Source organism: Erythrolamprus reginae, chromosome 2, assembly GCF_031021105.1.
Source record: "Erythrolamprus reginae isolate rEryReg1 chromosome 2, rEryReg1.hap1, whole genome shotgun sequence".
Classification (NCBI taxonomy): domain Eukaryota; kingdom Metazoa; phylum Chordata; class Lepidosauria; order Squamata; family Dipsadidae; genus Erythrolamprus; species Erythrolamprus reginae.
This window is the reverse complement of record NC_091951.1, coordinates 273,138,652-273,282,830: the sequence shown is the minus strand read 5'-3', so window position 1 is coordinate 273,282,830 and position 144,179 is coordinate 273,138,652. Positions and strand designations below refer to the sequence as shown.

Sequence of the window (144,179 nt, the reverse complement as noted above, 5' to 3'; positions counted from 1 at the left end):
CTATATACCCATCCTTGCTTTCTCACATTCTATAATCTCATAAATTGCCAATGGGTTCAAATATAAAACATGGAAATGTAGAACACTGTGATTAAGATATTGGCTGCTATGGGAACTGTGCTTGGACTCATTCAACATAATAGAGAAAAGATATATTTCTGTTTTCTTGAAATAGATATGCAGGTAATCCTCGAATTATAATAGCCATGGAATAGGTGTTTTTTGGCCCCTAAACAGGGATGGGCTACAAACCAGAATGGCAGGAATGCTGTTCCGGTGGTGTAAATGGAGCGCGTAGTCTTGCTTCATTGCCGCCGGGTGTGCACGCACCATGCACGGACATTCAGCGCAATTCCAATAAAAATTACTAGTCATCTGCAATTTTTGCCCAAATCTTGCTGACACAAGGATGTCCACGTGAGTTTTAAGCTGCTGCACATGTGCAGCAGCCGAATCTCACTGCGGCGCCTAGAGCGGCAGCTGGGTACATCAGCAACAGCAACCTTCCCAAGCTCTGGCTGCATGGCCTGCTCTCTGCTCTCCTGCGCTGCACGCATCCCTCAGCGCACGTGGGAGAACACAGAGCAAGCCGTGTGGCTGGAGCTCAAAGCCACCCTGCTTGCTCCCCACGCCATGGCCCATTGACCTGCAGGAGATCAAGAGCAAGGTAGGGGCTGCGTCATGGTGGAGGGGTGAGCGGACAGAGCTGCTGCTCGCAGTGGCGCCAGGTGGGGGTATGCGCAGAAGCCGAATCTTGCAGCAGGCTCGTGCATGCTCCCGCCCTGTTCAGGTAGGACCAGGAATGGTAGCCCGCCACTGCCCCTAAAGCACTTCTGGCTATTGTAAAATATCATGTGCCCTCTTTGGTTATGTGACTGCATTCAGGTGCTTGGCAACCAGATCACATTTACAACTGGTTGCTCTGTTTCTCAGTCATATGATCATGATTTATGTCTTTTTTGCCTATTTACACTGCTTCAGAAGAATGGGTTTACTTAATCATATGCTTAATAACCACAGTGATTTGCTTAACTGCTGTGAAAAATGTCAAAAATCCCAATTCAATCATGTGAATATCTCAACTTATGACCATGATGACTTACAACTGAATTTATTTATTTATTTTATTTATTTATTAGATTTGTATGCCGCCCCTCTCCGTAGACTCGGTACAGTATCCACTATGGTACCAATTGTAGTCATAAATCGAGAATTGCCTGTATCTTTTCCTAGTCAATGTAGGAGGAGCTAAGGCTGAATCCAAACTCTACAGAGTTTGTAGCCCTTATAAGTTTGTGGTGAAACAAAATGGGCAAATCTGCTCTAAATCAATGGAACGATGAAGAAAAAAAGATTCATAATACAATAATTCTTAAAACATGTGGCATGATTTATTTTAAACTATAGTAGGTGTGAAATTATGTTATCTGTGACATTCCTTACAAAAAGAAATACGAAGTACTGAATCCCATTTGAATGACTCCTGAGAACAAAGAAAGAACAAAGGATAATTTCAAAGTCTTAAACCTATAATTTCACTACCCATTTTTGCAGTTTGACACCTCACACCCCAATTTTGTTGTATTTCTTATGCACATGGATAATTTTTAAAATGAAGTCACTGTCTGAAGACATCCACTTGAAAACATTGTGAAATCTCAACTTTGAATTTATTCTAGACATGTTGTTTGGACATAACGGTATCATTATATATCCATCCCATATTCACACCATTTATGCCAATATTTCTAAGAACTGCTATCATAGATCCTTTTGTTTTAAAGGGATATGAATACAAATCATTTCCAAAATCATAGGAGAAGTTCCCTGAAAGGAGAAGCAAAATGCTTTTATCTGAGAATGAAGCTGTGCAAAGAGCTTTTTTTTTCTCTTTTGCCCCCACTTCACCTCCCAAGTGCTACTCTGGAGAAATACAATTGCTGGAAAAACATGAATTTAGTACAAAAGGCTGCAGTCAGTAGAAAGTATCTGCAAAGTGTGAGGGTGACCTTTGAACAAGTACAGAATAATCTTTCTAGTACAAAATTTCCAAAATTCTGCATAGAAAGTAATTGTTTGTCTATATAAGTTTTTTTATTTGTTATTGTCTATTTTTATTATTTTATGACTTCCTTTGCACTTGTAGGGATCAAAAAAAAAATCAATCCCTAAATTTTAATTCACCTGTGTGTTTCTTTATATTAACAGTTTTACATTTTAAAGCTTATTTCTGAAAAAAAAAATACTGTATTTAAAGACTTCTAGTAAATACTCTTATTAATGAACTATAATATATTTTTTCATAAGATTCCCGGTAATTGTCAAACAAGCACACTTTAATCTTCATCCTTTGAAGATTAAAAATACACCGTGTACTTTTCAGATTCTTTCCAGTTTAATACACTGTTTCATTTGATGGATTTGTTTTTCCAAGTTGAACTTTCAGGACTCAGAACACCATATCACAACTGCACAAGACCTTTTGTGGAAATGGAAAAAAAAGAGAGAGAGAAAGAAGAAAATCCATCCAACTAGCTTGTCAGGGCTTGTGCCAGTTAAATCCAAAATCTCCGACTATGTTTTGTTTATTGGTTACAGGGGTTTTTTGGCACCAGATTACTGAAGGCAGTATTTGGAGGCTGTCAGTGAATCTCTTCTGAGCTCTTAATGAGGCTAATCCCATGACAGGACATTCCAAGTAGCTAATGGGCGCAAGTTCATTGCTTACTTTAACATCTTCTCATGGTCAAAACTGGAATGAAAAACTTGTCTGGTGGGCAGTCATGGGGCATTAGCATTAGTAGAATGACCAGCTGCAGTGAAAATTAGACAGCACAAATGGATCAGAGAGAGCATGAAACAGACTAAGTGTGGGAGGAAAGGTAAACATTATTATTGTTGTTAGTGTTGTTAGTCCTAATAACAAAATATAATTGAAACCAAATTCGCTCAAATGGTATAACATTTAACATAATGTTGTGTTTTATTAATTAAAGCTAAAATAATACAGACTACAAATGTATGAAGATTATAAAACACAATTTATAGAAATTTGGATATGCATTACGGTTTATTGTCAATTCTTCATTCTTTTTGGTGATTTAAACTAAATAGTAATGTTTCTTGCTATTTGTCTTTCTTGCGATTTGTCTTTTGTACAGCAATAAATCAGTTTAGAGAACAGAGTATTTTTTACAATTGTGTAGAAAAATATTAATAAGTAATAAGCTATTGGCAGCAAACGAGGCAAAACTAAACAATAGACATTTTAAATCTAGATAGTGTTTTAATATATTGTTGTAAACTGTAAGATATATTTATAATTGAATGTTAAAATATTTTCAATATTTTTTCTGATTGTCATTAATGTTTCGTAGCAGTTGAAGCATGTATAATAATGCAATCATATTTGTGTTAATGTCATAACTATTGTTCTTTTGACTTAGTGATCAATTGAACACTGCCTAATGCCTACCAAACTATTACATACATGTCTAGTCTACTAGATAATGCTTAAAGCAGAAGGTATGATTATATATATATGTTTGGTTTAACCAGTTAGCTTTTCTGATAATTTCATAAAATATTTTACATTTAATTTTTATATTGTTTATATTTCTAAAGGTGAATCCAAATTACCTTTTAAGAACGCTTGTTCATAATATAATTTTATTCTTTATTTTCAAGCTTCTAGTCAACCAAAGGTTAACTAAATAAGTAAGCAAATAAAATTGAATAAAGGAAGAATTTAAAGGGCAGCATTTAAAAAATGAATCTTAAATTGTTTTTCCTACACAGTTTCTGGTGTCTAGGAAAAGCATTTTCATTTAAGAAATCAATGGTTGCAATTTTTTATATTGTATATTGTTTATATTGTAATACATAATTAATCAAGTCATATTTCATCTTTGTTAAAACTAGTGGGTTTTATTTGACAATCACTATAAAACAGTTTGCATTATTTAAGCATTTGTTAGCAATAAAAACAGGCTATTAAATGTTTTGCTTGATCTCTAAATAAATGTTCTACCTAAGTATGAAGTTTTTGCATCCATCTTTATCACAGAGCATTAAAACAGTTTTTTAAAAATCCAATTTCCGTACTAGATCAGCATTAAAATGCACTAAAGGTATCAGGCTGCTGTGTCCAACCTCAGGCTAAAATACAAGAAGTAATAGAAAATATCCCAAACTCATCGGACTTTATCAAAATTAAAAGGAAATAGAAAGAAGAAAGGGGCAATTATAAAATCAATGCACCTAAATAGTGCCATGTTCAGTATGCATCCAACACTTTAATCTTATAAATTTCTGCTTGAAACTGCCTATATTCTTGAACATTACCTTAATAATTCTAAAATCGTTGCTTAGAATCTGAATTCTTAAGTTTCCAACAATCTTAAATCTTATTGTTATATTTATTAAACATATATGCTACCATCAACGTTTTCCATATTGATATTTTGTAAGTGGCCTATGCCCAACGTTGATTTTTAAAAAAATTGGTTTATATTGTCAAATACATTTTATATTTAAATAACATTATATATTAATACAGATTAAATATCAATAAATTGTTTCAAGCATTTGTTAAAACAATTTCCTGATGCTTGAAAGGTAATAATTTCCGATCATAGCTTGAGTGTTAAAATCCAGACATAATTTCTTGTGTTTTTGAATAAGAGTTTTGTATTATACAGAAACTGAAATTAAGTATGCCTTCTATTGTTTTTGCATTTCTCATCCTTGGTAACATGAATGATGATAAAAGTTTATATTCAGAGTACATGCAGTGAAAATGATTTTATGCCAGATAGGCCTATCTCTTTCCCCCCTCCCTCCCTCCCTCCTTCTCTCCTTCTCCTCTCCCTCCCTCCCCTTCTCTCTTTCTTTCTCTGTGTGTGCGTTCGCTGTCTGCTCCCTTTCGGACTCAATGGATTTGCTGTGCCTGTGCTATATGAACAATCATCTATTAGGTCACTTCTTATATACAATTATTTTAACAATGTCATTAATGAGAGTTATATAGTATATCTTGATATTCTTCTGTCACACGAGCAACCCTGCATAGTCATGGTGATTTTAAAAAATTACTTTTTCCTATTACCAGATTACTTGCATGACCACCTCCTACCGCATGAATCCCAGCAATCTGTTAGGACCCACAGAGTTGGCCACCTCCAGGTTCCGTCAACTAGACAGTATCGCTTGGTGGGGCCTAGGGGAAGACCCTTCTCTGTGGGGGCTCTGGCCCATCGGAAACAGCTCCCCCCAGAGATTCGTACCGCCCCACACCCTCCTCACCTTCCACAAGAATTTGAAAATCTATTTATGCCGTCAGGCTTGGGGTCACTAGACCCTAGCCTTTGGACAATGAGCATATTGTATGTTTGTTGTTTGAATCCGAATGAATGATTTTTAATGTTTCAAGGTTTTTGGAATTGTTTTTAGATTAGTTATTTATATGAATTGGATTTCAGATGTTTCATTGTTTTTTGATATGTTGTGAGCCGCCCCAAGTCTTCAGAGAGGAGTGGCATACAAGTCAAAGAAAGAGAGAGAGAGAGAAGGAAGGAAGGAAGGAAGGAAGGAAAAAAAGAAAGAAAGAAAGAAAGAAAACATGTACTGTGGCATCATGACTTAAGACCACACTTTTAATATTCCAGTGATGAATACAATATATAAGTGGGAGTGCTTGCCTTGTAATATCACAAAGTATTTTAATCATATGTCTATCCTGCAGACACCTATGTTCCCAGCATACTGATCCATCTATCCCCTCTTTTTCCTGTGAATTCCTCCACCGTTCTTCCAATTCTGTTCCGAAGCTTAAACAATTTTGGATTGTGGAGGGGAAGGAATGAAATCAGACCTCTGTGCCTAAGCTGCTATGCCATTTATTAAAATTGAATATAATGTAGAAAATGACAAATCAGAGTAGATAAAGACAATGGTTGTGTTACGTAGCCTATGGAGTTTCTATTCTCACAACCTTTTTCTTTTGATCTGCTAAATCTGATACTGACATTTAATTAACCTTTACTATAGAATGCTTTAAAAATTGTAATAGAAGTATGTGCCTACTCTAAATTTATCCTTACAGGTGTGGATATATAATTATCATGAATCTGGAGGGGAAATAATTTTTGAACTTTGAGCTGCTGACAATGCTTGCTGAGAATACCTTCCCACCAGAGCTGAACCTTATATGCCTTTATATGCCTACATTTCTGTGTGTTCTTCTTAATTATTTAACATTCTTTGCTGCATCTGTGTTCCTTGTTTCCCAAATGCCTTCCACATGAATTGTGGTGGTATTTTATACTCCCATGCTTGAATCTAAAACTTCAGTAGATAAAAAATATCAAGGTTCTCTGATGACCTTGAATTGTTTTAAAGGACAAAAGAATTCAATATTCCACTATGCACAACAGATTTTTTTAAAAAAAAGAATTCATAAAAGAAAAATAACACAACATCAAGGCCTTTCTTATCAGTTGGAGAATGTTGATTTGTCATTTATTTCCATTAATCATATTTTATAGATTGTGTGGTATTAATATTAATATAGTGTGCAGCCCATCATCTGGAAGGAATGCACTGATGTGCATTAGAGCATAACACCATCCCTGAGTTATGCTGCTACAAGGCATCTGTTAAAATACTTCGTGGCTCTTTAAAATTTGATAAGTTTTTTTTTCAAAATTCATCTTGTTTCTTTTCAGGCTCAGAAGTCATGGATAGAGAGAGCATTTTACAAAAGGGAATGCGTCCATATAATCCCCAGCACCAAAGACCCCCATAGGTAAGTGTGCTATATTTGGTTACTTAATTTGCATTGAATATGCATGCTATAATATATACTTAAAAGTTACGCCTTTGATATATTCCAAAGGAACAACATCTTAAAGCAACTAATTTAAATATACACTGTACTGAGAATTTATAGTACACTGATTCATTTTTTTATCTCCTCCAGTACCCCAGGATGGAGATAGGGTAGTTATTTATGAAAAACGTTTAAATGATTTAAAAGAAAGAGAATAGATTTCTTCTTCCATTTAAACAGGAATGGATCATTTCTAAGATCATATAACCAGATCTTTAGTCTTTTTCTCTATGTTTCCATGTGGGGCCAATGCCATTCCACAAGGCTTTTCAACTTTTGTAGAAGCTTTGGAGGGCACATCAGGGAGAAAATATATTTTTTCTGTGGTAACTTCCATTTTACTGATAGATGTAAAAAGTTGGACACAGCCTAGAACAGTGATGGCGAACCTTTTTTTCCTCGGGTGCCAAAAGAACATGCGCACCTGCTATTGCATATGCGCAAGTGCCCATACCCATAATTCAATGTCTGGGGAGGGCGAAAACAGCTTCCACCCCACCTTGGAGGCTCTCTGGAGGCCAGAAACGGCCTGTTTCCCAATTCAGGTGGGCCCAGTAGGCCCCTTTTCCACCCTTCCCTGGCCCCAAAGGCTTCCCTAGAGCCGTGGAAGGCAAAAACACCCTCACCCATCCCCCCAGAGGCTCTCTGGAAGCCAAAAATGCCCTCCCATAGTCTATGTGAGCCAAAAATCAGCTGGATGGTTGAAGCTGAGCTAGGGCAATGGCTCGCATGCCAGCAGATATGGCTCTGTGTGCCACCTGTGACACCCATGCCATAGGTTCGCCATCACTGGCCTAGTACATTTAACTCAGACAGGGAGTGATTGGCTCAAAGTCATGCAGCTGGCTTCTATCACTAAGGCAGGATTTCTACTTTCTACCCTGGTGTCTTAACCACTAGACCACTGGTCAAAATCAAATTCATTGAGGGCTGCATCAGGGTTGTTTTTTACCTCTGGGGGCCAGGGTAAGCGTGGCCAGCTCAACGTGTCAATGGTGCCTGTGATGGCCCAAGTACTCTGCCAGAAAAAACAGGGTCTTGAGTTCTGTTTTCAGTTGCTATTGTGTTCTGCAAAGTCCTCTGCCAATGAAAATGCAAGTGCCGTTTTCGGCTGCGATAGTGTCCTGTAACTTTCTGCCCGCAAAAAAGGGCTGCCCAGGGCCCTCCTGAGCTCATTTTTTTAATGTCAGAGGCACTGTGAGCCAATCCTTTGCTGTTTCCAGGGCAGCCCTGCAGGCCTGATCTAAACACCTTGTGGGCCAAATCTGTCTTGCAGGCCTTGAATTTGACACCTCTGCAATAGACTACACTGGCTCTTGTGGCTGTGTCTTTGCAATACTTTATATAAAAAGACAGTAATGGTTACAAAATGCAGTCTTTTAATTTGGTTACTGATTTCTGAGAGAAAATAAGTAAAAGATGTTTTAAATATATGTATGATTATTCTAAATGTATTCACTTGCGTCAGAATTGGCTACAGCTGTGCCAGTCAGTGTTATAATCTTATTTCCACTGTGAATATAAAGTAAAGCTTAACAATATTTTTTGCTTGGTTTTATTGTGTGTATCTATGTCTGTGTGTGTCTGCAGATATTATACTATTGAAACCTCTTTTCACAAGTGCTACGTTTTGCACATCATTACAATTGGCCTAGTTAACTATACAGTGGTACCTCTACTTAAGAGCGCCTCTACTTATGAACTTTTCTAGATAAGAATCGTGTGTTCAAGATTTTTTTGCCTCTTTTGAAGAACCATTTTCCACTTACAAATCTGAAACTGTAACCGGAAAAGGCAGGGAGAAGCCTCCGTGGGGCCTTTCTAGGAATCTCCTGGGAGGAAACAGGGCTGGAAAAGGCAGGTAGAAGACTCTGTGGGGCCTCTCTAGGAATCTCCTGGGAGGAAACGAGGCCGGAAAAGGTGGGGAGAAGCCTCCATGGGGCCTTTCTAGAAATCTCCTGGGAGGAAACAGGGCGGGGAGAAGCCTCCATGGGGACTCTCTAGGAAACTCCTGGGAGGAAACAGGGCCTCCACCCTCCCTGTGGTTTCCCCAATCGCACGCATTATTTGCTTTTACATTGATTCCTATGGGAAAAATTGCTTCTTCTTACAAACTTTTCTACTTAAAAACCTGGCCACAGAATGAATTAAGTTCATAAGTAGAGGTATCATTGTATCTCATTCTCCTGGCAAAATGGTTACTTACTTCATGCAAGACTTCTAGTAACTTTAGTCTTCTGTTTATTATAACAAAGTATTAAGTAGTTTTTGCTTAATGCCATAGGTGTTGCTGTGGGCGCCTAATAGGTCAACATGTGGGACTTACTCCAAGTATCTCCATTATTCAGAATGAGAAAAATGAAAGCCGGCTCGCTCGAAATGACATCCAGTCAGAGAAGTGGTCAATCGGAAAGCACACCCAGCTCAGCCCCACGGATGCCTTTGGAACCATTGAGTTTCAAGGAGGTGGTCACTCAAATAAAGCCATGGTAATTTCAAAAATGCTAATGTTCAAATGAATTTCTTACTCTATCTGATATACGGGGGGTTTATTTTCTAGCATAGAATATCTCTCTCTAGGCTTCTGTATAAGAACCATTATAATTATTTGTATGCTATATAGAGAAATCTACATATTACAAAAATCCATTGGTAACTTAGATAGACCCTTGCAGTCAAGGAGTTCATTATCAAAGACAACTGTATTTAAACTACAGTATGTTTCCTGGATCCCAGAAATTCCATGAGAATCATCCAGGGGTTATACATGACAGTTTAATTCTAAATATTGTTACAATTTCAATTTTTTAAAATCTTTATTCAATTGTTTCATTTAACAAGATAAAAGTCTATTAATGTATTACACACTTATTTTTCACATTGAGAAATGTTCTTTTGATATCTCAATTTGGAAAATCACTGGTCTAAGAAAACAAATGAGGAAAGTCATAAAACAGAATTTCAAGAAACCAACAGGGTAGGAAGTCTGTGGGCAAGGTAGAACACCCACATGCGTTGAAGTTAGAAAATGTGGCTTATCTTCTTGGTAAAACACAGACAATTGAAGGTACATTTCTGAAATAGTGGGAAGCTACTGATACTCCTAGCAGACTTTATGAACAAAGATGGATCAGTGGTCAGATTTTGCAGCAAACTGATATTATGTAAGAACGATGACGTGCAATGTCATTATAATGCCAAACCCAGACTTGGGTAGTTGCATCCCAACAATTATGTATATTGTAGGTTTGGCACCATAATATGCATTTTGCCATTTGCCTTCTCTTGCATTTCTCCTGTGCTTGCAGAAGCACCCATGCTTTTGTGTCTCACATTGTTCCTAAGGATTATGGGTACTACAAAACTTTGTGGGTTTCTGATACGGATATTGCCAGGCCAGTTTTTATCTATGCTACAGATTATATAACTGTAAATGGAAGGCAAATAATGTTGTGGCATATATTCAATTGCGTAATTGTAGAAGCAATGTAATCTAAATGCCAGTCCCCCAGATGTTAAATTTCAACATTATTTTGTGTTAAATGAGAGATAATTATTTAGATCACTGATATTTTATTGTTAAGTTTGCTGACCTTAGATTCATGTCCTTCCCCTATCTCATACCTTTTCATTCAGCTCAACTTTTAATATTAATTTAATATAACCTTACTGTAAAAATCTAAAAGCTTCATAAATGAATGTTTGAAGTTGGCTTGATTCAATAAATGGGAGTTAAAAGATTAATATAAACTTGGCATATGTGCCATATGGTAACTTCTTAAAGAGAAATTAACAATTGGGTTTAGAGGCATATGCAAATCATTTGAGGAAGCAGCCTCTGAGCATTCACACATACACTCAATCAGTAAAGGGCAGCCATTTGTGGCTCTACTGGAATGCTCTAGCGGTGGTAGTGCAGATTATCTCTGAGACCGCCTTCTGATGCATGTATCCCAGCGACCAGTGAGGTCCCACAGAGTTGGCCTCCTTAGGGTCCCATCGACCAAACAATGTTGGTTGGCGGGACCTAGGGGAAGAGCCTTCTCTGTGGGAGCCCCGGCCCTCTGGAATCAATTCTCCCCAGAGATTCGCACTGCCCCCTCCCTCCTTGCCTTCTGAAAGAGCTTAAAAACTCATCTTTGCCGCCAGGCTTGGGACTCTTAGATCTTCCCCTGACCACTGAATGCCTTAAGTATGATTGCTGAATGTTGGTTAATAAGTAAATTTTTTAGGTTAATCTTCTCTTTCTAATTGTTTTTAATATTGTAGTACTAATTGGATTATATTACTGTTCTTTTTTTATATATTTGCTGTGAGCTGCCCTGAGTCCTCGGAGAGGGGCGGCATACAAATTCAATTAAATAAATGTGTGCACCGCCGCCACCGCGCCTTGCAGGACCCAGCTCTGCGGCCGCTGGCCAACATCAGCAGAGTTGCCTCATGCCCTCCTGATGAGCGCCTAGCAGGGGACACTGTTGCTGCTCACTGGAGTGGCAAGATTCGGCTTCTGCACATGCGCAGAAGTCGAATCCCACGTGCACGGCGCATGCATGGCCGGCAGTGATGGAGCCGCACGCGCAGCTCCATTTCCACCAGTGGAACAATGTTCCATGCCGTTCTGCCTATTGCCCACCCCTGCACTCAAGGACAGGCACACACCTACATACATCAGAAGACTAAAGAGCAGGGGTCTCAAACTCGCGGCCTGTGTGCCAACTGCAGCCCTCGGGACAATAGTTTGCGGCCCCCATCTCAATATCAAAGTTTAATGTTAGTGTGGCCCGAGTTTGATACGAATGGCACTTTTCAGTGTTTTGTGTGGAGCTGAATGTGGTTTCTTCAGTCTTCTATATCTGCTGTATTATTATTATTATTATTATTATTATTATTATTATTATTATTATTATTATTATCATCATCATCATCATCATCATCATCATCATCTTCATTTTCATTTTCATTTTATTTATTTATTACTGATTTATTTGTTTTTTTCTTATGAATTTGTTAATTTATTTTTATTTTTTAACACAAAATAAGATGAAAAAATAAAGACATTTGATAACATTGGAATGTTTTTGTAAGAGCTTTTCTTGTGGAAAACCTGATGCGGCCCAGCCTCACCCAGACTCTACCTCCAGCGGCCCCCCAGGTCAATGGAGGTTGAGACCCCTGCTATTGAAACTATAGAAAGCCTTGAAACAGTCACACCGATATTTAGGGAAGATCCAATAGTTTGTATAGGCTATTGAAGACACAAATTCAGGTTGCTGTTTTGCTTGCACATGAAATGCTTTGTCAAATAAATTACACAGATTTACTGCCTTTGTACTTACATGAGTGGACCTTGGCTTACATAATCCATTTTTTTTTTCTATTTTGAGGATGATAAACTGCCATGGAGATAGAAACAGTTTCTCTTTATAAAAGTAGCAGGAATTTCCTTAAAGCAATTCATCACTTATTCTAAGTACCTCACAATCTTGGAAAATTGGTATTTTATTGTATTACTGCTGTTTGTAAATTATCAATTCAAAATGGTATTCTGAGTAGGTTATAAGGTTCTCCTGAATGAAGGCGAATATATGTGTACCACGATAATATACGTGTGCTCACTGGTACTAAAGCTTTCATCTTCCGAGCTTTCGGACTCATGCTGGAACCCATCTTCAGGGAACTTCTCTCTAACAGAGTGTGTGCCATTCTGCGTGTGGTATTTTTAGTGTCTGGTTTATGTGGATTTTTTAGATGTTGATTGAGGTATGTTGATGACTGGCTTTTAAATCATTAACTGTCATTTGCTTGTGTTGTCCAGCCTCGCGTTCCAAGTACTTGATAGGCTTATGTTAAATCAGCACTCCTGTTGAAGCTGTTTCCCAAGCTTCAATCACTTCCCTGGCTGTTTTTGTGCCTGCTTATCCAACAATCTTAGTAGCTGTAAAATTGAATGTGTATCCTTTTTCATTGTAGTGTGAGGCTGCCAAAGAGTTTGGGTCTCCTCTTGTGACCGCTTTCTTGTGTTCTTGCAATCTGATAGTTCGCTTCCTCCCCATCTGTCCTACATAGTCACAGGGGCAATCCATGCAGGGATTCGGTAGACTATATTGAAAATATCTCTCACCTCCAAGTGATTTTAAAATTATTTTGATCTTATGCTATGTAAATATTAAATAGAATATTGCTTAAGTTTAAAAACAACAACCTGTCTCATTTAATTGCAACACAGTTCTTCGCATTACTAAATTATTAAATTATTTTTCCTGATAGGCTTTTCATACTTAGGCAACATTTACACTTCACATTTGTCAATGAAATAGATAAACTGAAGCTGCTGCATTAAGATGCTCCATTGCTAGCTCCTCCGATGAGTGACTTTCAGTTTGGTGCAGTGGTTAAGGTGCTTGTTCAAAAAACAGGAGATTGAGTTTAGTTACACCTTAGCTACGAAAGCTAGTTGGGTGACCTTGGATTAGTCACTCTCTCTCTCAGCCCAACTCAATCTCATAGTTGTGAAGAAAATAAGAGAAGGGAGGAATATTATTATGTTGGTCACCTTGAGTTATTTATAGAAATAATAAAGATGGGATAATGAATAAATGGATTTATTCTATGCCAGCATTTGCAAACCACCAGTATTGCTGCAGATTAAAAGAGTTAATTTAGAGTTAAATTAATGAATCAGTAGTAAAGACATATGATGGGAAACTATTTCTCATAATCTGGTCCAAAGGCTCAGAACCCCTAGTACTGATGTGGCAAACGTTTCCCAACCATTTTTATATATAACCATAAAAAACGCACAACAATTTCATGGAATTATCTTTATCCAAAAAAAACCATTGATAGAATTTTTATTTAGCTAAATGTTGCCATTATTAGATTTTAACCCATCAGGGAGGAGGGGTTCTTTTTAATATTTGATCAACTCAAGATGATGAACGTATTTAATATTCTTGCCTCTTATTTTTCATGTTACCAGAGATGGAACAAATACGTTTATTACAATTTAACTCTCTCTTTTTTTTACATTTTCAATCAATGTCCCTTGTCTTCTAGTATGTGCGGGTGTCTTTTGACACAAAACCTGATCTTCTTCTACACTTGATGACCAAGGAATGGCAGCTTGAACTACCAAAACTCCTCATCTCAGTACATGGAGGCCTCCAGAATTTTGAACTGCAACCAAAGCTCAAACAAGTATTTGGGAAAGGCCTCATTAAAGCTGCAATGACAACTGGAGCATGGATATTTACCGGCGGAGTAAATACAGGTAATAAAAACTGTCAAGGGAAAAAAATCACTGGAGTAAATATATCTCAGAAGGCTTGTCAAAGAAATATATCACTGCACATTCCTTTCCTTCCTTTTTACATAAACATCATATTAAATACATATTTTCATTTAGCAGGCACATCTTTTATAAAAATGTAAGTAGCCAAAATACGATTCTAAGCAATGACAGGAAAAAACTGAACTGGATTCAGTTGGGTTTGTTGTTGATGTACTTGCCTCCCAGCAATTCTGCCTAGAGGTGGTAGCCAGATTAGCGGTGGAATTCCCCAGGCTTATGGTGCTGGGGAACTTCAATTTGCCATCGCTTGACGAATCCTTGGACATAGCTCAGAAGTTCATGGCTTCCATGACAATCATGGACCTACTGTCCCAAGTAGTTCAGGGTCTGACTCATAAGGGGACATACAGACTTGACCTATTGTTCCTCTTTGGACAGTGATTAATGGGGTATAGATGCTTCTCTTTTGTCATGGTCAGATCATTTCCCTGCTGATGTTTAAGGCACCACTCTCCCATTGCAGGGAGGCGGAACCGATTAAGTGGTTCTGCCCCAGATGCCTAATGGACCTGAAGGGTTACAGAGGGAGCTTGTGGAAATACCTGACTCCCTTGTCCACAATCTGATTGAGTCCTTGGTGGTTGCCTGGAACAGGGCATCATCAAGTACTGGACTGGATTACACCTTTGCGACTTCTCCGTGACAGTGAATCCAGGAAATCTCCATGGTTTGCCAGGGAGCTCTGGGATATGCAGCGCCAGAAGAGATGTCACTGGAGAACCAGTAACTCCAAATCTGACCAAACACTGTTTATTAGGACTTACTTAGTGGTGATACGGCCGGCAAAATGTTCACATTTTGTTGCACTTATGGCATCACCTGATTCGGGCCCAGCCGCCCTCTTTAGGGTGACTCGTTCCCTTCTCAATGCAGGGGGAATGGAGGAGCCCTTGCAGAGTAGAGCTGAGGAATTTGTTCAATTTCTGTCGGATAAAGTCACCCAGATTTGGAGGGACCTGGACTCTGATTGGGCAATTCCAGCCGAGATGACAGGGGTAGGTCTTAGTCCTATTGTGTGGGGATGAATTTGATCCTGTGATTTCTGAGGATGTGAACAAGGCTATGGGAGCGATGAGTTCCTCCATGTGTTTATTGGACCTGTGCCCTCCTGGTTTGTTTCAGCCAGCAGGGAGGTGGTACGAGGCTGGTTCTAGGCTTTGGTTAAAGCCTCCTTGAGGGAGAGGTCCCTCCCACAATCATTAAAGGAATTAGTTGTGAGGCTCCTCCTCAAGAAGTCTTCCCTGGATCCAGATGAATTAAAGAACTTTCATCCAGTCTCCAACCTACCCTTTGTGGGAAAGGTTGTAGAGAAAGTGGTGGCAGTTCAGCTCCTATGGTCATTGGATGAAACAGATTATCTGGACCCTTTTCAATCAGGCTTCAGACCTGACTACAACATGGAAACTGCTTTGGTCACTCTGATGGATGATCTCTGGCAAGCCCGAGATGGAAGTCATTCCTCTCTCTTGGTGCTACTTGATCTCTCAGCTGCTTTTGATACAATTGACCATGGTATCCTTCTGCGATGACTAAGGGAGTTGGGAGTGGGAGGCACTGTGATTTGGTTGTTCTCCTCCTATCTCTGTGGCCAGTTGCAGGCAGTGATGGTAGGAGGACAAAGGTCGGGGAAAAAAAAACCCAGACCCTCAGTTCAGTCCTCTCTCCTCTTCTATTTAATATCTACGTGAAACCACTGAATGAGATCATCTGATGACACAGAGTGAGGTATCGGCAATATGCTGATGACACCCAATTATATATTTCTACCCTGTGTCAGTTCAGTGAAGCAGTGGATATGATGTGCTGGTTCCTGGAGGCTGTGAGGGTCTGGATGGGAGATAACAGGCTTAGACTTAACCCTGACAAGACCAAATAGCTGTGAATATTGCCTCTGAAAGACTATATTGACTATCCATCCTTGGTTCTGGGGGAGGGGGGAATTACTCTCCTCAGAACGGGTTTTCAATTTGGGTGTCTTCTTAGACTCATAGCTAAGATTAGACCAACATCTGACAGCTGTAGCTAAGGAAACCTTTGCACAGATTCACCTAGTGCACAATTGTGACTCTACTTGGATCAGGAGGCTCTTCTTACAGTCACTCATGCCCTTGTCACCTCACGCCTAGATTATTGCAATGCACTCTACATGGGGCTACCCCTGAAGAGTGTTCAGAGACTATAGTTGGTCCCGAATGCAGACATTGGCTCCCAATTGGTCTCTGGACGCAATTCAAGGTGTAGGTCATTACCTTTAAAATCCTACATGACTTAGGGCCAGACTATCTTTTGAGATCACCTTCTACCACACAGCCCCAGTAACCAATAAAGGCCCACAGAGTTGGTCTTCTCTGGGTTCTGTCAGCTAAACCGTGCCAGCTAGTGAGTCCGCCTTCTCTATGATTGCTCCGACACTTTGGAACCAGTTACCTCCTGAGATCTGGACTATCCCCACCCTATTGGCCTGCCAGAAAGCGGTAAAGACCTGGCTTTTCCAACAGGCCTGAATCTTATGGTGGTAACCATCAAGATCTGACCATAAATGGTATGCATAGATTTAACTTATTTTTTTATTATTATTATTTATTAAATTTGTATGCCGCCCTCTCCGTAGACTCGGGGCGGCTCACAGCAGTAATAGAAAAACAATATACAATACAAATCTAATAATTAAAACTAAAAACCCATAATTTAAAAAACATTCACACAACATACCATACATAAACAATATAGGCCTGGGGAAGCTATCTCAGTTCCCCCATGTCTGACGGCAGAGGTGGGTTTTAAGATGTTTGCGAAAGGCAAGGGGGGTGGGGGCAATCCTAATCTCCGACAACATTGTTTAGTTGATGGGACCCGGAGAAGGCCAACTCTGTGGGACCTAACTGGTCGCTGGGATTCGTGTGGCAGAAGGCGGTCCCGGAGATATTCTGGTCCGATGCCATGAAGGGCTTTATAGGTCATAGCCAACACTTTGAATTGTGACCGGAAACTGATCGGCAACCAATGCAGACTGCGGAGTGTTGGTGAAACATGAGCATACATAGGAAAGTCCATGATTGCTCTCACAGCTGCATTCTGCACAACCTGAAGTTTCTGAACAATTTTCAAAGGTAGTCCCTTGTAGAGAGCATTACAGTAGTCGAGCCTCAAGGTGATGAGGGCATGAGTGACTCTGAGCAGTGACTCCTGGTCCAAATAGGGCCGCAACTGGTGCACCAGGCGAACCTGGACAAACACCCCCTTCGCCACAGCTGAAAGATGGTTCTCTAATGTAAGCTGTGGATCGAGGAGGATGCCCAAGTTGCGGACCCTCTCTGAGGAGTTCAGTAATTCCCCCCCTCAGGGTGGACAGATGGATTTATCCTTGGGAGGCAAAACCCACAGCCACTCCATCTTATCAGGGTTGAGTTTGAGTCTGTTGACACCCATCCAGACCCCAACAGCCTCCAGGCACCAGCACATCACTTCCACTGCTTTGTTGACTGGGCATGGGGTGGAGTTGTACAACTGGGTATCATCAGCATACTGACGATACCCCACCCCATGCCCCTGGATGATCTCGCCCAGCGGTTTCATGTAGATATTAAAGAGCAGGGGGGAGAGGACCGACCCCTGAGGCACCCCACAAGGGAGAACTGTTGTATTTAACTGTTGTATTTAAATTGTTTTAAACTGTTTTTAGAGGTTTTAGTATTATTTGGATGTTTTATATTTTTGGTTATGAGCTACCTAGAGTGAGTGAGTGAGTGAGTGAGTGAGTGAGTGAGTGAGTGAGTGAGTGAGTGACTAAGTAAGTAAGTAAGTAAGTAAGTAAGTAAGTAAGTAAGAAAATAAATAAATAAATAAATAAATAAATAAATAAATAAATAAATAAATAAAATAAAATAAATCTCTTAATGACATTGTCACAACCCTCAGAGCACCCCTGGAGTTATTCTCATTGGAAGGAAAGGTCCATTAACAATATTTGTCAAGATAATATCTGGGAGGAGAGGAAGAGTAAATGCCTGCTGCTTGCTTGCCTCCCAATTGTATCAGGTATTTTCAGTTAAAACAGCAGCAAAGACAATAGCCATGGACAAAGAGCAAAAGGCCATGGCACTGATGATAGTTTAATGTAACTCCAGAGGGTTGAAATAATTTATTAAAATTATTTATTATCCTGACCTGAAATTAACATCAGAGTATTGAATAGACTAGACAGATATAGAACTGGCATACAGACAGGTAAACATTGGACCATGCCAACTCTACCTTTTTATTATTATTTTTGATAATTAAACATAACAATAATTGATTGGATAAGTAGAATTCAGGGATCAGAAAAATCAATATCTCTGTTTTCAGCGTGGAAAGTCTACATTTGAGATATTCGTATGTGCTTCATAGTTACAATAGAAATGGTGGGATCTTCATAAGTTATTGATGATTGTTCTGTCGGGCTCTCTGGTAGAATCCTCCCAAAAATTCACAGGTACAAATTTCAGACACACACACGTTGGAAAATTCAAAACAATGTTCTTTATAATGAAAATTCACTTAAACCAAGCCCTCTTTTGGTATAGCAAAGAGCACTTGTCTCCAAACAAACTTGTAATTTGTACAAGTCCCTTATCAGTTCTGTGATACTTAGCTTGCAGCTGTGAGACAATTCACAGTCCTCCTTCTTTCACAAAGTGACACACACTTTGCCCTGGTTTAGTTTCAAAGCGGGGGGAAATCAGCACACAAAAACAAAGTCAGTAAAGCAGTCACGAAACACAACGATCAGATAATCCTCCACAATGGCCAAACCCACAGGCTGCTATTTATAGCAGCCTCACTAATTACCACAGCCCCACCCAACCACAGGTGGCCTCATTTTATTTGATAATAATCTCTCAGTTGCTGTTGCCTATGCATCGCTCTCCTCATGCGTGGCTGTATCATTAACTCTTGTTCTGAATCCAAGGAGGAGCTAGATAATTGATCTCCTTCTGAGCTGTCTGCCACACTCTCCTCCTCCCTGTCACTCATGTCTTCTTGGTCAGAGGAGCCTTCATCAGCAGATTCCACCGGGGGCAAAACAGGCCTGCAGCATGTGGATGTCTCCCCCACATCCACAGTCCTTGGGGCAGGAGCAGGGCCAGAGCTAACCACAACAATGATGATCACTCATTTCCTTTCCCTGATAAATTCATGGACACTTCCAACCCAGTATAGAAACCTACAATATCCTCTCAGCTTACCCCCAACATCCACCTAATCAAAAATAGTACAATCTAAATTAGCTTGCCTAATGGAAACCATTCTGCTGTATAAATCAAAAAGGCAAAAGATCTTGCAAAATTCTTGCCTTTGCCAAGTCTCTGATCCAAGTGATGTTGAACTACAGTTTTCAGCATTCCTTGCCATTGGCGTACTAGCTGGGGTGGCTGAGAGTTGCAGTCCAAAAACATCAGGATCACTACAAATTCTGTATCCCTACTTGTGATTAGGGGAAAAAAGAGTCAAGAACGCATGTAATGAATCAGCTATGATCATGAATTCTATTATCACTTATCTGCAAGGTTGATTTTTCACCACCACCACCCCGTTTTTTTCCACAAGCTGCAGTTAAATCAAAATGTGACTTAAGGCAATGTATTTATTTATTTTATTTATTTTGTCCAATACAAATTGAAAGTTAAGGAGAATAAAAACATGTAGTAGTAAATATCATGGAAGGGATAGAAGAAGAGATATGAGAGTAGAATACATAAATGAAGAGTAGAGGAAGGATATATGGATGGGCGAAAAGATATATAAAATATAGGAGAGACAATTGGACAGGGGACGGAAGGCACACTAGTGCACTTATGCTTGCCCCTTACTGACCTCTAAGGAATCTGGAAAAGTCAACTGCTTCCACGCTTCAACAACTCGATTTATTACTTAGATTTATTTATTACTTAGATTTGTATGCCGCCCCTCTCCGAAGACTCGGGGCGGCTCACAACATGTAAAAACAAATCATAAGCAATCAGGCAAATTTAAAATATTTAAATATTTAAAAAACCCCATATGCTAACAGTCACACACACAGACATACCATGCATAAATTAAACGTGCCCAGGGGGAGATGTTTCAGTTCCCCCATGCCTGACGGCAAAGGTGGGTTTTGAGGAGTTTACAGAAGGCAGGAAGAGTAGGGGCAGTTCTAATCTCCGGGGGGAGTTGGTTCCAGAGGGCCGGGGCCGCCACAGAGAAGGCTCTTCCCCTGGGGCCCGCCAACCGACATTGTTTAGTTGACGGGACCCGGAGAAGGCCCACTCTGTGGGACCTAATCGGTCGCTGGGATTCGTGCGGCAGGAGGCGGTCTCGGAGATATTCTGGTCCGATGCCATGAAGGGCTTTAAAGGTCATAACCAACACTTTGAATTGTGACCGGAAATTGATCGGCAACCAATGCAGACTGCGGAGTGATGGTGAAACATGGGCATACCTAGGTAGGCCCATGACTGCTCTCGCAGCTGCATTTTGCACGATCTGAAGTTTCCGAACACTTTTCAAAGGTAGCCCCATGTAGAGAGCATTACAGTAGTCGAACCTCGAGGTGATGAGGGCATGAGTGACTGTGAGCAATGAGTCCCGGTCCAGATAGGGCCGCAACTGGTGCACCAGGCGAACCTGGGCAAACGCCCCCCTCGCCACAGCTGAAAGATGTTGTTCTAATGTGAGCTGTGGATCGAGGAGGACGCCCAAGTTGCGGACCCTCTCTGAGGGGGTCAATAATTCCCCCCCCAGGGTGATGGACGGACAGATGGGATTGTCCTTGGGAGGCAGAACCCACAGCCACTCCGTCTTATCTGGGTTGAGCTTGAGTCTGTTGACACCCATCCAGGCCCCAACAGCCTCCAGGCACCGGCACATCACTTCCACCGCTTCGTTGACTGGGCATGGGGTGGAGATGTAAAGCTGGGTATCATCCGCATATTGATGATACCTCACCCCATGTCCTTGGATGATCTCGCCCAGCGGTTTCATGTAGATGTTGAATAGCAGGGGGGAGAGGACCGACCCCTGAGGCACCCCACAAGGGAGAAACCTAGGAGTCGACCTCTGGCCCCCCACTAACACCGACTGCGACCGGCCAGAGAGGTAGGAGGAGAACCACTGAAGGACAGTGCCTCCCACTCCCAACCCCTCCAGCCGGTGCAGAAGGATACCATGGTCGATGGTATCGAAAGCCGCTGAGAGGTCAAGGAGCACCAGGACAGAGGATAAACCCCTGTCCCGGGCCCGCCAGAGATCATCCATCAACGCGACCAAAGCGGTTTCCGTGCTGTAACCGGCCCTGAAACCCGACTGCTGGGGACCTAGATAATCGGCTTCTTCCAAGGACCGCTGGAGCTGGAGTGCCACCACCTTCTCGACAACCTTCCCCATAAAGGGAAGGTTGGAGACTGGACGATAGTTGTTAAGTACGGCTGGGTCCAGGGAGAGCTTCTTGAGGAGGGGGCGCACAAGCGCTTCTTTATAGAGTGATGGAAAAACTCCCCTCCCCAAGGAAGCGTTGGTAATCTCCTGGGCCCAGCTCCGTGTCACCTCCCTGCTGGCCGAAACCAACCAGGAGGGACACGGATCCAGTAAACAGGTGGCGGAACTCACAGCTCCAATGGCCTTGTCCACTTCATCAGGTGTCACCAGATCAAACTCTTCCCAGACAGGTGGACAAGTACGTGCCCCAGTCACCTCGACTGACTCGTTGTCAGTCGACTCTGTTTTACAATTGGAGTCGAGGTCGGCTCGGATCCGAGCGACTTTATCAGCGAAAAACGTGTTAAAGTCCTCGGCACTACTCTGTAAGGGCTCCCCAACTCCCCCCTGGTTAAGAAGGGAGCGGGTCACCCTAAACAGAGCGGCCGGGCGGGATTCCGCTGATGCAATCAAGGCGGCATGGTACGCGCATCTTGCCGCCTTGAGCGCCACTTTGTAAGTCTTAATAAAAGCTCTTACAAGTGTTCGGTCGGATTCAGACCTACTCTTCCTCCATCGCTTCTCTAGACGTCTCTTCTGGCGTTTCAACTCCCGGAGCTCCTCGTTGAACCATGGAGCTCTACGGGGTCTAGCACCTCGGAGAGGTCGCAAAGGCGCAATCCGGTCAAGAGCCTCCGCTGCGGCCTTGTTCCAGGCTTCCGCAAGAGACTCTGCCGAACTGTGGACAAGTGCCTCTGGTATAGCCCCAAGCGCCGTCTGAAAGCCCTCAGGGTCCATCAGGCGTCTGGGGCGGAACATCTTAATTGGTTCCGCCTCCCTGCGGGGAAGGATTGGAGCCAGGAAGTCAAGCCGTAGTAGGAAATGGTCTGACCATGACAAAGGCATATTTTTTACAGTCAAGTTTGGAGCGGTTGATATTAAGTTTGAACCTGTTGCGTGCTCTTGTGTTATTGCGGTTGAAGCTGAAGTAGTTGTTGACAGGCAGGATGTTGCAGCATATGATCTTGTGGGCAATACTTAGATCATGTTTAAGGCGTTGTAGTTTTAAGCATTCTAGACCCAGGATTGTAAGTCTAGTTTCGTAGGGTATTCTGTTAGAAAAATGTTATAGGTAAACTTATACTTTTTCTATTTATACTTTTCTATTTATGTCCAAAGCTTTCCATGAAATCCTGAACTATATAATAGCTGGATTTCTCACTTTTATTTCAAATCTTAATCCAATTGTTTGATCTCTGATAATGTTTTCATTTTTGCATCACAAAATTTAACCTACAGACCTTTCTATTGCAGATATTAATGTCATCCTGTCATATGTTAGCATTTCTTTTTCAGGAGTTATTCGGCATGTTGGTGATGCACTGAAAGACCACGCTTCAAAATCTAGAGGAAAGATCTGCACGATTGGAATAGCTCCCTGGGGAATTGTAGAGAATCAGGAGGACCTAGTTGGCAAGGATGTGAGTCTCTTGTTCATCTATGAAATATGCTTTTATTAGTATGTTTTAAATATTGAGAATTTAATAACTGTCTGACACAGGAATCTACCATGACAACAAGATTAAAACAGAATGCTTTTATGAGCATATATAGCTCTTCTCAGATGTTTTGATGATTTAGAAATGTTGTAATTCCTCATTTAATCATTTAGAGGTCACAGTCTTGTTTAAGGATGAACAATTTGGTTCCATCCATTTTTAAAAATTAATTAAGGACAATTTGTATTATTTGGACATCTGTTTTACATATACAGCAATGCAAATGTTGACTTATCCTCCTTATCCACAAATGTAAAATTGTTTTTTCAGACTGCCTGAGTTTGCCATTCATTTTGCAGTTGGCAATGCTCCCCAAATTGGGTGAAACTAAGGCTTTTACCTATTATTTATATTTTTAGGAACTTGCAGAGCCTTAAGGATTCTATTTCATTCCTTAAAACGTCCCCTAAAGCAGGTCTTTGTTTCATCCAGTTTTAGCTTAAGGCACATATTTGACCTGTGAACCAAGGCAATAAAAAGACTTTCTTATTGTTTTTGCTCTTTGTGCCACTCACTAATCTGTTAATAACACTGGTAATTTCGCTGTTCTTCCTGTCAAAACATTAGAGAGTTTTTGGGCACATCTCATATTATTATAATTAGTGCCCATGGCAGCATTTTCTGGAGGGGAAAAAAATGACTTTGCTTTTGTCATGGTCTGTTTTAGCTTATAGTTATTATTTACATGGTGTAGATCTCTTTTTTTTTAAGTTCATATCAACTAAGTCCTAATATTTGTATGTATTGCTTTACTGCATTAAAATAACAGCAGCAATAACAATAACAATGCCAGTCTAAACATATGGTGTACTGTGCAATGACCCATGATAATGATTCATTATTACGACAGTCAAACACATACAGAAGAAATAAAAAGCACTCTATTCTTAAACATTGAATTAAACCTTAAGCACAAAAACTAAGACAATCTTTAATAAAAACAATTCAAAGGTACTGTAGATATTGAACAAATGTATCTTATTAATCTAGGGTTTTCATTCAATTATGACAGACTATTGAAATGCATCCAGCTTTTTACTACTGTATAATCTGTATACTAAGCCCACGGTTCTTGATATATGGCAGGGTAGTCCTTTGTGTCAAAGCAAAATATATCTGCATATATGCACTGGTGCATATGCATAATATCTATTCCATTAAATTTGATATAGTTTTAATGTATTTACATCTACAGTATTTACACCTTGAAGTTATATATGCAGTTGTTGGATTCCGTACAAATCTATTGCCAAAAAGTGTATGCAAATATATCTTTGAGGGTTTTTTAAATGGTTTTTTGTTTATGTTTTTGATGTATCCATGAAGAATAAATCTGTGGAATCGCCAATAGGGAAAATACTAGGAGATGTAGGTTGTGACACCTGGAGAATTACATTTGTGCATTCATGACCTACAATAAACTGTTTATAAAATTCAAATTGGCAGTGATATTGTTTAATTTGTTATTCCCTTAATTGAAGGCACTATATAGCTTTCCCTCACCCTTAACCTCAAAACAGCCATTAAGATGGTTTAAATTGAGATATAATGATGAGTTTAAAATAATCCAGCAAGTATCCAAGCTTTTACTGGCAAAATTCAGAGCTTGAATATAGTGGTTATTTGCAAGATAAAAATCCTTCCTATTGTGTGTTTCATTGTGAAGTTGTTGATTTATGCTGTATATATGAGTTATGTAGGGGTAAGAGAAGATCCCTGAATTTGCTTTCAGATATGTGAAATATTGTCTTTTAGTTCCTAGAAAGCCTCAAGAGTTTTTGTTGGTATTGGAAAAGAATTCTCAAATGAAAAATAATTATTTCCATTTAAAAAAAAACAGATGTAATCTCTCATCATGGGATCATGTTGGGTAAACCTAAATATGGTAAGCAGAGGGGAAAATAAAAAATCCCAAACAATCTGTGGCAAAGAAAACCATAATTGGTGGCAGAAGTAGACAAATGTCCAATGTTGTGCCTGGGAAAAATAGTTGATGATGCAAAAAGTACTCCAAGAGAACTTTGCATTAATTAAAAAAAATCTTAGTGGATCATAGGATCATTTGTGGTTTTGTTTTTTGCTCCTTAAGTTTACTTTTTACTAACTTTACTTAAGGATATTTGGTATTGTTTCCTTATTTCAGTACCCTTTCTTGGGATTCTCGCTTCATTTCTATATCAAAGTCATGCTTCAAGCCCTCTGTAGTCATGAATTGAGGAGTATCTTTTTGTTATTATGATGGGCCTGTTTTTTTAGACAAAAATGAAGCTATACTTCAAGTGCAACATCTTGAGTTAAAGTTATTTCATAGTGACATTATAGATCTCTGTCAAACAGTCTTCCCTGTATAATGCCAAGCATATTTCTTATTTACTGAAACCTTAGATATCAAAACTTAGAGCCGGGGTGGCACAACAGGTAGAGTGCAGTACTGCAGGCCACTGAAACTGACTGTAGATCTGTAGATCAGCAGTTCAAATCTGATCACCAGCTCAAGGTTGACTCAACCTTCCATCCTTCCGAGGTGGGTAAAATGAGGACCCAGACTGTGGGGGCAATAAGCTGGCTCTGTTAAAAAGTGCTATTGCTAACATGTTGTAAGCCGCCCTGAGTCTAAGGAGAAGGGCAGCATAAAAATTGAAAAAATAAATAAACAAGTCATGAACTCCCATAATACTGAATAATACTGAATGCAATGCACTGCAAATATACGGCCAAATTCCTTTTTTCGTTGAAATATTGGCTGTAGGTCCTCAATAATGAGAAATGGGTGTTTCAAAGGCTACATAGCATTTCAGATTTGAAGGCTGAAATTTGTTTCTTCGTATGTGGGGGGGGGATACAACATCTGCCTCCAACTTCTTAATCAAACTCATCACACATCCATAGGAAAAGGTACGGCGGCTTCATGTCAATTTTTAATGAGTGGATTCTCTGAAGCAGGGGGTGCCTTTCTTTCAGGCTTATATAGAAACCTGCCGGGGGTAGAGGGAGTCAGACTATTTTAATGAATAGCGGAAGAGTGTTGCACTCACAAGGTCCAGAGCACTTCCTTCAAATCATTTTTGAATGGCGCCCAGTCAAGACACAGGCACTTCTCTCTGTGATTAAAATGTACTAATCTGAAGGAGAAAATGAAGCCTTTTCATTTTGCTTTTCATATTCAGACTAACACACCTGCTGCAGCATTCATAGATTCCTTGATAGTTGGAACTGTTGCCTGCAAGTTAGACAGATAAAGGAAATCTGATGCTTTTCCTGGAGGTTATCCAGCTTCATTTCTCCTGGGTACCTAACAGCTGTGTTCTCCATTTCTCCTGTAATGGAGTTGATATCGCCTGTTTTGTTTTGTTTTTTAAATGGGAGAAGGATAATAGCAAATCTATCTTTTCATCCTCTCTGTCAGAAATTGTTTTATTGCCTTTGATTTGCGGCTTTAGAATGCTGTAGCCCTGCACTTTGAACTAATCATATTTCTCACAGCTCACAAGTTGCACAGGCATGCATTACCAAATACTTTGCTGGAGAAGAAATTATTCAGGAACCTTAAATTTAAAATAATATTAGACCAGTGCTAAATTGTGAGAGTCAGTTTGATAGAGAAGGTAAGAGCTGGGCTAGAAAGTGCAAGATTGTAAATTGTAGCATTTCCTTAGGCAAAAAAGACAGTTGAGTGACTTTGGATGCTGTTCCCATCCAACTCACCTCTTGGGGTTATTGTTGTAGGGAAAATAGGACCTGTATGAAATAAAGACAAAACATAAATCACTTATGGTGAAATCCAAACCTGAATTCTATTCTTGGCACTTTGTAATAAAAAATTAGTACAGTGATCCCTCGATTTTTGCGGGGTTGCGTTCCCAGACTGCCCACGAAAGTCGAATTTCCACGAAGTAGAGATGCGGAAGTAAAAACACCATTTTTGGCTATGAACAGCCAAAAACTACCCCCGCGCACCTTTTTCCAAGGCCACGCAAGGAGCCAGGCTTGAAGTTGGGGGCGGGGAGCGACAAAAGTGCAGAGGCTGGCAAAGATTGTTTTGAATGTCGCCCCCCCCACCCCCCCAGCGCCTCCAGCCCCCTCGCTGCTACCCCCACCCGCCCGATCCGCCCCTCTCACCGGCTTTCTTGGGGCACGGGTCCTCCTGCAGCAGCGCTGGCAGCTACGGCTTCTCGTCCTCCTCATTTGGCCGCTAGCCACTCTGAGCGCTTTGAGAATGCCTGCACCACCCCTCTTGCAGTCCCTTAGCTGAGAGCGCTTTCTTCCCAGCTGTCAGCGAGGGGGCTGCAAGAGAGGCGGGGCAGGCGTTCTCACACAGAGAGAGCAACAGACAGAGCGAGATAGAAAGGAGAGAGGGAGAAAGAGAGAGAGAGCGAGAGCAAGAGGGGGGAGAGTGGAAGGTAGAGAGAGAGAGAGAGAGAGAGAGAGAAATGATAGAAAAAAGGGGAGAAAAAAGAGAAATGAGAAAATGATTGAAGCAGATAATGACAGGAAAGAGAGTAAGAGAGAGAGAAGTGACTCTTGGTGATGACGTATGAGGTCATCAGGTGGGAAAAACCATGGTATAGAAAAAAACCCGTGGAGTATTTTTTAATTAATATTTTTTGAAAAACCGTGGTATAGCCATTTCGCGAAGTTTGAACCCGCGAAAATCGAGGGATCACTGTAATGTAAAACCATTATGTACTACATACATATGTTTATCATCATGTGAAAACATTTCTTTCGAATCAAAGCATTCAACAAAGATCTCTCCAAGATTTTAATAGAGATGAGAAGAAAACATGAGTTAATTATGGTATGTTATGTGGATGCAGATAGAGATTGAACAGCAGTGCTCAATAAGTGTATGTTTGTGGTTCTGGAGAAAGTTCTGGATTAGTGTATTGCAAGATTTCATTTATACCCTGTGTCATTCAACTTATTTGTAAATGATTACAAGAAGAAGTTAGAAGATGTACTACTTTATTCTATAAATCAGAATATAACAAACACTTTATCCTAATTATCCTAATCTGAGGGCATGTTGGCAAACTGGAATAATGGGCAGAAACCTATTAGGAAAAAATGAAACACTGTAAAGGTGATAGGAACAACTTTACTGTTCAATAATTCACCCATAAAGTGGGATCAAGGTTAAGAAAAGCCGTTGTTACTGTTTAGCACTGGTCCGATTGCATCTAGAATATGGTGTCCATTTCTAGCATTTGTTGTGGTTGGCTCAGGGCCAGCTCCTCTGGTCACTGATTTTGATTCAGAGGAGCTGGGTCCGTCAGATCAAAGAAGACCTGTCTGGCTTAACAAGGAGTCAGACAGTGAAGGAGACAGAGAGGTTGATGTGTAAAGTGAGACAGAGACCTGCAGAGCCTGTAGGATATCCAGTTAGAGCCTCATCTGAGTCACACAAGGAAGGGGTGATGGATGATCCCATCCTAAATGTCAGGGTGCGTAGAATGCTGGGACACCAGGAGCAGCTGCGCAAACGCAGACAGCACAGCTGTCAGCAATCAAGGAAGCCACAGCAGGGTTAAAAAGGGAAGGGCTGCAAAAGGCAGTGTGGGAAATTATCATTTGGATTTGAGAGAGAGACATTGATGCTTCGTGGTTTAGTTTTTCCTTTGGACAATTTTGGAATTCTGACACGCAAGCCAAGTGAGTAATTGGCTGAAGTAAGTCAGAGACTTTTTTGGCCAGCTTGAGTCGTTAACCCTGACCCTTGGATTCATAAATCAGCATTACTTGTGCAGTTGCTGTGGTTTTTATTCAATTTTGTACATAAAGAAACCTTTGCCTTTTGCAAGCTTCTGTCTGTCTGTCTGTATGTGTGTGTGTTTGTATATTGCCTTGTTGGGTGGCCAGCCAGCCAGGCAGAACAGCATTGTATTTGTATAAAAACATTGATAAAATGTTGAGAGAAAAGCAACCAAGATGGGAAAGAGAAGGGAAAGCTTATGAGGAATCCTTGGAGGTATTAGGCATGTTTCAGAGGTGGGATTCAGCCAATTCCACCCGTCACATATTTTATTCTAGGCGAACTGGTTGTTGAATTATGTGAAGCCACCTATGGCATGTTTTATCTGAGAAGAGAATTCTGCAAGAAGACACAATAGATGTGTGTTCAAGGGCTGTCTTGTGGAAGATGGGATAGAATTTCCTGGAGCTCTTTCTGAAGCTCTTCAAGATATAATAGTTTTAGAAGGGAATTATTTTTGGTTGGATGTGACAGAAGAACCAATCTTAATGGTAATTACTATTCAACAATGAAACCAACTGTCTCAATTGGCTGCAAATTCGCCTTTGCTCATTCGTTCATTCATTCATTCATTCATTTATTTATTTAGTCCAATACATAATACAAATTGAAGAGAATAGATATGTAATAATATAAATAAAGAAAAGAATAGAAGAAAAGATATAAAAGTATAGGTGAACATATTTGAAAGGAAGAAAAGATAAATGAGATAAGGAGAGACAATTGGACAGGGGATGGAAGGCACACTGGTGCACTTATGCACTCCCCTTACTGACCTGTAAGGAACCTGGAGAGGTCAATCGTGGATAGTCTAAGGGAAAATAAATAAGCTGCATGGTAGTCTTTGCTATATGCTATATAAAATGGATCCCTGCACTGCAGAGGGAGTTGAACTAGATGACTTCCAAGGTCTATCCCAATCTGTACATTCTGTGACACTACAATTTTAGATTAATTCATCCTATATAGTAGAAAACACATTTTATCTATTCCTTGAACTTGGAAATAGCAATGGATTATATGAGCATCTGAGAATTCTGAAGACAGAAACAAAATGAAATCTTTACTAAAGCCTTATATGTACCAGAAGGATTTGAATTGTCTAGTAATGTACTTATCAATCCACAGGATGCAATATTCTCTCTTCTCTCTTGTTCCTTTTTTTTTTTTTGTCAGCAAAGCCTACATTGTTATTGGTAGCAAAATAAGTGGTGGTAGTAGTGAATTAACAACTAAATTATTATTATACCATAGAAACATAGAAGATTGACGGCAGAAAAAGACCTCGTGGTCCATCTAGTCTGCCCTTATACTATTTCCTGTATTTTATCATAGGATGGATATGTGTTTATGCCAGGCATGTTTAAATTCAGTTACTGTGGATTTACCAACCACGTCTGCTGGAAGTTTGTTCCAAGCATCTACTACTCTTTCAGTAAAATAATATTTTCTCACGTTACTTCTAATCTTTCCCCCAACTAACTTCAGATTGTGCCCCCTTGTTCTTGTGTTCACTTTCATATTAAAAACCCTTCCCTCCTGAACCTTATTTAACCCTTTAACACATTTAAATATTTCAGTCACGCCCACCCTTTCCCTTCTGTCCTCCAGACTATACAGATTGAGTTCATTAGGTCTTTCCTGATAAGTTTTATGCTTAAAACCTTCCACCATTTTTGTAGCCCGTCTTTCACCCCGTTCAATTTTATCAATATTTTTTTGTAGATTAGGTCTCCAGAACTTAACACAGTATTCCAAATGTGGTCTCACCAGTGCTCTATACAGCGGGATCACAATCTCCCTCTTCTTGCTTGTTATACCTCTAGCGATGCAGCCAAGCATTCTACTTGCTTTCCCTACCACCTGACTGCATCAGCAGCAGCAGCAAGAATCTGATTTATTACAAAAAAATGCTCTAAAGATGTTTAATGCTTATTTAGCCATCATCTAATTTTTTATTGGACTAAGCAACAAAAAGAAAATAAGAATTAAATCCAAAACAATGGTGTACAGTAACCATTGTTCCCTGTAAGCTGTACATGCGCACACGTGTGTACATTATGTACATTATATACATTATATACATTATATACATTATGTACGTTATGTACATTAAAAATGAGCATTAAAAATACAAAAAATAAAAACATATATGCATATATTGTCTCCCTTAATTAAATATGGATTAATATATTGAAACAATGATAACTTCCTCCTCTTGCAAATCAGACCAGGAATTTATAAACGTCTACATTTATTTACAACCAGTTTGACTTGTCATATATTTATTTACCATATTTATATAAAAGAAGTAGTTAACAGAAAAACCAGCAGCAAAGTTCATTACTTTAGTCTCTATATTTTTGACAAGGAATAAGTAACTTGATGACTTGCATCTATAAGGAATTGTTAGATTGAAATTCCCAGAGTCATTGGCCATGACATGGAAGTGATGAGAGTTAGTCCAAAACATCTGATCACAGCTAATCAAGTCTATTTATTTGTATGCAAGTTTTGTTTTCATGTTTTTAATTTTTATAATTTTAGAATTGTAAGCCTCACACTGTCTTGGTTGAGTGGGGTGGCTATGGAAATTGAATAAATACGTTCTTCAAATAGCATTTGCAAGCCACAACAATATATATGAGGTCATTGCACAAATGATATTCTTACATAATGACATGATGATGACTGGTATATATACTTACACAATGTCAACACATGGGCCATATTCTGCCTGCCAACCTGCCCATTTTATAGTCTTTTTTAAAACTGAAAAACAGATAATATTACTGGAATTCTATTTCTCAGTTTCCATCATCATAACATGAATAAATCCAATTTGTGAATACTTACATGGAATCAAATTTCACAGTGGTTGGTTAGGTTTGTTTTTAAATAAGATTTTAAAAGATTTATGTCACTTTTCTACTATTATATCTAGAAAGTAATTTATTATTGATTTTGTAAGTTGGAAAATCTCCAACAGTATTTGAATTTTAGAAATGCTTGGAAATTGATTTCAGAAGCTTGGTCTTGGCTTGTTATCTCAATACTAGACTTTATCAGGATTTCCATGCTACTACAACAATCTGTGATTATATTTTCTTTTTTTCACAAATGCAGGTAGTCCGACCTTATCAAACAATGTCCAATCCAATGAGCAAGCTGACAGTACTGAACAGTATGCATTCTCATTTTATTCTGGCTGATAATGGAACCACAGGAAAATACGGTGCAGAAGTTAAGCTTCGGAGACAGTTGGAAAAGCATATCTCCCTTCAGAAGATAAATACAAGTGAGCAGTTCACTTTCTACTTCTTCTTACAAACATGGTATCAAAATTGAACAGCAATTGTGCAAAGATTGTTGTTTGAAATAGTATTTAATTATCTCTTCCAGTAATGATGGATCAGTTTTATGTACACATATTGTCAACGAACCAAATAGCATCTGAGAAATAAATCACATTCCACTCCTGTGCTCTCTCACACAAGGTTCGATTTATTAGCATCACCATGTTGGATTAGTAACCTCATTCCAACACTAAATTCTCTTCAGTTCTCCATCAAGATTAAGGTTCATCTCACATCCCCACACCCACAAGTGCAATCATGTGGACCAATCCGGTGCAGGGATTCACTGGCTTCTTCATTTGTTCAGTTGACCTTGTGTAAGGGAATGTGTGGTTGTTATCTCTCTCTCTCTCTCTCTCTCTCCCTCTCTCTCTCTCTCTCCCTCTCTCCCTCCCTCTCTCCCTCTCTCTCTCCCCCTTTTCCCTATTGCTGCTAACTGTGGCAGGCCAAAGCCTCTAACTTCACATAATGGCTTTGGGCCTGACACACATATTGTACCATCCATATCTTTATTACCATCATTAACCAGAATTGAACATGGTATAATAGAGTTCAATGTTACTGAGCAATAAAATACAAATACTATAATGCGAAAAATGACTGAATTATGAAAAATGCTCTGTAAATGACCTACTAATGACATCCCTAAATTATCAAGTTATTAAAATACAACAATACATGCAATAGCTAAAAATTAAAATTAGTATTATAATTCATGAAAAAAAAAGTAAACGTATCAAAGAGATGCAGGTAGTCTTCAACTCACAACCATTCGTTTAATAACTGTTTGAAGTTAGAACAACAGTGAAAGTACTCTGGTCTTAAGCCATGTAGGGCTTTATAGGTAATAAAAACAAAACTTTAAATTGCATCCGGAGACCAATCGGTAGCCAATGCAGCTCACGGAGTGAAGGTGATACGTGGGTATGCATTGGTAAACCCATGACAGCTCTCGCCGCTAACTGCAGTCTCTGAACGTTCTTTAAAGGTAGCCCCATGTAGACCGCATTGCAGTAATCGAGCCTCAAAGTGATGAGGGCATGAGTGACTGTAAGGAGAGGCTCCCTGTCCAAATGAGGAGTTGGAGTGTCCCAGGGTCATGTGATCACCTGTTGCCTGACAAGCAAAGTCAATGGGGAAGCCTCATTTAACAACCAGGTTACTAACTTAACAATTTTAATGATTTACTTAACATCTGTGGCAAAAAAAGTTGTAACATGGGGCAAAAGTCACTTAACAACTGTCTTGCTTAACAACAGAAATTTGGGGCCCAACTGTGGTCATAAATTGAGGACTACCTGAATTCCATTGTAAAACAAAATAAATTAGTATTGCTTAAAATTTTAAATGAAGTGCCTGCTTATACCATTTGCTGCAATTCTGGATCAGAAACCACGAGAAGGGAGAAAGGAAGGGAATGAGGAGAAATAAACTATATTAACTGTAACTAAATATAAATTATGGCCAAACATTCCAGTTTACTTCTGATCCCATGGGAAGTTCGTTTCTCATTTACCACATAATGGATGTAGTGGAAATTGACATTCGCACTACATTATGCACCTGTAATTAATTGCTTTTATATATATATTTATTCAATTTCTGGCCTTGCTAAAGAATTTCATTAGGATGACTTCACAAATGTCACACATATGCAAACAGAAGAAAACAAATTAAAAAATGAATGTTCAAATCATAGTCCAAGAACCAGGGAAAGAAGTTATTGCCTAAGTAAATAACAGAAAGGAATAGGAAGAATGCTAAAAGGATGTCAAATCTAGAATTTTATTTTATTTTATTTTATTTTTTATTTTATTTTATTTTATTTTATTTATTTATCCAATACACAATACATATTGAAGAGAATAGACATGTAGTAATATATATAAAGAAAAGGATAGAAGAAAAGATATAAAAATAGAGGAGAAGATATATGAAAGGAAGAAAAGATATATGACATAAAGGAGAGATAATTGGACAGGGGACGGAAGGCACACTGGTGCACTTATGTACGCCCCTTACTGACCTCTTAGGAACCTGGAGAGGTCAATCAATTATGTCACAATGAAAATCAGGGAAAGCTGAGAAAAATAAGTCTGATAAACAATATGATTTTTCAGTCTTTCTTGGTTTATCTGTTTTCTAAGTTCAGCTACTTTTGCTACACTTAAGCTAATTTCCAAAATGTTAACATGTTGAAGTCTAATGACTTTGCAGCAAGAACAGTCTTGATTTTGTTTAGACCAGGATAGGAAACCTATGATTGTCTAGAAATGCTACCCAAGGGAAAGTTCTGGCGTTCCTAGACAGCCAGAAGAATGGTGAGTTAAACTACAGCAATGGATAGAGTTCCCCACCTATGATAACATTTTACAAGATTTACAAGAAAGAGCTCAAGCTGTCATCTATGTTGTTACTGCATATTTACTTAAAACGCCCTGGAAAAATTAAAATGATATTATTTGTTCTTGGTACATAGCCCTTTTCATTTAGTCCAGATCTCACTGAGTAAATTAAAGACAAGCCTAAATCTAGATCAATCTAAAATGTTTTGTTCCCATCAATTAAATGAAAAAACAACGACAAGGTCTGTATACAAAGAAGATCTTAAGCAATTATAGGCTTTTTCTAGCTAGAATGACAGTTTGCTTCACGATGTCACTTAACAAGCTCAGTCTTTCCACATTGATGTCATGATGTCACATTGCAAAGACAGAAGGGTTGGAGTTAATAGGACACTAGATTTCAGCTGCATTTTGTCACATGCTCTGTTTGGGATTGTTGGAAATGAAACCATTTATTTCTGCTGCCGACGCATGAGACTGTTGATGCTTCATTCTGGTCTTTTGGCTGTGAAAAAGATTCCTTTACTTTGCATTCCTGTTCTTATTCTTTGTATCAAGACCATACTTGCATTTTCCGTTTCACCTTGATTTCCTCAATTTCATAGCCTAATACACACATTATGAATTAATCTATAGTGAGAACTATATACAACCTATTTTCTATTACATGCTTTTTAAAGAGAAAAGCTGAGTGTTGTCACTGGTTTTGATATATTTTTACCAACCTTTCCCAAATTATTATTATTATTATTATTATTATTATTTATTTATTTGTTTATTTGTTTATTTATTTATTATTTATTTGTTTATTTATTTATTTATTTATTTATTTATTTATTTATTTATTTATTTATTTATTTATTTATTTATTTATTTATTTATTTATTTATTTATTTATTTATTTATTTATTTATTTATTTATTTATTTATTTATTTATTTATTTATTTATTTATTTATTTATTTATTTATTTATTTATTTATTTATTTATTTATTTATTTATTTATTTATTTATTTATTTATTTATTTATTTATTTATTTATTTATTTATTTATTTATTTATTTATTTATTTATTTATTTATTTATTTATTTATTTATTTATTTATTTATTTATTTATTTATTTATTTATTTATTTATTTATTTATTTATTTATTTATTTATTTATTTATATTCGTATGCTGCTCCTCTCCGAAGACTCAGGGCAGCTCACAATAACAATAATACAATATGCAGAATACAAATCCAATATTAGATTTAAAAAGCTAAATTTAAAACCCATAAATATTAAAAACAATTGTTACTGCACAATCACACCATTTCATGTATTACAGTCAGAAAAAAGGTAGGGGGGGGGAGAGACAGTTAGTCCCCCCCATGCCTGGTGACATAGATAGGTCTTCAACATCTTGCAGAAGGCAGGAAGAGTGGGAGCAATTCAAATCTCTGGGGGAACTTGATTCCAGAGGGCCGGGGCTGCCACAGAGAAGGCTCTTCCCCTGGGTCCAGCCAAATTTAATTTTTATATTGGAGTAGTGTATTTTTCCCCCCTCTCTATTACTTATCTTTATGCTCAGAATTTGACTGTGCAATATTAAATCCAAAACATACTTGTTAGAAACAGTGCAGGACCTCAAAAAGCAGACAAGTTAAAAGTATGAGTTCCTTATTTTCTTGGTTTTGATTAATTTCTACTGCATTATATTGTTGTAATATCTATTACAAGTTACAGTATGTGCTACTGTAGTATAGATTTCTCAGTAAGTATAACTAGGTCTATTAAGATGTTATTGTATATTCATCTGTCTTGTTGCACTTTGCAGACTACCATGGAGTCCCAACATTTAACACCTAAATGATAATATAATTAATAAATAATATTATTTATTAATTTAATTTACATGTTAATAATAATGTTATAATCTAATAAATATTTATTAGATAATAAAGTTTTTATTCAGTATTATCTGAGAAGAAAGGTAATTGATTCTCCCAAACCTACAAGTATAATTGCAGAAAATAGGCCATATAAAATATGTACACATTTTACATTAGCCTGTGGTCACGCTACATTTTCCTTTATTAAGAAATGTAACAAATTATTTAAATCCTCATTATGTAAAAGCCTCTCTTTCTGCCTGAAAAAAATATTTCTTTATAGTGATATAAATAAGCTGCTCCATTCATATAGAACCAATATGGCAATTCAGTGTCAGCGTCTATTTAATAATTTCTAAGAAAATTGTTTAGAGAAAATTCTCTAATAGCAAGGTTATATAACACAGTACCAATATTGATGCAGTATCATTATTGATTCACAATGTGTGTAATAGCTGAAATATTCTACCCTCTACAAAGGTCTTCAAACTTGGCAACTTTTAAGACTTGTGGACTTCAACTCCCAGAATTCTCCAGCCAGCTATGCTGGCTGGAGAATTCTGGGAGTTGAAGTCCACAAGTCTTAAAGTTGCCAAGTTTGGGTACTTCTGCATAGTCTAACAACTGTTTTCATTGCACAATTGCTCTTATAAATGATCCCTTCATTATGTGATTATTTTTAATACTCAATTGTTATATATTATTTCTACTTTCTTTTCTGCCAAAATATACAAAATGACACAAAACAAAAAAATGAAGGGATGTGTACATGAACCTTGAGCTCACAGAAATATTCAAACTGTGTATGTTCATTCTAGTATTCTGTATCCAAGAGTAATAATCATAAATAAGAAGCCAACCACCAGATAAACCATGGAGTTTTATTTTATGATCACTGTTCTTTGTTCTCAGGAGAAAGTGGCTAATGCATTTCTCCTTGGACAGCTGCTAGAAAACAATAAGCCTATTGGGAAAATAGAGAAATAATGATAGTTTTAAATGTGTGGCCTTCATGTGTTTGTATTATGAAGGGAAAAAAGAGAACAGGGTAGCCTTCTGAAGGCATTTGTAACAATTGAACTGCTCTAGCAAAATAAATAAATAAATAAAATCACACCATTTGTATTTGAGTAACGTAATGTTAAACCTATACTTGTTTTAATTTGGTTTTGCACTACAATTGCATTTTGAAAGGGTTAGTTTGACATTCTGCCCAATTAAAAATAGTTTTAATATCATCAGTGGATACCTATCCAGTTTAAAAGGTATTGAGAACAAGCAATCCAACAATCTTCCTAAGGATCCTATTTCTCAAAAATCTCCTAAATAAATGTTTCCATAGAAAAGGTTGCACTTGTTTTTCCCATAAATATCTTTAAAGGTCCTAGTAATTATAATCAATATGCATGGTACAATTTTATGATTGACATATTATCTTAGAACTATTGATATACTATATGTATAAAGGCTAGGTGGTTTTCATATTTCCAAATCCACTCTACTACACAGAATTTGGTACTGGGCAAAATGTTAAAAGTTTTGAAAATGCCAGTTTTCATCTTAAATTGATAGTGCTTAAAGCTGATGAAATTATGCTTGCAACAATGAGAGCAAAATCTGGCAAAACAATAAGGAACAGAAGAGAACTGAAAAGGACTTTAGTATATTTTATATCTGCTGATCTTTTTTCAAAATTAGCAATGACAGAAGTTATCATGAGAAATAATGTACAATAACATCTCTACCCTTTATAAAGTTAAAGAATGATACACTGTTCAGGTGGCTCCAGAACAAATCTTTCAAACAATCTGAGCTCCATACATAGTATATTTTTTTCTATAAAATTCCATTTTCCCTTGCAGTTATTATTTGTGTGCTTCGTGTCTTAAAATAATAAACTGCCTTTTTATGATCTTGTAATAAACAACAGAGTGAGGTTGCAGTTCAGATTCAAAAGTAAAAATGACTTCAAAGGGTTTAGGGGGAGCTGGCACAGAACAGCACCTTTAACCAGGTGTATCTTAATTGGGGATCACTCAATGACAGTGATGGGCTCCTACGGGAACAGTCAGGAACGCAGTTCCGGTAGCAAAATTTGGAGCTCTACCCCAAAGCACCCAATTTGCACTGAAAGATGCATAAGCCATGCTCACAGTGTGGTAGTAAAAATTTTGGTAGCCCATCACTGCTCAATGGCCATGAAAGGCAGCATGTCATCCTGCAAAAAAAAAAAAAAGCTATTTAAGAAACTGAAGACAAGGGTTATATGAGCACTCCCTACTGTACATAGAAAGGACCATTTTTTAAAAAAAATGAATCCAAATCCTGGCTCTAATTAGGAATATTAATACTGTAAATGCATATTTCCAGCAGAAAATGTTTTGCATTCTTCTAAATAGGTCTGTATTTGGAAAAGTCTGAAAGTTTGCTTGGTTTTTGGAATCGACACTGAGTTACAGAGACACACACACACACCCAAAAATTATACATTTTACTGAATCATATAAAAGATATTTTCATGAGGTGCCTTTGTTTTTTATATATATATAAGCACAAAATATTTTGCATTATTTACACAAACTAGGTAATCCCCATATTGATTGATTTGCACAAATTTTAAATGTCTATGTTAACATGGGTAGCATATTGCAGTCCATTATAAGTAAATTTATAAAACTAAGTTTATTCATTCTCAATAAGAATAGAAAATGAACTGGAGAAGAATGTAGGGAAAATTAAAACAAGTGGAAAATTCTAACACTGTAAACTGTCTGCAGTACCTATTCATGTGACCTGTGGACTTCCCTTTGTCATCCTATGCCTGAGGATATATGAAGGGGGCTGGGAAGGCAAAGGGACGTTCAATTGTCATCACCAGCATCTTCTCTGATCATTGCACTATCATCAAATGCATCGGAATGCTCATTTGCTTTTGTCTCAATCTTTCTTTTTTCATGCTCCGTTCAATAGTTAATACATTTCTATGCCCTGGGTGCTTCCTTGGGATTTGACATAGTTAGAATAGAATGTGGATGACTGTGCTGAATCTTAATCCAAAGAACAAAAGTAGTAACAGACAGGCAGGTTAAATAGAGTGATTTGTAAACTTCCAGGTTACATTGTGATTTTTGGGGGTGGGATGGGGAGAGGGGAATCGGCTGAAGGTAATGTCATTCACATGGTGGGATGGATCCATAAAAGGCTCCTGGGACCTTTTCTTTTACTGAATGCAGGGGTGCATTTCCATTTGCTCCTTCCCTCAAAGTTCATGTGTCCCATAAAATCTTCTATGATTCAAAAGTGGAGAAAAACATTTTTTGTTGCCTGACATGTTATGAATGGAACTGAAAGAGATAATAGAAACTCTGGATCCAACCTGTTGTGGTTAGCTCTGGCCCAGCTCCTGCCCCAAGGAATGTGGATGTGGGGGAAACATCCACATGCCACAGGCCTGTTTTGCTTCCGATAGAATCTGCCGACGAAGTCTCCTCTGACCAAGGAAGCGTGAGTGACAGGGAAGAGGGGAGTTTGGCAGACAGCCCAGGAGGAGATCAATCTTCCTTATCATCCCTGGATTCTGAACAAGAACTTATGACAGACCCACGCATGCGGAGAGTGATGCATAAAAGACAACAACTGAAGGATTATTACAGGAGATAAGTGAGGCCACCTGTGGTTGGGTGGGGCTGCTGTAATTAGTGCTACAGATAAAAAGAGCAGCGTGCTGATTTAGCCTTGTGGAAGTTTATCTGATTCATAGTTTCGTCAAGATCATGGTTTTGCTGTTTCCCTGTTCAAGACTGTGTGTGGACTTTCTGGACTTTGGAATTGGACTCAATTTCCCAGTTACTGAGTGAGAAATTGGATTGCATTTAATCTGTGCCTTGTGTGTATCAGAAAATCCCTTTGACATTTTAAAAGGGAGTTTTTTCTGCTTTTCTGTTGATAAAGACTTTTGGTTTTCCTTCTATTGTGTGGTGTGTGTCTTTCTGGACTAATTACCCTATAATTACGGGCGGTTGGGACACGCCGGCAGAACACAACCTAACATATATTAAGTGTTTTATTGTATGTGTGACAATGACTGGTATTACGTACTGACGGACAGAGTATAAATTTGCATAGCTGTCACTGATTGGCTGCTCTAGTGGTGGCAGAAATAAACAGTTGTCAATGGTTAGCAGGCTTCAGGAAAGCCCTTAAAAGGGACTTCTCTGCAGCCTGCCGGCAGTCCGGATTAGTTCTAACTGATAGACAATAAAAGTGCTGAACTGTTCCTGTGACTCGCCTCTTCATTTATACTTGAATGTAACACTGGCGACGAAGGTGGTAGAAGAAGAACCACAGAACAAAGGCACCTTGTGGTATCCACGGGGATCTTAGAAGCACGCTCTGACTCCTCCGGCCAAACCAAAGGATGGCAAACCAAACTTCAGCACCAACGTTCTTCAATCCAAATATGTCTTGTTTCCGATTGTTTCCGAAGGCAAACAATTTCAGGAACTGAGACAACAGAAACAGAATGTTTCTTCCTAACATATTGCAGGCCACAAACATACAAGATGGCACAGATCCTGGTGACGCCGTCAGACACTGAATCTAACAACTTGAAACAGTAATCCTCATAAAACACAATGCATCAACTTTCTTAGTTTCTTTTTGCCATTCTTCTTTTCCTCCTTTCTTTCTATTTTCCTTTTTTCTTGTCATTTGCTTACCTGTCAGGCTGTTCTGCAGTTTTAGTTTGGAGCCAGTATATATTCTAAGTGTATTTTTAGAAGTTAAACAGGAAAATTTTGGAAGCATCAGTGTTTTCCATATTCATGATGAAGTGTCAGTTTGATGCTACAACATTTGCTCAAAATAAAGACAATTCTAAATTTAAAATAGTCAAAAAAGAAAATTATAAAGAGAAAAAAAGTATTATAAAAGGTATAAGTCCACATGAAAACCATATGGAATATCTAGCTTCCTGTCCATTAAAGATTAAATCAAATCTCTAGATATTCTCATAAATAAATATAACACATTTGTTCATGTATTTGCACACAGTATCTACGTATATACATATTGCCCAAAAGCCATTCTCAAAAAAAAAGAAGGAAAGACCAGAAGGAAAAAACCCAGCAAATTGAATTATCTACTGATTAAAATAAACTGCCTATAAAATAAGGCAATTTTTTTCTCATCGGCACAGAAACAATTTTGTATTTCACTTATTATAGGCAAGGCAGAGTCACATATTTTTCTACTCCTATGCAAAGAACAATAAAGGAGGAGAAACAGACAACAAAGGACAGGGAAAAAAAGAAATAGAGAGGACATGATTTTGATGAGACTAGACAGGAAATGAATGGGCCTACAGAAGGCTTAACAGGTTTTTATGTTGGGATCAGCACAAATCTATGGACTCAGTCACTCTACCGAGTCCTACTGAAGTCAACATCTCTTCCTGCCAAATAAGCATGCTTAAATTTTCAATCCTGCTCAGTCACTATGCCATAGTATACTTCCACTCAAGTGGAAGGCGGACAAGAGCATTGATCCAACTTGCTACCTTATTGAGTAGATGGTCTTCAATAGAGAGTATGTATGTTTGAGTGGGATTTTTTAAATGTTTTTGTGCTTCTTTTATTAATTGTTCTTATTTGTTGGAAGCTGCCCAGAGTCCTTTGGGAGTTGGACGGCATATGAGCACAATTATTTAATTAATAGAGCAGGAAGGGAAATAAGTTGCAATGGACTTCCTAAGAGGGGCTTCATCTGCACAATCATGTATGTTTTAGAGATCTCGCTCTCGGTGAAATTCTATTCAGTGCATATATGATTACTTTTACCTTTCAGAAGTAAGTATTTTTAAGGGAAACTTCATCTTCCTTTTGTGTAGACCAGTGATTCTCAACCTTTCTAATGCCGCAACCCCTTAATACAGTTCCTCGTGTTGTGGTGACCCCCAACCATAAGTCTAGCGCCAATTCTCCCAACAGAGTTTAAGATGTTTGGCAGAAAGGTCAGAGGAACACCCCCACTGTAAACGCCTGATTGGTCGTATTGTAAAAATATGTCTTTTCCAATGGTCTTAGGTGACCCCTGTGAAACGGTCATTCAACCCCCAAAGGGGACCTGACCCCAGGTTGAGAACCGCTGGTGCAGACGCTTATCTTCCTGCTCTGGGATGTCATAAACAGGCATACAATGTATGCAACTGAGAACAATAAAAAGTGAAGATCCATTAATCTTTTGTATTTAAGATTCAATATTGCCAAATTGAAACTAGACCCAAATCTTTTGAGTGCAGTTCAAAGTCCAATAAGCAACCAGTCATTAAAAATCTAGCATCAAAACCAAAAATGCTTTGAGCCTTTTAAACTCATTTCACACAGCATTCTTGAACTGCAGTTTCTCTGAAGCCATTATTGTGAATCCCTAATACAATGCAGGCAAAAGCAATCTCTTCAGAGATTGGAATAAATGGAACCGGACATCAGAAGAGCATTTTTATGGCACTGGAAAATCAAAACAATCAGAATATTTTGTTAGAGAAAATTATTCACTAAAAAGTGTCATTTCTCCCCTACTGGACATTACATGTAATACAAGCTACAAGTATGTACTGTATAAATAAAAAGGAACATTAAATGTTATTATATAACTTGCTTCATAGTTACAATTTATTTCTTTATATTTTTCAATAGCCACAAAAATAATGGTCAGCTAATGTTAGTCTCTCTGGCTTCATATAAAATTTTCACAGCACCAAGTTTGGTCTGATTTCTGGAAATTAAAGAAAAGTTTTTCTTTTTTTTTCTTTTTTTATTTATTCTTTGTCCAATATACAATACATATGAAAGAGAATAGACATTAAGTGATATATAAAAGATAGGAAGTAAAGATAGGAAGTAAAGAGGAAGAGAAGTGGGTGGGAAGGAAAGAATATATATGATAAAAGGGAAAGGAAAGACAATTGGACAGGGGACGAAAGGCACATCAGTGCACTTATGTACGCCCCTTACTGGCCTCTTAGGAACCTGGAGAGGTCAATCGTGGAGAGTCTGAGGGAGAAATGTTGGGGGTTGGGGGTTGACACTATTGAGTCCAGTAATGAGTTCCACGCTTCGATGACTCGATTGTTAAAGTCATATTTTTTACAGTCAAGTTTGGAGCGATTAACATTGAGTTTGAAGCTGTTGCATGCTCTTGTGTTGTTGCGGTTGAAGCTGAAGTAGTCGTTGGCCGGAAGGACATTACAGCGAATGATTTTGTGGGCAATACTTAAATCGTGTTTTAGGCGCCGCAGTTCTAAGCTTTCGAGATCCAGGATGGTTAGTCTGTTTTCGTATGGTATTCTGTTTCGGGTGGAGGAGTGGAGGGCTCTTCTGGTGAAATATCTTTGGACGTTTTCGAGAGTGTTGATGTCTGAGATGTGGTGAGGGTTCCAGACAGATGAGCTATATTCGAGGATGGGCCTGGCATAGGTTTTGTAGGCTCTGGTCAGTAGTGTGAGATTGCCAGAGCAGAAGCTACGTAGAATCAGGTTTACAACTCTGGAAGCCTTTTTGGCGATATTGTTGCAGTGGCCTTTAGCACTTAGGTCATTTGAAATTAGTATTCCGAGGTCTTTTACTGAGTGTGGGTTTGCTGTGAGAATTTGTTTGTTTAGTTCATATATGAGGTTTGGGTTCTTTTTGCCGATGTGGAGGGTAGAGCATTTGTTGGTTGAGATTCGAAGTTGCCAGATGTTAGACCAATCTGAAACATAGTCATGGTCTTTTTGGAGAGTGAGTGTGTTGTCAGTGGTGTTGAAAAGTTTCACATCATCGGCAAAGAGCACACAGTTGCTTGCGATATTATCGCAGAGGTCATTGATGTATAGGATGAAAAGAGTAGGACCTATTTAAACTTGTTTGCTGCTTGACTTCCAACGATTCTGGAATGTATGCTTAACCCAACTGGATAATATTGTAGAAAGTAAGATAAAATGGAAATAATATATGTAATGTATATATGCATAAGTTTTAAATCCTACAGAGAAAATCCTAAATGGAAATTATCTCTAAATAGCTGAAGTTTTAATCAAGGCCTTACAAATGCCTTATATATGAGATAGAGGGTTTGCTATCTTTTATTGTGAATTGGCCAGTGATATACACTGCTCAAAAAAATAAAGGGAACACTTAAACAACACAATATAACTCCAAGTAAATCAAGGCCTTACAAATGCCTTATATATGAGATAGAGGGTTTGCTATCTTTTATTGTGAATGGCCCAGTGATATACACTGCTCAAAAAAATAAAGGGAACACTTAAACAACACAATATAACTCCAAGTAAATCAAACTTCTGTGAAATCAAACTGTCCACTTAGGAAGCAACACTGATTGACAATCAATTTCACATGCACATTCAACTTTGTGCAGAACAAAGTATTCAATGACAATATTTCATTCATTCAGATCTAGGATGTATTATAGAATAGAATAGAATAGAATAGAATAGAATTTTATTGGCCAAGTGTGATTGGACACACAAGTAATTTGTCTTGGTGCATATGCTCTCAGCGTACATAAAATAAAATATACATTTGTTAAGAATCATGTGGTACAACACTTAATGATTGTCATAGGGGTCAAATAAGCAATGTAGAAGCAATATTAATAAAAATCTTAGGATATAAGCAACAAGTTACAGTCATATAGTCAACATGGGAGGAAATGGGTGATAGGAATGATGAGAAAAACTAGTAGAATAGAAGTGCAGATTTCAGTGTTCCCTTTATTTCTTTGAGCAGTATTTCTGACTGATAGGTTTCTGCTTTCACTTCTCTTTTTTGAAAAAATGGCTGATTAAGGTGAATAAGCCCAAATTCAAAATTAATGAAAGGTCTGTGAGAGATAGTCAACCAGAACACATCAGGGCGGGCAACCTGCTTTTCTTTCATTTTCATTTAGGTGCAAATAAATAAATACATGCAGGGCAAGCTTTAGGTTCAGGCCAGTCCTAGGACACAGCCCCTCCTTCCAAGTCATTCTAAAAATGCAAATCTTCACATTAGCTGGAGGTAGTGCGATTAGTCATTGTCATTCGAGCTGCCAGCTATCCTTGAGCTGGCTGGATACAGATAAATCCAAGTTGTTAGCTGTGTGGGAAGAGAAACATGCTTTGAAATTATCAGAAATATTGCCTAAACCTCCGGTCCAAAATACCCAAGATCCTTCACCACTAAATTTATATAAAAGCCAACAAGGAAAAGCAGATTAGAAACTTAGAGAAAATTGTATGTAAAAGAGTTTTGATACATGAAATGTGAAGCTTTTCTGAGTTTTTTAAAAAATTAAAAGATAATCACTCAACATTGAAGTGATGTCATTAAATATATTTAAAGTGTTATACTACTCAAAGTGCTGGTTTTTGAAAGGCTTTATCACCTGGCTTCCTGTAACTCTCTGTCAGTAAAAACAGAGCTCAGAGGGCTTCCTGCAGCCCTCCTGAGCTCTCTTTTCACTGGCAGGGACACCATGGGCCAATCCTTTGCTGTTTCCAGGATGGGCCTATGGGCCAGATCTAAGCACCCCGCAGGCCGGATCTGGTTCTCGGGCCTTGAGTTTGACACCCCTGATTTAGGTGCTTCTCAGTGGTATTAGATTGAAGTTTATATGTTATAATATGTCTTTCCCTCCACATTTCATGGCAACTACATTTCAAAAGCAATATTTTGTTTATGGGAATGCTTCCACAATAATAATCTAGATAAATTATTGCATCAATTACATGGGATCATTATTATAGGTCAGTGATGGTGTACATTTTTTGGTTCACGTGCCAAAAGTGGGGGGGGCGCACGCACATGTCTACACCCATAATCCCATGTGAGGCCCTCCCCGCATGCATGTGTTTCCACCACCACCCCCAAGTCCTGGCACACAATAGCATTTCTAGGAGTCTGGGAACAGTGAAAAAGGCCTTCTCCATTCGCCCCCAGAGGCCCTCCAGAGGCAGAAAATGGTCCATTTGCCAAGTTTCCTCTTCCTCAGCTCCAGAGCCTTTCTAGGAGCTGGGGAAGGTGGAAACAACCTCCCTCCTGAGGCCCGAGGCCCAACTAAGTTGGGAAATGGGCCATTTATGTCCCCTGGAGGGTCTCTGGGAGGTGGGGAAGGGCATTTTTGCCCTCCCCAGGCTCCTAGAAAGCCTGGGGAGCTTGGGGAGAGTAAAAAATTGGCTTTCCCCACCCCCTCCGGAGATCCTCTGGAGGCTGGAAATGTTCTGTTTGCCAACTTCTGGTTGAACCAGAAGTTCCTTTTTTTGTTCTCTCCAGGCTTCAGAGCTCCTCTGGAGGCTGAAAACAGGATGTTTCCTATCTCCAAGTGGGCCCAGAAGGCCGAAAATGAGCTAGCTGGCACATGTATGCATGCCAGTCCTGAGCTCACATGCCCACCGATATAGATTGGTTATAAGTTATAATTGTCAGAAAGTAGCCTTAATTAATACCTGTCATAGAATTCCTGCATTTATTTTATTTATTTATTTATTGGATTTGTATGCCGCCCCTCTCCGCAGACTCGGGGCGGCTAACAACAATGGTAAAAAACAACATGTAACAATCCAATTTAATAAAACAACTAAAAACCCTAATTATAAAAACCAAACATACCATGCATAACTTGTAATGGCCTAGGGGAAGAAATATCTTAACTCCCCCATGCCTGGCGACAAAGTAGTCTTGAGTAGTTTGCAAAAGACAAGGAGGATGGGGGCCGTTCTAATCTCTGGAGGGAGTTGATTCCAGAGGGCCGGGGCCGCCACAGAGAAGGCTCTTCCCATGGGGCCCGCCAAATGACATTGTTTGGTCGACAGGACCCGGAGAAGCCCAACTCTGTGGGACCTTATCGACCGCTGGGATTCGTGCGGTAGAAGGCGGTTCCGGATGTATTCTGGCCCAATGCCATGTACGGCTTTAAAGGTCATTACCAACACTTTGAATTGTGTTAAATTCTCTTCTAAAAAATATGTAAAACATGGAACTTATTTATTCAGCGCTATTGATTCTATCAAAAATAAATAATATTTTTTTGCATTCATGGATTACATTCCTATAAAACCCATATATTCTTTCTGAAATACAACAGAACTTTCATGTTTTATGATGATATTGTACAGATGCCCTGTATCTCTTTCAGATATGACTTACTTGTAATTTAGAAAGTTATGGCCAAGAATTAAAATGTGGGGAGAAGGCGGCTACGTTTTTCTTTCTCCCTCCTCATTTCATAGCGAACTTCATTTAAAAAGCAAAGACCCAACTTGGATGCTATGCACTTTAAGGCAAATATACAGTTTACACATACCTTTGTTAATGTTGTTTAGGCAAAGTAGTATTGATGGTAATTTCAGTTTTTATTGGTGCATTTTTATTTGATTTGCCTGCTTTTTTGTTTGTTTTGCTTTTGTTCATTTCTTAACAGGGATTGGTCAAGGAGTACCAGTAGTGGCCCTCATTGTAGAAGGTGGACCCAATGTCATCTCCATCGTCCTGGAATATCTGCGTGATACACCCCCAGTTCCAGTTGTAGTGTGTGATGGGAGTGGCCGAGCATCTGACATCCTTGCATTTGGTCACAAATACTCAGAAGAAGGAGGGTAAGTCTATTAGCCGAACTCTGTGTTCATATAAATATTTCTTTGCAAACTCAGTCATTGTCATAGAAACATAGAAACATAGAAGACTGACTGCAGAAAAAGACCTCATGATCCATCTAGTCTGCCCTTATACTATTTTCTGTATTTTATCATAGGATGGATATATGTTTATTCCAGGCATGTTAAAATTCAGTTACTGTGGATTTATCTACCACGTCTGCTGGAAGTTTGTTCCAAGGATCTACTGCTCTTTCAGTAAAATAATATTTTCTCACGTTGCTTTTGATTTTTCCCTAACTAACTTCAGATTGTGTCCCCTTGTTCTTGTGTTCACTTTCCTATTAAAAACACTTCCCTCCTGGACCTTATTTAACCCTTTAACATATTTAAATGTTTCGATCATGTCCCCCTTTTCCTTCTGTCCTCCAGAATATACAGATTGAGTTCATTAAGTCTTTCCTGATACGTTTTATGCTTAAGACCTTCCACCATTCTTGAAGCCCGTCATATTTAAATATTTCAGAAATAGCAGCATAATCATTTTTCTTATGTACTGCCTGCCATACTAGGTTCATTTTAATATTATTTAATACTATTTAATACAGTTCAATACTATTCAAAAGACCATAGGTTTAACCCACATGCTCCATATTCACACACCCATACTTTATAGTTCTTCAGCTTAGAATAAGCAGCATCAAGTATTCTCTTTTAATATCTTAAACATCTTTTTGCTGAAAGGTACAAACATTCAGATTTGGTGTATTAAGAAAAATGGAGCAGGTGTGGAAAAATCTTTGAAGAGATTATTGCAGTGTTCAAAAATGAACCTAAATAAAGCAGTGCTTGGGAAAAATCTTTAGCCATAATCTTCCTCCTTATCCTTATTCTCTTGGTACATTTAAATGTCCCATGTGCTCAATCATATGTTTTTCACAATTCAAACCATATGGTCAAATTATTGTGCAGATATGCATGAAGAATTTGTCTGTTACATTGCAGATCACTGTAAGACTGATGCTCTTTATTTTCTGCAAATCTGTTTGTTTCCTTTCATTATTTATTTAGTCAAGTATGTATTGGTACTATGCATAGACATAATGCTGTTTACATATATGAGATGGATACTAATAAGAGGGAAACATTAGGAAAGGGACGATAGGCACACTGGTGCACTTATGCATGATTCTTGCAATGATGTAGATTGAGGCTGAGGTCAATCATGGTGTGGTCGTTGTTGGAAAAGGATTCTTTTATTTGTAGTTCATAAATTGCGCTTTTGCAGTTGCAGGAGGTTGAGGCAGTTGTTGAGTCTAGTATTGTTCGTTACTAGTTGGTTGAGTCCCAGATTGGTAACATCATTGTATAGGGTTGTATGGATGGTTTCAGCCATGCATTCATTTTTGGTCCAGTTAAAGTGAGATAGATTGAGGTCTCCAAGAAAGATAAGTGGGTATGGGGAGGAGGTTGCCCCGTTAGTAGTGAAGTTAATATTTTTGCGTGTGTGATGATGTAGTCTGGAGTTCTGTAACAAAGTAGGAAGCAAAGTGTGGCATTTAAGGATAGGTCACAGACGATGGTTTCAGGAAGGATGAGATCATGTGTAACATGGATATTTTTTAGGTTTAGTGTCTTTTTGTAGAATATAGCTACTCTGCCTCCTCTACGGGAGAGACAAGGTAGTTTCTTGCTGTGATGATAGAGTCAGGGAGGGATCCATTTAACCATGTTTGGCAGACAAAAATAATATCAAAGGTGTTAGTGTTTAGTAGGAGGAATTCAGACATCTTGTTAATTAAACTTCTTGCATTGATTGGTTTGCATTTGAGATTAATATTGGATTGGATTGAGGAAGTAAGGGGCAGGCTCCCCTAGATTTGCCTGGTGGTGTGTGGGATGTTAGTTTGTTGTTGGGGGGGGTGGATTGGATGTTGTGGGATGGATTGTGGGTCTTGCATTCAGCGTGGTAATCTATATATAAGTTTGCATAAGTTTGTTTCACCTAGACCTATGTATAAGTTTGTTTCACCTAGATCTAGTTGTCTTTTGAGTTTCATGCAGAGTTTATGGCAGTGGATGCATTGAAATAGAGATAGATCCAGTCTGGATCTAAGTTTGTCATGATTGGTATTGTTTCTGGCAATGGAGTTTATAGTGTAACTAAATTGTCATTTGCTGGACTCATTTTACATACCATTCATTTTACATACTTCTGCTCAGAACCATTTCTGGAAACTTTGCTGATATCTTCAGGGCTTGTAATGGTTTGCATAAGGGAAGCCTTTGGAGCCTGGGGAGGGCAAAACACGAGCCTACTGGGCCCAGCAGATGTTGGGAAACAGTCTGTTTCTGGCCTCTAGAGGATCTCCGGGGGTAGGGGAAGCAGTTTTCACCCTCCCCAGGCATTGAATTATGAGTGTGGGCACTTGCACATGCGTGATGACCCGCACGTACATTCTTTTGGCACACGTGGGGAAAAAAGGTTCACTATCATTGATCTAGGCTCACTCACAACAACGATATTGTATACTTTTGCATACTCATCATTTTCTTCTAGTCTAAATAGGATTACTTTATGATGCTTTTGCTCGTCTTCGATGGCGTCTTTGACTATTGTTAAGATGTCATTGGTTGTGTTGGTAGGCTCTTGTGGTTGAGCTGGGGAGGAGATAGAGTGGTGTTGGGTATTTGGTTTGTTGGGTTTACATTTTTCTGTGCTTGGATTTTTTTTTTCCAAGGATGTAAAATGTGGTTCTAGGCATGCCAGTAGTTATATTTCTATTTTGTTTCAATGCTTTCTATGGTTGTTTGTTGGGTCTTTGTGGTTGTTTCTAAGGTATGGATCCTATCAGACATAGTGATGGGGTTGTCCAGTTTCAGTGAGCAGGATGGGCATATATAGAAAAATATGTGTAATTGTATCTGTATAAAATATAATATAAAATATATGTATCCTCCCTGACCTTCTAGCTCTGAAGAACATGAAACTTGGAGGAAGAACAAAGTTGCAAAATGTAAAGGAGAGAAAAGGATGTGCAGAAGATTAAGTAAATTCATAATCCAGTGTACTGACTAATCTTATCAGTAAAATGTATTTTAACAGCAGCTAAGATTTGGCAGCGTCTACCGTTTTCCCCCAAAAACAAAACAAAACAAAACAAAACTTGGAAGTTATCTGGTGACAGCCTACTAAATAATTTATGATTGGACACAGACCAGATTCCCAAATGCATCTGGTCATTGCAGTTTAGCAGGAATCATAGCTGAAAGACCATAGTGCAATTTAGTGTGGAAAGACTTATCTTGTCTGACATAGGACATCAATTCAAAAGAAATTTCTAAGTCAGGCAGAAAGATGCCATCTCTGCCATCTGTTTCTGCTGGATATCCCATAGCAAAGAAAGCAGGTATTGTACAAGAATGTTTTGTTCTCAGGTCTGTCTGACTTAAAATCAGTCTTCCAAGTGAAAGAATGAATTTTTGCAAGTCCTGTAAACTGCATCCCCTAAAGAGTTTTGGGAAAGGTCTCACTGAATATATATTCTGCTGGATCAAAAGATTATTTATTTAATGTTCCAGTAGCTAAAGTTGGCATATTTGCCATTCCTCATTTTAATTTACATCTGCTTCTAATATCCACTAAGTTTTCATAATTCAGGCCCAAGTATATCTCAAAAGAACCGAAGGAATATTTTTAAATATTCATTTCCTTCCTGTTAAAATGCATTTTGGTATCACAAGGGATTCGTTCGATAATTTAAGAATTTTCCCAGCATGGTTTTTTTTAACAGGTACCCAGGGACAGTCAGGGAGACTTAAATTCTACTCCTGTCTTAGACGCAGAAGTGGAGCATTTGGTGACTTTAGTCCCATCATTTTTCTTCTCAGCCATAAAAAGAAAGCAGTGGCCAAAAAAAATACCCACGTTGCTCCATGCAGTTGCTAGCAGTCAACATTGACTCAAAGACACACATATACCTACATACAAAATTGCTTTGAGATCCTTCTGGCTTATCTAGTGGCAAATGGAAGTGACTTTGGAAGAAACAAGTAATGCACACCTCATAAAGGAAATTGCATCCCCTCAGTGGCACAAAGAATACCGATACACCTTTTTCATCCCATCTCATATACTGCTAATAAATTACTTTTCAATGCGTCCAACATCGTGTTGCAACAAGTCAAGCTTCATTAGTGTTTGACTGATGCATGTTTATTTTTTTATTTACTTTTCAATCTTTATGAAATATTTATAGCCTATTTTTCTGCTTCAATATCCTGGGACAACTGACAAATCTATTTGCTTGATATGCTTTATACTGTTATAGATGTCATCTTCAGTCCTAAATATTCTTACTTCAAACAAGTAAATGTGATCTGCAATCCTAAATACAGTGGTACCTCATCTTACAAATGCCTTATCTAACGAAGCTGGTATTTAAGATTTTTTTTGCCTCTTCTTCCGAACTATTTACACCTTACGAACCCAAGCCACCACCGCTGGGATGCCCCACCTCCAGACTTCCGTTGCCAGCAAAGTGCCCATTTTTGCATTGCTGGGATTCCCCTGAGGCTCCCCTCGCTGGGAAACCCCACCTCCGGACTTCTGTGTTTTTGTGATGCTGCGATTTCTCTGAGGCTCCCCTCGATGGGAAACCCCACCTCTGGACTTCTGTTGCCAGTGAAGTGCCCATTTTTGCGTTGCTGGGATTTCCCTGAGGCTCCCCTCGATGGGAAACCCCACCTCTGGACTTCTATTGCCAGCGAAGCACCCATTTTTGTGCTGCTGGGATTCACCTGAGGCTCCCCTCGATGGGAAACCCCACCTCTGGACTTCTGTTGCCAGCGAAGCACCCATTTTTGTGCTGCTGGGATTCCCCTGAGGCTCCCCTTGATGGGAAACCCCACCTCTGGACTTCTGTTGTCAGCGAAGCGCCCATTTTTGTGCTGCTGGGATTCCCCTGAGGCTCCCCTCGATGGGAAACCCCACCTCTGGTATTCTGTGTTTTTGCGATGCTGTGATTTCCTTGAGGCTCCCCTCGCTGCGATTCCCTTCATTTTTGCTGTCGCTGCTTTGAATCCCAAATAGAAATAGAGATCCAAAATCTGAAAGAACACAGTTTAAGGAATGCCAAGAGCTAGGGAAAGCATATGTACCCACAAACAAACAAACTTCATGCACAAACATGTTTGTGTGAATTCCTAATTCAGAAGCATTGAAAATTGAACCATGACCTTAAGATACAGTATATCTTAATATATTTGTAAATTATGCTGGATCAGATATAGATGTAAATGGGGGAATATCTTTTCCAAGTGTTTGAAATGAATGTATATAATTGCATTAAAAATAACTTTAACTTTTGTCACTTTACAGTGGTCATTTTAAAGTTGTCTCCTTAAGTCCTTATCAATTGTTTACCAAGAAATAGCTGTTTCTGAAGGACACCACTGTCCAAGGCTGGATAGTTTGCTGAAAAAATTGATTCTGTGTCTTGAAATGACTTTAGATTAGATTAGATTTATTGGATTTATATGTCGCCCCATTCCGCAGACTCGGGGCGGCTCACAACAATGGTGAAGAACAATACATAGTAACAAATCTAATGTTTAAAAATCTAGGTTACAGTTTTAGATTAAAAAGTCCAAAAAAAGAAACCCCAATATATAAAAAACAACACACAATCAAATCATACACAAAAACTACATGGGCAAGGGGGAGATGTTTCAATTCCCCCATGCCTGACGGCAGAGGTGGGTTTTAAGAAGTTTACGAAAGGCAAGGAGGGTGGGGGCAATCCTGATCTCTGGGGAGAGCTGGTTCCAGAGGGTCGGAGCCACCACAGAGAAGGCTCTTCCCCTGGGTCCCACCAGATGACATTGTTTAGTCAACGGGACCCGGAGAAGGCCAACTCTGTGGGACCTAACCGGTCGCTGGGATTTGTGCAGCAGAAGGCGGTCTTGCAGATATCCTGGTCCGATGCCATGAAGGGCTTTATAGGTCATAACCAACACTTTGAATTGTGACCGGAAACTGATCGGCAGCCAATGCAGACTGCGGAGTGTTGGAGTAACATGGGCATATTTAGGGAAGCCCATACCTCCACAGCTGTGTATTGCAAAGAAAGATGGGGAAAATCTGGTTTCTCTCGGGGACCTTTTTGACATTATTGATTTTTTTCATTAAAGGGTCTTTATTAAAGCTACGTGGGACCAAAATGCTCCTGTAAAAACAACTGAAAGTACCTTGAAAATAACTCTTTAAAACTACAGTATGTGGCATATATAAATCAGTATGACATTTTCCAAGCAAAAAATATTCATCAAATATTTAATTTGCAATTTTAAATAAAAGTTACCATAGAATGGGTAGATAGGTGTGATAATCTCCCAATTTCTTTTTTTTAATAGAATGCACATAGAAGGATTTTAATTTTAATTGAGTACCAGCACTGACGGATGAAGTTCCTAATCTTTTCTGCCCATGCTATTTTTATTATCAAAATCTACTCGTAACGCAGCTGCTTTCCCATCTGCAGTGGACAAACATATGGATCCCTTTGCTTTCCCCTGCAAGTGAGAAAGCAGATGGAGAGGTAAAAATTTTGGTGACAAAAATAGAAAACAAATTTGACTAACAAGGTTTCTGTTAAGTAGAATAATATTTCTTCTAGTTGTTCAAATAACTGTTTGCATCTTTTAATTCCTTTAATCATTAGAAGATTTGTGAAGAATTTAAATTCATTATGAAGGAGCTTGTCCACAGATAGATAGACTACAAAGGACTCTCTGCATGTTTGTACATATAGAGAGAGAGGGGAGGAGAGAGAGGGGGAGGGAAGCATAGCTTAGCATAGCATAGGGTAGCATAGCATAGCATGTGGTTAGTTTAGTGGTTGGAACACCGCAATATCGCGTTGGAAATAGGATTTCAATTCTGTTGGTACCCAGCTTAACAGTAAGGATCCTTGCGCAAAGACCTCCTAACACTTCACCGGCCTACCTTGAATATGAACTAAACTAAAAGAATCATGCTAGCTCAAACGTCACCTAGATTAATAAATTGTATACCAGATTTTGGGCAGCCAGGATGAACTGACAATAAGTGGGCTACTGAAAGAAATCATACAGGGACAAGTCAAGAGAACCTATAATTAACCCTAACCCTATACATGAAATACAGTGATACCTTGTCTTACAAACTTAATTGGTTCCAGGATGAGGTTCTTAAGGTGAAAAGTTTGTAAGATGAAACAATGTTTTCCATAGGAATCAATGGAAAAGCAATTAATGCGTGCAAGCCCAAAATTCAACCCTTTTGCCAGCCGAAGCGCCCGTTTTTGCGCTGCTGGGATTCCCCTGAGGCTCCCCTCCATGGGAAACCCCACCTCTGGACTTCTGTGCTTTTGCGATGCTGCAGGGGAATCCCAGCAGGGGAATCCCAGCATCGCAAAAACGAGTGCCTCGCTGGCAACGGAAGTCCGAAGGTGGGGTTTCCCATGGAGGGGAGCCTCAGGGAAATCCCAGCAGTGCAAAAACGGGTGCTTCGCTGGCAACGGAAGTCTGGAAGTGGGGCATCCCAGCAGCGGCAATGGGTTTGTAAGGTGAAAATAGTTTGTAAGAAGAGGCAAAAAAATATTAAACCCTGGGTTTGTATCTTGAAAAGTTTGTATGATGAGGCGTTTGTAAGACGAAGTATCACTGTATTTGAATACATGAAATATCTGAAGGAAATATGAATCGATAGAAGACATATAAGAGCTATATACCCAATGCTTTAACAACACTTTACCATTGCTCTCATAACTTGAAAAACGCAACTACATCCCAGACTCAAGGAGACCTGAGAAAACAACTGGATGTGCAGCCAATACTTAAACGTTGAAAGTCACTGCCATGTCCTTCATTATACAGCAGCTGATATGAGGCATAAGATCATGGATAAAAATCAATCCTTAAGACCGATTGCCAAGCTATCGGTCAAATGTTTTAGAAAGTATGATTTTAAGTATCTTCATAGATGCCAGAAGCACATCTCAGGGGATTATTTATTCCACAGAATGTGGGGAAAGCCTTGGAAAAGGCTTCCCACCTCGATCACATCTTCTCCAAGTGAAATAGTGTCATGTCATCCCCAAACCCCCAACACTTCACCCTTAGATTATCTACGGTTGAACTATCCAGATTCCTAATGGGCGAGTACAGTAATGGGCGAGTAGAAGTGCACTAGAGTGCCTTCCGTCCCCTGTCCTATTGCTCTCCTATATCTCCTATACCTTTCTTCCATTCCTATATCTCTTCTTCTATTCTTTCATTGATATGTTCTATTACTATACCTTCTTTTCTATTATTTCTTAGATATATTTTACTATGAGTATCTCCTCTATAACCTTCATCATGTATTTTATTATGTGTGTGTGTGTATGTGTGTATATATATATATATATATATATATGTGTGTGTGTATGTGTGTGTGTCAAATTTTTTTTTTAGCATATACAGAATATAATTGTCGGCTATAAATAAATTAACTGCCTTGAAATGGTCCTGGGTTGGGCCTAGAGGCAAAAAGGAGCTGTGACGTTCCTACAATATACCAGGGTAATCCGACATTAAAAAAACACACACACACACACACACACACACACACACACATATATATATATATATGTAGATTGTTCTGAGTTCGGGTTTTGCCCCGTGTAATATTTTGAGTGTCTGTGCGACGACCTTTCGGTGAAATCACATTCACCATCATCAGGCTGAAGTTATAAGCTTCGTGCTGCTGTAAATAAGTAAGTAAGTAAGTAAGTAAGTAAGTAAGTAAGTAAGTAAGTAAGTAAGTAAGTAAGTAAGTAAATAAATAAATAAAATGCTCAACCCCCTGTTTAAATGGACCTAATCATCTGACATAAAGGAGGGGGGCTACCAGGGGTGGGCAGCAGGCAGGACGTGGTGGAACACAGCTACAGCTGACCAGTGGCAGTCATTTCCTGCTCGGTTCATCTCACTTTTTTCCCCCTCCAGTTGCTGCTGTGTGCGCCTCGGTTTTTTCCCCTCTCCTCCTTCCTGGCCTTGGACGAGCTTCCCTCTTGCCTGCCCAGCTCCCCTCCAGCCTCACGTGGCCACCTCCTGAGGCCAGGAAGGAGGAAAGAGGAAAAAAGCGAGCAGCGCATAGCAGCAGGGAAAAAAAGGAGAGTCGAGCCACGCCAAAATAGTCTGGGCTGCGGTCTTTTCCCCCTTGCAAAGCCCTCACTCTGCCTGCAGCTGAGATGAAAAGACATCATAATAATCTTGTAACTCTCCCATGGCTTTCAGATATTTTTAAACACCCCCCATCTTCCACCTCCTCTAGGAAAGTGGCAGGGAGATCAGCACTGGCAGGAGTTGCAGGGGGCCCATTTCCTCCCCCATCTTTTCTCAACAGCTGATCGGCATCTGTTCGCCTAGCTACCCAGCCTGAGGCAGGGGGCAACCCAGGAAGTAGAGGGTGGGAAACGCGAAGCAAATATGTCACACCGGCGAGCAACATTGGTGAGGTTATAAGTTGAGAACTTAACAGTTCACTTGAACGATGATGATCATTCAAGCCACTCCCCACCTGCTCACATGAACGGTAAGCCACTCCTACCCAGTCACATGACCATCAAGCCATACCTACAAAATAAGCCACACCCACAGTGTGGCAGTAAAAGTTTTGGCTGCCCATTACTGGGGGCTACCCCAATTTACTGATTACTTCATTTATATTGTTGCTTGGTACTGTTTTAATTACAATCATGCTGTCTTAGGAATTCTGGGAGTTGAAGTCCATAGGTTGTAAACTTGCCATAGTTGCTCACCCTTATGATATACAAAGTTCTGTGAGCATATATTAAGCAAATTATCTGCCATTTTTCTCTGTCAGAGTTCCAAAGTAAGCTGAGCGTGTCTGGAAGTTTCAGCCGAGCCTGGAGGTGATTCTGATATTAGATACCCTCTTCCAAGGTCAGAGCTGTCTTTCTGACCAAAGAGAGAGAAATCTGAAAAACCCTTTTGCTTCTGAGATAGCCTGCCAGACCGAGTTGTACCACAGTTAATTCCAGAGGGTTTTGCTTTGCTTTGTACTTTTTACTGTCATAAGCTAGAAATTGAAATAGAAACATAGAAACATAGAAGACTGACGGCAGAAAAGACATCATGGTCCATCTAGTCTGCCCTTATACTATTTCCTGTATTTTATCTTACAATGGATATATGTTTATCCCAGGCATGTTTAAATTCAGTTACTGTGGATTTACCAACCACGTCTGCTGGAAGTTTGTTCCAAGTATCTACTACTCTTTCAGTGAAATAATATTTTCTCACGTTGCTTTTGATCTTTCCCCCAACTAACTTCAGATTGTGTCCCCTTGTTCTTGTGTTCACTTTCCTATTAAAAACACTTCCCTCCTGAACCTTATTTAACCCTTTAACATATTTAAATGTTTCGATCATGTCCCCCCTTTTCCTTCTGTCCTCCAGACTATACAGATTGAGTTCATTAAGTCTTTCCTGATACGTTTTATGCTTAAGACCTTCCACCATTCTTGTAGCCCGTCTTTGGACCCGTTCAATTTTGTCAATACCTTTTTGTAGGTGAGGTCTCTCCAGAACTGAACACAGTATTCCAAATGTGGTCTCACCAGCGCTCTTTATAAGGGGATCACAATCTCCCTCTTCCTGCTTGTTATACCTCTAGCTATGCAGCCAAGCATCCTACTTGCTTTTCCTACTGCCCGACCACACTGCTCACCCATTTTGAGACTGTCAGAAATCACTACCCCCAAATCCTTCTCTTCTGAAGTTTTTGCTAACACAGAACTGCCAATGCAATACTCAGATTGAGGATTCCTTTTCCCTGTCTGTAAAGATACAGGAGGTCATTTTTCAAGCATTTTTTAATCTGCTTTTCCTGCCTTTTGTTTTACAGAATGACTGTAATCATATGAAACACAACAGAGCACATTCTTACCTCCCAGGCAGAATGGCATACGTGCCATTCTTCAAGTGTGAAATGGGGGGAAAGTCAAAATGGGTCTAAATATACAATTTATTTTTGACTTTAAAACAAGAAACGGAAAGTGCATTTTTAGCCTTTATGCTTATGAAACCATGCAAGCAATGCTTTGATGAAATCTCAGAGGTCAGATTTCTAGTACTCAGCTTTTCATGCCCACCACCACCACCAATCGTGCAAAGCAACTTATGTAAAGGAACAAGCACTGCAGAAAATAATTAAATCCAATGCTTTTTGATGTTTTGGTATTACACTTGGAGATAGTTAATTCATAATTTTAAGTTTTGCTTATCAGTGAATGTTTAGATGTTGTCCTTTTTAATTTTCAGGCTTATCAATGAATCTCTGAGAGATCAATTACTTGTTACTATCCAGAAAACCTTCACCTACACTCGGACACAGGCTCAGCATCTCTTCATAATCCTCATGGAATGCATGAAAAAGAAGGAACTGGTAATGCAAATGTATTTTTTAGCATAATGTTCGTATTGGTCTGTTGTGCTAAAAATGTTTGAAACTTGGCTTTCCGGGATCATTAATTTCAGGTCTCAATTGCACAAAACATGGTTAAGTCAAACTTATATTGTCTCAAAATTGTAATTTAAAATCAGTACAGTGGGACTTAAGAACTTAATTCGTTCCGTGACCAGGTTCTTAAGTAGAAAAGTTTGTAAGTAGAAGCAATTTTTCCCATAAGAATCAATGTAAAAGCAAATAATGTGTGCAAACCCATTGGGAAAGAAATAAAAGCTCAGAATTTGGATGGGAGGAGCAGGAGGAAGAAGAGGAGGAGGACAGTCACTGCCCAGAGCAAAGGGAGTGTTTCTATTCTCTGGGTTCTGGCAGAGGTTTATTCCCTCTCCAAGCGCCCAGAGAAAGGAAAATACTTTGTTCGCTCTGGACTGCCAAAGCCTCCTTAAGCGCCACCTAAAGGCTCCTCTGGCAGCCCAAAAAAGCCTGAGATGGTCAGGATTAAAGGGTTAATGGCAGGAAACTGGCTGGGCCTTTGTGTTGCTCGGGCTCAGGTTCTTAAGTAGAAAATGGTTCCTAAGAAGAAGCAAAAAAATCTTGAACACCCGGTTCTTATCTAGAAAATGTTCTGCCGGTGTGTTTCAACTGCCCGTAATTACAGGGTAATTAGTCCAGGAAGACACCACACGATAAAAGGAAAACCCAAAAGTTTTTATAAACACAAAAACAGAAACAGCTCCCTTTTGAAATGTCAAAGGGATTTTCTGGTACACACAAGGCACAGGTAAAATGCAATCCAATTGCTCACCCAATAACTGGGAAATTGAGTCCAATTCTAAAGTCCAGAGAGTCCACACACAATCTTGAACAGCACAAAAACCATGATCTTGACGAAACAATGAATCAGATAAACTGCCATGAAGCTAAAACACCAGGCTGCACTTTTATCTATAGAACTAATTACAGCAGCCCCTCCCAACCACAGGTGGCCTCATTTTCTCTTGTAATAATCCTTCAGTTGTTGTCTCTTATGCATCACTCTACGCATGCGTGGATATGTCATTAATTCTTGTTCAAAATCCAGGGATGATACAGATGATTGATCTCCTCCTGGGCTGTCTGCCAAACTCCCCTCTTCCCTGTCACTCACGCTTCCTTGGTCAGAGGAGGCTTCTTCGGCAGATTCCATCAGGAGCAAAACAGGCCTGCGGCATGTGGGTGTTTCCCCCACATCCACCTCCACATTCCTTGGGGCAGGAGCTGGGCCAGAGCTAACCACAACAAAAAAGTTCTTAAGTAGAGGCGTTCTTAAGTAGAGGTATCACTGTATTTGAAAAGTAGATTTGCATATCTTGGTCCTGTGCCATCCTTGTTCACCTTTTCCCATAGTTAATGTTAATACTGAATAATACTAAATTAAGTAGTGTTCAATTATGGCTGAGAGCATAATTGAACACTACTTGAGCCACAAACATGAACGTTTAACTGAGGGAGACTGAAAGAAGGAAGAGATCTGTGCATTCCTTGATCTCAGCCACGTATCTTGGGAGGCCTCTAAAAAGCATAAATCTAAAAAGTGGCTACCCACTTTTGTCTTAACAATAAACAATATTATTTGTTTAATTAAAGCCGTTTGTCAATATGAAAACTTAATTAATGTTGATAATGATATTAAGCATCTGTTTGAATTTGAAAACCCTAAAGATAAAATTCTCACCAGTCACTCTTTTGTCAGTCATGTATAAGCAATTACATAAGCCTGGATTTGCATGTCAGTTGGCCCTCTATTTTTACCTTACATTTACATTTCTTTTGCAGCGCGGTTGGCTTTTGTTGATTAAGGAGCACCATTCTGTTAAATTGTTTGTGCTTATATAAATTTAGGTGGCAGATGCATAAAAATGCATGTTCAGAAACTAAGAGGGCTATTGAATCCCAGGGGTATGTCACTATATTAAGGAAGTACAGCAAAACAAAACAAAACAAAACATTTTATTAGACTCCAGATAAAGGGAAACATAACCATTGCACCTGTATTTGGTATGTATGACATACACGCACTGTCTTTGCTATGAAAAAAAGTTCCAATTTTGATTTCCAAAGTATTGTTACAAAATCCCATTTAAAAAGAAATTGTGTTTATAATTTCCAGATGTTTTTTTTCATCTGTGTCACAACTAGTGGGGATATATAAAGAAAGTGTTAAGTTAAAACAAATTTGGCTATCACAACGTTCATTGTGAATATGAATTGGCTTCCTTTGTTCATCTCAAAAAATTCAAAAGCCACAACCAAGCAAGATACTGCTGACCTTTGGAAATGGTTGAGGGCTTTAGCAGCAGACGCAGAGTATTTTTAATTAATTAATTATTTATTTATATCCCACTTTTATTATTGTTATAAATAACTCAAGGCGGTAAATATATCTAATATTCTTCCCTCCTATTTTCCTCACAACAACCCTATTGTTGTGGTTGGCTCTGGCCCAACTCCTGTCCCAGGGAATGTGGAGGTGGAGGCAGGGGAAACGTCAACATGTCCTAGGCCTGTTTTGTTGCCGGCAGAGTCGGGGAGTGCAGTTTCCTCGGACGAAGAAGAAGGTGGGGGTGACTTGGAAGAGGGGGGCTTGGCACACAGCCCAGGAAGCCAATCACCATTATCTTCAGTCGATTCGGATGAAGAAGTGTTAGACCCACGCAGGCGCAGACTTATGCATCGAAGAGACCAATTGAGGAAATATTACATGAGATAAGAGAGGCTACCTGGGTTTGGGTGGGGCTCCAGCAATTAGAGGTGCTGCTATAAATAGCAACGTGCTAGTTTGGCCGTTGTGGAAGATTATCTGATCGCAGTTCTTCGTGCCTCGCTGTGTCTGAACTTTGTGGATTTTTCACACCTTTGACACCAAAGCAGAGTAAAGTGTGTGTGTGTTTCACTTCGTGGGAAGAAGGAGGGCTGTGACGTTTCTTCACAGCTACTAGCTACGTACTTAAGGACTGATTAAGGAACTTGTACAGCCGACAAGGTTGTTTTGGGGAAGAGTGCTCTTTGCAATACAAAAAGGATGCTTTGTTTATTTTGAATTTTGTGATAAAGGACATTGTTTTGAATTTTCAAATGTGTGTGTGTCTGAAATTTGTACCCATGAATTTTCGGGAGTGTTCTACCAGAGAGCCCGGCAGAACACCTATGAGGTGGGTTTGTTTGTTTGTTTGTTTGTTTGTTTGTTTGTTTAGCTAGCTAGCTAGCTGGTTAGTTAGTTAGTTAGTCAGTCAGTCAGTCAGTCAGTCAGTCAGTCAGTCAGTCAGTCAGTCAGTCAAGTATGTATTAGTAGTATACAACGAAATAACAATGTTTATATACATGATACTAGTAAGAGAGAAACATTAGGATAGGGGACAGTTTTCATGCCTAAAATGATCTAGAACTCAGAGGCTCTTGGTTCCTAGCCTGGAGTCTTAACCACTAGGCAAACTGGCTCTAATCCAAATTGGATTTAGCAGGGATGGAAAATTTCCACAGAAAAATCAGCAAGCAGATAGAACAGTTTAATCCTTTCCATAATCATTCATCCCTGTCTTATGTTAGGTAGCATAATATTAAACCATTATGATTTAGCATTGTAGTGGTTATTAATAATGTACTTGGTTGCTATCACCATTGAATTCACTGTTTGTCAATCATGATCTGAACCCTTTCAATGTGGTTATAATGATATATTCAGCTGTTTATAGTTTTGGTTCGACCCTACTTCCTTATACTCTGATCTTACATTTTTAGCTCATCAATGGGGTGTAACAGAATCAAAAAGTTCAGATAATATAACAAAACTGTGCCCTTGGCAACTCACTAGGACTTGCCCAGTCATAATCCAGATCTGAGTGATTTTGTCTGCCAGAGAGATTGAATATTCCTCACCATGATCTGCAGATAATCCTACGGCCCAGCCCTCTTCCTCAATTGGGAATGGGGCACCTTAAACAGAGCTCATTGGGTGGCTATTGGCAGATAGTGGAGAAATGTCAAGTTTTCACTGTCCTTGTTCAGTCAGATTCGTCTTTGTCTTTCTCCAGCCGCACTCCAGGAGTTTCCTCTGGCATTTTATCTCCGAATATTCACTGGAAAACCAGGATCAGTGCACACAGAAAGGCTTTATAAGAGAATCCAGTCCATAGTTTCAGTCATATGCCTACTCCAGCCTTAAGTTACAAGTTCCATCTGGAACCCAATAAGGTTTATCAGTCTCCTGGGTCAAACTAACAAGCTCTTTATATATACAGTGGTACCTCTACTTATGAACTCCTCTACTTAAGACCTTTTCTAGATGAGAACTGTGTGTTCAAGATTTTTTTGCTTCTTCTTAAGAACCATTTTCTACTTAAGAACCCGAGCCCGGAAAAATTTCCCAGGAAATTTGAGAGCGGCACAAAGGCCCGGCCAGTTTCTTGCCATTCCCCCTGAGTTTCTCTCTCTGGCGCAGTGTATGGGAGGCAGCCTCTCGCCGGGTATATGGGAGGTGCGTGCTCCTCCTCGCCGCCTCAGAGTCCCTCTTTTTTAAAAAAGCCTTAAAGTTTTGGATTTTTTTCATTCCCCTCACCTCACCTTCTTCCTCCGGCAGCAACTGTTCTCCTCTAGTGTTGGGCGAACCCAACAAAGTTCGGGTTCGGCACCCAAATTTTAAAAAAAGTTCGGCTTCAGCACCCAAACCCGAACATTTGCCGAACTTTTGAGTTCGGCACTCGGGAAAGCACCAGGAAGCGCCGCCGCCCAGCTGTCACCTTCTGGAACAGTCAGGGTGCTTCCCGGCGCTCTCCCGAGCCCGAACCCGAACTTTTGCCAAACCTCTGGGTTTAGCATTCGGGAGACCGCCGAGAAGCGCCCCGGCTGTTTCTGAAGGTGACAGCTGGGCGGAGGCACTTCCTGGCGCTCTCCTGAACCCGAACCCGAACTTTTGCTGAACGTTTGCAAAAATTCGGGTTCGGGTTTGCTATACCGAACCATGCAAAGTTCAGTACGAACCCGAATTTTGCAGGTTCGGTTCACCCAACACTATTCTCCTCTTCTTCTTCTTCCTCCTCCTCCTCCCACCCAAATTCCAAGCTTTTCTTTCTTTCCTAATGGGTTTGCACACATTATTTGCTTTTACTTTGATTCCTATGGGAAAACTTGCTTCTACTTACAAACTTTTCTACTTAAGAACCTGGTCACGGAACAAATTAAGTTCTTAAGTAGAGGGACCACTGTACTATAAAGTCACTTCATTCTGTGATTTTACAAATCAGGTTTTCAAACTTGGCATTCTGTCATTCAAAATACAAAAAGTTCAGCAAAGGAACAAGGTCTTATTTTACCTTTAACCAAAGTGTGCTTGGCTACTTTCTGAACTTGCTGCTATTTTTTTAAAAAAGCTATTTATCAGCAATCAGTCTCTAGTTCTTTTCATGGCTTCATTTTCTTCTGAAACAGAATATGGCGAATCTCCCTTTGACTCATGTTTTTCTTTATCACGCTGTGCTCTTTTTTCCTGTCCTTCACAATGACTCTATCAAGAAAGCTTATCTTGTTTAGATGTTTGCTTTGGATCAATAGATCAGATCTTATCATATGACAAGTACATTTCTGAAGATGATGAATAACTAATTCTTTGACAAGTGAAATGTCATGCATAAATTAAATGGCAGTCCTTGATATAGGAAAGTGAATGTGTGCTTCAGGGTGAAGGGTATTTTTGCTTCAGTGTTATGAAACTATTTTGCTGATTTCTTTTTTTGTTAGAAATATGATAATGCTTTAATCTCCCAGATATTTTAAATATCAGAGTTAAAATATTCACACCCTGACAGTTTATTATCTATTTATTATTGTTGAATTTTGTAATCCAGGCACAAGGTGAACAAAGGGGCTAGGTACTACCTGTCCAAGATTGCATACAGCTGCTCTTGAATTAATTTGTGCAAAGGTTTTCCTGGTCATACCGTGTTTCCCTGAAAATAAGACACTGTTATATTAATTTTTGCTCCAAAAGTTGTGCTACGTCTTATTTTCGGGGGGTGCCTTATATTTCGCAAATAAGACAAATTCACATGCAGAAAAGCTGACACCCCCAAAGAAAGTGTACCGTACAGTACACTGATTATGGTATGGCACCCACACACACAAACGACAGCACTTATATGGTACAACAGTATACTCCCGCTATTGCAGCTTCCGGCCACCAGAGGAACTACAGTCTACGCACTGTAGTGGAGACTGTAATGACAGTACAAAGCGATGGAAGGGGCCAGCAGGGGACGCCACATTATTACGGTACCGCTGTGAACAGCTTTGAATGGTACCGTATGTTTTTCCACCGTGCCGTATGTAAACTTGACTATGCCTTATTTTCGGGGGGGTGCCTTATATTAGTAAATTCTGCAAAACCTCTGACATGCCTTACTTTCGGGGTACGTCTTATTTTCGGGGAAACAGGGTAAGTGCCACCTTTTCTTTGAACAGGAGCTGTTGGTTCAGGAAAACCATCAGATTACTCACCAATCCCAAGACATTCAGTGGTCCAAATAACCACAGGCAACCAGTCTTTTCTCCATTCAGATTCTCTCAGCTTCAGGACACTGAGATAAGACAATTCCTTAACAATAAGACAGGTGGCATGCGGAGCCATATCTGGCGGCTCATGAGCTGTTGCCGTAGCCCAGCTCCAGCACACATGTGCACGCTGGCCAGCTGATTTTCGACTTGTGCGGAGGCTCTGGGAGGCCCTCCCCAGGCTCCAAGAAAGCCTCAGGACCCTGGGGAGGGCAAAAAATGGGCCTCTCAGGCCCAATGGAAGTCAGGAAACAGGGGAGCAGGGGTGTGCATGCATGCACAGGGGGCGGGACAGCAGGGGGGATGTCACATGCACCTTTGCAGGTTTGAATTATGTGTTGCATTAAATTATGTGCGCATTGAATTATGGGTGTGGGCATACGTGATAGTGCACACACACACATGCTTTTGGCCCCCAAGGAAAAAAAGGTTTGCAATCATTCACATAAGGTCTAGATTGGACATTTATTTATTTATTTATTTATTTGTTTATTGTTTGTTTGTTTGTTTGTTTGTTTGTTTGTTCGTTCATTCATTCATTCATTCATTCATTTGATTTTTATGCCACCCTTCTCTTTAGACTCAGGGTAGCTTACAACATGTTAGCAATAGCACTTTTTTAACAGAGCTAGGCTATTGCCCCCACAATCCGGGTCCTCATTTTACCCACCTCGGAAGGATGGAAGGCTGAGTCAACCTTGAGCCGGTGATGAGATTTGAACCGCTGACCTTCAGATCTACAGTCAGCTTCAGTGGCCTGCAGCACAGCACTCTACCTGCTGCGCCACTGCGCATACTGAATGGATTACTTTAACCAATGGCTTCATGTATATGTAAAATATGCAGTCAACATGCGCAATCCAATAAGAGCCCCGTTATCTACTGAGTCCAAGCCTGGGTGGAAAACATATTTCTAAGAACTGTTTGAACAAAAGCAGAGTAGAGAGAGAAAAAACCCTTTGATAAGAGTATTGAACCCTGTAACACCTCACATGTGAGAAATTTTGGGCTTGATTTCTCCCCTCAACCATCACAAACATCATGTTTCCCACTCTGAAGGCAGTCCTGGAGGATGCAATGATCAATGAAGTTGAAAGTCACTGAAAGAGACAAGACAATCAGGACTGATGCTCCGCTCCTACCCAGTTCTCTCCAAAGTTATCAACAAGTGTAGTTGATACTTTATCAGTATTATGCCCAAGTGTGAAACCAAGGTGGAAGGGCTAGTTACTCTACTCTGTGTCATCCAAGACCCCCACCAATAAAAACCAACTGGCACAACATTTATCTAATTATACACGAAGGCGGATAAAATAACTGTTCTTGATTCTATTGTTTGTGTAGTATAACTGATGGTGTAAATAATCCCCACCTTATCAAATTTTGAGAAAGCTGAACACGTATATAAAAAAAAGATAATTGAAAATCTAATTCAGAAGAGTTTATTTAAAATAGGCATCCTTTCACGTAAAGTGGAATTTACATATATGTAATTAATTTCCTTACTCTATGCCGCAGCTATTTTCTTCTGTCATTATTCATAAAAGTAAGTTTAATATATTGGCCGCTCCTGAATTCAAAATTTCACTTACAGTTAATAATTGAGTGCTGTGTAAATCATAACTTTATAACAAGAGAAAGGATTTCTGTGCAGTGTTAGAGAAAACGTTTTTCATTCAAAAGTTCCAGCAACTGTAAAAGGAGATGAGCAAAACATCTATATAAGGTAATTGTGTATTGAAAAAGAGAGCAGAAAACTATGTAAGTTTATTTATTTATTTTGTTAGATTTATAATACCTCCAAATGCTATAGCAATTATGGACAATGTGCAACAAAATAATTATTAAAATGAAAATAAAAAACAAAGAAAAATAGTATTCTTAAAACAATACCGGTAGTTCTCATTTAACGACCATTCATTTAGTGACCATTCAAAGTTGTACTATTTTTCCCTGGCATGTAGTTTGCTATATATTTTATATTGCTTTGGTTTTAATACACATGTACTATTTATTAATAGCAGTTGGTTACAGTCAGCAGTTGTTGGGCCCAGTATAGCTGAGTCATCACTTTAGCATGGTATTTCTTAGCGCTTATGAAAGTGGGAAACAACTCTCTAACTTCTGCATGCTTATTATTATTATTATTATTATTATTTGATTATTATTATTTATTAGATTTGTATGCCGCCCCTCTCCGTAGACTCGGGGCGGCTCACAGCAATAGTAAAAAACAATATACAATAACAAATCTAATAATTAAAAAATCTAAAAAACCCTTATTTAAAAGCAAGACATACACACAAACATACCATGCATAAACTATATAGGCCAGGGGAGATGTCTCAATTCCCCCATGCCTGATGGCAGAGGTGGTTTTAAGAAGTTTACGAAAGGCAAGTAGGGTGGGGGCAATCCTAACCTCCAGGGGGAGTTGATTCCAGAGGGTCGGGGCCGCCAGAGAGAAGGCTCTTCCCCTGGGTTCCGCCAGATGACATTGTTTAGTCAACAGGACCCAGAGAAGGTGAACTCTGTGGGACCTAACTGGTCGCTGGGATTCGTGCAGCAGAAGGCGGTCCCAGAAATATTCTGGTCCGATGCCATGAAGGGCTTTATAGGTTAATGTTAATGGGTTTTTATTACATTTTTCTTCTAAAATGTAGAAGACTATATGTAGGTGTGCAGACTCATTCATTCTCATTTAATTCTCTTTTCCAAGGAACAATTGTATCAAAATATTCAGGCAGGCATATTCAACTCAATCATTATTGCCGCCCACACACCACAATAGAATTACCATTCTAGTCTGAGAAACTTAATGTATGAGTAACTTAGGCTGCAAGCAAAAAAGGCTATCCTAGTAACATCTCTTATCGTTAAGCAAAGTCATTTTGCATTTATAATTTACATCTGCAGTAGTTAAATAAACATGAACAATTGTACTCCTAAGCCAAATATTTGTTTTGATTGTCTTCAAAGTGAAAAAAGGAAACTGCACCAAATGCAGACTGCTGGATGCATTATCATTCTTTGTGCTTCAAAGAAAACATTAGAATGTAACTCGGCTTTTTCCTTTTATGCCAAGTAAGGCAGACATTACAACAAATTATTCTATTAAGCCATCCTTGAATCATGAACCTAAGGAGCATTCCTATTGCAGCAACACCTGTGCTATAATGTTAGCAGTCTTGGGATTCACATTGGGAAGAAGAATCTGAACTCCAAATACGAACTGAATAATCAAATTATCACAGATAATCCCCACTCGGTTAAAGACCTTGGTATACTAATAACAAAAGATTTAAGTGCCAAAGCCTACTGCAACAATATAGCCAAGAAGGCTTCAAGAGTTGTAAACCTAATCCTACGTAGCTTCTGCTCTGGCAATCTCACACTACTTACCAGAGCTTACAAAACCTTTGCCAGACCCATCCTCGAATACAGCTCATCTGTTTGGAACCCATATCGCATCTCAGACATTAACACCCTTGAAAATGTCCAAAGATACTTCACCAGAAGAGCCCTTCACTCTTCCACTCGAAATAGAATATCCTACGAGACTAGACTATCAATCCTGGGCCTAGAAAGTTTAGAACTAAGACGCCATAAACAAGATCTAAGTATTGCCCACAAGATCATATGCTGCAACGTCCTGCCTGTCGGCGACTACTTCAGCTTCAACCACAACAACACAAGAGCACACAACAGATTTAAACTTAATATTAACCGCTCCAAACTTGACTGTAAAAAATATGACTTCAGTAACCGAGTTGTTGAAGCGTGGAACTCATTACCGGACTCCATAGTGTCATCCCCAAACCCCCAACATTTTACCCTCAGATTATCTACGGTTGACCTATCCAGATTCCTAAGAGGTCAGTAAGGGGCGAGTAGAAGTGCACTAGAATGCCTTCCGTCCCCTGTCCTATTGCTCTCCTATATCTCCTATACCTTTCTTCTATTCCTATATCTCTTCTTCTATTCTTTCATTGATATGTTCTATTACTATACCTTCTTTTCTATTATTTCTTAGATATATTTTACTATGAGTATCTCCTCTATAACCTTCATCATGCATTTTACTATGTGTATATAGATATATACCCACTAAAACCCTCATTGTGTATTGGACTAACTAACTAACTAACTAACTAACTAACTAACTAACTAAATAAATAAATAAATAAACTAACTAACTAACTAACTAACTAACTAACTAACTAACTAACTAACTAACTAACTAACTAACTATCTAACTCTGGGGCTTCAGGAAGCTCTTCACTCTTTTGCACTCTGGGGCTTCAGGAAGTTTCCCTGGACTCTCCAAAGTGCAAATAACAGCACAAGGGCAAACCGGAAATGCATTTTTCTGAACTTCCAGTTTGTCCTTTGGGTGATTTTTTTTGCTCCGCTGAAGCATCCATAGGGCGAAAGGGCCTTTCCCAAAGCCGAAAATCAGCTAGCCAGCGCATGCATGTGCACAGGAGCTGAAACATGGCAAAGTCTCACATGCCCTCTGATATGGCCTTGCGTGCATAGGTTTGCCATCATGGTCCTAGCATCATGTGATCACCTTTTGTGATCTTCTGACAATCAAAGTCAATGGGGAAGCCAGATTAACCTAACAATCACATAATTAACTTAAGAACTGCAGTTATTTACTTAACAACTATGGCAGGAAAGGTCATAAAATAGAGAAAATTTCCCTTAACAACTGTCTTGTTTAGCAACAGAAATTTTGGGCTTGTTTGTAGTTGTAAGTCAACTCTAATAATAAATACAGCACATTAGTATTAGCATTAATACACAATTTTGTAGTTGTAGGTTTATATTCTGATATGTTCATGTATGGTGTTTTTCTGTCTTTATGTTATCTGTAGAATGTGTAAAATTAAAATGTGGAATAATACTGGACCCAAGATAGTTTTCTGCAGGAAAGCTCTCATTAAGCTCTCCATTGTCTTACATGTTCTATTTTTGAGAATTTTAAAAATCTATTGTTGACAATAGCAATCATAGTACAGGTAGTCATTGACCTATGACTATAATTGAGCCCAAAATTTATGTTGCCAAGTGAGAAATTTGTTAAGTGAGTTTTGCCCCATTTTATGACTTTTCTTGTCACATTTGTTAACTGAGTCACTACAGTTGTTAAATTCGTAACATGGTGATAAACTGAATTGGGTTTCCCCATTGACTTTGCATGTCAGAAGGGTGCAAAAGGTGATCACGTGACCCCAGGGCACTGCAACCCTCATAGATGTGTTAATTATCAAGCATCCAAATATAAATGTATTTATTTATTTATTTATTAGATTTGTATGCCGCCCCTCTCTGAAGACTCGGAGCGGCTCACAATAGGAATACAAAATACAAATCCAATGATTAAAAAAAGGCAAAACAGTTAAAAACCCTTGATTAAAAACAGCCATACAACCCAAACAAACCCTACATAAAACCATACACACCTCACCATGGGGATACTGCAATGTTCATAAGTGAAAAATGAGCATAAGTCACTTTTTCAGTGTCATTGTAACTTTAAAAGTTCATTAAATGAACTGTTGTAAGTTGAGGACTACCTGTACTTTCTTCAAAATATTTATAAAGGGACTACTTTTATTATCTGTTTGAACTTTTTTCCAGGTATGAATATTAGGGTTATCTGTAAATAATTACTAGTATCCCTTTTTTAAGAGGGAGGGATGGAGGAAGGGAGGGAGAGATATATAGCTCTCCTTATTTGTAGTTGACAGAATTGAAATTGATACCAAAAAGGCCCACGCTGTTTTTCAGACTCAGTCCTGATTGGCTGAGGGCAGTGTCTATCCCAATCTTGGAGATTAGCTCCACCTACCACGGAGAAAGGCCCAAGCTATATAGAACAGGTCATCCACAATGGGTATATCTCAGGGATGAAATGCTACTAGTTCAGCCTGGTACAGTCCTACCAGTAGTGATGGCCGCCCATGGTTTAGAGAACCGGAAGAATCAGCAGCATGAAGCTCCGCCCACCCACTCGAACGTCACCATTTTCCCGTTTTTTAACCCTCTGTGTATGCACAAGCCTTCTGAGCATTCTCAGAGGGTGAAATAGTATGTGTGGTGGTGGCATGTGTGTCCGCTTCCGAACTGGTAGGGAAGGTAAGTAGATTCACCGCTGGTATATCTTCTTTTTTCACAAAAGAACCAGACTTCAGTTCCATACCTACTATTTGACTGATGGAGCCATGAAAGGAAGTCAAAGCTTCCGGATGTCGTCCTCAATGCCCAACTTTTTCAGGGAGATACTATGGTCAAACTGGTAGGCCTATGATTCTCTTTTTCAGTTTCCTTCTTGGATCATCCATGACACAACTAAAGCAGTCCCAGCTCTGAATTATGCCCAAAGCCCAAATGAAATGTGCCTTGTTTCACAGCACTTCCAGCAGACGTGGTTGGTAAATCCACAGTAATTGAATTTGAACACGCCTGGGATAAACATATATCCATCCTAAGATAAAATACAGAAAATACTATAAGGGCAGACTAGATAAGGGCATGAGGTCTTTTTCTGCCGTCAATCTTCTATGTTTCTTTGTTTCTATTTACATAACGCTTAGCGTAAAGTAAGAACCATGCAAGTTTCTTGTTTTAAAACAATAGAAATAAATTTCAAACCGCTGTAAGTAGTAAGCATGGGATCCTAATATAAGAAGAGAACACATTTGTATTTCTACTGAGAGTGCACATTCCATCCCAAAACATGGCTGCAGCCCTCAGAGCTATTACATAATCGCTGCATTGAATATGCGCAGAAGAAGAATAGTAACTATATTTTATCACGTTAACGTAAATATCCAAGTTAATTTGTATCCAATTCCAATCCCACCTTATGCAGCTGCCAAGCATCTCACTCCAAAACCAAATGCATCTGTCAGCCCAGAAAAAGCTCTGCCCTGCATGCATAATGCAGTTATTTGAATAGACATTTCTACCCCTAGTTGCAGGCATCTACAAGACTCATCAGAGTGTATCATTTTTGGCAAACAAACGTTGGTGTTCTTGTTCTCTCTTCCCCTTTTTGCAACCTATTGATTAATTTCAGGCTGTATCATATTTCTTGTTTAAGGGTTCACTGCGTATTTGTTTATTGATACACAATAGTTGCTTAAATGAAATCCTATTGTCATTGACCCTAGCACAAATATAGGCATTAGTTTAAAAAATGTAGTTTTGGAGAGCATTTGTTTGTGTATTCAGGAATCTTTTTGCAACTGTTGAGTGCTATTTTTCTCTTGTTTGCAAACAGGAAAATATACTCACTTGTTTGCTATGGAAACCCCACTGATCTCATGTTAAGAAGCTTAATACTAGATCAGTGTCACTATTCGCAATAAAAGTTGATAGTGGCAAATAATCGCTATATCCCATGTTTCTGCTTTATTAGATAATTTTTCTCTACTGCTGAGTTCTCTGACTCATCTTTAATGAAGAAATTGTAATTTATTGGATGGTTATGGAACATTATATAGGATTTCACTTGTGTTGCATGGGTAGAAGAAAGTATACCTGCATTTTTTTCCCTATGGTCAGATTTTAAAAGATGCTTATACTGAATAAATCTGTATTACAACATATCCATACTTTAACATGGATGAATAGTGGAGACATTGTATTACAGTACATTTCTTTAACCAATATAAATCCTAATGATATTTTTGCTACAAGTTTTATCACTGCTCCATTAATGGCTTTCTGCAATTTTGGTGTTTTAATTACTCTCAAAGAGAAGGAATTATTATCAATTGTGCAAAATATTTTGCATATTCCATATAGAATTCATATAGCAAATCTGAACTGCAATATCTATTAAATCTTTAATATTTGCCATATATTATGAATCTGTTTTCTTGTATTGATATAAGCCAATTTTGTTTGCTTGGAATTTCTGAGTCTCTGCAAATTTTACATATTGTTTTAATAACTATCTATATTTTAGTTGCACATGTGAAACTTTTTGTTTGTTTTTCATTTCAGATTACAGTATTTCGCATGGGGTCAGAAGGACACCAGGATATTGATCTGGCCATCTTGACAGCTTTGTTAAAAGGTAATGTAATTGTTTGACTCAGCAAGCCTATACTAAATCAATACATCAAACTCTTAAAAATAATGGTGTAACCCACCAACCATAGAATTTAGAACAGACTGAAACTGGTTTAATAGCAAAGCAGGAACTTCATTGATTCTTCTGGGACTTATTCAAGATGATTCAATAAAGATTTTAATGATTATAAAGATCTATGTGGCCTTGCCTACCTTTAGGGCCTTTTGCTGCAGATTGGTAACATTAAATTGTCCCAATCTTCTGAAGTTGCATCTATACATTTAGGCATTCCTAATTCAATTTATGTTATATTTCAAAAAAGATATAATTTGAGATTTTTGGTTAAAATCTGGAGGGTATTTCTGGAAAGATGCAGAACACAACTGTTTCACAAGAAGTTTTTTATTTTAGTTGCTACTGTTTTTCCTTCCATCAGTATGATTTGTAGGAGAGTCCAAATTTTTGTACTATATCAAATGTTGGAAGAAGCACAATGAACATACAATATGTCCATTTCCAGAAGTGCTAGCTCATCCATGTTGTGTTCATTTAAGCATATTGCTATGATTACCTGACTCTGGTGTTTTTGGTTCCTTCCAGCTTGTTAAGGTATCATGACTCATGCTCACAAAGCATTTGTCCTGCAGCTCTGGACCAACATTGCTATTATTCTCTAGTGTGATGCAAAGGGCAATGCATGTCAACCATGAAATGGTTATAATTCAATTTCATTTGATTTGAAACAAAAATGCTGGAGCAAGCTTAGTTACACGTTCTACTGAGAGATGTGCAGTTTGTGACTGCTATTTCTGTGCAATGTGTTTGGAGCAGCAAATAGGATATTTATACAGACACAAACACACCAGCAGTGGGATCCTTCCAGTTCAGACAAGTTCTTAGAACCAGTAGCACTAGTGGCAGGAGACTCCGCCCACCTCTCTGGAATGGTTCTGCGCATGTGCAGAAGCGCACATGCTAACACGTGGGAAAATATTTTACAACCCACCACTGAAACACACACACCTGAAAGAGGCCAACTGGAAAACAGATTTGTTGATAGATTGGACCATAAGGTGTTCTTGAAGATTTGCTTGCTTTGTTTGTTTGTTTGGTTTTTTTAATATATATTTATTAAATTTTTCCATTTTTTTTCTAAAGTACATAATCATATTTACAGATGAATCTACATCATATATACATTCCTATCGACATTGTCTTCTAATTACTTTTAGATTTCTTGATATTTTATTTTGATGTTTCTTTTGAGTTTCTTTTTTTTGTCCATTGGTAACATTTTGTCCAGGTTTCATAATAGTCCAATTATTTTTGATTATTAAGTTCCATTGTCAATCTGTCCATCTCTGCACAGTCGTATATTTTCTTGATGATCTCATTGTCTTCAGGTATTTGCGGATTTTTCCAGTTCTGTGCAAATACAATCCTTGCAGCTGTTGTAATATGCAAGCTTAAATATTTTACATTTTTAGAATAGGTACCTCTCATAATACCCAGTAGAAAAAACTCTGGCGTATATTCTATTTTTGTATTTGTTATTTGACACAACCAATTATTTATTTGTTTGTTTTTAATATTATTTAAATAGATTATTTTATCCATGGAATTTGGGTTTCCGGGGGATAATATGAAATACACCTACATGCATATACTTTCTCTGTGTATACAATGTCTTCCACATGATCCAGCATTTTTAACATATTAATGAAGCAGTGTTTTGCTATAGGGATACAAGTTCCTCCTGTCACAGTGCAAGCTCTGCCACAACACTACTACAAGAAATTGTTGAGATTATCACAAAGGGGTGTTTCAGGAGGCAACTGGACTTTCTTGTTTTTTCTCTGAAGATGTTTCACTTCTCATCGAAGAAGCTTCTTCAGCTGTGATTGGATGGTGGAGAATGGAAGGATTTATATTCCTTGCAGAGAGCTAATCATCTCCATCATTTTAGAGGGTCGTTGAAGCCCTTGGAAGTTTATCTGTGTCCTCAGGGTCACCTGAGTACAAATGGTTCCTGTAATCTGCATCCCCCCCCCTAGAAATCTATGCATAGAAACATAGAAGCATAGAAGATTGACAGCAGAAAAAGACCTCATGGTCCATCTAGTCTGCCCTTATACTATTTCCTGTATTTTATCTTACAATGGATATATGTTTATCCCAGGCATGTTTAAATTCAGTTTACTGTGGATTTACCAACCACGTCTGCTGGAAGTTTGTTCCAAGGATCTACTATTCAGGATCTACTATTCTTTCAGTGAAATAATATTTTCTCACGTTGCTTTTGATCTTTCCCCCAACTAACTTCTGATTGTGTCCCCTTGTTCTTGTGTTCACTTTCCTATTAAAAACACTTCCCTCCTGACCCTTATTTAACTCTTTAACATATTTAAATGTTTCGATCATGTCCCCCCTTTCCCTTCTGTCCTCCAGACTATACAGATTGAGTTCATTAAGTCTTTCCTGATACGTTTTATGCTTAAGACCTTCCACCATTCTTGTAGCCTGTCTTTGGACACGTTCAATTTTGTCAATATCTTTTTGTAGGTGAGGTCTCCAGAACTGAACACAGTATTCCACAGTATTCCATATCCGCACACCATTTGAACGGTATTCATCCCAAACTGCATAGCTAAAAGTCTGTAGAGATTCTCAGTCACCCATGTCATGGTTGTCCCAAACTGGACTTTCTTTCTTTTTTTTTTCTTTGAAGATGTTTTGCTTCTCATCCAAAAAGCTTCTTCAACTCTTCAACAGGGTGGTGGCATTAGTACCACTCAGGTGACCCTGAAGAGACAGATAAACTTCAGATAAAGTGCTTCAACTACTCTAAAAGGATTCAGATGACCAGCTGTCTGCAAAGGATATAAACCCTTCCGTTCCTCACCATCCAGTCAGAGCTGAAGAAGTTTCTTGGATGAAAAGTGAAACGTCTTCAAAGGAAAAACAAGAAAGTCCAGTTTCCTCCTGAAAAACCATGACCTGGATGACTGAGGATCTCTACAGACTTTTTTGAGATTGTGTAACATCAGCAAAATGCTGCTTCTATCATTTGGTTTCCCTTGATCCTTTCGAAGGTTGCTTCTGTGAACAGAAATAAATTCATATTCTTGCTATACATCAGATAGATTCTAGAAAAAGGTTAGTAAGAGTTTGTTATTATTGAGAAACTGTAAAGTTTAGGATAGTGTTTTCAAATTTTAAACTGAACCCAAATAAGTTTGACCTCAGTGTATCCAGCTAACAAGAGTGTCCAGAACGTTTTTCCTTTGTACTTTTGCAAAACAAGAACATTTTATTATAATCTGTTGTCATCCACCTAGCTGGAATGTCAGGCCATAAAGGAGAGATCAGTTTAACTATATCTGCACAATCTGTACATTTAATGGAAACATGCAGCAACAGAGAAATTGCTGTGCTCCGATATAACATTGGCATGATGCAAATCCACTGGAGAATCACAAGACAGCTTTCTAACTCAGACAGACAAGAAGGGAGTATCCTAGCAACAACACAAAAACCACGTGATGAATCTCAGAACCATTTCTCTGCCTTGATCAGGTTTTACACCCCTTGAAATGGGATGTAAAACAGAGAATTCACCTCCTGCCCAACAGCGGATTGATTAATACGAGGAGACAAAATAATGTAGAAATTATATGTATAAAATCATGCTGCATCAAGTGTAGCCCAGAAATCTTAAATCAGAATAGTATATTAAATTTTATAAAGAAAAAAATCTTCCCTTCATTTTTTAATAAAAAGATTCCAAGACTTTCTGTCCCAAGAATTTAGAGACCCAGGCAAGGAAGGGAAAGAAGGAAAGAGAGGCTGATACTGCTGTTCAATCCAGAACTGTAGAAAATTGCTTCCTGGAATATAAATTGCACTTATTTGTGTTCACACTTTGAGCACAACGTTCAACATGGAATGGTTCAGTTCAAACCATTTGGATTTTTTCTTTTGGCTTGGCATGATATACTAACCTAGCCATTACATTACATCCAAAAGACCATTATTTTAAAAAACAGTGATTTGGTACCACGTATGAAACCAGTAATTGTTTAATTCAGCTAATACTTTTCATTATAGTTTCCTCTTTTTACTAAAAGATGATTAGATTTCATAAACTTTCGTGGAGAGCATTAAACACATACAATATTATCCTCAACAGGTTCACACACTGGTTCAAAGTTGGGTATTTTAGATAAAACATAAACATATATGACTGCTAAAGCATACAAAATGATATTTGTTATCTTAAAATCTGTATAGAATTGCCACAGATTTTATTATACAATACTATTCTCATTTTCTAATAATTTATCTGCCCTGGACAATTCAAACTGCCAATTTAGGATGTTTTCTTCCTTGTTACAAGATTTGTTGATCTAATTTTTTTTTAAAAAAATGTGTTACATTATATCTAATATATTCATTCATTCATTCATTCACTCACATGCTTTGTGGTGCAGCAATCTAATCCAAACCTTTGATAAAGGCCATTGAAGAGCTACAGTTGCATTGGAAATCTCATTACAGCTCAGTGACTGATATTGTATCTGCCTCAATACTCATGTCACTTTTCATTTTACTTTACTTTTGAATCTTTCACTGACCTGAAATAATATTATACATTTCTTACATACTTCTTCTTCCTGAATTACAGAATACACTTTGTTTTGTTTCTTTATGCCGACACTGTTCAGTTACTCTCTTGCATGCATATATATGTTAAGTTCCAAATGGTTTAGAAACATAGAAACATAGAAGTCTGACGGCAGAAAAAGACCTCATGGTCCATCTAGTCTGCCCTTATACTATTTCCTGTATTTTATCTTAGGATGGATATATGTTTATCCCAGGCATGTTTAAATTCAGTTACTGTGGATTTATCTACCACGTCTGCTGGAAGTTTGTTCCAAGGATCTACTACTCTTTCAGTAAAATAATATTTTCTCATGTTGCTTTTGATCTTTCCCCCAACTAACTTCAGACTGTATCCCCTTGTTCTTGTGTTCACTTTCCTATTAAAAACACTTCCCTCCTGGACCTTATTTAACCCTTTAATATATTTAAATGTTTCAATCATGTCCCCCCTTTTCCTTCTGTCCTCCAGACTATACAGATTGAGTTCATTAAGTCTTTCCTGATACGTTTTATGCTTAAGACCTTCCACCATTCTTGTAGCCCGTCTTTGGACCTGTTCAATTTTGTCAATATCTTTTTGTAGGTGAGGTCTCCAGAACTGAACACAGTATTCCAAATGTGGTCTCACCAGCACTCTATATAGCGGGATCATAATCTCCCTCTTCCTGCTTGTTATACCTCTAGCTATGCAGCCAAGCATCCTACTTGCTTTCCCTACCGCCTGACTGCATTTATTAAATTATTAAATGAAAATAAATAAAGCTCTAAAAGATTATTTTTTTCTGAAAAGTTTGTGTGAGAGAAATTCTGCAAGACAAGTTTTTTGCTTTGTTAACAAAATCCCAGCAAATTATCTTCCTTTTTAAAAAAATAATATACATACTATATTTTTTGGAGTATAAAACGCACCGGAGTATAAGACAGACCTAGATTTTAGAGACAGAAACCAAGGAAAAAAGTATTTTGAACCAAATGATGTAGTAGTATAATATAGCAGAATACCAGTATAGCAGAATAGTTTTTACAAACATGTATACTTTTTACAACCAATTACAATTTTTACAAACATCAAATTTGACAGCTTTAAGACTCGTGGACTTCAACTCCCAGAATTCCTCCTCCAGTCATGCTAGTTCAGGAATGGGAGTTGAAGTCCACAAGACTAAACATGCCAAGTTTGAAGACCCTTGCACTCCTAACCCCTAACCCCAGGGTCTTCAAACTTGACAGCTTTAAGACTAGTGGACTTCAACTCCCAGAATTCTTCCTCCAGATGGGGTAATTAGGAGGCAAAAACAGTCCCGTTTTTGCCCATTTTTTGCCCATTTTTTTTGCAAAAACTGGGTGGGCAAAGGAACTCCTGGGTGCAGGAGGATGGCAAAAATGCCCCCATTTTTGTGAAAAATTTGTCATTTTTTGCCCATTTCCCCCCCCCCCCAAATGGGGCATTTTTCCAGCACCCAGGAGTTCTCTGCAGGCTTCAAAGACCCTCTGTCCAAAAATGGGACGCAGGAGCGGGGATTCAGGACAGCAAAAATGGCTGCATTCGGTGTATAAGACACACTGACATTTCCACCCCCTTTTAGGGGGGGGAGGTGTTTCTTATACTTTTAAAATACGGTAGTCCTTGTTTAGCAACCATTTGCAATTATGATAGTGATGAAAAAGAAAACCAATCCTTTTGTGACCTTCACAGGTCTGTTAAAGCGAAGGAAACCCAAAGTCAAATCCTAAGCACATTTTCAATTTCACTCAGCAATTACTTATCTTAACAATCAAATTGCTGATTTCAGTTATAAAACATTTTTTTAAAATAATGCTCAGGAAATATTCCAGTTTCCATTGATTGCATCTATTCTAGCTTTTTAATTTTTAAAACAGAGGCAATTGTATCCCTTAGTTATTTCTGTTTAGTTTTCTGCACAGGTTGTCCTTAACTTACAACAGTTCATTTAGTGACTGTTTGAAATGACAACAGCACTGAAAAAAGTGATGGCTCATGACCAGTTTTTACATCTATGATCTTTGCAGCATCCCATGGTCAAGTGATCAAAATTCAGATGCTTGGCAACTGATTCGTATTTATGACGGTTGCAGTGAACCAGAGTCATGTGATCCCCTTTTGCAACCTTCTGACAAGCAAAGTCAATGGGGAAGCCAGATTCACTTAGTGACCTTGTTACTAACACTACAGCGATTTACGTAACTACTGTGGCAAGAAAGGTCGTAAAATCCCACTTTTGAGTTGTTAAATTGAGTTTAAATTGAGTTAACATTGTTAAACTCAATTTAACAACTGTCTCATTTAGCAACAGAAATTTTGGACTCAATTGTGGTTGTAAGTTGAAGACTAGCTGCATTGTGTTTTAAAAAGGAACAGGCTTGCTAGGAAAGAGATTGTCAACATAGGAACCACATGGCAGGAGAGCCATGTCAGCATAGTCAACTGCCTCCAGTGGCCTTGAAAAGGACAGCAAAATGATCATTGGAAAGGCAGAAAGGTCTGGGTGGGTGTCAACAGGCTCAAACTCAACCCTGACAAGACGAAGTGGCTGTGGGTTTTGCCTCCTAAGGACAATTCCATCTGTCCGTCCATCATCCTGGGGGGGGAATCACTGACCCCCTCGGAAAGGGTCCACAACTTGGGCGTCCTCTTCGATCCACAGCTAACATTAGAGAACCATCTTTCGGCTGTGGCGAGGGGGGCGTTTGCTCAGGTTCGCCTGGTGCACCAGTTGCAGCCACTGCTCACAGTCACTCATGCCTTCATCACCTCGAGGTTTGACTACTGTAACTCTCTACATGTGGTTACCTTTGAAGAGTGTTCGGAAACTTCAGATCGTGCAGATTGCAGCTGCAAGAGCAATCATGGGCTTTCCCAGATATGCCCATGTCACATCAACACTCCGCAGTCTGCATTGGTTGCCGATCAGTTTCCGGTCACAATTCAAAGTGTTGGTTATGACCTATAAAGCCCTTCATGGCATCGGACCAGAATACCTTTGGGACCACCTTCTGCCACACGAATCCCAGTGACCGATTAGGTCCCACGGAGTTGGCCTTCTCCCGGTCCCGTCGACAAAACAATGCTCTCTGGTGGGACCCAAGGGAAGAGCCTTCTCTGTGGTGGCCCCGACCCTCTGGAATCAACTACCCTCGGAGATCAGGATCGCCCGCACCCTCCTCGCCTTTCACAAACTCCTAAAAACCCACCTTTGCCACCAGGCATGGGGAAATTGATTCCCCTTGGCCGCTCCATTTTATGTATGTTTTGTTTGGGTTGCATGAATGTTTTTAATCAAGGGCTTTTTAACTGTTCTGCTTTTTTTTAATCATTGGATTTGTATTTTGTGTTCCTGCTGTGAGCCGCTCCGAGTCTTTGGAGAGGGGTGGCATACAAATCAAATCAAATGAATGAATGAATGAATAAATAAATAAATAACCTGCCATTTAAAACGTTATGTAAGCTTTGTTCTCTGTGTACACAGTAGACAATTTTTTCAATTGTATAAAATAACTAAACAAGCTAATTTATGTCGGTGGGCTTCCTTCTGACTAAGCAAACTCCTGAATTTAGTATCTGAGAGGAATATACAAAGGAGACCTCCGAGACATTCTTTTAACATTAGATTAATCTAGCAAGCAGAATTAATACAAGCTTCTCAGTTATAAGACAGTTCTACTTCCATTATCCCCTTTTTGAGAAAGGGGCTCTGGGTTTCTCCCCCCCCCCCCTATAAATTTGCATATATAAGCCCTAGCTTATCAAAGTTAGAAGTAAATGGAATTTGTTAGTTACTATTTCCTTGTTACAATTTATCATCTTCATTTTCCAAAATGTTCAGGCATCCTGGTTTGTTTAAATATCTTGAACTAGATCGCTAACTTCAGCAAGAAAATCATTTTAATATCATTGATCACTCCTTTTTGGACCACATGTCTACTTTCTTTCCTTTTATTTCTCATGAGGGTCTGTTTTGCCAATGACTGTGATGAATTGACTAAATATTCTTATTCTTCTCAATTTCTACAGGAGCGAATGCCTCTGCTCCAGATCAACTGAGTTTGGCATTAGCTTGGAACAGGGTAGACATTGCTCGCAGCCAAATTTTTATTTATGGGCAACAGTGGCCGGTACGGTATCTACATGGTTTTCAAATACTTTTCCAGTTGAGCATGGTTATTTTCATGGGGGGGGGGGGGAAGGGAGGGAGGGAGAGATAGAGATTCTGGAACATAATATAATCATAATACATTACATTGTCATGTAATCATAATAAAGATGTCTGTAATTTTTATTTTAGGAAATAGTGTCATCTAGTGGAACTGTTAGAATACATCATAACCAATTGTTCTTTAGTTTGAGGGAAAAAATCTAAGGACAAATATATTTATTGTGGCTTAAGCTTTCAGACACTACAGTCTGCCTCTTGAGATGTCTGAAATGTCATATTATGCACTTTTGTTCTCTCTCGATAAATATTTTGAGAGGCTCTGTTCCAGTTCAGCAACTCCAAATAATGAAACCTCAAATAATGTGGTTGAAAAAATGTTTTTTCCTACCTGTAATTTTGCACATGTGTAAAGATGCCGCAGGTATACAAATAGAAGTAATGGAGCAGATGCAATTCAGATATAGAATCTTCCATTATTCAACAATTTCCATCTCAGCTTTTGCGCCAGAAAAAAAAGGCTGAAAATTTGGGAGGGATGAATAGCATTTCTGAGTATTATGGGAGAGAAATATAATGATTTCATATAGGAAAATTAATGGAAAGTTGTTGAATAGGTTGGGATAAATGAACCTGGAGGAAGATTAGTGGCAGAAAGGGCAATCGTCTTCAGTAAGAAGGCTAGCTATATATGGGATCATTTCCAAATAAGCTGGAATTCAGTAAGAAGGCTAGCTATATATGGGATCATTTCCAAATAAGCTGGAATTCAGTAAGAAGGCTAGCTATACAGTATATGGGATCATTTCCAAATAAGCTGGAATTGTCCAATGGAAGCATTGTTATGGCTAAAGGCAAGTGCTCTTCATTGCTTCTTCCATTTTGACTGAATGCACTATGGTAAATCCTGAAAGAGCCACATATAAACAAGTATTGTTGATAATATAATGAATTCCCAAATGAAAATTCTGAACTCTTGAGAATTTTTGATAAAGTCCATGGTAAATCTGGCATACTTGAATTTTCAAAATGATTCCGCAAATTTTGACCAAGGGAATATGTCCTCTCACAATTGTTACAACTGAAGAAGAGAAAATGAAAGATACTGGAATGATTTTCCAGTGGAGAAGTGCAAGCTTTAAGAAAGAGTCACTTAATATTTTGTACTGGGGTTAGGGTGTTTAATGATAAATGATACCATTTATTCAGTTTGGTAAAAACTGACAGGAGATGTCCACGGCAAGAGAATTGAAGTAAAAAGAAGCTTATAATACCCTCGAATTGTATTGAAAAATAATGTAATGTGGAAGAACCCATTTTTTTACATGATAGGAAAATGAACAATATTTCCCTTTTTGTATGAACTTTCTCCAATGATCACAAGGTCTCCCTGATTAAGGTATTTCCTTTTTAGGTGGGGTCCCTTGAACAGGCAATGTTGGACGCCCTGATGTTAGACAGAGTGGATTTTGTGAAGTTACTGATAGAAAATGGAGTAAGCATGCATCGTTTTCTCACCCTCTCCAGACTAGAAGAGCTGTATAATACGGTAGGGGCCCTATTTGTTTATTTAATTTCCTTCGAGTCCTAGCATGAAGCCAGGAAATTCACCCAATTTCTTCATTCCCGAAATAATGCTTGCCTTCCGTAAAGTGTTCCTGTAACAAAATCTCATAATGTTTTGCCTGCTTATTCTTTTATTAAACCCTAATAGAAGCTTTAAAAAAACCCCGCATCTGTACCATTTTATAGTTTGGATGCTGTTAAAAATAATTTGCTCCCATGATGAATTGGGGTTTGTTTTTTTTTTAAAAAAAATATATGCCATTTTCAAAACACCACTGAATTGGCTAGGCTAAAGCAGACCATTTCGATGTTCTATTTGGTTCCTATTATTTCTCAGGGAACACCAGCTGCCTTGTCAAAATAATAAAACTTTCACTTACCAGCAGGCTGTAACTCATGTATTTCACTTAAAAGATGAGCAAAAATTCAGTAGACAGCCTTTTTCCTCATACAACCAGAAAAAGTAATAGTGCTTATTGAATTTTTATTTGATTTTCATTCACTAATAATGGGGAGTAATAATAGTAATCTTAAGTCTATCTCAGGCTGCATGGGTGGTATAATATTAAGGACATATAGTAATTACTCTGCAGAGTGGGGTATACTTTGTCTCCTGTTTTGTCTTCTTAATCACTCCCCAACATTACTCATTTTAAAACATCAAGAATTGCATGATTTGGTAATCTCTATATCAGGCATACACAATACATCATAGATAGGTTTCATGAGATAGTTAAAGGCCATTAGTACTATTTGTCCATGACTCAAACTTTTCGGCTAGTAGTAAATGATTGAAAACTAGAACTTAGTACCTTTTGATCCACATTAACAAGTTGGATTAAGTCTATATCTATCTCCACCCAATTGGGGTATCTTTCAAAAAATTAATACACTGCAACTAAGTCTTTTCATATGGAAGGAGAACATATGGATCAAAAGAAGAGAATGTTTATAGCTAGGTAACATTACCTAGCAAACCCCATTCCCTACTAACACTGATAATGTTACCTAGTTGGGTAAGGACACATTTTCAAGAAAATAACCAAGCTCAACTAAGATACAAATATTCTCTTGTTTTGATTCCTTAAGAAACTACACAATTGTCACATTCAGTACTTTGGGTGTTATAAATCTAACTAACTATAAATCTAACTATAAATAAATTGGCCTATAAATCTAACTAATAATAAATAAATAAATGAGCTTTTTAGTTGTAATCTCTGTCCTTTAATCCAAATAGCATCTTCAGACACATCAGAACTATTAAGCTGTTTGTTGTGATCTTTTTCAGAGGCATGGGCCATCAAACACTTTGTATCACCTTGTCAGAGATGTCAAAAAGGTAAGAGTCCGAAGGTGGACAGTAACATGAAGGTAATATTGTAGCTGCTTCTTGTCTTTAGAGACAGCCTCTGTTTTGCATGGGCTACCAACAAGAGCTTTCTTCCACCTTCTGCTATTGCAGTTGTGCAGTATGTGTTTGTAATGATTCTCAGCCTTGTGTACAGTACAGTTAGCTATTCAGTGGCTGCTAGTGGTTACTTTAGATGCTTTAGGTATACTGCTTCTGCTAGTGGACTGTAGGTGTTTTTCATGTGGCGTGGATATATGCAATAGATGTATTTTTATAGCCATCAGTGTATGAATGCTGATTTCCATATTGTGGGCCAGTGTTGGACATTGCAATATATATTATTGTTGTGCTGGATTTTGAATCATTGCATTATTTTCAGCTTCGTTAAGTGCTTTTTTTCCCTAATAAAGTCCCTTATCTTTTTGAAGTATCGAGTTTAGAAAGACAACAGTTTAGATATAACTCAGTTCGTGTGACTGAAGCTACTTAAAGGAACTAGTGGAAAGAGATTGTGCTTTGTATCAAAGGAAACGGGCGGCATACAAGTCCAATTAATAATTAAACTATGTCTTGGATCCTATTCAATCATATTCCATCACTTGCATGATTAGCAGCAGAGTGAAGAAGAAAGTGAAAAGAAACTTGTTGGCCCTACAGATTTTGCTTGCAATTCTTACAGTTACTTTGTGCCTTTATGTTGCCCGCTGATTTTCTTCGGGGAGATAACAATGATATAAATTAAGCCCCAACTTTAAAGTGGTATAAGAAACCCTTAGCGATATCTGTCCATAAGAATAATCCTGGGAAGAACCAGAGCATACCATTAGCTAAATAAAACCTCACTAGCAAAACTATAAATTGATTGTTTATAAATGGGGAGGAGAAGAGAAATAGGTAATAAAACAGGTTAACTTAATACCTATTACCTCGTGCAGTGATGGCGAACATTTTTTTCCTCGGGTGCCAAAAGCGTGTGAGTGTGCCAACACCCATAATTTAATGCCCTATGCCCCCCCCCTTGTGCATATGTCCATGACCCCCCCCCCTTCATTGCCCCCGCCTGCATGAATCCCCTCCTCATTTCTCGACTTTTATTTTCATTCCCGGCCTGTTTTTCCCCTCCCCAGGCTCCAGAGGCTTTCTTGGAGCCTAGGGAGGGCGAAAACAGCCTCCCCAGTCCCACCCCAGAGGCCATTTGGAGGCTGGAAATGGCCCATTTCTTGGCTTCTTGTGGGCTCGGTAGGTCTATTTTCAGCCCTCCTCAAGCTCCAGAGGCTTTCCTGGAGAGGGTGAAAACACCCTCCCAGAGGCTTGCCTGAGCCGAAAATCAGCTGGTCAGCGCGCACATGTGTGCTGCAGCTGAGCTAGGACAACGACTTGTGTGCCGTTGTCCATCACTCCATGTGCCACCTGTGGCACATGTGCCATAGGTTCACCATCAAGGGCCTAGTGGGTACCTATGTAGTTGGTTACAATCATATAATCCTCTGGAGCTTGAAACCCATGCATAAAATCCAAAGCTCATCACCTATACATTTACATATTTGTAGATTTTAGGCTTAAGGCAATTTTGCCTTAAAACATAAATGTCCAGAGAATGAGAACATAAATGTCCAGAGAATGCCCTTTAAACTTTTGTAAAACAAAAACATAGAGACAGAGTTTTCAACAAAATGTTTAAATAGTTTTAAATCATAAGTACGGTAACTCAAAAGTTTGAAGAAAAAATTGAAACGTTTGAATATGCTTGGAAGCAAGAGAAAAACTTTTTGAGAACTTGTTTTATATTTGTTACTTCATTTAATTTTGGAGAACCAGGCCAAAACGTGTAGCAATTCTTTCAATTACAGAACTAAATGTCTATTGAGACAATAACAGAACTTTTTACAACTAAAAATGTCATGAATGTGTACACAGTGCTGCCTAATTCAAAATCAGGGTTAGGGTAGGGAGGGTAGAGTAGAATAGAATAGAATAGAATAACAGAGTTGGTAGGTCTTGTAGGTCTTCTAGTCCAATCTCCTGCTTAGGCAGAAAACCCTACACCACTTCAGACAAATGGTTATACAACATCTTCTTAAGAACTTCCAGTGTTGGAGCATTCACAATTTTTGGAATCAAATTGTTCCAATGATTAATTGTTCTTGACTGTCAGGAAATTTCTCCTAAGTTACTTCTCTCCTTGTTTAGTTTCCACCCATTGATTCTTGCTAGTACTTTGGAGAATAGCTTGACTCCCTCTTCTTTATGGCAATCCCTGAGATATTGGAACACTGCTATCACGTCTCCCCTAAATTTAATTTTAGCTTTTTGCTTCCCTATTCTTTTTGTATGAATATACTGTATATATATCAGGTGCATGATAGGTTCAGCTTTTCCGGAGCATGACCCCAATGGGAGTGCAAACACACACACAAACACTATCTATGAATCTATCTACAAATTTGACATCAATGTAAATGAAATGGCATTCTATAAAATAACCTCAATGCAACACATCATTATGTTAACAACACAATGTTTCACTGCTTATGACTGTCTAAAGCAGTGTTTCCCAACCTTGGCAACTTGAAGATATCTGGACTTCAACTCCCAGCATTTGCTGGCTGGGGAATTCTGGGAGTTGAAGTCCAAATATCTTCAAGCTGCCAAGGTTGGGAAACACTGGTCTAAAGCAACTTATCTCATTCTGATGAATTTTTATTTCCGGTAGCTTAACATCAGTTTTATTGTTACCCTTTAAGATCAAATAAATATTTGTTAAAATAAAGCACTTTGTAAGTATTACGTAGAGAAATAAATCATATTCACATTATTCTGCTGAAGAGCAGTTTAATATTAAGACTGAAAAATAATTGTGTACATTCCTGGCACCTTTATGATACTTGAAAATTAAACTGCTAAATATAAAGCAGAATGTGAACATATTTAAAGTTGCATATGAAAAACTCCAAAAAAAAGCTCTTGTAGTTATATATAGCAGGTATATATTTTAAGTAACAAAGTCCAGTTTTTCTTAACACTATAAAAGTGCAGTGCGAGTGGAACCTAATATTGGAGAAAGTCTTTGCCCCAATTATGTTAAGGAAAATCATTTCTTTCTCCTTGAAAAGAGTGCAGAGAGAACACCGTTCAAGTAACCTTAAAAATAATTTTGCTTGCATGCAAGGAAAAAAAACTTAGCAAAAATGGCAAAAAAAATTGCATACATTTTCCATACATTAACTTTAAAAGTGATAACAATGGATAACTCTTGAATTTCTAAATAAATGCATACTCTAAGGAGTTTATGGGAAAGAATGGATAGTGGCCTTTTCACCTCTTTTACTTAGTTAATAAAGGCCATTTCTCCTATGTTTGAATATCAAGGGCATTGACAACAAGCCATTAGTCAGAAAAGTGTTGGTTTTATAAAGACTACTTTTTTGCAAAATTTGATGTTTAAGGATTACTCAGATAACAAAAGGAAAACATGTTGGGAACTTTGATGGCTAAAGAGTGCCCTCTAATGTTCATATAGTAAACATTTCTATTCTTTCCTCAACCATCTCTTACTAGGTAGATATTTAGTAAGATAACTTTCTGATTAATCCATGACCAGTAGGCTGTACCTATGCATTATGATCAGGCTCAAAATTAAGCATTTGTAGTGTCACTTTATGGATTTCTAACAATTTATTCTTTAGTCCTAAACATGTCAATTTAAAAGGAGAGCACTATTTGAGCATAAATTGCTTTTCAAATAAAGCAATAAAGTTCTTAAATAATAAAATGTTATTAGAATCAGGCTATATTTTAAAAGGTTTTAGAAGAAGGAATGATTCCTGGGGTTTTGTAGACGAAACAAAACTACGACTAAACCTTATAATCTGAGTCATAAGAAATATCATAGAAATATTTCACTTTTATTCGGGAATCAAACATTATTCAAATAGGTTTGGATCAAGGGTAGGTTCTAACTTACCTTGCCGACAGTTTGCTTCCTCCGGCGCCATGCTGGCACATAGAAAAAATGACCATGTGGCGCAGCGCCAAAAACCAAGCTTCTGTGCATGAGTAGTGCCAAAATCCAAGCTTCTGCACATATGCAGAAAGAAAGAACAGCTTCTGCGCATGTGCACAAGCAACAAATAAAATGGCAGCACCTATGGCGCCACTATTAGAACCAGTTTGGGGGCGTGGCCAACCGCGATCGTTCCTGATTCAGTGAACGGGGGAAATTCACACTACCAGTTCTATGGAAAAGGGGGGACATGATCGAAACATTTAAATATGTTAAAGGGTTAAATAAGGTCCAGGAGGGAAGTGTTTTTAATAGGAAAGTGAACACAAGAACAAGGGGACACAATCTGAAGTTAGTTGGGGGAAAGATCAAAAGCAACATGAGAAAATATTATTTTACTGAAAGAGTAGTAGATCCTTGGAGCAAACTTCCAGCAGGCATGGTAGATAAATCCACAGTAACTGAATTTAAACATGCCTGGGCTAAACATATATCCATCCTAAGATAAAATACAGAAAATAGTATAAGGGCAGACTAGATGGACCATGAGGTCTTTTTCTGCCGTCAGACTTCTATGTTTCTATGTTCTATGTTTCTATGGGACTGGTCCGATCTGGAAGCACTGTCTTCTAATCTAGAAAACTGCCTCCTAATCTAGAAAAAAATAGAATAATGATTCTCTGTTTGCAGCTAACAGGTTGAATAAAATTTAGTAAAAAATTAGTAAAATATGTTTAGAACCAGTAAGATTAATAGCTCATAATATAAATCCTAGACAGGTAATATTGGCACGATTACAGTAATAATCTTCAAATGTCATTTGTGTTTATTTACTACGAGTATAAAGTGCAGGCTACATCAACTATACTATCATTTAGAGAAGGCAAATAAGCAAGTGCAAGACTATGATTTCTATACATGGGGTGGGGTGGGTTGTAAACTGTTTTTGCATTACAGTAATAACATAGAAACATGTCCTTTTTGATATTAGGAGAATTGAAAGTCAGTGGAGCAAGATCTGAGAAATGGCTTATGAGGTAAATTCATTATTTGGCCCACTCAGTGCTAAGTAATGAGGTAACTGATGAATTTTGGCACTAAATGATAGATGCTGTATGAAAATAATTAGATATAACTTCAATCAACTTTCATTTAAATGAGAACACATTGGAATCTCCCCCCCCCCAAAAAAAATGAAGACAAATTCATTGTCATATAGATTTGTCTCTAAAAAGTGAAAATAAATTATTCTGCAAACACTTTTCCTAGATATCAAATATTAGTTCACTGTTATTATAGCCAAATACATTTCCTTTTTGGAAGATGCAGGACCACGTAGCAAAAAAAGTTGGTAGCCAAAACATCAAGGGAAAGAATTTTAATTCCTGCAGGTGGGTAGATATAAGAATTTTTCACTTTTTAAGTGAACCATGTGACAGTTTTGATGTTTTAGGAAATAAAAGCGAAAGCATTAATCAAAGAATCACAAGGAGAGTTCTACTAAATATTTAATATTCAGTATTTAATATTTACTTAATCTGAATTAATAAATATTAATTAATATTTAATATTTAGTAAAAGAGCAAAACTTGTGATTAAAGCATTCAACATCTGTTTGTGATAAAGTTGTCTTCCTGTTCCAGGACGAAGTTTGGAAAAGACATTCTTAGAAGTGTGATAGAAATGGGAAGACACCCAACCCCAAGACATTTGCCAGAGCATAAACATATTCCTCAGAATATAAGACTGTTTTATGGCTTGTTTGGGACCCCACCAGGGTCCAGCAAATACGTAGAGTTTTCTGTAAAATGCTTTGCCTTCATGCTTTCCTTGTTCTGCAGTAGTGTATCCTTTTTTTCCTTCTCAGAATAGCCTAAATCCTGTGTTCTGAAACTTATTATCGTCTGTTACTGCTATCTTTTAACACATTTTCTTACTTAATTTATGTCTTTTTTCCAAGCGTGAATATCCAGGTTTCGGTTGGATCTATTTTAAGGTGAATTAATTAATAAGCATAATAACATGTTTTCTTGTGTTTCATTTAAAACTCTCATCATTATAGAAAAATGTGCGCAATAGACTTAATCAGTTGTATCTCCCTCCCCCTCCCTTGTTTTGTGTTTTTTTTATTCCATTGGAAAAAAAATAGGGAAACCTACCACCAGACTACAGGATAAGCCTAATTGATATTGGCCTGGTGATTGAGTACCTGATGGGAGGAGCTTATCGCTGTAATTATACTCGAAAACGCTTCCGAACACTCTATCACAACTTATTTGGCCCCAAGAGAGTAAGGATTGTTATTATTGAGTTTTTTTAAACCCGTTTCATAAAAAGTAAATTTAAGGAGGTGGGTTGACAGGTGATCAAGTCAAAAGTGACTTAGTTAGATGGCATTACTAACTAACATTTTGAATGTTGAAAAACTCTTATGGTTTGAAAAACTGTTCTGGGCTGAACCAGTTACTTCAGTACAAGAAAATGGTGTGTTCTGAGCTCATTCTGTGAACAAATTCCTTCCTTTGAATACACTTATTCTAAGGTCATTCCTTTCCCAACTTCCAAACTTTTAGAGTCTAAAGTCATCAGCCCCTCCCTGCTCTAACATACACTTAAATTACTTACTTCTGTTACATACCTTGTTTCATTCTCAACCTTTAAGAACAGTGATGGCAAACTTTTTTCTCCTCGGGTGGCAAAAGAGCATGCATGAGCGCTATCACGCATGCACAAGTGCCCACAACGATAATTCAATGCCAGGGGATGGTGAAAACAGCTTTCCCTGCCCCCCAGAGGCCCTCTGGAGACCAGAAACAGCCTGTTTCCAAACTTCTGGTGGGCCCAGTAGTCTTGTGTTTCACTCTCCCCAGGCTCCAAAGGCTTCCCTGGAGCCGGGGAGGGTAAAAACGCCTTCCCTCACTCCTCCGAAGACTCTCTGGAACCAAAAACGCCCTCCCAGAGCCTCTGTGCAAGCCAAAAATCAGCTGGCTGGCACACACATGCATGTTGGAGCTGAGCTAGGGCAACGGCTCATATGCCAGCTGATATAGCTCCGTGTGCCACCTGTGGCACCCGTGCCATAGGTTCGCCATCACTGCCATAGAACATAGCAAAACACAGTCTGTAACAAAAGTTTATTTCTTTCCTGTACTATTATTATTTATTTATTATTTATTTATTTAGTCCAATACACAATGAGGGTTTTGGTGGGTATATATCTATATACACATAGTAAAATACATGATGAAGGTTATAGAGGAGATACTCAAAGTAAAATATATCTAAGAAATAATAGAAAAGAAGGTATGGTAATAGAACATATCAATGAAAGAATAGAAGAGATATAGAAATAGAAGAAAGGTATAGGAGATATAGGAGAGCAATAGGACAGGGGACGGAAGGCACTCTAGTGCACTTGTACTCGCCCCTTTACTCTCTTTTATTTTTTTGTTGCATTGATTGATATCTCTCCTTTTACTCAGGAACACAAATTTATATAACAACAATCCTGTGAAATAGGCTGATCTGAGATCCAATTTCAATTCTTCCCTCCTCCATCTCTCATGTCAAGAAAGATTGTTCCTTGTCCCTACTTCCTCTATTCTTTTCATAAAATATCCTTACAGGAGTGCAAAACTAAACTTAAGACAATGTGCACCAATCACTTTAAAAACATCACTTTTCTAGTGATGTTGCCCTGACGATGCAAGTTTGACACCCCCATCCTACAGCAACTGGGCTTGTACCTGAATGCATCTTTTCAGTTATAGGTGCATGCAGGAAACTCTAATTATAGCTCCAAAATGCCGAAGAGAGGCAAGGGGCTAAGCATTAAATGCAAGATATTGCTTAGCCTGATACTAAGTGGGAAAGGATGTTGCTGACATTTTATCCAGTTCCTAACATATAGGAAACTTTGCATTTATTGAAAGTTTAATGTTGTTGTTACTGTTTAGTGTTTTGTGTTTTTTACATTTAATTTTAAAAAATTAAAGAAAATTAAAAAAAACTCAGAACTTAGAATTACTTAAAATTACTTAAATTTTTCTGAGGAGTTGAGGGAGCAACGTCTGATTTTTTATATTTTTTTTGCCAAAAGTTTAAAGTGCTGGAATAAATCTGGGTGCCAGGAACATAAAAACATAAGGGTCCACATTATTAAAGGAAAGTTTTTTTAAAAGTGAACTTTGGGATTTTTGTGCAATAAAACAGATCTTTCCCAATATAGAAAGTGATTGCATTAATAACATCAAGATGCTTGCAAAGTATGTACGCTGAATCCAAAAATGATGAATGAGCAGGATAGGTTTTATTTAGTTCCTGTTCTTTTTGAAAAGTTATATATAGAATTATTCTTTTCTCTTTTTTTTACCCACAGCCCAAGGCCCTAAAACTTCTGGGAATGGAGGTAAGTGGCAAATCGCTCATTTTAATGACAGTTTAGAAACTTTTACAACAGCACAAAATATATTCTGCACTGTCATTTCATGTGAACATATGATTTAGATAATAAAAACCCAATAACTACTTCTATGTATTCAAGAACATTTGCAATTTAATATTTCAAATGGAGCTTCTTTTCCCACCATAGAGGAGGGAAACAGAATGAGAAGAGAAGGAAGGAAGAAATGATGGAAAAGAAATCAAACATCCCATTAGAGCATCAGGCATATCTAAAATTTATCTTTAAATCCTGGCAGGAAAATAATACACATTTTCAAGATAGCTCATAAAGAAAATCAATTTTCATCTAGGTCACTGCGCACATATTCATATGTATAGCTATGGAAAAGAAGCAACAAAGTTTATTTAAAGACTTCTAATAAAATTTCACAGTTTTAGTGAATAATGCATTAAAATATCCATGTTTGGAAACAACCACAAACATTACAATTATTAGGTAAGAGCCAGAATAGAAAATTATAATGTTATTTCTTGATTAAAAAAACACCTCTTCAAAAATGATCAGAAAACTAAATGTGAAATCAATGTTATTAAAATATCTATATTTAGATGAGTACGTATCAGAATGTTGAAAGTGATTTTCCCAGGAGTATTAAATCAGCACTGGGCATGCCAGACAAGTATTTTTGAAGTGCTTAATTGCTGATTGTTAAGTATATCTTTAAATTATTGCTGTTAAATAAATTAAGGGTAATTTATACAGTTTTGAAAGCTATTAGGCATTATCATTGCAAGGAGGGAGGGAGAGAGGGAGAAGGAGAGAGAAATCCTTCTGATAATTAGATCCAGGTAAGTTCCTGTGGAAGTGTAAAAAAACCAGAAACAAGTCCAATGCCTTTTTAGGAATGGCATTACAGTAGTCCCTCACCTATCGCTGGTGTTACGTTCCAGACCCGGCCGCGATAGGTGAAATCCGCGATGGGGAATTTATCGACTGATAGTACTTATTTAAGTATTTATATTGTAATTGTTTGGTAAGTTTTCATTGTTTTAAGTGTTTATAAACTGTTCCCACACAATATTTATTTTAGATACAGTATTTAAATACAATATTTACAATTTTAGATATATATATATATTTTTAAACCTGCCGGTCGAGTTCGGCGGGCTGTTTAAATCTGCCGATCGACTTCCTCAGAAACCCGCGAACCAGCGAAGATCCGCAAATGATTTTTCTCATTAATATTGCTTGAAAACCCGCGATGAAGTGAAGCCGCAGTAGGTGAAGCGCGATATATTCCTAAAGTTACCTTTAGCCTAACAATATTTTTCTATGCTCATCAGGACGATGTCCCACTACGGAGGGGAAGAAAGACCACTAAGAAACGAGAAGAGGAAGTGGATATAGACCTAGATGATCCCGAGATTAACCATTTCCCTTTCCCCTTTCATGAACTGATGGTATGGGCTGTGCTGATGAAGCGCCAGAAGATGGCTCTTTTCTTCTGGCAACATGGAGAGGAAGCCATGGCTAAGGCTCTGGTAGCCTGTAAACTTTGCAAAGCAATGGCCCACGAAGCATCGGAGAATGATATGGTGGATGACATATCTCAGGAACTGAACCACAACTCCAGGTTGAGCTATTCATAAATGTTACATTGATGCCCTTTATTTTGTATGATCATTATTCTAGATAGAATAACGCCACTTCTTTTTTTTATTACTGAGCTGGTTAAACTAGAAGTCCCATAATGCTTTCCAAATTCTAGGAGAAAAATCAGGCAGTGTAAACTGTGTTGGCATGAGGACTCCCTCTTGGAATGTTTGCAGATGACTGAAAGGCTTGCAAGAGAAATAAACACTTCGGTCCAAGCCAAGGGCTCAATGGGCTGGCCTGGTAGAACAAAACAATGCTTCTAAGCCGAACCATTTCAAACAGCCATTGAGAATATTGGCTTATAAGACTTCCATTATTGGAATTGCGGGTTAGCCATGCAAAAGGGAAAACAAAGATTGTTGTTTAGGAGCATGGGAAATCAATCTTCCAGATCCATAAAAACCTAGGGTTTTATCGGTCAAAAACAGTACTTTGCATTCTGCTCAGAAAATAATGCTGATGATGGAATTCCAACCTAAAGCCCAAGTGGCCCTATGTGGCAGTTTCTATTACATGACAGTCCTTTAAAGAGCTACCCTATAAAAGCATACTGCAGTTGACTGTTGACAATAGATAGACAATAAGCACAATTTTTCACAGATTTATAGACAGAAATTTCTTTTTCTTGCCTTCTTTTTTCTTCTTTTTCTTTTTCTTTCTTTCTCTTTCTTAAATGTGTACAGTGATCCCTCGATTTTCGCGGGGGTTGCCTTCCCAGACTTCCTGCGAAAGTCGAATTTCCGTAAAGTAGAGATGCGGAAGTAAAAACACCATTTTTGGCTATGGACAGCCAAAAACTACCCCCGCGCACCCTTTTCCAAGGCCACGCAAGGAGCCGGGCTTGAAGTTGGGGGTGGGGAGTGACAAAAGTGTGGAGGCCAGCAAAGATTGTTTTGAATGTAGGCCGCCCCCGCCCCCCAGCGCCTCCAGCCCCCTCGCCGCTATCCCCCGCCCGCCCGATCCGCCCCTCTCACTGGCTTTCTTGGGGCACGGGTCCTCCTGCAGCAGCGCTGGTGGCTACGGCTTCTTGTCCTCCTCATTCAGCTGCTAGCCGCTCTGAGCGCTTTGAGAATGCCCGCCCCGCCCCTCTCGCAGTCCCTTAGCTGAGAGCGCTTTCGTCCCAGTTGTCAGCGAAGGGGCTGCAGGAGAGGTGGGGCAGGCGTTCTCACAGAGAGAGAGCAATAGAGCGAGATAGAAAGGAGACAGGGAGAGAGAGAGAGAGGGAGAGAGAGAGAGCAAGAGGGGGTAGAGTGGAAAGTAGAGAGAGAGAGAGAGAAATGATAGAAAAAAGGGGAGAAAAAAAGAGGAATGAGAAAATGATTGAAGCTGAGAATGACAGGAAAGAGAGAGAAAGAGAGAGAGAAGTGACTCTTGGTGATGACGTATGATGTCATCAGGTGGGAAAAACCGTGGTATAGAAAAAAAACCGCGGAGTATTTTTTAATTAATATTTTTTGAAAAACCATGGTATAGCCATTTCACGAAGTTTGTACCCGCGAAAATCGAGGGATCACTGTAATGCGATCTACAATTATATATTCAAAGTTCCTATACATTTGTATTTGTACCGTCTTTTTATTTTATGTACCCCTTCCCTATTTATTGTCAATAAAGATTATACACTACTCAAAAAAAATAAAGGGAACACTCAAATAACACATCCTAGATCTGAATGATTGAAACATTCTCATTGAATACTTTGTTCTGTACAATACAGTGTACAGCAAAATGAAATTGATTGTCAATCAGTGTTGCTTCCTAAGTTTGATTTCACAGAAGTTTGATTTACTTGGAGTTATATTCTGTTGTTTAAGTGTTCCCTTTCTTTTTTTTGAGCAGTATATATATATATATTTTTTAAAAAAGCATACTGCAATAGCAGGGGTGTTAAACTCACGGCAGCATTGCATCGTCACATGATATATTGGGACTTTTTCTCCCTTCCCTAAACCTTGGCATAGTCAGCACGTGATGCATCCTGGCCCATGGGCCGGGAGTTCGACAGCCATGTGCAATACTTTAACCTTCATGTTATAAAGATATAAGTGACAGCTGATTACATTTATCATGGCCTGATTAACAATGGCATGCTAAATGTCTTTATGAGTATTCTTAATACAGAAATGTACATATCTAATAAAATATGCCAAGGCAAGCATATTTTATCATTATTGGAGCTCTTTCATATTAAACTCAGTCTAAATGTCTATGGAGACCTCTCAGTCCTCCAGATCATGTTTGTCCCAAAGGTGCTTTTTCAAGAAGCAACTTGACTTCCTGGTTTTTCTTTGAAGATTTTTCATTTCTCATCCAAAAAGCGTCTTCAGAGCTGAAGAAGCTTCTTGGATGAGAAGCCAAATGTCTTCAAAGAAAAACCATAAAGTCTAGTTGCCTCTTGAAAAAGCGTCTTTCGGACACTCAGTCTGTTTAGCTGAATCCAGTCTCTCGTTATGTCCACAATCACCAAGGGATCAGACAGAAATTGACTAGAAAAAGAAAGTTCTAAGACTTAATTCATAGAACTACATAGAATAACATAGTTGGAAAGGACCCTGGAGGTCATCTAATCCAACCCCCTGCTCAAATAGGAGAGTCTATACCATTTTAGACAAATAGCTCCCAGTCTCTTCTTAAAAGCCTCCAGTGAAGGCCCCACCACAACTTCTGAATGCAATCCATTCACTGGTTGATTGTTCTTACCATTAGGAAATTTCTCCTTAGTTCTAGGTTGCTTGTCTCCCTGATGAGTTTCCATCTATTAGTTTTTGTCATGCCTTCTGGTGCTTTAGCAAATAGTTTGCCCCACTTTTATTTTTATGGCAGCCCCTCAAATACTACAATGCTACTATCATATCACCCTTAGTCCTTCTTTTCACTAGGCTAGATACTGTATATCCAATTCCTGCAACTATTCTTCATAGTGCACTAGAGTGCCTTCCGTCCCCTGCCCTATTGCTCTCTCCTATACGTTTCTTCTATTCCAATATCTTTTCTATTATTTCATTGATACGTTCTATTACTATAACTTCTTTTCTATTATCTCTTAAATATATTCTACTATGAGTATCTCCTCTGTAACCTTCATCATGTATTTTACTATGTGTATATAGATATATGCCCACTAAAACCCTCATTGTGTATTGGACTAAATAAATAAATAAATAAATAAATAAATAAATAAATAAATAAATAAATAAATAAATAAATAAATAAATAAATAAATAAATAAATAAATAAATAAATAAATAAATAAATAAATAAATAAATAAATAAATAAATAAATAAAATAAAAAAGTAAGTAAGTAAGTAAGTAAATAAATAAATAAATAAATAAATGTTCCAGACTTTCCTCTAATCATAAAGTCCAGGTGTGTGAAACTGAAGACCCGCAGGCTGGGGTGCTTAGATCTGGCCTGTGGGGCTAGTCTAGAAATAACAGAGGACAGGCTCGCAGTGCCTCTGCCTACCAAAATGTATGATGGGGGGCTGCACGAGGTCCCTCTGAGCCCATTTTTGGTCAGCAAAGTGCTGCAGGAAGCCACGGAGGCTGAAAATGGGCTGCGTTGGAGGGCGGGCTCACAAAGCCATCCCATCCATCCATCCTGACCCTCGACAAAATCCAGTTTGACATCTCTGCTATTTTCAGTCCAGACATCTTATAGTCATAACGCTTGGTTAAATTGCACTATACTTTTATCAGTGAAAATCTGATTGTCTCACAGAGTTCTAATACAAGTCAGATCAGAGCAACCAGATTAGCACCAAGGAGAGGGTAGCAGACAAATGGAGGCTGAGGTTTCCTAGCAAAATTGAAACTGGTTTAATGAAGCACAATATCTGCAAGTGCTCTCAGGATCTTAGCCAAACAGGCCAGGCTGTGATGCAATCCCTGCAGAAGTAGCTGTTAACAATTGTTTAGATGCCACAAACAGTGACATATTCACCAGCTTTTTTAAAAAAATGCCTTTTCTTGCAGAGATTTTGGCCAGCTGGCAGTGGAGCTGCTAGACCAATCCTACAAGCAAGATGAACAGCTGGCTATGAAACTGCTGACATATGAGTTGAAGAACTGGAGCAATGCCACGTGCCTACAACTTGCAGTGGCAGCCAAGCATCGCGATTTCATTGCACACACATGTAGCCAAATGTTACTCACAGATATGTGGATGGGGAGGCTTCGGATGCGCAAAAACTCGAGTCTAAAGGTCAGGATTGTTTTAAGTATGAAATGTACGGGAAAGTTTATCTGTTAAATCGGCATGTAAATATAATATACAGAATTGATTTATTTCTAACAATACAGAACAGCCATTGCATTTCAGAAACTTGGATGGCCAACTCATTTTAAAGCTTTATGGAATGGGACTTTATAGAGTTCTAAATCAATTATTAATTTCATACTTACCATAGCCTACAAAATAGTTACATGTTGTGGGTGGCTCTATCCCAGCTCCTGCCCCAAGGAATGTGGAGGTGGATGCAGGGGAAACATCAACATGTCATAGGCTTGTTTTATTGCCAACAGAGTCAGGTAGTGCAGTTTCCTCGGACGAAGAAGAAGGTGGGAGTGACTTGGAAGAGGGGGGCTTGGCACACAGCCCAGGAAGTCAATCTCCATTATTTTCGGTCGATTCGGATGTGGAAGTCTTGGACCCACGCAGGCGCAGAGTTATGCATAGAAGAGACCAATTGAGGACATATTACAGGAGATAAGAGAGGCTACCTGTGTTTGGGTGGGGCCCTAGTAATTAGAGCTGCTGATACAAATAGCAGCGTGTTGGTTTGGCCGTTGTGGAAGATTATCTGATCGCAGTTCTTCAGGACCGTGCTTTGCTGTTTTCTGGACTTTGTTGATTTTTCACGCCTTTGAAACCAAAGCAGAGCAAACTGTGTGTGTCTCACTTCGTTGGAAGAAGGAGGGCTGTGACGTTTCTTCACAGCTGCTAGCTAAGTACTTAAGGACTGATTAAGGGAATTGTACAGCCTACAAGGCTGTTTTGGGATGAGTGTTTTTTGCAATACAAAAAGGGTGCTTTGTTTCTTTTGAATTTTGTGATAAAGAACATTGTTTTGAATTTTCAAACGTGTATGTGTCTGAAATTTGTACCCTTGAATTTTCGGGAGGCTCATACCAGAGAGCCCGGCAGAACAGTTACATAATATTGACATTTATATGCCCAAATGTCTCTTTCCTAAATGCCTAAAGTGCATGCGTAATTTTAAAAAAAGAGCAACTGGCAATAAACATTATTTTGTTAATTGTGATGATTGTTGCTATCATTATTATTGATTTAGGTAATTCTGGGAATTCTACTTCCTCCTTCAATTCTCAGCTTGGAATTCAAAAACAAAGACGATATGCCTTACATGTCTCAGGCTCAAGAAATCCATCTGCAAGAAAAAGAGCCGGAAGAACCAGAAAAAACAGTAAAAGAAAAAGAAGAGGAAGATATGGAACTCACAGTAAGGAGAAAACATTGCTGGAAGTGATTTGCATAATTATTATTTCTTCAATCGTTGTCATTTGCGTCAAGGCACACAGCATAATTCAATATACAGTGGTACCTCATCTTACGAACGCCTCTTCTAATGAACTTTTCAAGATACGAACCTGGTTTTTAAGATTTTTTTGCCTCTTCTTCCGAACTATTTTCACCTTACGAACCCAAGCCGCTGCTGCTGGGATGAAAGGGTTTCTTTTTTTCCCCTTTTTTGAAGAAAGAAAAGGGAGGGGCGGCTTGGAGGGGGAAAGACTTTCATTAACAAAAGTAGAACAGCGTGCTTGCAGACACTGAAAGGGTGTCTTTTGAAGAAAGAAAAGGGAGGGGCGGCTTGGAGGAGGAAAGACTTTGCAGAGAATAGCCACAGGAACTGAAAGGGTGTCTTTTGAAGAAAGAAAAGGGAGGGACGCCCCCCTTGCCTTTCTTCCTTCCCACTCACCCTTTAGCCTAGCCTTGCTTCTTCCACCCACCCCCTTTAGCTGCTCCTCCCTGCCCTCTGTTCGCCTCCCTTCTAAAGTTTGGGATTTTCCTGAAGGATTTGCACTCATTATTTGCTTTTACATTGATTCCTATGGGAAACATTGTTTCGTCTTACGAACTTTTCACCTTACGAACCTCCCCCTGGAACCAATTATGTTCGTATCATGAGGTACTACTGTACATTCCTTCAGGCATCCATTTTGAAACAAACTATACCCAAGTATTAACAGTAACCAGGGATAATTCCTAATTTGAATGCAACATAGTACAGTATATTTATTTAGGAGAAAACTTGTTGAGATGAATAACCACGCTTCCCAAATTCCACTAGTGATTTTGTATTTTATACATTGAGGTTTTATCATACAGCTGCCACAAAGAAGAGGGAGTCAGCTATTCTCCAAAGCAGGAGTCTCCAAGTTCCAACCTTGGCATCTTTAAGCTTGGTGGACTTCAACTCCCAGTATTCTCCAGCCAGCATAACTGGCTGGAGAATTCTGGGAGTTGAAGTCCACCAGATTTAAAGTTGCCAAGGTTGGAGACCTCTGGTCCAAGGCACGCATGTGCACCAGAGTGCCTTCCGTCCTCTGTCCTACTGTTTCTCTTTTACTAGTATCATGTATATAAATATTATTATATCTCTGTATACCACTAATGCGTACTTGATAAAACAAACAAACAATCAAGGAGAGAAGAACTAAGGAGAAATTTCCTGACAGTTAGAATAATTAATCCATGGAACAGCTTGCCTCCAGAAGTTGTGAATGCTCCAACACTGGAAGTTTTTAAGAAGATGTTGAATAATCATTTGGTGTAGGATTCCTGCTTAAGCAGAGGGTTGGACTAGAAGACCTCCAAAATCCCTTCCAACTCTGTTATTCTATTCCATTAAAGTTCCTTGTTATTTATGTTAATTATATTTTGTATTTATTTTCCATTTATGATTAGGAAAATATACTCCAGAAATATGCCTAAAACAATATGCTCATTATTTAACACTGCCATTTCCTAGACCCTTCCACCCCCTCCAAAAAAAATGTAGAACTCTTGAAACACTTTGCCAACATGCTTGTGTTGAATGGAAGGACGTTTTCTAAAATACTGTGTGGGTAGATGCAAAATACTAAGAAAAAACACATACTTTTAGGGTAATTCCAGTTATAAAATTATTAATAAAATATATTTGAAAGCTTGAAATTAGGTAAAGCATAGAGAATGGCTTCACAAATAGGTGAAAGGTTAATTTTTTATAGAAAAGCTTTAAGCTATTTGGGGTTTTGACTAAAATAAAATGTTTGGAAATCATTTCACATTTGAACCTACAGAGTTTGCTTTTTTAAAAGAACTATTTCTCTAAAGATTAATGTAAAAAATGTAGGTTGGCCTTTTCTGATAGTACTAGGGTCAGTTTTCGTTCCATTTTATTTTTCTGTTATTTTATTTGCTTTTCTTTAAATCATTATAATCACGCATTAGATAGCACATTTATTATGACAAACTGACAGCTTTAGCAATTTGAAGGGCTAATTCAAATCAATTTATTATACATAAAACAGAGAATCACAGCCTCTAATATAATCCAAATATTCGTAAGTTCACTGCTGGCATAATCTTTTGTAAGCATTTATTTGTATTTTTACACCTACTGACTTTTTTTCAGTGCCCTATTCAGTTTAGAGAAGCCATTAAAAACTGGATTGCTTGTTTAAAATGAGGCTATTTTCTTCAGGCCACCAGCAAGAACTATCCCCAGGATCTTATATGCGGGCAGGCAGAAGGCTCTGCCTACAAGAACCACAATTCAGGGAAGGAGACGACCGTAGGCACAAGATCAACCTACAGGACCCCTATGCAGGCAAGACCCCGGACCCTGGAAAAAGGAAACGGTCATAAGCCAGCATATGATTGACAGGTTGCTTTCCTATGATATGAACTTATTCTGGTTTAACAGTAGTTAATTCTTGCTGGCTTCTGATCAATAGATGATGTGCTGATTGAAATCCAAACAGCACAGATTGTTTAATGGGTCTACATCGTAGTGAATAGCAATTGGTCTCTGTCATATCCCAGACTCCGATTTCCTCCAATACCATGTTTTGTTTCAGCAAAATTCCAGCATGCAAATACCAAAACAGATGTAGCATGCTTTTCCTCTCCCTCCTCTTATTGTGACTTCAATCCTTTACCTGTATTCCCCCCGTGTCTAATATGAAATTAGTGAACCTATAATATAATGTATATGAAAAGATCATGAGTGTAATCAGACTTCTTTCAATCAACAGCAGAGTGGTTGGTTTGAAGGAGTCTGATACTGTGGTTTTCTTTTTCAGAGTCTTCAAATGTGTAATTGTTTTAAATGAGAAGTCATGAATATTAAACAAGTATTCCTAGAAAGGAAACAGGATACAATTTGAAAAATAGGAATAAGGCAGCAATGTACAGTAAGACACTGAGAATATCAAACGTTATATTCAGCGAAGGGCTGCAAAAAAATTTACTACCACACTGTGGGCATGGCTTATTTTGTGAGTATGGCTTGCCGGCCATGTAGGAGTGATTTGACGATCATGTGACTGGGGATGGCTTAAAGGTCATGTGACTGCCTTAAAGTTGGCCAATTTGACATCACTCACGTCAAGGGCTTGGGTTAGGGTGCCTGGCCTCTCTTCGCCTCAAAGAGATACAATTTCCCTATCTATTTACTGCTACTGAACATCCAAAATATACTATTCTATGTATATATGCTATATGTGTACATACATATTACACACAGGCACACAAAAATATACATTGTCTACTATATAAACTGTATTTGTATGTACACACACACACACATGCATGCACAGCTCTTCTAAAATTATATACATTCAACCTTATTTGCTGTGATAGGAAAAACATTCCCAGAGCCCAGAAGGGGCAAAAAGGAAAAATATTCAAAACTTTTCTACCGGTTCTGCGTACCTGACCATACTCATAGGAGCCCATCACTGATTATATTATATCCAACTAACACTAATTAGAACAGGGGTGTCAAACTCAAGACCCAGGGGCCAGATCTGGCCCATGTTGTGCTTTGATCTGGTCCATGCAGTCGCCCTGGAAATAGCAAAGAACCAGCCTGTGATGCATCTGCCAGCAAAAACAGAGCTTGCGAGGGGCCCAGGTAGCCCTCCCAAGTTCTGTTTTCACTGACAGAAGGTTGCAGGAGGCCGTTGCAGCCGAAAACAGAGCTTGGGAGTCTGTTTTCGCTAGCAAAGGACTCGGACCACCACAAGCACCTCCAACGTGAATAACATTGAGCTAGCCATGCCTACTCTGGCTACGCCTACCCTGGCCCCCAAAGTCAAACACAACATTAATGAAATAGAGTTTGACACTCCTGGATTAGAATCACTATACCACACATTTGACGAAAGGCATGCTGTAACTCAGCGATGGGCTATGAGCCGGAACAATAAATTGCGCTCGCCGCCACGGCTCATAAGTTCTTGCAGGGCCAGGGCAATTTTGCTGGTGCACCTGTGGAGGTAGAAAATTTGTGCCCATGTTTCGGCAAGGTTTTACCTGCGCCTCCGTGCGTGATTTTGCTACCAGCACAGACGAAGCAACAAAATCACACTGGTCCCGCAAGAATTTACGAGCCGCGGTGGTGAGCACAATTTAGCGTTCCGGCTCGTGTTCTGCCTGACTGGCTCAGGCAATGCGTAATAGTCCAAGGAAAAGAAATCAAACACACACGTGCTCTGCTAATCAGCAAACTTGTATTCAATAAACAAAAAAGGGTTACTCAAAACAGTTCTTAGTGTCCGAAAACAATGATAGTGCAAGGCTTACTTCAGCCGCATACAAAAACACAGGGAAAAACAAACAAAGACAACCTGGAATGAGCAAAGACGTTTCAGGAGTCCTTTTGAATCTTTGAAGCAAACAGCAAGTCCCAGAGTTTTCACCTCTCACTTGTCTGAAAAAGCTGGGTTGAAAACTCCAATGGCACGGAACAGAAACTTCAGAGCAGGAACCACAAAATAACACAGATAAACAGCCACAGTTTGCCTTGGGCCTCTGTTCCCTTTTATCCCTTTAGCCCTCATTAAGGGAACCACACCCAGCCCTCAGTATAAGAACCGCACCCAGCCCAGGTGCTACTATGATGACTTGTAATACTCCTTCAGTCGATCCCTTCTCTGCATAGCTCTTCTGCTACGCAGATCAATATATTGATCTGCAGAAGAATCCAGAGATGAAAGACTGTCTGAGGGACTGCATGCCAAATCCCCTGGGCTGTCTGCTGAATCCTGCGTACCAGTGGCCTCGTCCTCCTGGCTGTCTGTCACGTCTTCCTGGCTGTCTGCCACATCTTCCTGGCTGTCAGCCAGGCTTTTGCACTCAGTTTGTGCTGCGTCTCTCCCATCTGTGGTAGCAACGGCTGGCCCAGACCCAAACACAACAGTTCGTAGCCCACCGCTGCTATAACTAGAACAGACAGATCCTTCCCTGTTTAAAGAAAAAAAGTAATGTTCTCATTGAAACTGAAGTATAAAGGAGAATTCTAAAAAAAATCTAGTAGCCATAACATATGATGATATCAAAATGTCTTAATGATATCCCTACATTTCTCATGCTTGTTTTTGTTTTTGTAATTTCAATTTTAATTTAATTTTTACTTTGTCTTTTTATTTTAAAAATATCAATCAAAAATCCAAACTTTATGCTGACAAACCCTACAGTGACTCTTTTTATAAATACTAATAGTTAAAGATATAAATCAAATATAATTATGCATAATACTTTCTTATCTTAGCATAATATATATAATTTAATGATATTTGCATTTTGTTTGGACAATTTGATCAGGTATAAACTATTAATTGATTTCCACCAGTTCTTTCGTGTAATTGAAAGAAGGCTCGTTTTATTGCAGACAATTTTCCATTGAAGAGTTTATTTTTTCTATGTAAAATAATAATAAAAATCTTGAAATTCTATGTATGTCTGGAAGGAATGACAATACAGTATATAATCAAAAAAATCTTGAAATGTTAAGTATGTCTGGGAGGAATCACAAGAATATCCCTTTAAATTTCAGATAGGGTAACCTCCAATAGTTTGCAGTTTTGGATTTGTAACTGGTGTATAAAAATAAGGATCACCACTAAATGATAGGAAATTAAGTTAGACTGAGTTTCTACGAAACAAATTTATTTCATCCCTTTTAACATGCTCTAAATCAGTTTCAGGCTATTCTCCCATGCATGGCTATAGTATCTAGATTGCAAAAATACATTTTAGTAGATACTAATAAAGAGATTCTGAAAACTCTCAGTTCTTGCATCTCCACAAAACTGTCACTAAAAGGTCCTCCAAATTTTAGGAAATCAGATATGGTTGTCTTACTCCACATTTTTGGGGACATATGAAAAGGGAAGATAGGATTAGTTCAATTAGCACATACTGTTCTTGTAGCTAAGAACATTGGATCCAAGTGTGAAGTAGGAAATAAGTATTGTTCACAACCACTCAGATCCTATTGTGTTGCTACTCCAACATTACAGTTGTCGGTCCTATGGTCCTTCCACTCACTGTTGTATGTTTTCATTTTACTTGATTCAAAAACACTAATCAGGAGAATAACAAATCACACAAATAGAAGCAAATCTTTTTGTGTGTTCCAAGAAATGTGTGAATTGCAGTTAAATTTTGTTAATATGGTATCAGTTTACCGTTTGAAAATGCAGTCAGTATGTTTTTTGCTCAGCTTTCTTATAATAATACTGAATATAAAATTATATTTATTTCTATTCAGCTGCCTCTCATCCATTTATCTAATGTTTTCTTATTTTATAGGCAATGTTGGGGCGTAGCAATGGGGAGTCATCAGCAAGAAAGAAGGAGGAGGAGGAAGTTCAGAACCGATATAGATTGATCCCCTTTGGACGTAAAATCTATGAGTTCTACAATGCACCAATTGTTAAATTTTGGTTTTATACTGTAAGGAGCAATTATCATTTTATTTCTTTAGTAACAGTAATGTATAAATTATACTTCATTATTCAGTATGTTTACATTGCATAACTACTATTCATAGACTTAGAGTGGTGCAACTGGGATATATTATTTTACTAAGTTTATAAAAATCCACTGAATTGGGTTTAAATAGTTAAAGTTAAACTTTTGCATCAACAAGAATCTGCATGAACTGATTTGCTTCTTAGAATCATTTAGGCAAAGAGGTATTTCTTTTGCTTGCAGACTTCGGAGAGGGAGGCATACAAATCTAATAAATAAATAAATAAATAAATAAATAAATAAATAAATAAATAAATAAATTGTACACTCTTTTAAAATAAATTCTCAAAATCTAAGTACAGTATAGGATTCCATAGTCTGCAAAGAAATTCTTGTATTCATATAGCATTATTTAATTAAAAATTAGTCTTCTTGTAGGAAAACGTTTTTATTTTTATAAATAATGTGATTTCACTAATGTATCAGCTAAACATTTAACTCATATATGCAGGCAAACTGGGTTTTTCTCTTTACAGATGTTTTACATTGGGTACCTGATGCTGTTTAACTATATCGTTTTGGTGAAAATGGAACGTTGGCCTTCCATGCAGGAGTGGATAGTTATCTCATACATATTTACAACGGGAATAGAAAAGATGAGAGAGGTAATACCAGGCATAGGCTGCTGCCCAGATTGGGGGGGGGGGGGCGCACACTGGGGTAACAAAAAATGGAGCTCCACCCCAGAGCATCCAATTTGCACTGAAAGATGTTGAAAGATGTTGAAAGAAAATGCAGGGTGTCCTGCATAAGCCACGCCCACAGTGTGGTAGTAAAAATTTTGGTAACCCTTCACTAGGTAATACTAAACACTAAAGACAGTTGTTCCTTGTGCTTTTTCCTAAAGATCAATCTTACTGTAAACAAAATAGAATACTTTCATCAGCAGAAAATGGTTGGTTGTCTGGTTTTCTGTACATGCTGTAAAGCAATGTTTCCCAACCTTGGCAACTTGAAGATATTTGGACTTCAACTCCCAGAATTCCCCAGCCAGCAAATGCTGGCTGGGGAATTCTGGGAGTTGAAGTCCAGATATCTTCAAGTTGCCAAGGTTGGGAAACACTGCTGTAAAGAACTGAGATACTTAAAAGTAATGGAAATTACACCAGGAAGGGAAAACAGGAAAAATGCCACATGGTTTCTGTTTTATTCCAATGGAATAAAAGACCCTTGGAACTGACACTTAGAGTCCAATCCAGTTTCTCTTTCCTTTTAAGGAAACTAACTTTTAAGAATTTTCTAATATCTATTGGCCATTATAGCTATTGTGACGGAATTGTATATACATATTGATTTTATTTAATTGATTGCTGATTGCTAATTTAGTTTCTACTTTTATAAAACCACCATAAGTTGTAAAATTGGATGGTAAATCAATAAGTAAAATTTAATAGTGAACTGTGTTTATCTGTAAAGCAGTAGTTTTTTCCCCCCTTTCCAATAGTGAAAAGTACATTCTGGAAAATGATTCAGAGTGGCATTTATTACATCCAACACTTTCAGAAGACACTAGATTTGGGGAAAGCCATAACAAAAGCAATGTTAGTACATGCCTCGTTTGAGGAACTTACTAATGTTTGCATCTTTCAGTCACACTTTTAATTATAACACTACAAAAAAGAAATAAGTCACTATTACTTCAGATGCACTTGCAGGGACATAAATAGACGCAACATTATTGTCTTCATGCAATGGCGATTATATGCTATGTTTGTTTTCATAAAGCATTCAGAAGCCTCAATTCTAGCTGAAAATTGTCTGGATTACAAGGAGGCAAACTGCAAGAAGATCCTGACATATTATTGTACATGATCTCCAGAAGACACACACACATACACAGAGAGAGAGAGAGACATACACACAGAGGGGAGGGGAGAGAATATGTATATATCAGAATCTGCACTAGTGGTACAAATAGATCTCAAGTTCAGATCATGTATGTAGAATGAAAAGAGGCGTGGGAAAGAGAGTCAAAAGTCCTGTCTGCATTCTAAAATACTGTTACAAAACCAAGAAGGCTATTTCACATTGTCTTACATTGCTGGCTCTTATGCCCATATTCCATAAACAAGATCTTAAGCAAGATCTAAGTATTGCCCACAAGATCATATGCTGCAACGTCCTGCCTGTCGGTGACTACTTCAGCTTCAAACACAACAACACAAGAGCACACAACAGATTTAAACTTAATATTAACCGCTCCAAACTTGACTGTAAAAAATATGACTTCAGTAACCGAGTTGTCGAAGCATGGAACTTATTACTGGACTCCATAGTGTCATCCCCAAACCCCCAACACTTCCGTCCCCTGTCCTATTGCTCTCCTATATCTCCTATACCTTCCTTCTATTCCTATATCTCTTCTTCTATTCTTTCATTGATATGTTCTATTACTATATGTTCTTTTTTATTATTTCTTAAATATATTTTACTATGAGTATCTCCTCTATAACCTTCATCATGTATTTTACTATGTGTATATATATATATACCCACTAAAACCCTCATTGTGTATTGGACAAAGTAAGTAAGTAAGTAAGTAAGTAAGTAAGTAAATAAATAAATACATACATACATACATACATAAAGCATGCAAGCTTGAGGTAGTCCTGGGAATGGAATGGAATAGAATAGAATAGAATAGAATACTTTATTGACCAAGTGTGATTGGACACACAAGGAATTTGTCATTGGTGCCTATGCTCTCAGTGTACATAAAAGAAAAGGATACGTTTTGTCAAGAATCATGAGGTTTAACGCTTAATGATTGTCATCGGAAACAAATAAGCAATCATGAAACAATATTAATATAAATCGTAAGGAGACAAGCAACAAGTTACAATCATACAGTCATAAGCGGGAGGAAATGGGTGATAGGGATGATGAGAAGACTAATAATAATAGTAATGCAGCCTTAGTGAATAGTTTGACAGTGGTAGGAAATTATTTGTTTAGCAGAGTGATGGTGTTCAGGAAAAAAAAATATTGTTGTGTCTGGTTATTCCGGTGTGCAGTGCTCTATAGCATCATTCTGAGGGTAGGAGTTGTCCAGAATGCGAGGGGTCAGTAAATATTTTCACGGCTCTATTTTTGACTCTTGCAGTATACAGGTCCTCAATGGAAGGCAGGTTGGCAGCAATTGTTTTTTCTGCAGTTGTTATAATTGTGAAATTATAATCCAGGACATAGTTGTCAAATCATTCATCATATTATTTTTGACCCCAAAGCTATTCCTTTTCCACTTCTAGATATTAATGTCAGAACCTGGGAAACTACTGCAGAAGGTGAAGGTGTGGCTGCAAGAATATTGGAATGTTACTGATCTTATTGCCATCCTGTTATTCTCGGTGGGCATGGTGCTTCGCCTGCAGGATCTGCCGCTCAGGAGTGATGGCCGTGTCATATATTGTGTCAACATTATTTACTGGTATATCCGATTGTTAGACATCTTCGGGGTGAACAAATATTTGGGGCCATATGTAATGATGATTGGGAAAATGGTAAGAAAAAGTTACCCATCCGTCCTTTTTGTTCTGCATGTTATAAGTGAAAACAGTAGAAGGTGGCAATAGTTCTGTACAATCTCTAGGGTAAATCTTTTAAGTACTATTTATCTGTGAAATATAGCTTCCTTTTGTAATGGTATAGTATTTAGTTTGAGAAAAGATATATTTTTATGGCAAGGCTTGTGCAGGTAGGTAGGTAGGTAGGTAGATCGATAGATTGATAGATAGATAGATAGATAGATAGATAGATAGATAGATAGATAGATAGATAGATAAGATAGATACATAGATACATAGATAGATAAATACATAGATACATAGATACATACATAGATACATACATAGATAGATACATACATAGATACATACATAGATACATAGATACATAGGAAGGAAGTGAGGGAGGGAGGGAGAGAGGGAAGAAAGAAAGAAAGAAAGAAAGAAAGAAAGAAAGAAAGAAAGAAAGAAAGAAAGATTTTATTAACTTACTTGGAAACAAGCTGAGGTAGAAACAATCAACAATGCTTCAAAGAATCCACAGCATTTGTATTTATTTTGCAACCTGTATTGCTGCCTTTGGCCTACATATGGAAAGAAAATTTCTTACCATTTTAAAATGTAATATTTCTGCATGAAAACCTGGGATTTATTATGGTGTATGATTGAAAGATCTTCAACATAACAGAACATAATTTTGTAATAGCACAAAAAAGTTTACCATGACTACCCAAGCAGCTTAAATAGTGTGTTAATATGTGGGTGCTTAAATCATTTGACGATTTATGCTTTATATACAAATTGGTCAATTCTCCAGAACAAAGTGGCCTTCTTTCTCTCTGTCTCTGTAATTTTTTTCTTTTCTTTCAGATGATAGACATGATGTATTTCGTCATTATTATGTTGGTGGTTCTGATGAGTTTTGGTGTTGCAAGGCAAGCAATTCTCTTCCCCAACGAAGAGCCATCATGGAAACTGGCAAAAAATATTTTTTACATGCCCTATTGGATGATCTATGGGGAAGTGTTTGCAGACCAGATAGACCGTAAGCAAGTTTATGATTCTCATACATCAAAGTCAGGTATCAAACTTCGATCAGGTGATGTCTTACATGATTATTGTTAACACTCTCAATAAATGGCTCAAGATAGAGGACTCAAACATTACAGGAAAGTATGATATATTTAAACTACTATTCTCAGAAGGTGAAATCAACATTTCTATACCACCCACGCTACTTTTTTTCATTTTTAATGCATATAAATCATATTCAAAGTACACATCTACTTTAGTAGACATGTACATATCTACCATTTTAATTAATCATTGCCTTTCCATGAGAATCGCTAGTATGCCGAGAGGTCTCAATAACTTCTCAATGAGGTCCATATTTGAGGAATCTTAATCAGGTTGGCTTTGTAGTGCAGATTATATGGGTTGCCATCCATTAGTTTAATGGTGGAATGTACAAACCCTGTTTGCTCATAGATAGTTTGATCCTAGAAGCTGCTGTACTAGTTCTAGATTTTTACCCAACATTTGATTTTTTTACCCATACGCTAATTTATGCCATATTTTTGACCTGTTTCGACCACCCAGTTTTGGTACATTAGTTATTTAAAAATATATTGTAAGTGTTGTCTATGTCAGTGATTTTCAACCTTTTTTGAGCCATGGCACATTTTTTACATTTACAAAACCCTGGGGCACATTGAGGGGGGGGGGGGCTAAAACAAGTTTGGACCAAAAAAAATTCTCTCTCTTCCTCCCTTTCGCTCTATTTCTCTCTCCCTCCCTCTTTCTCTCCCTTCTTCTTTTTTCTCTCTCCATCCCTCTTTCTTTCTCTCTTCCTTCCTCTTTTTTGCTCTCTTTCTCCCTCCCTCTTTGTCTTTCTCTCTCCCACCATCCCTTCCTCTCTCTCTCTCTCTCTCTCTCCTGTTCTCTTGCTCTCTCTTTCTTTCTTTCTTTCTCTCTCTTTCTCTCTTTCTTTCTTTTTCTCTCTCTTTCTTTCTCTCTTTCTCTCTCTCTTTCTTTCTTTCTCTTTCTTTCTTTCTCTCTTGTTTTCTTTCTTGCTTTCTTTCTCTCTCTCTCTCTCTCTCTTTCTTTCTCTCTCTGTTTTCTTTCTCTCTCTGAGCTTCGTGGCACACCTGACCATGTCTCACGGCACACTAGTGTGCCGCGGCACACTGGTTGAAAAACACTGGTCTATGTATTGAATAAGGACATACTTTATTTAGAATTGATGGGGTATCGTGTTAAGGGACTTGCCTGCAACCTGTGAATTCCCTGGATCAAATTCATTGCTTGCCATGAAGATACTAGGTGTCTTTAAGAAGCCACTCTCTCATTCTCAGTTTCCCTAATTGTAATTTAGGGATATTAAGCTGAATGTTCCAAGAATTTCACCTACATATTATCTGGGAGAAGCCTGAGAGCGTTACACAAATGTGAAACTTCTGTTTCCACATATGTTGTTGTAAGCATTCATGTGCCTGGCCCTTTGCAAACATCACTCCCTTTTAATGCATTTCCTGATGGCTGTTTGCGTAATGTGCCAGAACAGATCATGCTCATATGAAATTTTGGAGCTGTAAGAATGAGCAAAAAGAGCTTGCATGTAAGGAGAATATAGTTAGCTCACCTCTTCTGCTTGAAAACACAAGGATAGCATGTAAGATCTAAATTCACTCTGAGCATACTTAGAAACTTTTTCAGCTATTCCTGTAGATCTATTATGATATCACATGCTTCTTTCAGGAATTAGTGTGCCTCTATATTATAGCTCAGACTAGTGCAAAATTCAGTTCCATAAAATATAGAAAGAGAGAAGCAGATTTGTTTTGCTCAATTATTCAGATTAGAAGAGGGGTTTTTTTTAATATTTGCTGAAGAGATATTTAATCTCTTCTTCATTTTATATGCCCACCAGAAGGAAGCATTTGCTGAAATGCCTTTATATATACTCTTTTCTTTCTACTATTGATAATAGAAACCCATATCATTCTCCAAGGAGAAAGGAAAAGCAATTATGTCTTTCCTCTTGCAAATTATCCTTTCTTTTTGTTCTCAGTTATAATGCGGAATTCAAATGAACAAAACTCCTTCGTGACTTTAACTTTCTGCTTGACTACATATTTCTGTATTTGGGGGTTAGGAAAGCCAAGAGGTGGGAGAGAAGTAGAATCCCAGACTGTGGAATTTCCTTTCAAAAATGTCTGTTCCTCTACAAGTGGCCATTTATTGCTGTTGTACTGAAAAAAAAATCTACTGGCATAGTGCAACATGTTCCACAGCAACTTGGCTGAGGAAAACATGCTTTTTCTTGCCGTGTGCTGATTATAGTTTAGAACCCTGGAAGTGGAGAATGGAAATGATAAGAGTAGAGCATGCTGTAGTTCTCTTTGGATAGAGGAAAAATATGTTTAGACCCGATACAGAGAACTATAAACTACATCTGTTTTAAATATACACCAATGACTGAACTCCTAATGAAGCTGCGGAAGTGATTATTTCAGCATGAAGTGCTTCATACTGTACTATCAAAAGTCAGATTGTGAAAGACCATGTATCACCCTCCTATAGAGGACTTGATGATAGCTAATTGAGAATTAACAAATCCCTACAATGTTTTAACCTCAGCATCCAAACAGAGAAGGCAGAATTTGTCAGCACTTGTGTAATGCAAGTTACCTGATCAAAATCCCTATGATTTTGGCTAATTGCTTGGCAAAATAGCCAGAGGATAATGTTTGTTTCTAAGATAGATTTCTATGCAGAATACAAATTCAAAATGCATAAAGAATATAGTCTGACTGCATTTAAAGGATAATTTTGTTCAATCAAGTTATGTGAAAGTCGAAAAATGTCCCAGGATACGAAAAATTGAGATCTGGGGATAAAAAAATGAATAGATGCTAACTGTTAATCTAGGACTTATAAGTCCATCTTTCTGCTTCTGTATATTTTATGTTCAATTTATTTATTACTGATGTGTCATGGAACAATATGTATCTTTGCACACAGAAAGAGAGGATATTAAACCACATACTGTTATTTATCTATTCAATGTACTATTTTCTCACTTTTGAAATAAATGTACAGCTGTTAGTCTCCACAGTAGCCTAAGCTAAATCAGCCACAACTTACTATGCAATTTATTATCTTTCTGAATTATCAATTCATCTATCTTAGAGTTCAGTATCATTTATTTAAAAGTGTATGCTATATACATACATAGATTTAGGCTTTCCTTTCCTTTCCTTTCTTTTCCTTTGCTAGTTATAAATTCTGGGTTCCTTTTAAAAACCCACATATCTCTCACTATTTGTTTGATCTTAATTTCATAGAATAATTCACTGAATTTGAGAAATATACCAAGTATTATGTAAGACTCTAAGATAGGTTTGGATTTTTGTTTCATTTTTTTGTACCGGTATGTGAAGCATGAAATTTGGCTGTCCAGGTTTACAGTCAATGTCTCATCAACTGGCAGCCTCTCCATTCAATGAATGTATTCTACATTCCTCATCACTTTTTTTTTTAAACAAAGCATTTAATGATTTCTGGGCCAATGCATGTTTTTTTGTAATTGGGTTCTGGTGATGGGGTATCAATAAATAAATGTTTAAATTCTTTTTGAATGGGGAAAAACAATACGTATGGTGGCTGGATTGTACTGTTAAGTTTTGAGTTTCACTTACAGAAATGGTAATTCCTTAAAATCCGAAGAATATTACTATTTGAGACTCATGGAATCTGATTTTTAGACGTCTCACTGTTGACTTAGAAGAGAGCACAGCTTAGTAATTCCCTCGTGTCTATAATTAAAAGGGTTTTAAGTAACAAAGCAAAGAGTGGAAGAGAATCTTGAATAGTATTTTGAAAAATTGTTACCCATAAGGGAATAATAGGCAATTTAGATACCCTATCATCTTGCCCAGACCATTTAAGATATGCATAAGATGGGAAAACTTCCTGAAATCATGATGGGCTGCTATCCTGTATTGTTCCGATTGCTTGCTGTTCCATCCAACAATGATTGTACTTTTGATTCGTGTTTGATCTATAACAACTTTAGTTTTTTTAAGCAACAGTTTCAGAAGTGGTTGCATTACCTTCTTCTTAGGACCGACAAAGAATGACTCCACCAAAATCAGGATTATAATTCCATCTTTCTAGTTATTAGCCCAAACTGTCTCTCATTCAGAGACACATAAACTAAAATCCATTCATGTTTGCTAAGTATCTGCACTACTAAAATTCAGCAATTAATTGAAAAGGCAACGAGTCTTCAATAAATGTTTACCTTCTCACTATGGTTTATACCATACATACATACATACATACATACATACATACATACGTACGTACGTACATACATACATACATGTAGGCCAAAATAGTGCTGTCCAAGTTTATTTCTAGCCTGGTAGCTCTGTTCATCTTTATTATTTAAATATTTGTTACATTTGTGATTTTTTAAAATTTGATTGCAACATGAGAAAGAAAAATGGCCCAGATTATTTCTTATGTCTGGCAAGTACCATATGTACCATATTAACAGTAGTGGGTTGCTATCAGTACAGTAAAGATGCTGCATTGGTAGCGATCGCTGCACTGCGAGTGCAGCTTCAGTTAGCTTGCATGTGCATGCACAGGCCCTAGCATGTTTTTGCTTCTGTGCAAGCACAGTAAGCAAATTCTTGCAAGGGGGCATGCACATGTGCAAGATTCCATGCACTGAAGCAAAAAAAATCACTGAAATCTCACACATGCACACATTTATTTATTTACTTAATTACATAATTACTTACTTACTTACTTACTTACTTACTTACTTACTTACTTACTTACTTACTTACTTACTTACTTACTTACTTACTTACTCATTAAATTTGTATGCCGCCCCTCTCCGTAGACTCGGGGCGGCTCACAGCAATAGTAGAACACAATGTAAAATAAAAATCTAATATTTAAAAAACTAAAAAACCCATAATTAAAAAACATACACACAACATACCATACACAAATTATATAGGCCTGGGGAAGATGTCTCAATTCCCCCATGCCTGATGGCAGAGGTTGGTCTTAAGGAGTTTAAATAAGGCAAGGAGGGTAATGGCAATCCTAATCTCCGGGGGGAGTTGATTCCAGAGGGTCAGGGCCACCACAGAGAAGGCTCTTCCCCTGGGTCCCACCAGATGACATTGTTTAGTCGACAGGACCTGGAGAAGGCCAACTCTGTGGGACCTAACTGGTCGCTGGGATTCGTGCGGCAGAAGGCAGTCCTGGAGATATTCTGGTCCAGTACCATGAAGGGCTTTATAGGTCATAACCAACACTTTGAATTGTGACCGGAAACTGATCGGCAACCAATGCAGACTGAGGAGTGTTGGTGAAACATGGGCATACCTAGGGAAGCCCATGATTACTCTCGCAGCTGCATTCTGCACGATCTGAAGTCGCATTCTGCACATGCGACCCCTCATAAGATTTTGCTTCCTGCGCATGCACAGAAGCAAAAATACGCAAGATAATCAAAGCTGAACGGACAGTAATAGGAATCCGCCACTGCATATTACCATATTAGTACCACATTCAAAGGGTATGAAAACAACAGCAAATTAATTTATTCCCACCACCTTGATGGAAAACCTTACTGGTGTGGAGCCATATTTATGAGTGTGTTTAACAATAGCAATAGCACTTCGACTTATATACCGCTTCACAATGCTTTACAGCCCATTCTAAGCAGTTTACAGAGTCAGCATATTTGTTGGATTTCTATGTTATTTATGGTTATAAGTGATGATCTTCACTTCATTCAGCAGGGATTCTTCATAGCAGAACCGTGATGCAGATACAATGACTCCAATATTATTATTATTATTATTATTATTATTATTATTATTATTATTATTATTATTATTATTATGTCAATACAACACAGCAAACGAGATCACTATGCTGGATTTCGTATTTCATCACCAGTTGGGCACTTCCCAAGCACCTAGGGCTGCATGATGTAGCGGCGAATTATGTTTGTCAATCCCAGTAAAGCGGCCTTTTGCAATTGACAGATGGAGATTTTGTCAATTCCGATGGTTTTCAAATTATTATTATTATTATTATTATTATTATTATTATTATTAATTAGATTTGTATGCCGCCCCTCTCCGAGGACTCGGAGCGGCTCACAACAAAATAAAATGTCACAAATCCAATATATTAAAAAAACACATTAAAAACCCATTATTAAAACCATACAACTCAGACAGACCATACACAATTCTACCATAGCCTTAGCATAGCCTTATGCATTTATTTCTTCTGTTCTCATTGAACTGGTTTCATATTTACTCAAATAAACAGCTTGACAGTATAACTATATTTCTCTATACATCTGGTCTCTGTGATGCAGATTCACCAACAGTCAGCATAGGAATCCCCCAAGTATTCCATCTTCCAACTGCCAAAACTGACCACATACCAGTATGCAAATTAGCTCTCTCTCAACATTCCATGCTCCTTTTCCATGTTATATGCTAACAATATTGCCCTCAACAATTTGGGTCCTCATTTTACCCACCTTGGAAAGATGGAAGGCTGAGTCAACCTTGAGCCTGGTGGGATTTGAACTACCAAATTGCAGGCAGCCAGCAATCAGCAGAAGAAGCCTGCAGTACTACACTCTAAGCAGTGCTCGTTTCTTAGAGAAATATACTACAATATATTTAATATGCAGATTCGTAATCTTAATGTCTAAATGTCTCATCTGAGTGAAAGAGAAGACTGTTTCTTTGGCGCGTCAGCATTTAACAAACACCTTAGGCATTGTTTCTTAGATAAGACACCTTTGCTCACCACTTGGCTATCTTATTAGGACAACAATTACAAAGTTTTTAAAAATCCACTATTTAATTTAAGACATTGGAATCCCATATGGCACAGTGGCAGGATTCTGGAAGTAGCGTTATTTAATTTATCAATTAATATATACATAGTTTTACCTAGAATACATTTATGCTGCTGAATGGCAGATCGCATACTCCAAACCAGCACCAGCCTCTCTTCACAGATCTGCACATAGATCAGATTAGATTAGATTTATTGGATTTATATGCCGCCCCTCTCCGCAAACATAGGTTACATTAAAAAATGTTTAAGGTGTATTATTATTATAATACAATTGATAGATGGAGATTTTGTCAATTCCGAGGGTTTTCAAATGTCCGCTGAGATCCTTTGGTACTGCGCCCAGCGTGCCAAGTACCACTGGGACCACTTTCACTGGCTTATGTCAGAGTCATTGCAGCTCGATTTTTAGATCTTCGTATTTCACTAATTTCTCTAGCTGCTGTCTCCTGGGATTATTATTATTATTATTAGAATTATTATTACAATTATTATTAGAATTATTATTATTAGAATTAGAGAAACAGTAGATGCATATGCATATTGTTTATGTAAATATGCATTTGAGGTACTTAGGTTTAACTCACACACAAATGTAGGTTGGAAGATTTGACTTTTCTAACTGACTAGACCAGGGGGCCCAAGCCCCAGGCCACAGCCTGCTACAGGGCTGCCAAAGCAGCGGGCAAACACACAAAGCTTCATTTGCACATGAATGAGATTTCGGTTGTAGATTCAAAACCACTTTCTCCTCCAGTGGTGTATTAACCATTAAGCAGACTAAGCATGTGCTTAGGGCACCAGGCCCAAAGAGGACACCACAAACTTGAGAAAAGTATATACAAAGGTCAGTGCACCCCTCCAGTAAGGCACCAGTAAGCCTTAATCCACCATTGCCTTCCCCACTGCCAAAATTGTCGAAGCTGCTGCTTCCGCCAATTCACAAAACCAAAAAGCTTGGGGATCTTCCATAGCCTAGATATCAGGGATTCTTTTTATGAGGAAGCAAGAAACTACACAAACAATCTGGAAGGAAAAATAAGCGCAATGCAGAATGATAAAGAACAGAGCATAACGCCATATGGAGTACCTAATCCAGGGCAAAGGACAACTTTTTGAAATGTCCAGATGGAATCTACTTACATTTTGTTTTTATGAGATTTTCTCTACACAGAAAGCACAAAGCAATGATATTCATGACTCTAGGAAAAGAGAATGCATCTCAGGGATAGCCATTGAACCAAAGCCACAGAAGATAAATTATGTATGAGTTACTCATACATTTGGAGAAGTAGAATGACAAAAAATTACTCAAATGAGAATTTGGTGTACTGAAAATTAACGTCTAAGATAAATAAATGTCACCAAGCAGTCTGCTAGTGGAAGTAACACTATTCACTGCTGAACATCAGAGTTCAATGGGTTATCCTTAAATCAGATGGAAAGAGTTGCTTCAGTCTGCACTGGACAGAATTTTACTAATCCCCAAGGGTCGATTGATGCTACTTCCAATGTAGAACATTATTATGCATAAGGTTATTTTAATTCTCCAGCTAACTGCTCATATCAAGATTGTCTTTCCTTTCTTCTTAAAAATATATTCAAAATTTTAAAGATATTTTTAATCTTCTTACACAACTATTTTTGGGGGGTTTCTTCTTATAATATTTTAGTTTTCTCTCTCTTCATTCTGGGCTGGTGTTCAAACTTCTGCTTTGATCGTCTATCTCCATTAAAATTCCCCCACGCCAAGGAGTCACTGTTTTCATGTCAGGAATAGCTTTTAAATTTTGTTTTAAAGTTTCTTTTTTACCTGTGAGTTGGCCAATCACTCACCTGGTCCCAGTACTCCATCCAAATCAGCACTCCTGCACTAAACTTATTCTGGTTGCCCCAGCTTCAATAATGGCCACTTGACTATTGCCCCTGTCGCTGTATCAAAGAGTTTCCCTCCAAGGAATTTGCCTGTTCCTCTTGGTCTTCTGAGGTGTCTCTTCTTCTTCCCTGTCCCTACAGAATGGATCTGGCCCGAAAACCCCACAACAGGTGTTTGTCAGCCTGGATTTTCACTGGGCCCATGAGAGCCCACTATTTCCAGGCTGTCTCACTACAATGCTTCCGGTTGCCATTACAAATGTAAGAGAAGCACATTTATATAACTTCTTACCCTTGGTGGAATGGAGAGAAAGGGGCATTTCCTACCTTGAATCTTTCATTTCCAAAGAGAATACATTTTATTCATTCCCAACTTTTCTTACAATACTTCAGATTCTCTGGTTATTTCTGACTTTGGTGGTGTTATTTACAATTCCCTGAGTTGTTCTCCTTTAATTACTTTGGTTACAGCAAGGTGATCTGAAGTTATGCAATTTGAATAAAATTATGTATTACCTTAGAGGGTCAAATTCCTGGTTTTACCACTTCTGGCAAAGAAAGATGGAAATTTCATTTAAATTCAAGAATTAATTTTGCAAGCTAACCATGCCTCTTGCTGGAGGGAAAGCCTATTTTAAAATATATTCATATTAATTGATCTTCCTAGTTTTCCAAAATAGACTAAATTCTCACTAGCAATTATGGGGTATTTTAGAGAGACAAAATAGAATTAAGTACATCATAGATTTTCTCATGACAGAATTACTCCAAGAATCAATGAGGCTAAAGGTTACAGTGTTAGATTAGGCCAAAAAAACCCACCTTAGATTTAGTTGCCTAAAATTTAGCAGTTCAATTTTTAAAGAGTGTGTTAGTCACTTTATAGACTCAACAAATCTTGTTAGGAATAAAAAGTAGGAAAATAGGGAGGGGGACAGAAGAATTACCAAAAAAAAGATAAATATCAACATATATATATGCAAAGCTTGCTTATTTCCTCATATAAAAGTCTATTTTTGTTAATAGTAAGAATCAAGGGCAAGAATCAAAGAATCTTTACTGTAAAGGCTCAATTATAGAATGAGAAATACAGTGATACCTCGTCTTACAAACCCCTCGTCATACAAACTTCTTCCAAACTATTTTCACCTTACAAACCCAAGCCGCCGCCGCTGGGATGCCCTACCTCCAGACTTCTGTTGCCAGTGAAGCACTCGTTTTTGTGCTGCTGGGATTCCCCTGAGGCTCCCCTCCATGGGAAACCTCATCTCTGGACTTCCGTGTTTTTGCAGCATCACAAAATTGCAGCATCACAAAAACACGGAAGTCCAAAGGTGGGGTTTCGAGGACTTCCGTGTTTTTGTGATGCTGCAATTTCGCTGAGGCTCCCCTTGCTGGGAAACCCCACCTCCGGACTTCCAGCGAAGCACCTGTTTTTGCGCTGCTGGGATTCCCCTGCTGGGATTCCTCTGCAGTATCACAAAAACACAGAGGTCTGGAGGTGGGGTTTCCCATGGAGGGGAGCCTCAGGGGAATCCCAGCAGCACAAAAACGGGCGCTTCGGCTGGCAAAAGGGGTGAGTTTTGGGCTTGCACACATTAATCGCGTTTCCATTGATTCCTATGGGAAACATTGTTTCATCTTACAAACTTTTCACCTTACAAACCTCGTCCCGGAACCAATTAAGTTCATAAGATGAGGTATCACTGTACTGATGTTTTGTAAAAGCCTCAAAACCTGGCTTTGTCATATGACTTGTAGACCCAAGTTTCATACTGGAGGTGGTTGATTAATTAAATTCAATCTCACCTCCCCCTCCCCTTGTGTCCAGCTCCCCTCTTCTTCTGGTCTTCTGGTCCTTTAACAGTATTTAAAACTTTCTTGAATTACATTGTTTATCTTTTTGTCCTTTATTTTATATTCTTAACTTCTTTAAACTGTTATTTAATTTTTCTAATTTAATTTTTAATTTTTTTTAATTTAGTGAGTGAAGTTTTACTCATTACGTAATGTGGTGTTCCTGATGCTGTTTGTTCAGTTTAGTTCAGCTCAACATCGAGCTATAAATATTCTTTTCTATCATCAGAAGATAGTTTTTGCTTAGAAGTTCTCATTTAACTTTGAAAAATATTTAGAAAAGAAGATCGTTGAACCCCCATATTCCAAACTAAGGTAGACAGGCCCCACCAGGATTGAGAGTTTGATGGCTTTTCTTACTTACCAGTACTTGGATCAGTGGTGGGTTCCTCCCAGTTTAGTCCGGTTCTATGGAAGCAGTAGTAATTTGGCAGCCTTGGTTGCTAGAACCGGCAATGACCCAGGCCTGCCACACCCTTGAATCGGCTCTCTCAACAGCGCCATAAGTGCTGCCATCTTGTTTTCTGCTTCTCTAGCACTATGCATGTGCCTGTGTTCCCACAAAATGTGCACAAAGCATCAAGGAGTGAACCAGCAGCGAAGAAAAACAGAACCCACTCCTGGCTCAGACCTATGTGTTCACTGCTGTCCCAGGGTCCCATAGCCATCTGGAGCATAAGAGGGCAAACTCTCATCTTCTTCTTACCTGGAAAGATTCTGTTAGACAAGTTCGTCACTGATTTTTTGGTCTTTGCCAATGCATAGTTTCCACTTCTCCAGAGATGTCTTAGTTCACCAATGCCTCTCTCAGAAATTACACCGATGGAACTGTCTTCTCCCTTTTTTCTATTTGCACCAGACAGATTTGCCCATCTAGGATCAAAAGTAACCTGAGCTTCAGTATCTTTATTAATTTTTTTTTGGGGGGGGGTACCTCCGGAACTGCCTGCTACCGCATGAATCCCAGCGGCCGATAAGGTCCCACAGAGTTTCTCTGGGTCCCGTTGACTAAACAATGTTGTCTGGCGGGCCCCAGGGGGTGGCCCCGGCCCTCTGGAATCAACTCCCCCCGGAGATTAGAACTGCTCCCACCCTCCTTGTCTTCCGTAAACTACTTAAGACCCACCTATACCACCAGGCATGGAGGATTTGAGACATCTTTCCCCCAGGCTTATTATAATTTATGTTTGGTATGTATGTGCTGTTTAGTTTTTAATTATGATAGGGTTTTAGTTTTTTAATATTAGATTTGTGCCATTATAATATTGTTTTTATCATTGTTTTGAGCCGCCCCGAGTCTTCGGAGAGGGGCGGCATACAAATCTAATCTATTATTATTATTATTATTATTATTATTATTATTATTATTATTATTATTATTTTGTGAGCCAACATTTTTCTTATGCATTCTTTGATATGAAACGAGCCTGCACCTGCTAAACATTCTTTCACTTCTTGAACAGATTAATTTATTGGATGTTTTCTTGTTACACAAATTTCTCCTTATTCACTGCTATATTGGGAACGTGTGAGAAAATAACCAGGGGTAGGAGAGGAATAGCATTCCTTGCACCGGTGACACTTCCTTAAAGTAGCAAACTCATCTGCAGTATTGGTGAGGAAATGTAGTTGCCGTTTGGGTGAACAAAAATAGTCAAAGTCATCCCAAATTAAAACTTCAGCTAATTAATAAGAAGGCATATTTTCTAAACTATATCAGCATAATAAAACTATGCCATTTTGTCCTCTGTTTTTTTCAAACAGCTGGTGACACAAAATAAAGTAAAATGTCTGCTCTGTTGCCCATAAATCTTACCTACCTGCTTACATTTGATTCTAGAATACTGTTAAATATCCCAAAGTGGACTAAAATAAGGCAGCAACAAAAAAAACTATTGTGATTCTACATATATTACTCATATATAATATATTCACCAAATGTTTCTTTGTAAAATGTTCTCTCATTTGATATAGAAACATAGAAGACTGACGGCAGAAAAAGACCTCATGGTTCATCTAGTCTACCCTTATACTATTTCCTGTATTTTATCTTACAATGGATATATGTTTATCCCAGGCATGTTTAAATTCAGTTACTGTGGATTTACCAACCACGTCTGCTGGACGTTTGTTCCAAGGATCTACTACTCTTTCAGTAAAATAATATTTTCTCATGTTGCTTTTGATCTTTCCCCCAACTAACTTCAGATTGTGTCCCCTTGTTCTTGTGTTCACTTTCCTATTAAAAACACTTCCCTCCTGAACCTTATTTAACCCTTTAACATATTTAAATGTTTCGATCATGTCCCCCCTTTTCCTTCTGTCCTCCAGACTATACAGATTGAGTTCATTAAGTCTTTCCTGATACGTTTTATGCTTAAGACCTTCCACCATTCTTGTAGCCCGTCTTTGGACCTGTTCAATTTTGTTAATATCTTTTTGTAGGTGAGGTCTCCAGAACTGAACACAGTACTCCAAATGTGGTCTCACCAGCGCTCTATATAAGGGGATCACAATCTCCCTCTTCCTGCTTGTTATACCTCTAGCTATGCAGCCAAGCATCCTACTTGCTTTTCCTACCGCGCGACCACAATGCTCACCCATTTTGAGACTGTCAGAAATCACTACCCCTAAATCCTTCTCTTCTGAAGTTTTTGCTAACACAGAACTGCCAATGCAATACTCAGATTGAGGATTCCTTTTCCCCAAGTGCATTATTTTACATTTGGAAACATTAAACTGCAGTTTCCATTGCTTTGACCATTTATCTAGTAAAGCTAAATCATTTACCATATTACAGACCCCTCCAGGAATACCAACCCTATTGCACACTTTAGAGTCATCGGCAAATAGGCAAACCTTCCCTACCAAACCTTCTCCTATGTCACTAACAAACATATTAAAAAGAATAGGACCCAGAACAGACCCTTGTGGCACACCGCTTGTAACCTGTCTCTGCTCAGAATACTCGCCATTAACAATAACTCTGATGTCTACGCTTGAGCCAGCTTGAAATCCACTGAACTATCCAGGGATTAAGTTTTATTACTGATATATCTTAGTTGTTATTGTTAGTTGCAAAGTCATGTCTGAACCATCACAACTCCATGGACAATGTACCTCCAGGTCTTTCTGTCCTCTACCATCCCCCAAAGTCCACTCATGCCAACTGCTTCAGTGACTCCATCCAGCCATCTCATTCTCTGCCATCCCCTTCTTCTTTTGCCCTCAAACGTTCCCAGCATTAAGCTCTTCTCCAATGAGTCCTTCCTTCTAATTAGGTGGTAAGTATTTGAGTTTCATCTTCAGGATCTGACCTTTTAAATAACAGTCAGAGTTGATCTTCTCTAGGACAGACTTGTTTGTTCACCTTGCAGTCCCAAGGACTCGCAGGAGTCTTCTCCAGCACCATAGTTCAAAGGCCTCAATTTTTAGGCGCTCAGCCTTTCTTATGGTCCAACTTTCACTGCTATACATTGCAACTGGGAAAACCATAGCCTTGACTATATACCCTTTTGTTGGCAAGGGGATATCTCTACTTTTTAGTATGCTGTCTAGCTGTGCCATAGCTTCCCTCCCCAGGAGCAAGCGTCTTTTAATTTCTTGGCTGTAGTTCCAATCTGCAGTGATCTTGGAGGCCAGAAAAATAAAATCTGTCACTACCTCCATTTCTTCCCCATCTATTTGCCAGGAATTGAGAGGTCTGGGTACCATGATCTTAGTTTTCTTAATGCTGAGTTTCAAAACAGCTTTTGCATTCTTCTCCTTCACCCACATCAAAAGGCTCTTTAGTTTCTCTTCACTTTCTGCCATTAGAATGATATCTGCATATCTGAAGTTTATTTATTTATTTATTTATTAGATTTGTATGCCGCCCCTCTCCGGAGACTCAGAGCAGTTGTTGTTGCTATTTCTCCCAGCAATCTTAATTCCAACTTGTGATTCATCTAGTCCTGCCTTTCTCATGATGTGCTCTTCACATAAGTTAAATAGGCAGAGCAATAGTCTACAACCTTGCCGAATTTCTTTTCCAATTTTGAACCAATCAGTGGTTTCATGTCCAGTTCTCAATATTGCTTGTTGGCCCGCATATAGGTTTCTCAAGAGACGAATAAAATGGTCTGGTACTCCCATTTCTTTAAGAACTTACCACAACTTGATGTGATCCACACAATCAAAGACTTTAGCCTAATCAATGAAGCAGAAGTAGATGTTTTTCTGGAATTCCCTAGCTTGCATGCTTTCTCGCTTTATTCATTCATTCATTCATTCATTCATTCATTCATTCATTCATTCATTCATTCATTCGATTTTTATGCCGCCCTTCTCCTTAGACTCAGGGTGGCTTACAACATGTTAGCAATAGCATTTTTTAACAGAGCCAGCATATTTCCCTCACAATCCGGCTCCTCATTTTACCCACCTTGGAAGTATGGAAGGCTGAGTCAACCTTGTGATGAGATTTAAACTGCTGACCTACAGATCTACAGTCAGCTTCAGTGGCCTGCAGTACAGCACTCTATCTGCTGCGCCACCCTGGCTGTTTCTACATGATCCATCATATGTTGGCAATTTGCTCTCTTGTTCCTCTGCTTCTTCAAAATCCTGCCTATACATCTGGTAGCTCTCGATCTACCTACTGCTGGAGCCTAGCTTGTAGGATTTTGAGTACTGTATAACTTTACTAGCATGTGAAATGAGTGTAGTGGTGTGGTAGTTTGAACATTCTTTGGCATTGCCCTTCTTTAGAATTGGAATGTAAACTGACCTTTTCCAATCCTGTGGCCACTGTAGTGTTTTCCAAATTTGCTGGCATATTGAGTGTAGCATTTTTGCTGCATCATCTTTTAAGATTTTGAATAGCTCAACTGGAATACTGTCACCTCCACTAGCTTTGTTCTTGCTCAGACGTCCTAAGGACCACTTGACTTCACATTCCAGGGTGTCTGGCTCAAGGTCAGTGGCCACCGCATCATGGTTATCAGAAATGTTAAGGTCATTCTTGTATAATTCTGGGTCACCTCTTTTTAATCTCTTCTGCCTCTGTTAGGTTCCTGCACTTTTGATCTTTTATCATGCCCATATTTGCATGAAACATTCCCATCATATCTCCAATTGAAGAGGTCCTCCCTATTCTATTTCTTCTATTTCTTTGCACTGTTCATTTAAGAAGGCATTCTTATCTCTTCTAGCTATTTCCCTTTCTCCCTTGCCTTTTGTATCCCTTCTCTCCTCAGCTATTTGTAAAGCATCCTCAAAAAGCCATTTCGCTTTCTTGCATTTTTTTTCCTTTCGGATGGTTTTAGTTGCTACCTCTTGTACAAAGTTGTGAACCTCTGTCCATAGTTCTTCAGGCACTCTTGTCTATCAGATCTAATTCCTTAAATCTATTTGTCACCTCTACTGTATATTCATCAGGGATATCATTTAGTTCATACCTGAGTGGCCTTTTCTCTACTTTCTTCAATTTAAACCTAAATTTTGCAACAAGAAGCTCATGGTCTGAACAACAGTCAGCTCCTAGTCTTGTTTTTACTGACTGTATAGAGCTTCTCCGTCTTTGGCTGCAGAGCATAGAGTCAATCTGATTTCTGTGTTGACCATCTGGTGGCATCCATTTCTCTTGGGTTATTGGAAAGGACTGTTTGTTATGACGATAGTATTCTCTTGACAAAATTCTACCAGCCTGTGCCCTGCTTCATTTTGCACTCCAAGGCCAAACTTGCCTGTTATATATACAGTATATCCAGTAGTAGGATTCTAAAACCTGTTACTACCAGTTTGTGCACACACTCCTGCACATGCCCAAAAGCATACGCAGAAGCATCCCGGGTGGGTGGGCGGAGACTCCTGCTGCCTGTGCAGAATATATATTTAATTGGTAAAACTGTCTGCGTGCACACACCTTATTTATTTATTTATTTATTTGTTTGTTTGTTTATGCATTTATGCATTTATGTATGCATTTATTTATTTATGCATTTTTTTTATTTATTTATCCATCCATCCATCCATTTATTTATTTATTTTATTTATTTATTTATTTATTTATTTTTATTTATTTATTTATTTATTTATTTAATTTATTTTATCTATTTATTTATTGGATTTGTATGCCGCCCCTCTCCAGAGACTCGGGGTGGCTAACAGCAATAATAAAACATCATATAATAATAATCCAATACTAAAAACAGTTACAACCCCATTATTATAAAAACCAAACATACATACAGACATACCATGCATAAAATTGTAAAGGCCTAGGGGGAAAGACTATCTCAATTCCCCCATGCCTGGCGGCAGAGGTGGGTTTTAAGCAGCTTACGAAAGGCAAGGAGGGTGGGGGCAATTCTAATCTCTGGGGGGAGTTGGTTCCAGAGGGCTGGGGCCGCCACAGAGAAGGCTCTTCCCCTGGGTCCCGCCAAGCGACATTGTTTAGTTGACGGGACCCAGAGAAGACCCACCTCTCGCTTGTGCTCTCGCTCTCTTGCTCTCCTGGCCAAAAGAGCATCCGCCACCAAAAGAGCAGCTCTCAGCTGGGAGAGAGAGCGCATGCAAGCAAGAGGCAGGTTTTACCAACTCCCTCCACTGCATTATTGCACACATCCCGCGGAACAAGTTTGGCTCTTCTGGACTTCGCTTCCGGTGACATTTTGAAACTCGCTCCTGCCTGCGAGGAGGAGGTGAGGCAGGGATCAAGGCTCCAGAGCTGCTGCAGTGGGATTGGGGAAAGCCCCAGTCCCCCTATCGCCAGCACAATGCGGAAAGACGCAGAAGTGCCCTTCCTCTGGCTCTGTGGGTGACTTTCTCAACAGGCTCTTAAATGGGAGCCCCATGCGCTGAGGGCAGCCACCGGACAAGGGAGTGGCCGCATCTGTTGCCCTCGAGTGGGCTTGGCCCGGGGCAGCAGTGGCAAGAGGGAGACTAGACAGCTAGAGAAAGAGAGACATCAGCTTTACTGGCAAGGTGTGGGGTGCGAGGCAGCAGGTGAGCAAGAGTGGGCAGCGAGCAAAGTGCCTCGGTAAGGGCATGGGGGTACGTGCGGCATGTCCCCCCTTCCCCTCAAAGTAGTTGGGGGAGTTATTTGGGGTGGGGTTATTTTAGCCAATGAGCTAAAAAAAACCAATTGGTCATAATATCGGGACATGTCATATTACGGGACATGTGGGGCCGAGAGGCAAAAAGGAAGCTATATGCTCCTTCCATATACCAGGGTGACTCGACAAACAAATCACATATAACCCTTCCCTGGTACAAGCTAATACAGGAAGCAAGCCTGTAGCCTAGAGACTAAGGCCACTGCCTTACAAGGCAGAGCCCCAGGTTCAAATCGCAGTAAGGGTGTTGCTACCTGATGAGGGCAAATAAGCCCAAAATAGATCTATAGTAGTCTCCCTTACTTTTCATTATCAGCCAAAATATGTTACACACACACACATATGCACAAACACACATACATACATACACATACATACTAGGATATACTATATAACATACTATATACTATATAACATAGATATACGTTATTTATATATCCTAGTTACCAAAAAGCAAATGGATGTATAAATAATATTTCACACAGATGTTTTATTAGCACATTTAAGAGAGTTAAATTTCAAAGCACATAGTAAAGTACCTAGAATTTGACAGAAATCCCAAACTTTTAAATAATTGTCGCAAGACTGGTATTAAAGCATCTATCAACAAAAAATTATTTGCAATAGCAAACAATATAAGTTTAGAGTTTAGAGTACGTTGATCATGGGTATCTTTTGCAGAGAGTAGATGTCCAGAAATTTCTAAGGTTTTGAAATGCAATATGTTCTGCAATCATTTCTTTTTAAAATTTATTTTCTTTCCCCTACTCTCACCCTATTTTTCCTCAGCTCCTTGTGGCCAAAATGAAACGAGAGAAGATGGTAAAATAATTCAGCTTCCTCCTTGCAAAACAGGAGCATGGATCGTTCCTGCCATAATGGCTTGCTATCTTTTGGTTGCAAACATCCTTCTGGTGAACTTACTGATAGCAGTTTTTAAGTGAGTTGGTAAAATATTATATATTTCTCTTCCATCCACAGCAGCCATGCCAAACTTTTTAGTACTTATCACTAGTGTTGGGCGAACCCAACGAAGTTCAGGTTCGGGTTCGGCACCCGAATTTTTATAAAAGTTCGGGTTCAGCACCTGAACTCGAACCTGAACTTTTGCCGAACTTTTGAGTTCGGCACTTGGGAAAGCGCCAGAAAGCGCCGCCGGCCAGCTGTCACCTTTCGGAACAGTCGGGGCGCTTCCCGGCATTCTCCTGAACCTGAACCCGAACCCGAACTTTTGCTGAACTTCAGCCGGCCAGGAAGGACGTCTCAGTGATGTCAAATCTCCGCCCCTGGAATCTCCTCGTGGGATTCCCCACCTCCTTTTTCGCCTCCCGACTGGCCGACAGCTCCCCGGCTGTTCTGGGAAGTGCCGCCACCCAGCTGTCACCTTCAGAAACAGCCGGGGCGCTTCTCGGCAGTCTCCCGAATGCCGAACCTGGAAGTTCGGCAAACGTTCGGGTTCAGGAGAGCACTGGGAAGCGCCCCGGCTGTTTCTGAAGGTGACAGCTGGGCGGCGGCGCTTCCTGGTGCTCTCCCAAACCCGAACTTTTGCAAAAATTCGGGTTCGGGTTCGGGAGCCCGAACCGTGCAAAGTTCAGTACGAGCCCGAACTTTGCAGGTTCAGTTCGCCCAACACTACTTGTCACCGGACTTAAAGTATATACCAACAGAAATTATTTGCAATTGTAAAAAAATATAAATATTCCATGACAGAGTTTTAGAGGACATAATCATGAGTATCTTTTGCAGAGGGTATATGTCCAGAGATTTCTGCAATTTTGAAATATAGGTGATTGCAGTGGTGTTACAATGATCAAAACTAATCAAACACAATTAATTTAGTACCCTTGTAACTTTGAATAACTAGCCACTGAACAAGTCATCATTAACTGCATTCTATCCCAAATGTGTTTTTCAAGAAGCAATTGGAATTTCTGGTTTTTCTTTGAAGACACTATGCTTCTCATTTAAGAAGCTTCTTCAGTTGAAGAGGTTTCTTAGATTAGAAGTGAAACGTGTTCAAAGAAAAATCTGAAAGTCCAGTTGCTTCTTGAAAAGGTACCTTTGAGACAATCATGACCTGGATGACTGCGAATCTCCATAGATATTAACCGCTAACTACTTTTCCTGTGATTGTACAGCTATTTCTATAGGCACTATGTATGTTTTGGCAAAGATGTAGTGGTTTAAAGAGTTTTAGACAGAGGCTACATTTTTGCACTCTGAATAAACTTTGCTCAGTCCTACAGCGCAAGAACAACCAGTTATAGAAATAAACATATAGTATAAAAGTTGTGATTGTATTACAGGGGAATTCGCTGTAATTGAAAACTTGGATGCGTTTCATATTCAATAAGGTTTAAATTTATAAACTGATAAAAATAGATGGAACTATATTATACTTTAGTATAAGAAGAGTCTGTATTTTAGGGTAAAATTTAATCTTCCAAGCTAGAGCTGATGTGAAAAACAAATAAAGATTTCCAAGTTATGTTATTTTTAAATATATACCTGAAGGTAGCTTTAAGTTTGATCAAAGTCAAAAAGTGCTCTAAAGAGGCAATTAACCCTTGCTCCTTAGTCCATTTTTCTTTTCAGTTATTTTGGATATATCAAAGCAGAGCAGATTGAATTTTAAAAAATAACCTTTATGGAACACTTCTTCAAATATATATGCCTCAATCAACTAATATCAGGAAGTATTTCCTGTACTATTTCTTATCCTAGACTTCTATGCCGCCCTAGTCCTTTGTGATTGGGCGGCATAGAAGTCGAATAAATAATAATAAATAATAATAATAATTTTCTACCTGAAGGTGTTGACATATTTAAGATATCCTGAGATATGGATTCATTAAGGTAATCTCCTTCCTCCCTATCCGTTGTTTAATTAAAGATAAAACTTAAAGGCTGATACAAAGTTCAGCAATTTTTAGACAGAGATGCAAGGCCAATATTAGCAGCCAAAATAATTTGGCAATTACTGAATAACTATATCCCTCCAACAGTGCCAAGAGTTTTCATACAGTAAGCCTGCAAAGGACACCTGGTTTACTTGACCGGGACATTTAAATACTGAGTTGCATTCACTATCTGTTCTGTCTGGGTCACTCCAGAAGCCAAGACCAACCCAAAAAGAGAAGCCAGACACACCGGTAAAAGGCAAAGGCAGTTTATAAAATTCAAGAAAAACACAGGTAACAGAAAATGTCCTTACAAACAGGAAAACGCTGTATCTTCAAATATATCCACGAAGGCAAAAGTCCATGCAGCAATACAGGATTCTTGCTGCCAAGACGAGGCTGTAGATAGCAGACCTACACCTCCCACAGGTCTTCCAAACTGCTGGGCCACAAGCCAGGAACAGAGACGTCGAGCACAAAACAGGTCACCGTAACTCCAACGGATAACACTCCACATGGCTTCAAGGGCTTGCCTGCCTTTTAAACCCTGCTAAGGAGGACCACACCCAAGCCCAGCTGTTCCTAATTCAGTGCTGATAATACTTCTTTAATTGCTCCTTTCTTTGATCTGAACGTCTCTGCCGCATGTCAATGATGGCTTGTGCTTCATCACCTAATGACTCCAAGCTACTGGCTGGGGAGAGCCCCCCCCGGGCTCTCCTGCTGTTCTCCTTCGTCCCATTCCTGACTTTCCCCTCCCCCGTCCGACTGCTCAGCCCCCTCCTCTTCGCTGTCATCCTCCTCCGGGCATGGAGCCAGCACAGACACAGCGGGTCCCTGAGCAGCCTCAGGCTGAACCACAACACTATCTATCTCAGTAGTGAGGATCAGTCTTCTACTGGATGCCATTAAACAAGATAGTCACCTTACGATTTTTCCCCAAATCTGAATTTAACAACATTTTAGTGCTTTTACTTGCACTTGAGGTCATCTGACTGTCTTGGTGAAGTGGGAAAGAATGGAGATGGTGGTAGTGGTATTGCATCCATGCTTTTGAATTAACCTAAGACGATGGACAGTGTTAATCAAAGGAAAATCTTGGAAACTGGTTCTTATAGCAGTTACATTTAAATACCCAAGTTAATGGTTATTTCTTTTAGAAGTAGACTATCTCCTAATATTTTTATGCAAAAATAAAAAAATGTTGTAGATGAGTCAAATAAACTGTATAGCAATGTAAATATAACAGAAACTGTTATAAATAGTCCATCAAAAAGACTGTCGGGATTGACTACAGATGCTATCGGTATATATACTCTCTAAAATGTATTGTTTCTCAATGTGTAGAACAGATCCCGATGTTACATATGTAGACAAAAATATTCAGCTGTTTTATCAAAAGCCTGTTCCTTTTTCTATTCCTATTTCAGCAACACATTCTTTGAGGTTAAGTCCATATCAAACCAGGTATGGAAGTTTCAGAGATATCAACTTATTATGACTTTCCATGAAAAACCAGTCTTACCCCCTCCGCTAATCATCTTCAGTCACATGACCATGATATTTCAGCACATTTGCTGTAGATGGCGGAAACACGACAGCGATCCAGATGAAGCAGACTATGGGCTCAGTAAGTGTCATAGGATTTGTGCAGAATTACTTGGACAAAGCCACTATGTTTCGTGAGGGCACTGGCATCACTTAGATGCAGGGTCATCCATGAGCAAACAACAATTTCAGCTGAGGAACACACAATAGGGTGGTTTTGTAGTACAGCAGCCTTTGGGATATGTACATTTGGAAACATTCCTTAGTGATAGCCTACAAAGTAAGTTTTGGAAATCTAAGGCTGAAAGCCAATCTGTAGGAAGCTGCATCCATCCATCATACCTTTGAAGGTAAGCAACATTCTGCAAAGAACAGAAAAAGAGTAAGGCACAGTAAGCAAAAGAAATTAAAAGCAAATGATAAAAAGAAGGATACTTAATTAAGTCTCATTTCCACCATTGCTCACTACAACTCTTCCACATCTTTATATATAGTGGTACCTCACTTACAAACTTAATTCGTTCCATGACCGGGTTCTTAAGTAGAAAAGTTTGTAAGAAGAAGCAATTTTTCCCATAGAAATCAATGTAAAAGCAAATATTGGAAAAACCACAGGGAGGGTGGAAGCCCTGTTTCCTCCAAGGAGATTCCTAGAGAGGCCCCATGGAGGCTCCTCCTTGCCTTTTCCGGCCCTATTTCCTCCAAGGAGATTCCTAGAGAAGCCCAAAGAGGCTTCTCCCTGCCTTGTTCGTAAGTGAAAAATGGTTCGTGAGAAGAGGGGGGGGGGATCTCAGTTTGTATCCAGAAAAGTTCATAAGTATAGGTATTCGTAGGTAGAGATACCACTGTACTTGCAAAGTATGGTTGCAGCATCCATTAATCATCAATTCCATCCAGTCACCTCAGTTTTCTTCTTCTTCTCAATACTTTTATTTTATATCATCATTTTGCAATTTATTCATTCTCTCTGTGACCAAATTGTTTGGACTCTTGAGTAACAATATAACTTCACCTGCATTGAAATACACAAATACTCATGATCCTAGCCAATACATTTCTAATGTAACTACCAACTTTCCAGTGATGGGTTGCTACTGGTGTGGTAGGCTGCTGTGCACTAGTAGTGGCTGCCAGATTGTGCAATTTGCACACAACTGCCCCATTTGTTTGTTTGTTTGTTCGTTCGTTCATCCATCCATCCATCCATCCATTCATCCATCCATTCATTCATTCATTCATTCATTTATTTATTTATTTATTTATTAGATTTGTATGCCTCCCCTCTCCATAGACTCGGGGCGGCTCACAACAATAACAAAGACAATGTAAAAACAAATCCAATAATTTAAAAAACACTAAGAAAACTATTATTAAAAGCAAACATACACACAATCATACCATTGCCAGCCCTTTGGGCATTGCCATCTTTTTTCTTTAATTTTTGGTATTTTTTGCTTCCTGCAAATGCACAGAAGTAAAATCTCACAAGGAGATGCTCGCACATGTGAGATATTGACACATGCGAAAGCAAAATATCGCCAAATTCTCACGCACGCACGCACCTGTCCCGTCATGACATTTTGGCTCGTTTTTTGTTTCCTGCACATGCGCTGTAGCAAAATCACGCTGGGGATGTGCAGCGTGAATCTTCATGCTACATGTGCAACGCATGGATAGCAGCAGGTAAGAGTAATCTGCCCCTGCACCTTTCCATATGTATTTATCTATAAATACTTTAAACAATATCAGGAGCATCATGTATATTTGTTTTGCCCTGGATTAGGCCTATTTAGTGTATCATAAGCTTTGTATATAAACAAATATACAATAAACATCTTACATTTCCAGTTTTCTTCGTGTTCTGTACACCTCTTGACCAATATAAAACCATGCTGCACTAAACAAATTTTGCTCATTGCCTCCTTATATTCTCTCAATCAGATTCTATCACTTTTTCAAGTATCCTTAACAATTTAATTCTTAAATCATTTTTGCATTAACCTTTGCTACAGTTCTCTATGCGTTTCCTATGAGAATAAAAGCATATCAAACATGAGGCATATGAGCTCTTTTCACACATACACATTTACACTGCATCGCTACTTAATAAGCAAATTGCATCCATATTTTAGCATTTCTGTTGTTACATGTATGCAGTGCTATCATTTTTCACACCACTTGTGATTTCCTTTTCATCAGTTATTTCTTAAAACAGTCATTTCAGCTTTAATTAATATTACTGTACAAATCTCTCAAATAGCATTCCCCCACTCCAGTTTTCATCACTTTTGATTAAATATAATTTCACAGTTTGATAAACAAAATATGTCTCTTCTCACTTCTCCAAAAAAACCTTTTTTTTAATGTCCAATGCTCAAGAGTTTTTGTATCCCAAAGTTACTCAGTTTGTTCCTCGAGATAGTCCAAAAGTGGAATTTTAATAAGTCCTTCTACCACTTTAGTCGTATATCAAAACTTTCAGGGTGTTTTTAGCAATAAAGTTTTTCTTATTCCAATGTTTAAATCACCAAAAGTCAAATCTTTCCAGGATTTGGAGAATATATTGTACCTTCCTTAGACAGCAGATTTCTTAAATCAGATTTCAATCTTAAACATTCTTATCCAATTTTATAAATATAAATATAAATAATGTATTAACTTTTTATGTAAATAGCTTCAGCATTTTAAAATGCCTAGCCCAAGTCAATGCCTGTACAATTAGAAAATCCAGATTTCTATATTTTTATCAAGTTTTCTATTTTCTTCCATTCTGTTCCGTTCTGTTGTAAAGTTTTAAAGTTTTGCTCAAAGTGTTGAACTGTATCCACTTTATAGATAACTGAGATTCTCTTTTCTGAATATTCTTTTGGGGTTACACTTTCAATAAAAAAGATTCTTCTCACCTAGTTCCAACATTGTTCACCAAATCTACTCCAGCACTCTTCTTAGATGTTAAGTTGTCTCCAGTTCTCTGGCAGTCCTTACACTGCCTCTTCTCCTCGCCGTGGCACAGAGGAAGAAGAAAACACCCTGGAGTTCTGCAGGAGAGTTGTGCTCTCCCCTGTGACCTCACAGGACACACCCCTTTGCTTCGCCACCCCTACAAGGTGGCTTTGGCTCCTTTCAGAGCCCACAATGATGGAAAAGTCATCACAGAGACGGAGAGCTCCATTTCCTTGCAACTGGTATTTCCGCAATGTCACTTCCTATCTACGATCTAATTCTCATAGTGAAAAAACCTTGTACAAATTGGGCTCTACAATGGTATGAACAACAATGAATACCACCAACTCCACTTGCAGTCACTTTGCTACTAACTGTCTATCTGAAGTCCTGTCAATACCTATAGAAACGTACACCTCCCAATATCCTTCATGATGGGACAATATAGACCACTGTTTTTCAACCAGTGTGCCATGGCACACTAGTGTGCCGTGAGACATGGTCAGGTGTGCCGCGAAGAAGGAAGCTCTCTTGCAACTTTTTGCTGAGAGAGAGAAAGAGACTGGGAGAGAGAGAAAGCAAGAGAGAGAGAAAGCAAGAGAGAGAAAAGGAGAGGAAGGGAGAGAGAGAGAGAGAGAAATGAGCAAAAAGGGGAGGAGAAAAGAGAAATGAGAAAATGATTGAGACAGAGAATGAGAGGAAAGAGAGAGAAACATAAGAGAGAGAAGTGACTCTTGATTTAAAGCATATGATAAAAAGCACCCAAAGAATAAGAGAGAGAAAACCCCCAGCCCTCACCTGTTTTTGGAAATGGTTCAAGAGTGTGTATACACACACACACACACAAGGGGGGAGGAGACAGGGATGGAAAAAGAGAGGAGAGTGTCTTAGAGTGTCATTTTGTGTCATTTTGGTTGGTGGTGTGCCCCAGAATTTTGTAAATGTAAAAAATGTGCCGCGGCTCAAAAAAGGTTGAAAATCACTGATATAGACATTCTCCTATCTTTGAGATTGTAGAGGGTCAGAAGAAGAAAAAATGATGGAATAAAATATCGGAGCTCATACTATTTCAGTAAGTCTGATATAAATTGGGAAATGTATGGCAGGTGGGAGTTAGGCCACAAATTTGGGAAAGTGGTAGAAGAGCTACAAATCTGAAACTCATCAAATGATCTACTTATGAAGTTACATATAGTGGGAGAGTCCAGTTGTACAAATTATAATATAGGCAGTACTCTATACTTACAGCTAATTAGTTATTGACTGTTGTTTATTGCCTTGTATGTCTCCTATAGAACTTTTTATAACAGACGATGAACTGAAGAAGGTTCATGATTTTGAAGAACAGTGCATAGAAGAATATTTCAGAGAGAAAGATGATAGGTTTAATTCTTCCAATGATGAGAGAATCCGTATAACTTCTGAAAGGTGCACAACATTTTGTTTGGTTTTGTAGATATTGTATGTTTTGAAAATTGTAATCATAGAATTTTTCATTTTACTGTTCTAAAACAAAAAGAGTTTTTTAAAAGTTCCACAATATTTTGTTGGCTGCAAACTATTAATAGTCAAAAGATGGTAAACTTATTTTGGAATTGTTATAAAAGTGGTATTTATTTATTTATTTATTTATTTATTTATTTATTTATTTATTTATTTATTTATTTATTTATTTATTTATTTATTTATTTATTTATTTATTTATTTATTTATTTATTTATTTATTTATTTATTTATTTATTTATTTATTTATTTATTTATTTATTTATTTATTTATTTATTTATTTATTTATTTATTTATTTATTTATTTATTTATTTATTTATTTATTTATTTATTTATTTATTTATTTATTTATTTATTTATTTATTTATTTATTTATTTATTTATTTATTTATTTATTTATTTAAGAAACCACAAAAATTAAGCATATTTCTAAGTAAAAATCCTTAGGTTAGATTACTTGGTTAAGTCTGGCTAACATAGAGACCTCAGTCATCAGTAGAATATAAAATCTAAAAAAATAACTAGAATACAAAAAGTTTAGTTGCTATGTGTTAAGTTGCTATTTGTCAAGTCTTTCTTTATCCTATTATCAAATTGGGAAAGGCATGAAATACATTGGAGGAAAAGGCTGTTTTTGACTCCAATGCAAGTGACACCCAAACCTCCCTCCCCCCACCCTTATGCATGGCAGAATCCTTCAGAAGAAAGATCTCTGCAACCTGTAGTGGGTTCTAAATCCTGTCCTGGGTGAATGGGCAGAGCTTCTCGCTGCCACCACCAGTTCGCCAAACCAGGAGCAATCCACCGCTGTCTGCAACCCCAAAATTTGTTATATTAGTGCTACAAGCTATACATCAAGGAAGCATCTGATTGGGCCTTTGGTGTTATCCAACTCTGGTATTCCCTATGCCCATCCCACTTTTTTCTCTTTCTCCTTTTCTTGATGAATTGGAAATCATCTCTGATTTATTGGCTAAAACACTAGGTTGTGTGAAGTCTGCTTTTATAAATAGGTCTTAGAAGCCATAATGCAAATTGAGGTCTTATTTCACAAGTCTCTTAGTTTCTATTTAAACAGCCAGGCAAGAGATTGGTTGGTTTAAAATTAGAGAAAAAAATAGAGAAAAGTTAATAAAGCATACAATAATTATATGTGAAATAATTACTTTTGAATATACAGTACTCATAATATAACTGAGGGCTGAGAATATCATGACACTCTAAATTTATTTCTCCAGGGATCACTTGTTGCCATCATATTCATTTGACAAGAATTAGGCACTTTTCCAATTTCCTGACAGCTTTCAAAATCTGCATAGCTGTGCAATTTTGGCAGTTTAATAAATCAATTGCCACTTTCTATAGATTTGATAATTACTTAGGAGATTGCCACATAAAACCCATAAAATGGAAATATTTCTATACCAGAAATCAGGTTTTTTTTCTCTTTGTACATGTGAACCTGCATAACATACAGAAGATCGGTAAATCTCATGTTTACACATTTTAAATCTATAAATAATTTATACAGAACAGCTCTGAAAGTCTATATTTTAAGACACGTACATGTTTATTTTTTTAAAGGGATATCGATGCATCTCAGTAGCAAAATGCAAGTTCTTGTTTAAATATGTGTTGATAAAATTATTGAGGGGATAAGCAGTAAATGGAATTATGATTCCAGTTACCCAGTAGCCTATTTTTAATTGTTTACTTTTAAAAGGAGGATAAACTTTTTTAGTGTGCATATCAGTATATTAATGGCATACTATTGACATTATTATCAATTTTCCTGGTTAAGTAAATTGGTCTAGAAATAACCAAGCTAACCTGCTTGCCCAACTGGATGTCCAGAATGCAGCCGCGAGACTTGTCATGGGTACACTTCAGTAGGCCCATATAACACCTACGCTCCGCGAGCTGCACTGGCTTACTAGTTGTCTCCGGGCACAATTCAAGGTGTTGGTTATTACCTCTAAAGCCTTACATGGCTCAGGATCAGACTATTTACGGGAACACCTCTTGCCACATACCTCCCAGAGACCAATAAGAACACACAGAGTTGGCCTCCTCCGGGTCTCATCAATAAAGCAATGCAGGTTGGCGGGACCACAGGGGAGGGCCTTCTCAGTGGCCACCCCAGCTTCCCCTGATGTCTGTACTGCTCCCACCCTACTGGCCTTCCATAAGGCCACGAAGACCTGGCTTTGCCGGCAGGCCTGGGGGACCATGAACTAACAACTGACAGGGCCACACTGTATGAATGGTATATATGTATGGGATCATGACTGTTTTATATTAACTGGGTTTCTTTTAATATGGGATTTTACATAGTTTAGATGATATTCGACTTCTTTTTATTGTTTTGTATTTATTTGTATTTCTATTTATATTATTATTGTAAGCCGCTCTGAGTGCTTCAGGATTGGGCAGCATAGAAGTCGAATGAAGGAATGAAGGAATAAATAAATAAATGTTATCAAAACATTTCCCCCCTCTCTTTTCTTCCTGCAGAGTAGAGAATATGGCAATGCGATTAGAGGAAGTGAATGAACGAGAGCATTGCATGAAGGCCTCGCTTCAGACTGTAGATATACGGCTTGCTCAGCTGGAAGATATGATTGGCCGAATGGCCACAGCACTGGACAAAATCACTGGCGTGGACAAAGGAGAGGCCAGTAAGATACGGTCTCGGACATCTTCCGACTGTACGGACACAGCTTACATTGTGAGGCAAAGTAGCTTCAACAGCCAGGAAGGGAACACATACAAACTTCAAGAGAGTATTGATCCCACGGGGGAAGAATCGACATCCCCCACCTCTCCAACGTTAACGCCTCGGCTGCGAAGTCACTCCTTCTATGCGATGAATGTGAAGGAGAAGGGTGGGCTTGAGAAATTTGAAAGTATTTTGAAAGAACGGTCTCTGGGCCTTCACCGTGCCACTAGCTCTCACTCAGTCTCAAAGGAATCCAAAGTTTCGTTAATGCCTGTAAGCACTTTATCTATTGCTCCAGATTCTCGGAGGCCTTCCTCTTGCATTGATATCTATGTGTCTGCCATGGACGAGCTGCAGTCGGGGATAGAGCCCCTGGATAGTTCAATGAACATCCTTGGGACCGGAGACCCCAGTCTTCAAGCTCAGATAACTTCCAGCGTTCTCTCGAGTAGTGCTTATGTCAGTGGTACCTCTGGCGATAGAATCTCAAGCAGAAGTATTGAGTATGAAGAGCCTTCCTCACTAGAAACGAGGGTGTTTTCTTCAGATTATTCCCAAATCACAGACAGCCAAAACCCCTGGGAATTGGATCCCCCTTTATATCATACCTTAGAGCGTTCTAAAAGTAGTCGATACCTGGCTACAAGCCCCTTTATTATAGAAGAGGCACCTATAGTAAAATCTCATAGTTTTATGTTCTCTCCTTCCCGGAGTTATTTCAGCAGCCTTGGAGTCCCGGTCAAAACAGCAGAGTACACTAGCATCACCGACTGCATTGATACAAGGTGTGTCAGTGCTCCTCAAACCATTGCAGAAAGGTCTAGTTTTCCTGGGGTCCATGGAGATAAGATGGATGACTTGGGGTGCTGCCATCCAGAGAGGGAAGCAGAACTAAGTCACCCAGGTTCCGACAACGAGGACGCTGAAGCCAAAGACAAAAAAGCAGTTTCCTTGTCATCTCAAGATAGCAATACATCCAGGACCTTGTCTAACAACATTCTGCTTCCTAAAATAGAGCGGGCCAATAGTTATTCAGCAGATGAATCCAACTTACTCTATGTCCACACACGGAAAAGCTACTCCATCAGTGACAAACTTGATAGGCAGCGCAATGCGGCCAGCCTTCGAAATACGTTTCAGAGGAGCAAGTCATCCAAACCAGAAGGTACAGGAGACACTTTGTCCATGAGAAGACTTTCTAGAACAGGTGCATTCCGGAGCTTTGAGAGCAAATATTGCTAGAGATGACATCTGCTCTTTGGTCCTTCTCTCTGAGCAGGATGAAGTAACCTCAGATTATGATATGTCAGCAGAAAGCTGACTTCTACCACCAGATGAAGTAGCCCTCTTTAATCTCAGTGCCAGCCACCAGGATTCTGCCTCTTGATTTAGTTGGCATTTGCACTTAATAGGGTGTGGGATGGGTGGGAGGGAAGATTTTAAAGACACTATTTTTTAAAAAAAGCTTTACGACATCGTGCATAAATGGGTAAATAGTTTGAGGAATCTGCCTTTCGAAATAGAAATAGATTTTTTTTTAAATAAGAAGCAAAATAACATCTGAAGTGGGTGTTTTAATTATGTTGTTGTTTACATCAGTACCTTTGGGATAACCTAGGAAGCAGTATCTTTAAATTACAATATAGAAGACAAACCTATCGAGCCCCACTTTTCACTCTCATGGTTCACACGTTTTTTCTCTTTTTTTGTACTGACAACTTGTAGTGCCACAAATGTTATATTTTCAAGAAGGGAAGTTTAAAAGATGCCTTTTATATAGCAGCATGAGGGAAAGGGGGAAATTTATGTAATACATTATCATGTGGTTCCTGTATTAAACAGGCTTTTTCGCACAGCTGACCAAGCTCAGGAAGATTGTAATTAAGTGGAATAGTAAATACTTATTTTTGTAATTACATCTATTAGTTTAGAAAGAAGTCCGTGGAGCCTCCTTAAAATGTTATACGAGAGGATAGGAACAGTCCAGACGCAACATCTTATTCCTATTGTTCTGTACAATATTTCTATCTCCCCCCTTCCCCCTGCCACGAGTATTTGGATTTCATT

The 144,179-nt window shown here is 38.5% G+C and overlaps 2 protein-coding genes across 2 annotated transcripts in view; both read left to right on the top strand.

The window, feature by feature from the left end:
* LOC139162381 (transient receptor potential cation channel subfamily M member 3-like) overlaps positions 1 to 48,204 on the top strand; it is a 262,448-nt gene extending 214,244 nt beyond the window's left edge. Inside the window, exons 2-7 of the mRNA XM_070742666.1 lie at positions 6,726 to 6,805; positions 9,174 to 9,378; positions 13,946 to 14,159; positions 23,034 to 23,158; positions 32,115 to 32,286; positions 48,026 to 48,204. Of these exons, the coding sequence (XP_070598767.1) occupies positions 6,726 to 6,805; positions 9,174 to 9,378; positions 13,946 to 14,159; positions 23,034 to 23,158; positions 32,115 to 32,286; positions 48,026 to 48,204 (975 nt within the window). The remainder of the gene's footprint in view (positions 1 to 6,725; positions 6,806 to 9,173; positions 9,379 to 13,945; positions 14,160 to 23,033; positions 23,159 to 32,114; positions 32,287 to 48,025) is intronic.
* Positions 48,205 to 56,137: 7,933 nt separating this feature from the next.
* On the top strand, positions 56,138 to 143,354 carry TRPM3 (transient receptor potential cation channel subfamily M member 3). Its single transcript, XM_070736890.1, has 19 exons — positions 56,138 to 56,196; positions 59,568 to 59,691; positions 74,314 to 74,386; positions 83,082 to 83,182; positions 84,635 to 84,769; positions 86,078 to 86,128; positions 92,293 to 92,433; positions 94,522 to 94,551; positions 95,892 to 96,181; positions 100,181 to 100,409; positions 101,500 to 101,667; positions 105,438 to 105,608; positions 108,030 to 108,173; positions 108,728 to 108,856; positions 111,500 to 111,751; positions 112,625 to 112,830; positions 134,828 to 135,027; positions 139,184 to 139,316; positions 141,908 to 143,354. The coding sequence occupies exons 1-19, from the start codon at positions 56,138 to 56,140 to the stop codon at positions 143,352 to 143,354; spliced, it is 4,083 nt and encodes a 1,360-aa protein (XP_070592991.1).
* The last annotated feature ends 825 nt before the right edge of the window (positions 143,355 to 144,179 follow it).

Excerpts from the sequence above, each read along its gene's own strand:
- TRPM3 (XM_070736890.1), top strand. The coding sequence starts at position 56,138 with ATGGATAAAAATCAATCCTTAAGACCGATTGCCAAGCTATCGGTCAAA. Across the intron at positions 59,692-74,313 it reads GCATGAAAAAGAAGGAACTG|ATTACAGTATTTCGCATGGG; the intron begins GTAATGCAAATG and ends TTTTCATTTCAG. Across the intron at positions 84,770-86,077 it reads TAGAAGAGCTGTATAATACG|AGGCATGGGCCATCAAACAC; the intron begins GTAGGGGCCCTA and ends GATCTTTTTCAG.